The 135,021-nt window shown below is 35.6% G+C and overlaps 4 protein-coding genes across 6 annotated transcripts; 1 reads left to right on the top strand and 3 right to left on the bottom strand.

The window, feature by feature from the left end:
* Positions 1 to 47,844: 47,844 nt before the first annotated feature.
* On the bottom strand, positions 47,845 to 59,041 carry ponzr1 (plac8 onzin related protein 1). 2 transcript variants are annotated; one of them, XM_030161987.1, is made up of 4 exons: positions 58,889 to 59,041; positions 51,785 to 51,892; positions 50,225 to 50,373; positions 47,845 to 48,233 (listed from the first exon to the last, which is right to left on the bottom strand). In XM_030161987.1, exons 2-4 carry the CDS (start codon positions 51,888 to 51,890, stop codon positions 48,099 to 48,101), a joined length of 390 nt encoding a protein of 129 aa, XP_030017847.1. In that variant the 5' UTR covers positions 51,891 to 51,892; positions 58,889 to 59,041; the 3' UTR covers positions 47,845 to 48,098. The 2 variants fall into 2 exon arrangements, with proteins under 2 accessions (XP_030017847.1, XP_030017848.1); XM_030161988.1 differs by lacking the exon at positions 58,889 to 59,041 and adding an exon at positions 52,042 to 52,132.
* Positions 59,042 to 64,453: 5,412 nt separating this feature from the next.
* On the top strand, positions 64,454 to 71,704 carry LOC115438391 (olfactory receptor 2A25). 2 transcript variants are annotated; one of them, XM_030161984.1, is made up of 2 exons: positions 64,454 to 65,615; positions 70,403 to 71,704. In XM_030161984.1, exons 1-2 carry the CDS (start codon positions 64,660 to 64,662, stop codon positions 70,554 to 70,556), a joined length of 1,110 nt encoding a protein of 369 aa, XP_030017844.1. In that variant the 5' UTR covers positions 64,454 to 64,659; the 3' UTR covers positions 70,557 to 71,704. The 2 variants fall into 2 exon arrangements, with proteins under 2 accessions (XP_030017844.1, XP_030017845.1); XM_030161985.1 differs by having other exon boundaries at positions 64,458 to 65,615; positions 70,406 to 71,704.
* A 2,146-nt stretch (positions 71,705 to 73,850) lies between these two features.
* On the bottom strand, positions 73,851 to 106,375 carry acadvl (acyl-CoA dehydrogenase very long chain). Its single transcript, XM_030161989.1, is given in 24 exon segments — positions 73,851 to 75,182; positions 78,405 to 78,480; positions 78,635 to 78,672; positions 78,674 to 78,704; positions 78,789 to 78,865; positions 80,599 to 80,671; positions 83,739 to 83,836; positions 84,294 to 84,395; positions 88,842 to 88,904; positions 89,104 to 89,190; positions 90,454 to 90,558; positions 94,475 to 94,673; positions 94,769 to 94,826; positions 94,829 to 94,893; positions 97,178 to 97,307; positions 97,410 to 97,481; positions 97,484 to 97,553; positions 100,507 to 100,641; positions 100,737 to 100,801; positions 100,892 to 100,964; positions 101,382 to 101,456; positions 105,748 to 105,817; positions 105,930 to 106,017; positions 106,262 to 106,375. Coding segments are annotated over 23 exon segments (2,262 nt in total). The 5' UTR covers positions 106,004 to 106,017; positions 106,262 to 106,375; the 3' UTR covers positions 73,851 to 74,756.
* A 1,953-nt stretch (positions 106,376 to 108,328) lies between these two features.
* Positions 108,329 to 114,336, bottom strand: caap1 (caspase activity and apoptosis inhibitor 1). The gene is made up of 6 exons (XM_030161986.1): positions 114,146 to 114,336; positions 112,615 to 112,806; positions 111,877 to 111,961; positions 110,262 to 110,319; positions 110,100 to 110,167; positions 108,329 to 109,744 (listed from the first exon to the last, which is right to left on the bottom strand). The coding sequence occupies exons 1-6, from the start codon at positions 114,245 to 114,247 to the stop codon at positions 109,269 to 109,271; spliced, it is 981 nt and encodes a 326-aa protein (XP_030017846.1). The 5' UTR covers positions 114,248 to 114,336; the 3' UTR covers positions 108,329 to 109,268.
* Between the last annotated feature and the right edge of the window lie 20,685 nt (positions 114,337 to 135,021).

The following is a 135,021-nucleotide window of genomic DNA, read 5'->3' as shown; positions in this document are numbered from 1 at the left end:
CTTAAACTTTCTACTGCCTCTTTAAAAAGTGTGACTTAAGTATTATTGTTAAAATGTAAAACATATTTAGAACAGATATGCATTTGACAAGACATTTGCCTTTACTAATGGGAATATTGAAAACATGTTATTTGAAAAACAACAAATAAAAGCATATTGCCTAAGGCAATGGGCTCTGGGTTCTCATTTATACTGTGTATACTACGTACTCTAAAAGTGGTATTTCAGCTGTGCTCGAAATCACAGAACTAGTCTAAATGTCTAAGTGACAATTTCAAATGGAGTATGTGCTCCAAAAACGGTCATTTCAAACGTGCTCAAATCCACTTAAGAACTACTCTAAAAGGCTAAATAAAACTTTCCAAGGTGTATCAGAATGTTTTGAACCTTTATTTTGAAGGTCACCAGCGCCCTCCAGTGGCTGAGTAGTAAGGCTATAGTATGTGCTCCAAAAATGATCATTTAACACGTGCTCAAATCCACTTAAAAACTATTCTAAACAGCTAAATAACACTTTCCAAGGTGTATCAGAATGTTTTGAACCTTTATTTTGAAGGTCACCAGCGCCCTCCAGTGGCTGAGTAAGGCGTATGTACTCCAAAAATGATCATTTCGCACATGTGCTCAAATCCACTTAAAAACTATTCTAAACAGCTAAATAACACTTTCCAATCTATTTCAGGATGTTTTGAACCTTTATTTTGAAGGTCACCAGCGCCCTCCAGTGGCTGAGTAGTAAGGCTATAGTATGTGCTCCAAAAATGATCATTTCAGACGTGTGCTCAAATCTACTTAAAAACTATTCTAAACAGCTAAATAACACTTTCCAATCTATTTCAGGATGTTTTGAACCTTTATTTTGAAGGTCACCAGCGCCCTCCAGTGGCTGAGTAGTAAGGCTATAGTATGTGCTCCAAAAATGATCATTTCAGACGTGTGCTCAAATCTACTTAAAAACTATTCTAAACAGCTAAATAACACTTTCCAAGGTGTATCAGAATGTTTTGAACCTTTATTTTGAAGGTCACCAGCGCCCTCCAGTGCCTGAGTAGTAAGGCTATAGTATGTGCTCCAAAAATGATCATTTCAGACATGTGCTCAAATCCACTTAAAAACTATTCTAAACAGCTAAATAACACTTTCCAATCTATTTCAGGATGTTTTGAACCTTTATTTTGAAGGTCACCAGCGCCCTCCAGTGGCTGAGTAGTAAGGCTATAGTATGTGCTCCAAAAATGATCATTTCAGACGTGTGCTCAAATCTACTTAAAAACTATTCTAAACAGCTAAATAACACTTTCCAAGGTGTATCAGAATGTTTTGAACCTTTATTTTGAAGGTCACCAGCGCCCTCCAGTGCCTGAGTAGTAAGGCTATAGTATGTGCTCCAAAAATGATCATTTCAGACATGTGCTCAAATCCACTTAAAAACCATTCTAAACAGAAAAATAACACTTTCCAATCTATTTCAGGATGTTTTGAACCTTTATTTTGAAAGTCACCAGCGCCCTCCAGTGGCTGATTAGTAAGGCTATAGTATGTGCTCCAAAAATGGTTTTTTATAGACATGTGCTCAAATCCACTTAAAACTTACTCAAAACAGGTAAGTAACAGTTTTCAAAGTGTGTCCAGGATGTTTTGAACCTTTATTTTGAAAGTCACCAGCGCCCTCCAGTGGCTGAGTAGTAAGGCTATAGTATATGCTCCAAAAATGATCATTTCAGACATGTGCTCAAATCTACTTAAAAACTATTCTAAACAGCTAAATAACACTTTCCAAGGTGTATCAGAATGTTTTGAACCTTTATTTTGAAGGTCACCAGCGCCCTCCAGTGGCTGAGTAGTAAGGCTATAGTATGTGCTCCAAAAATGATCATTTCACACATGTGCTCAAATCGACTTAAAAACTATTCTAAACAGCTAAATAACACTTTCCAATCTATTTCAGGAGGTTTTGAACCTTTATTTTGAAGGTCACAAGCGCCCTCCAGTGGCTGAGTAGTAAGGCTATAGTATGTGCTCCAAAAATGGTTTTTTATAGACATGTGCTCAAATCCACTTAAAACTTACTCAAAACAGGTAAGTAACAGTTTTCAAAGTGTGTCAAGGATGTTTTGAACCTTTATTTTGAAGGTCACCAGCGCCCTCCAGTGGCTGAGTAGTAAGGCTATAGTATGTGCTCCAAAAATGATCATTTCACACATGTGCTCAAATCGACTTAAAAACTATTCTAAACAGCTAAATAACACTTTCCAATCTATTTCAGGATGTTTTGAACCTTTATTTTGAAGGTCACCAGCGCCCTCCAGTGGCTGAGTAGTAAGGCTATAGTATGTGCTCCAAAAATGATCATTTCACACGTGCTCAAATCCACTTAAAAACTATTCTAAACAGCTAAATAAAACTTTCCAATCTATTTCAGGATGTTTTGAACCTTTATTTTGAAGGTCACCAGCGCCCTCCAGTGGCTGAGTAGTAAGGCTATAGTATGTGCTCCAAAAATGATCATTTCGCACATGTGCTCAAATCCACTTAAAAACTATTCTAAACAGAAAAATAACACTTTCCAATCTATTTCAGGAGGTTTTGAACCTTTATTTTGAAAGTCGCATGCGCCCTCCAGTGGCTGAGTAGTAAGGCTATAGTATGTGCTCCAAAAATGGTTTTTTATAGACATGTGCTCAAATCCACTTAAAACTTACTCAAAAAAGGTAAGTAACAGTTTTCAAAGTGTGTCAAGGATGTTTTGAACCTTTATTTTGAAGGTCACCAGCGCCCTCCAGTGGCTGAGTAGTAAGGCTATAGTATGTGCTCCAAAAATTATCATTTCGCACATGTGCTCAAATCCACTTAAAAACTATTCTAAACAGCTAAATAACACTTTCCAATCTATTTCAGGATGTTTTGAACCTTTATTTTGAAGGTCACCAGCGCCCTCCAGTGGCTGAGTAGTAAGGCTATAGTATGTGCTCCAAAAATGATCATTTCAGACGTGTGCTCAAATCTACTTAAAAACTATTCTAAACAGCTAAATAACACTTTCCAAGGTGTATCAGAATGTTTTGAACCTTTATTTTGAAGGTCACCAGCGCCCTCCAGTGCCTGAGTAGTAAGGCTATAGTATGTGCTCCAAAAATGATCATTTCAGACATGTGCTCAAATCCACTTAAAAACCATTCTAAACAGAAAAATAACACTTTCCAATCTATTTCAGGATGTTTTGAACCTTTATTTTGAAAGTCACCAGCGCCCTCCAGTGGCTGATTAGTAAGGCTATAGTATGTGCTCCAAAAATGGTTTTTTATAGACATGTGCTCAAATCCACTTAAAACTTACTCAAAACAGGTAAGTAACAGTTTTCAAAGTGTGTCCAGGATGTTTTGAACCTTTATTTTGAAAGTCACCAGCGCCCTCCAGTGGCTGAGTAGTAAGGCTATAGTATATGCTCCAAAAATGATCATTTCAGACATGTGCTCAAATCTACTTAAAAACTATTCTAAACAGCTAAATAACACTTTCCAAGGTGTATCAGAATGTTTTGAACCTTTATTTTGAAGGTCACCAGCGCCCTCCAGTGGCTGAGTAGTAAGGCTATAGTATGTGCTCCAAAAATGATCATTTCACACATGTGCTCAAATCGACTTAAAAACTATTCTAAACAGCTAAATAACACTTTCCAATCTATTTCAGGATGTTTTGAACCTTTATTTTGAAGGTCACCAGCGCCCTCCAGTGGCTGAGTAGTAAGGCTATAGTATGTGCTCCAAAAATGATCATTTAACACGTGCTCAAATCCACTTAAAAACCATTCTAAACAGAAAAATAACACTTTCCAATCTATTTCAGGATGTTTTGAACCTTTATTTTGAAAGTCACCAGCGCCCTCCAGTGGCTGAGTAGTAAGGCTATAGTATATGCTCCAAAAATGATCATTTCAGACATGTGCTCAAATCTACTTAAAAACTATTCTAAACAGCTAAATAACACTTTCCAAGGTGTATCAGAATGTTTTGAACCTTTATTTTGAAGGTCACCAGCGCCCTCCAGTGGCTGAGTAGTAAGGCTATAGTATGTGCTCCAAAAATGATCATTTCACACATGTGCTCAAATCGACTTAAAAACTATTCTAAACAGCTAAATAACACTTTCCAATCTATTTCAGGATGTTTTGAACCTTTATTTTGAAGGTCACCAGCGCCCTCCAGTGGCTGAGTAGTAAGGCTATAGTATGTGCTCCAAAAATGATCATTTCACACGTGCTCAAATCCACTTAAAAACTATTCTAAACAGCTAAATAAAACTTTCCAATCTATTTCAGGATGTTTTGAACCTTTATTTTGAAGGTCACCAGCGCCCTCCAGTGGCTGAGTAGTAAGGCTATAGTATGTGCTCCAAAAATGGTTTTTTATAGACATGTGCTCAAATCCACTTAAAAACTATTCTAAACAGCTAAATAACACTTTCCAATCTATTTCAGGATGTTTTGAACCTTTATTTTGAAGGTCACCAGCGCCCTCCAGTGGCTGAGTAGTAAGGCTATAGTATGTGCTCCAAAAATGATCATTTCACACGTGCTCAAATCCACTTAAAAACTATTCTAAACAGCTAAATAAAACTTTCCAATCTATTTCAGGATGTTTTGAACCTTTATTTTGAAGGTCACCAGCGCCCTCCAGTGGCTGAGTAGTAAGGCTATAGTATGTGCTCCAAAAATGATCATTTCGCACATGTGCTCAAATCCACTTAAAAACTATTCTAAACAGAAAAATAACACTTTCCAATCTATTTCAGGAGGTTTTGAACCTTTATTTTGAAAGTCGCATGCGCCCTCCAGTGGCTGAGTAGTAAGGCTATAGTATGTGCTCCAAAAATGGTTTTTTATAGACATGTGCTCAAATCCACTTAAAACTTACTCAAAAAAGGTAAGTAACAGTTTTCAAAGTGTGTCAAGGATGTTTTGAACCTTTATTTTGAAGGTCACCAGCGCCCTCCAGTGGCTGAGTAGTAAGGCTATAGTATGTGCTCCAAAAATGATCATTTCAGACGTGTGCTCAAATCTACTTAAAAACTATTCTAAACAGCTAAATAACACTTTCCAAGGTGTATCAGAATGTTTTGAACCTTTATTTTGAAGGTCACCAGCGCCCTCCAGTGGCTGAGTAGTAAGGCTATAGTATATGCTCCAAAAATGATCATTTCAGACATGTGCTCAAATCTACTTAAAAACTATTCTAAACAGCTAAATAACACTTTCCAAGGTGTATCAGAATGTTTTGAACCTTTATTTTGAAGGTCACCAGCGCCCTCCAGTGGCTGAGTAGTAAGGCTATAGTATGTGCTCCAAAAATGATCATTTCACACGTGCTCAAATCCACTTAAAAACTATTCTAAACAGCTAAATAAAACTTTCCAATCTATTTCAGGATGTTTTGAACCTTTATTTTGAAGGTCACCAGCGCCCTCCAGTGGCTGAGTAGTAAGGCTATAGTATGTGCTCCAAAAATGATCATTTCGCACATGTGCTCAAATCCACTTAAAAACTATTCTAAACAGAAAAATAACACTTTCCAATCTATTTCAGGAGGTTTTGAACCTTTATTTTGAAAGTCGCATGCGCCCTCCAGTGGCTGAGTAGTAAGGCTATAGTATGTGCTCCAAAAATGGTTTTTTATAGACATGTGCTCAAATCCACTTAAAACTTACTCAAAAAAGGTAAGTAACAGTTTTCAAAGTGTGTCAAGGATGTTTTGAACCTTTATTTTGAAGGTCACCAGCGCCCTCCAGTGGCTGAGTAGTAAGGCTATAGTATGTGCTCCAAAAATGATCATTTCAGACGTGTGCTCAAATCTACTTAAAAACTATTCTTAAGAGCTAAATAACACTTTCAAAGGTGTATCAGAATGTTTTGAACCTTTATTTTGAAGGTCACCAGCGCCCTCCAGTGCCTGAGTAGTAAGGCTATAGTATGTGCTCCAAAAATGATCATTTCAGACATGTGCTCAAATCCACTTAAAAACCATTCTAAACAGAAAAATAACACTTTCCAATCTATTTCAGGATGTTTTGAACCTTTATTTTGAAAGTCACCAGCGCCCTCCAGTGGCTGATTAGTAAGGCTATAGTATGTGCTCCAAAAATGGTTTTTTATAGACATGTGCTCAAATCCACTTAAAACTTACTCAAAACAGGTAAGTAACAGTTTTCAAAGTGTGTCCAGGATGTTTTGAACCTTTATTTTGAAGGTCACCAGCGCCCTCCAGTGGCTGAGTAGTAAGGCTATAGTATGTGCTCCAAAAATGATCATTTCGCACATCTGCTTGAATCCACTTAAAAATTATTCTAAACAGCTAAATAACACTTTCCAATCTATTTCAGGATGTTTTGAACCTTTATTTTGAAGGTCACCAGCGCCCTCCAGTGGCTGAGTAGTAAGGCTATAGTATGTGCTCTAAAAATGATCATTTCAGACATGTGCTCAAATCCACTTAAAAACTATTCTAAACAGCTAAATAACACTTTCCAAGGTGTATCAGAATGTTTTGAACCTTTATTTTGAAGGTCACCAGCGCCCTCCAGTGGCTGAGTAGTAAGGCTATAGTATGTGCTCCAAAAATGATCATTTCGCACATGTGCTCAAATCCACTTAAAAACTATTCTAAACAGCTAAATAACACTTTCCAATCTATTTCAGGATGTTTTGAACCTTTATTTTGAAGGTCACCAGCGCCCTCCAGTGGCTGAGTAGTAAGGCTATAGTATGTGCTCCAAAAATGATCATTTCAGACGTGTGCTCAAATCTACTTAAAAACTATTCTAAACAGCTAAATAACACTTTCCAAGGTGTATCAGAATGTTTTGAACCTTTATTTTGAAGGTCACCAGCGCCCTCCAGTGGCTGAGTAAGGCGTATGTACTCCAAAAATGATCATTTCGCACATGTGCTCAAATCCACTTAAAAACTATTCTAAACAGCTAAATAACACTTTCCAATCTATTTCAGGATGTTTTGAACCTTTATTTTGAAGGTCACCAGCGCCCTCCAGTGGCTGAGTAGTAAGGCTATAGTATGTGCTCCAAAAATGATCATTTCAGACGTGTGCTCAAATCTACTTAAAAACTATTCTAAACAGCTAAATAACACTTTCCAATCTATTTCAGGATGTTTTGAACCTTTATTTTGAAGGTCACCAGCGCCCTCCAGTGGCTGAGTAGTAAGGCTATAGTATGTGCTCCAAAAATGATCATTTCAGACGTGTGCTCAAATCTACTTAAAAACTATTCTAAACAGCTAAATAACACTTTCCAAGGTGTATCAGAATGTTTTGAACCTTTATTTTGAAGGTCACCAGCGCCCTCCAGTGCCTGAGTAGTAAGGCTATAGTATGTGCTCCAAAAATGATCATTTCAGACATGTGCTCAAATCCACTTAAAAACTATTCTAAACAGCTAAATAACACTTTCCAATCTATTTCAGGATGTTTTGAACCTTTATTTTGAAGGTCACCAGCGCCCTCCAGTGGCTGAGTAGTAAGGCTATAGTATGTGCTCCAAAAATGATCATTTCAGACGTGTGCTCAAATCTACTTAAAAACTATTCTAAACAGCTAAATAACACTTTCCAAGGTGTATCAGAATGTTTTGAACCTTTATTTTGAAGGTCACCAGCGCCCTCCAGTGCCTGAGTAGTAAGGCTATAGTATGTGCTCCAAAAATGATCATTTCAGACATGTGCTCAAATCCACTTAAAAACCATTCTAAACAGAAAAATAACACTTTCCAATCTATTTCAGGATGTTTTGAACCTTTATTTTGAAAGTCACCAGCGCCCTCCAGTGGCTGATTAGTAAGGCTATAGTATGTGCTCCAAAAATGGTTTTTTATAGACATGTGCTCAAATCCACTTAAAACTTACTCAAAACAGGTAAGTAACAGTTTTCAAAGTGTGTCCAGGATGTTTTGAACCTTTATTTTGAAAGTCACCAGCGCCCTCCAGTGGCTGAGTAGTAAGGCTATAGTATATGCTCCAAAAATGATCATTTCAGACATGTGCTCAAATCTACTTAAAAACTATTCTAAACAGCTAAATAACACTTTCCAAGGTGTATCAGAATGTTTTGAACCTTTATTTTGAAGGTCACCAGCGCCCTCCAGTGGCTGAGTAGTAAGGCTATAGTATGTGCTCCAAAAATGATCATTTCACACATGTGCTCAAATCGACTTAAAAACTATTCTAAACAGCTAAATAACACTTTCCAATCTATTTCAGGAGGTTTTGAACCTTTATTTTGAAGGTCACAAGCGCCCTCCAGTGGCTGAGTAGTAAGGCTATAGTATGTGCTCCAAAAATGGTTTTTTATAGACATGTGCTCAAATCCACTTAAAACTTACTCAAAACAGGTAAGTAACAGTTTTCAAAGTGTGTCAAGGATGTTTTGAACCTTTATTTTGAAGGTCACCAGCGCCCTCCAGTGCCTGAGTAGTAAGGCTATAGTATGTGCTCCAAAAATGATCATTTCACACATGTGCTCAAATCGACTTAAAAACTATTCTAAACAGCTAAATAACACTTTCCAATCTATTTCAGGATGTTTTGAACCTTTATTTTGAAGGTCACCAGCGCCCTCCAGTGGCTGAGTAGTAAGGCTATAGTATGTGCTCCAAAAATGATCATTTCACACGTGCTCAAATCCACTTAAAAACTATTCTAAACAGCTAAATAAAACTTTCCAATCTATTTCAGGATGTTTTGAACCTTTATTTTGAAGGTCACCAGCGCCCTCCAGTGGCTGAGTAGTAAGGCTATAGTATGTGCTCCAAAAATGATCATTTCGCACATGTGCTCAAATCCACTTAAAAACTATTCTAAACAGAAAAATAACACTTTCCAATCTATTTCAGGAGGTTTTGAACCTTTATTTTGAAAGTCGCATGCGCCCTCCAGTGGCTGAGTAGTAAGGCTATAGTATGTGCTCCAAAAATGGTTTTTTATAGACATGTGCTCAAATCCACTTAAAACTTACTCAAAAAAGGTAAGTAACAGTTTTCAAAGTGTGTCAAGGATGTTTTGAACCTTTATTTTGAAGGTCACCAGCGCCCTCCAGTGGCTGAGTAGTAAGGCTATAGTATGTGCTCCAAAAATGATCATTTCGCACATGTGCTCAAATCCACTTAAAAACTATTCTAAACAGCTAAATAACACTTTCCAATCTATTTCAGGATGTTTTGAACCTTTATTTTGAAGGTCACCAGCGCCCTCCAGTGGCTGAGTAGTAAGGCTATAGTATGTGCTCCAAAAATGATCATTTCAGACGTGTGCTCAAATCTACTTAAAAACTATTCTAAACAGCTAAATAACACTTTCCAAGGTGTATCAGAATGTTTTGAACCTTTATTTTGAAGGTCACCAGCGCCCTCCAGTGCCTGAGTAGTAAGGCTATAGTATGTGCTCCAAAAATGATCATTTCAGACATGTGCTCAAATCCACTTAAAAACCATTCTAAACAGAAATATAACACTTTCCAATCTATTTCAGGATGTTTTGAACCTTTATTTTGAAAGTCACCAGCGCCCTCCAGTGGCTGATTAGTAAGGCTATAGTATGTGCTCCAAAAATGGTTTTTTATAGACATGTGCTCAAATCCACTTAAAACTTACTCAAAACAGGTAAGTAACAGTTTTCAAAGTGTGTCCAGGATGTTTTGAACCTTTATTTTGAAAGTCACCAGCGCCCTCCAGTGGCTGAGTAGTAAGGCTATAGTATATGCTCCAAAAATGATCATTTCAGACATGTGCTCAAATCTACTTAAAAACTATTCTAAACAGCTAAATAACACTTTCCAAGGTGTATCAGAATGTTTTGAACCTTTATTTTGAAGGTCACCAGCGCCCTCCAGTGGCTGAGTAGTAAGGCTATAGTATGTGCTCCAAAAATGATCATTTCACACATGTGCTCAAATCGACTTAAAAACTATTCTAAACAGCTAAATAACACTTTCCAATCTATTTCAGGATGTTTTGAACCTTTATTTTGAAGGTCACCAGCGCCCTCCAGTGGCTGAGTAGTAAGGCTATAGTATGTGCTCCAAAAATGATCATTTAACACGTGCTCAAATCCACTTAAAAACCATTCTAAACAGAAAAATAACACTTTCCAATCTATTTCAGGATGTTTTGAACCTTTATTTTGAAAGTCACCAGCGCCCTCCAGTGGCTGAGTAGTAAGGCTATAGTATATGCTCCAAAAATGATCATTTCAGACATGTGCTCAAATCTACTTAAAAACTATTCTAAACAGCTAAATAACACTTTCCAAGGTGTATCAGAATGTTTTGAACCTTTATTTTGAAGGTCACCAGCGCCCTCCAGTGGCTGAGTAGTAAGGCTATAGTATGTGCTCCAAAAATGATCATTTCACACATGTGCTCAAATCGACTTAAAAACTATTCTAAACAGCTAAATAACACTTTCCAATCTATTTCAGGATGTTTTGAACCTTTATTTTGAAGGTCACCAGCGCCCTCCAGTGGCTGAGTAGTAAGGCTATAGTATGTGCTCCAAAAATGATCATTTCACACGTGCTCAAATCCACTTAAAAACTATTCTAAACAGCTAAATAAAACTTTCCAATCTATTTCAGGATGTTTTGAACCTTTATTTTGAAGGTCACCAGCGCCCTCCAGTGGCTGAGTAGTAAGGCTATAGTATGTGCTCCAAAAATGATCATTTCGCACATGTGCTCAAATCCACTTAAAAACTATTCTAAACAGAAAAATAACACTTTCCAATCTATTTCAGGAGGTTTTGAACCTTTATTTTGAAAGTCGCATGCGCCCTCCAGTGGCTGAGTAGTAAGGCTATAGTATGTGCTCCAAAAATGGTTTTTTATAGACATGTGCTCAAATCCACTTAAAACTTACTCAAAAAAGGTAAGTAACAGTTTTCAAAGTGTGTCAAGGATGTTTTGAACCTTTATTTTGAAGGTCACCAGCGCCCTCCAGTGGCTGAGTAGTAAGGCTATAGTATGTGCTCCAAAAATGATCATTTCAGACGTGTGCTCAAATCTACTTAAAAACTATTCTTAACAGCTAAATAACACTTTCCAAGGTGTATCAGAATGTTTTGAACCTTTATTTTGAAGGTCACCAGCGCCCTCCAGTGCCTGAGTAGTAAGGCTATAGTATGTGCTCCAAAAATGATCATTTCAGACATGTGCTCAAATCCACTTAAAAACCATTCTAAACAGAAAAATAACACTTTCCAATCTATTTCAGGATGTTTTGAACCTTTATTTTGAAAGTCACCAGCGCCCTCCAGTGGCTGATTAGTAAGGCTATAGTATGTGCTCCAAAAATGGTTTTTTATAGACATGTGCTCAAATCCACTTAAAACTTACTCAAAACAGGTAAGTAACAGTTTTCAAAGTGTGTCCAGGATGTTTTGAACCTTTATTTTGAAGGTCACCAGCGCCCTCCAGTGGCTGAGTAGTAAGGCTATAGTATGTGCTCCAAAAATGATCATTTCGCACATGTGCTTGAATCCACTTAAAAATTATTCTAAACAGCTAAATAACACTTTCCAATCTATTTCAGGATGTTTTGAACCTTTATTTTGAAGGTCACCAGCGCCCTCCAGTGGCTGAGTAGTAAGGCTATAGTATGTGCTCTAAAAATGATCATTTCAGACATGTGCTCAAATCCACTTAAAAACTATTCTAAACAGCTAAATAACACTTTCCAAGGTGTATCAGAATGTTTTGAACCTTTATTTTGAAGGTCACCAGCGCCCTCCAGTGGCTGAGTAGTAAGGCTATAGTATGTGCTCCAAAAATGATCATTTCGCACATGTGCTCAAATCCACTTAAAAACTATTCTAAACAGCTAAATAACACTTTCCAATCTATTTCAGGAGGTTTTGAACCTTTATTTTGAAGGTCACCAGCGCCCTCCAGTGGCTGAGTAGTAAGGCTATAGTATGTGCTCCAAAAATGATCATTTAACACGTGCTCAAATCCACTTAAAAACCATTCCAAACAGAAAAATAACACTTTCCAATCTATTTCAGGATGTTTTGAACCTTTATTTTGAAAGTCACGAGCGCCCTCCAATGGCTGAGTAGTAAGGCTATAGTATGTGCTCCAAAAATGATCATTTCGCACATGTGCTTGAATCCACTTAAAAACTATTCTAAACAGCTAAATAACACTTTCCAATCTATTTCAGGATGTTTTGAACCTTTATTTTGAAGGTCACCAGCGCCCTCCAGTGGCTGAGTAGTAAGGCTATAGTATGTGCTCCAAAAATGATCATTTCAGACGTGTGCTCAAATCTACTCAAAAACTATTCTAAACAGCTAAATAACACTTTCCAAGGTGTATCAGAATGTTTTGAACCTTTATTTTGAAGGTCACCAGCGCCCTCCAGTGGCTGAGTAGTAAGGCTATAGTATGTGCTCCAAAAATGATCATTTCAGACATGTGCTCAAATCCACTTGAACACTATTCTAAAAAGCTAAATAACACTTTCCAATCTATTTCAGGAGGTTTTGAACCTTTATTTTGAAAGTCACCAGTGCCCTCCAGTGGCTGAGTAGTAAGGCTATAGTATGTGCTCCAAAAATGATCATTTCGCACATGTGGTTGAATCCACTTAAAAACTATTCTAAACAGCTAAATAACACTTTCAATCTATTTCAGGATGTTTTGAACCTTTATTTTGAAGGTCACCAGCGCCCTCCAGTGGCTGAGTAGTAAGGCTATAGTATGTGCTCCAAAAATGATCATTTCAGACGTGTGCTCAAATCTACTTAAAAACTATTCTAAACAGCTAAATAACACTTTCCAAGGTGTATCAGAATGTTTTGAACCTTTATTTTGAAGGTCACCAGCGCCCTCCAGTGGCTGAGTAGTAAGGCTATAGTATGTGCTCCAAAAATGATCATTTCAGACATGTGCTCAAATCCACTTGAAAACTATTCTAAAAAGCTAAATAACACTTTCCAATCTATTTCAGGAGGTTTTGAACCTTTATTTTGAAGGTCACCAGCGCCCTCCAGTGGCTGAGTAGTAAGGCTATAGTATGTGCTCCAAAAATGATCATTTAACACGTTCTCAAATCCACTTAAAAACCATTCCAAACAGAAAAATAACAATTTCCAATCTATTTCAGGATGTTTTGAACCTTTATTTTGAAAGTCACCAGCGCCCTCCAGTGGCTGAGTAGTAAGGCTATAGTATGTGCTCCAAAAATGATCATTTCGCACATGTGCTTGAATCCACTTAAAAACTATTCTAAACAGCTAAATAACACTTTCAATCTATTTCAGGATGTTTTGAACCTTTATTTTGAAGGTCACCAGCGCCCTCCAGTGGCTGAGTAGTAAGGCTATAGTATGTGCTCCAAAAATGATCATTTCAGACATGTGCTCAAATCTACTTAAAAACTATTCTAAACAGCTAAATAACACTTTCCAAGGTGTATCAGAATGTTTTGAACCTTTATTTTGAAGGTCACCAGCGTCCTCCAGTGGCTGAGTAGTAAGGCTATAGTATGTGCTCCAAAAATGATCATTTCAGACATGTGCTCAAATCCACTTGAAAACTATTCTAAAAAGCTAAATAACACTTTCCAATCTATTTCAGGAGGTTTTGAACCTTTATTTTGAAGGTCACCAGCGCCCTCCAGTGGCTGAGTAGCAAGGCTATAGTATGTGCTCCAAAAATGATCATTTCAGACATGTGCTCAAATCTACTTAAAAGCTATTCTAAACAGCTAAATAACACTTTCCAAGGTGTATCAGAATGTTTTGAACCTTTATTTTGATGGTCACCAGCGCCCTCCAGTGGCTGAGTAGTAAGGCGTATGTGCTCCAAAAATGATCATTTCAGACATGTGCTCAAATTGACTTAAAAACTGTTTTAAAAACCTAAATAACACTTTGCAAGGTGTATCAGAATGTTTTGAACCTTTATTTTGAAGGTCACCAGCGCCCTCCAGTGGCTGAGTAGTAAGGCTATAGTATGTGCTCCAAAAATGGTAATTTCAGACATGTGTTCAAATCCACTTAAAAACTACCCAAATTCACTAAATAACACTTTCCACGGTGTATCAAGATGTTTTGAACCTTTATTTTGAAGGTCTCCAGTGCCCTCCAGTGGCTGAGATGAAAGGCGTATGTGCTCCAAAAATGATCATTTCAGACATGTGCTCAAATCTACTTAAAAACTATTCTAAACAGCTAAATAACACTCTCCAAGGTGTATCAGAATGTTTTGAACCTTTATTTTGAAGGTCACCAGCGCCCTCCAGTGGCTGAGTAGTAAGGCTATAGTATGTGCTCCAAAAATGGTCATTTCAGACATGTGTTCAAATCCACTTAAAAACTACCCAAATTCACTAAATAACACTTTCCACGGTGTATCAGGATGTTTTGAACCTTTATTTTGAAGGTCTCCAGTGCCCTCCAGTGGCTGAGTAGAAAGGCGTATGTGCTCCAAAAATGATCATTTCAGACATGTGCTCAAATCTACTTAAAAACTATTCTAAACAGCTAAATAACACTTTCCAAGGTGTATCAGGATGTTTTGAAACTTTATTTTGAAGGTCACCAGTGCCCTCCACTGCTTTTGGTATCATTAAAAAGTATTTTTTTAAAAAATTTTTGACCAAAATCTCATTTTTTTTTTCTTTTACCTTATGAATTTTTGTACCGGTTGTCCAATATGACCCTCTTCAAAATGGTTTCAAAATGTCTGAAATACCTCACATGAGACTAATTGATACTTTGGTATCATTTACAAGTATTTTAAAGCAAAAAAAATTTTGGACCAAAATCTCATTTTTTTTCATATCGCGTCCTTATGAATTGTTTTACCGGTGGTCAAAAATGACCCTCCTCAAAATGGTTTCAAAATTTCTGAAATACCTCACAGGTGACTAATGGATGCCTTTGGTATGATTTAGAAGTACTTTTAAGAAAAAAAAAATTTGGACCAAAATCAATTTTTTTTTCGTACCGCATCCTTATGATTTTTTTTTAACGGTGGTCGAAAATGATCCCCTTCAAAATGGTTTCAAAATGTCTGAAATGCCTCACATGTCACTAACTGATGCCTTTGGTATCATTTAGAAGTAATTTTAAGCAAAAAAAATTTTGGATCAAAATCTCATTTTCTTCGTATAGTACCCTTATGACTTTTTTTTTTACCGGTAGTCAAAATGACCCTCCTCAAAATGTCTGAAATCCCTCACATGTGACTAATTTATGCCTTTGGGACCTCACATGTGACACCTGTGAGATATTTCAGGCATTTTGAAACCATTTTGAAGAGGGTCATTTTCGACAACCGGTACAAAAAATCGTAAGGCCGCGATATGAAAAAAAATGAGATTTCGGTCAAAAATTTTTTTTGCTTTAAAATACTTCTAAATGATACCAAAGGCATCAATTAGTCACATGTTAGGTATTTCAGACATTTTGAAACCATTTTGAAGAGGGTCATTTTCAACCACTGGTTTAAAAAAAAAATCGTAAGGACGCGGTATTGAAAAAAGAGATTTTGGTCAAAAATTTTTTTTGCTTACAAATACTTCTAAATCATACCAAACCCATCAATTAGTCACCTGTAAGGTATTTCAGACATTTTGAAACCGTTATGATGAGGTTCATTTTTGACCACCGGTAATAAAAATCACAAGGGCGATGAAATGAAAAAAAGGGTGGTGAATGAGGACGCGGTATGAAAAAAAAATAAGATTTTGGTCCAAAATTTTTTTTGCTTAAAAATACTTCTAAATGATACGAAAGGCATGAATTAGTCACATGTGTGGTATTTCAGATATTTTGAAACCATTTTGAAGAGGGTCATTTTCGACCACCGGTACAATAAATCAAAAGGGCGCGGTATGAAAAAAAAACATGAGACTTCGGTCCAAAATTTGTTTTGCTTTAAAATGCTACTAAAAAATCCAAAAGGCATCAATTAGTCACCTTTGACGTATTTCAGACATTTTGAAACCATTTTGAAGAGGGTAATTTTCGACTACCGATAAAAAGAAATTGTAAGGACGCGGTATGAAAAAAAATGAGATTTTTGTCCAAAATTTTTTTTGCTTATAAATACTTCCACATGATACCAACGGCATGAATTTATCATATGTGAGGTATTTCAGACATTTTGAAACCATTTTGAAGAGGGTAATTTTTGACCACCGGTTAAAAAAAATCGTAAGGACGCGGTATGAAAAAAAAGAGGTTTTGTCAAAAAAAAAAATTCTTAAAAATAATTCTAAACTATCACAAAGTAATTAATTAGTCACCTTTGAAGTATTCAAGAAATTTTGAAACCATTTTGAAGAGGGTTGTTTTCGACCAACGGTGAAAAAAAATCGTAAGGGTGGTGAAATGAAAAAAAGAACAGTGAATGTGGACGCAGTGTGAAAAAAATTAGATTTTGGTCCAAATTTTTTTTTCTTAAAGGTACTTCTAAACAACCCCAAAGGCATCAATGAGTCACCTTTGAGGTATTTCAGACATTTTGAAACCATTTTGAAGAGGGTCATTTTCGACTACCGGTAAGAAAAAATCGTAAGGACGCGGTGCGGAAAAAAATGAGATTTTTGTCCAAATTTTTTTGTTCTTAAAAATACTTCTAAACACTCCCAAATGCATCAATTAGTCACATGTGAGGTATTTCAGACATTTTGAAGAGGGTCATTTTCGACTACCGATAAAAAAAAATCGTAAGGACGCGGTATGAAAAAAAAATGAGATTTTTGTCCAAAATTTTTTTTGCTTAACAGTACCTCTAAAATATACCAAAGGGAAAAATTAGTCACATGTGAGGTATTTCAGACATTTTTAAACCATTTTGAAAAGGGTCATTTTCGACCACCAATGAAAAAAATCGTAAGGACGCGGTATGAAAAATAATGAGATTTTGATCAAAAATTTTTTTGCCTAAAAATACTTCTAAATGATACCAAAACCATTAATTAGTCACCTATGAGATATTTCAGACATTTTGAAACCATTTTGAAAAGACTCATTTTCGACCACCGGTACAAAAATCTTACAGGGAAAATAATCAGATTTTGGTCCAAAAATTTTTTTTCTTAAAAATACTTCTAAACACTCCCAAAGGCACTAATTAGTAACATGTCAGGTATTTCAGACATTTTGAAACCATTTTGAAGAGGGTCATTTTTGACCACCGTTAAGAAAAAATTTTAAGGACGCGGTATGGAAAAAAAAAGAGATTTTTGTCCAAATATTTTTTGCGTAAAAAAACTTCTAAACAATCCCAAAGGCATTAATTAGTCACATGTGAGTTATTTCAGACATTTTGACACCATTTTGAAGAGGGTCATTTTCGACCACCGGTAAAAAAAATCTTAAGGGAAAAAAAATGAGATTTTGGTCCAAAATTTTTTTTGCTTAAAAATACTTCTAATCAGTCCCAAATGCATCAATTAGTCACATGTGAGGTATTTCAGACATTTTGAAACCATTTTGAAGAGGGTCATTTTTGACCACCGGTACAAAAAATCTTAAGTACGCGGTATGAAAAAAAAATGAGATTTTTGCCCAAAATTTTTTTTGCTTAACAGTACCTCTAAAATATACCAAAGGGATCAATTAGTCACATGTGAGGTATTTCAGACATTTTGAAACATTTTTGGAAGAGGGTCATTTTCGACCTCCGGTAAGAAAAAATCGTAAGGAGGCGGTATAAAAAAAAATGAGATTTTTGTCCAAATTTTTTTTGCGTAAAAATACTTCAAAACAATCCCAAAGGCATCAATTAGTCACATGTGAGGTATTTCAGACATTTTGAAACCCTTTTGAAGAGGGTCATTTTGGACCACTGGTTAAAAAAAAAATCGTTAAGGGCGCGGTATGAAAAAAAAATCAGATTTTGGTTCAAATTTTTTTTCTTTAAAATACTTCTAAACACTCCCAAAGGCACTAATTAGTAACATGTGAGGTATTTCAGACATTTTGAAACCATTTTGAAAAGGATCATTTTCGACTACCGATAAAAAAATTTCGTAAGGATGCGGTATGAAAAAAAATGAGATTTTGGTCAAAAATTTTTTTTGCTTAACAGTACCTCTAAAACATACCAAAGGGATCAATTAGTCACATGTGAGGTAATTCAGACATTTTGAAACCATTTTGAAGAGGGTCATTTTCGACCACCGGTAAGAAAAAATTGTAAAGATGCTGTATGGAAAAAAATGAGATTTTTGTCCAATTTTTTTTTTTTTTTGCGTAAAAATACTTCTAAACAATCCCAAAGGCATCAATTAGACACATAAGAGGTATTTCAGACATTTTGAAACCATTTTAAAAAGGGTCATTATCAACCACCAATAAAAAAAAATCGTTAAGGGCGCGGTATGAAAAAATATGAGATTTTTGTCCAAAATTTTTTTTGCTTAACAGTACCTCTAAAATATACCAAAGGGATCAATTAGTCACATGTGAGGTATTTCAGACATTTTGATACCATTTTGAAAAGGGTCATTTTCGACCACCAATAAAAAAAATCGTAAGGACGCGGGATGAAAAAAAATGAGATTTTTGTCCAAAATATTTTTTGCTTAACAGTACCTCTAAAATATACCAAAGGGATCAATTAGTCACATGTGAGGTATTTCAGACATTTTGAAACCATTTTGAAGAGGGTCATTTTCGACCACCGGTAAGAAAAAATTGTAAAGATGCTGTATGGAAAAAAATGAGATTTTTGTCCAATTTTTTTTTTTGCAAAAAAATACTTCTAAACAATCCCAAAGGCATCAATTAGAAACATGAGCGGTATTTCAGACATTTTGAAACCATTTTAAAAAGGGTCATTATCAACCACCAATAAAAAAAAATCGTTAAGGGCGCGGTATGAAAAAATATGAGATTTTTGTCCAAAATTTTTTTTGCTTAACAGTACCTCTAAAATATACCAAAGGGATCAATTAGTCACATGTGAGGTATTTCAGACATTTTGAAACCATTTTGAAGAGGGTCAATTTCGACCACTGGTTAAAAAAAAAATCGTTAAGAGTGCGGTAAGAAAAAAAAATCAGATTTTGGTTCAAAATTTTTTTTTCTTGAAAATACTTCTAAACACTCCCAAAGGGACCAATTAGGAACATGTGAGGTATTTCAGACATTTTGAAACCATTTTGAAGAGGGTCATTTTCGACCACCGGTAAGAAAATATCGTAAGGACGCGGTATGGAAAAAAAATTAGATTTTTGTCTAAAATTTTTTTTGCTTAAAAACACTTCTAAATAATCCTATAGGCATCAAATAGTCACATGTGAGGTTTTTAAGAATTTCTGAAACCCTTTTGAAGAGGGTCATTTTCGACCACCGGTACAAAAAATCTTAAGGGAAAAAAAATCAGATTTTGGTCCAAACATTTTTTTTCTTAAAAATACTTCTAAGCACTCCCAAAGGCACTAATTAGTAACATGTGAGGTATTTCAGACATTTTGAAACCATTTTGAAGAGGGTCATTTTTGACCACCGGGAAGAAAAAATCGTAAGGACGCGGTATGAAAAAAATTAAATTTTGGTCCAAATTTTTTTTTGCTTAAAATATTTCTAATTGATACCAAAGGCATCAATTAGTCACATGTGAGGTATTTTGGACATTTTGAAACCATTTTGAAAAGGGTAATTTTCGACCACCAATAAAAAAAAATCGTAAGGACACGGTATGAAAAAAAATTAAATTTTAGTCCGAAATTTTTTTTGCTTAAACATACTTCTAATTGATACCAAAGGCATCAATTAGTCACAGGTGAGGTATTTGAGACATTTTGAAACCATTTTTAGGGGGGTCAATTTCGACCACTGCTTAAAAAAAAACCTTAAGGACGCCTTATGAAAAAAAATGAGATTTTGGTCAAAAAATTTTTTGCCTAAAAATACTTTTAAATGATACCAAAGCCATCAATTAGTCACCTGTGAGGTATTTCAGGCATTTTAAACCATTTTGAAGGGGGTCATTTTCGACCACCGGTACAAAAAATCTAAAGGGAAAAAAAATGGGATTTTGGTCCAAATTTTTTTTTTCGTAAAAATACTTCTAAAAATTCCCAAAGGCACCAATTAGTCACATGTGAGGTATTTCAGAAATTTTGAAACCATTTTGAAAGGTGTCATTTTCAACCACCAATAAAAAAAATCGTAAGGACGCGGTATGAAAAAAAATGAGATTTTGGTCCAAATTTTTTTTTGCTTAAAAATACTTCTAATTTATACCAAAGGCACTAATTAGTAACATGTGAGGTATTTCAGACATTTTGAAACCATTTTGAAGAGGGTCATTTTTGACTACCGATAAAAAACAAATCTTTAAGGGCGTGGTATGAAAAAAAATCAGATTTTGGTCCAAAATTTGTTTTGCTTAAAAATACTTCGAAACAATCCCAAAGGCATCAAATAGTCACTTGTGAGGTATTTCAGACATTTTGAAACCCTTTTGAAGAGGTTCATTTTCGACCACAGGTACAAAAAAATCGTAAGGACGCGGTATGAACAAAAATGAGATTTTGGTCCAAAAGTTTTTTTGCTTAAAAACACTTCTAAATAATCCCAAAGGCATCAAATAGTCACTTGTTAGGTATTTCAGAAATTTTGAAAACCCTTTTGAAGAGGGTCATTTTCGACCACCGGTACAAAAAATCGTAAGACGCGGTATGAAAAAAAATGAGATTTTGGTCCAAATTTTTTTTTTACTTAAAACAATTCTAATAATCCAAAGGCATCAAATAGTCACTTGTGAGGTATTTCAGAATTTTGAAAACCCTTTTGAAGAGGGTCATTTTCGACCACCGGTACAAAAAAATCGTAAGGACGGCGGTATGAAAAAAAAATGAGATTTTGGTCCAAAATTTTTTTTTCTTAAAAATACTTCTAAACACTCCCAAAGGCACTAATTAGTAACATGTGAGGTATTTCAGACATTTTGAAACCATTTTGAAGAGGGTCATTTTTGACCACCGGTAAGAAAAACACGTAAGGACGCGGTATGGAAAAAAAATGAGATTTTGGTCCAAAAATTTTTTTTCTTAAAAGTACTTCTAAAAACTTCCAAAGGCATCAATTAGTCACATGTGAGGTATTTCAGACATTTTGAAACCATTTTTTTTTCTTAAAAACACTTCAAAATAATCCCAAAGGCATAAAATAGTCACATATGAGGTATTTAAGACTTTTTGAAACCCTTTTGAAGAGAGTCATTTTAATCCACTGGTACAAAAAATCGTAAGGACACGGTATGAAAAAAAATGAGATTTTGGTCAATTTTTTTCTCCTCTTAAAAACACTTCTAAATAATCCCAAAGGCATCAAATAGTTACATGTGAGGTGTTTCAGACATTTTGAAACCCTTTTGAAGAGGGTCATTTTCGACCACCGGTACAAACATCGTAAGGACGCGGTATGAAAAAAAATGAGATATTAGTCCAAATTTTTTTTTTGCTTAACAACACTTCTAAACAATCCCAAAGGCATGAAATAGTCACATGTGAAGTATTTCAGACATTTTGAAACCCTTTTGAAGAAGTTCATTATCGACCACGGGTACAAAAAATCGTAAGGACGCGGTATGAAAAAAAATGAGATTTTGGTCCAAAATTTTTTTTCCTTGAAAAAACTTCTAAATAATCCCAAAGGCATCAAATAGTCACATGTGAGGTATTTCAGACATTTTGAAACTCTTTTGAAGAGGGTAATTTTCCACCACCGGTACAAAAAATCGTTAGGACGCGGTATAAAAAAAATTAAATTTTGGTCCACTTTTTTTTTTTCTTAGAAACACTTCTAAATAATCCCAAAGGCATAAAATAGTCACATGTGAGGTATTTCAGAATTTGGAACCCTTTTGAAGAGGGTAATTTTTGACAACTGGTACAAAAAATCGTAAGGACGCAATATGAAAAAAAATGGATTTTGGTCAAAAATTTTTTTTGCTTAAAACACTTCTAAATAATCCCATAGGCATCAATAGTCACATATGAGGTATTTCAGACATTTTGAAACCTTTTAAAGAGGGTCATTTTCGACCACCGGTACAAAAAAATCGTAAGGACGCGGTATGATGTTGAGATAATGATAATGAGATTTGGGTCCAATTTATTTTTCTCTTAAAAACACTTCTAAATAATCCCAAGGGCATCAAAAAGTCACATGTGAGGTATTCCAGACATTTTGAAACCCTTTAGAAGAGGGTCATTTTCAACCACCGATACAAAAAAATCGCAAGGACGCGGTATGAAAAAATGTGAGATTTTGGTCCAAATTTTTTTTTTGCTTAAAACCAATTTTAAATTATCCCAAAGGCATCAAATAGTAATATGTGACGTATTTCAGACATTTTGAAACCCTTTTGAAGAGGGTCATTTTCAACCACTGGTACAAAAAATCGTAAGGACGTGGTATGAAAAAAAATGAGATTTTGGTCCAATTTTTTTTTCTCTTAAAAACACTTCTAAATAATCCCAAAGGCATCAAATAGTCACATGTGAGGTATTTCAGACATTTTGAAACCCTTTTGAAGAGGGTCATTTTCAACCACCGGTACAAAAAATCGTATGGACGCGGTACGAAAAAAAATAAGATTTTGGTCCAATTTTTTTTTTGCTTAACAACACTTCTAAATAATCCCAGAGGAATAAAATAGTCATATGTGAGGTATTTCAGGCATTTTGAAACCCTTTTAAGAGGGTCATTTTCGACCACCGGTAAAAAAATCGTAAGGACGCGGTATAAAAAAAAATGAGATTTTGGTCCAAATTTCTTTTTGCTTAAAAACACTTCTAAATGATCCCAAAGGCTTCAAATAGTCACATTTGAGGTATTTCAAACATTTTGAAACCCTTTTGAAGAGGGTCATTTTCGACCACCTGTAAAAAAAATCGTAAGGACGCGGTATGAAAAAAAATGAGATTTTGGTCCAAAATTTTTTTTCCTTAATAAAACTTCTAAATAATCCCAAAGGCATCAAATAGTCACATGTGAGGTATTTCAGACATTTCAAAACCCTTTTGAAGAGGGTCATTTTCGATCACCGATACAAAAAATCGTAAGGACTCGGTAATAAAAAACATTAGATTTTGGTCCAAATTTTTTTTTTGCTTAAAACCAATTTTAAATAATCCCAAAGGCATTAAATAGTCATATGTGACGTATTTCAGACATTTTGAAGCCCTTTTGAAAAGGGTCATTTTCGACCACTGGTACAAAAAATCGTAAGGACGCGGTATGAAAAAAAATGAGATTTTGGTCCAATTTATTTTTCTCTTAAAAAAACTTCTAAATAATCCCAAGTGCATCAAATAGTCATATGTGACGTATTTCAGACATTTTGAAACCCTTTAGAAGAGGGTCATTTTCAACCACTGGTAAAAAAAATCGGAAGGACGTGGTATGAAAAAAAATGAGATTTTGGTCCAAATTTTTTTTTTTGCTTAAAAACACTTCTAAATAATACCAAAGGAATAAAAAAGTCATATGTGAGGTATTTTAGACATTTTGAAACCCTTTTTAAGAGGATCATTTTCGACCACTGGTACAAAAAATCGTAAGGACGCGGTATGAAAAAAATGAGATTTTGGTCCAATTTTTTTTCTCTTGAAAACACTTCTAAATAATCCCAAAGGAATCAAATAATCACATGTGAGGTATTTCAGACATTTTGAAACCCTTTTGAAGAGGGTCATTTTCGACCGCTGGTACAAAAAATCGTAAGGACGCGGTATGCAAAAAATCGAGATTTTGGTCCAATTTTTTTTGCTTAAAAGCACTTCTAAATAATCCCAGAGGTATAAAAAAGTAATATGTGAGGTATTTTAGAGATTTTGAAACCCTTTTGAAGAGTGTCATTTTCGACCACCAGTACAAAAATCGTAAGGACGCGGTATGATAAAAAATGAGATTTTGCTCCAAATTTCTTTTTGCTTAAAACCACTTCTAAATAATCCCAAAGGCATCAAATAGTCACATGTGAGGTATTTCAGACATTTTGAAACCCTTTTGAAGAGGGTCATTTTCGACCACCGGTAAAAAAAATCTTAAGGACGCGGTATGAAAAAAAATGATTTTGGTCCAATTTTTTTTTCTCTTTAAAACACTTCTAAATAATCCCAAAGGCATTAAAAAAGTCACATGTGAGGTATTTCAGACATTTTGAAACCCTTTTGAAGAGGGTCATTTTCAACCTCCGGTACAAAAATCGTAAAGACGCGGTACGAAAAATAATGAGATTTTGATCCAATTTTTTTTTTTGCTTAAAACCAATTCTAAATAATCCCAAAGGGATCAAATAGTCATATATGAGGTATTTCAGACATTTTGAAACCCTTTTGAAGAGGGTCATTTTCGACCACCGGTACAAAAAATCGTAAGGACGCGGTATGAAAAAAAATGAGATTTTTGTCCAAAATTTTTTTTTCTTAAAAACACTTCTAAATAATCCCAAAGGCATGAAAAAGTCACTTTTAAGTATTTCAGACATTTTGAAACCCTTTTGAAGATGGTCATTTTCAACCTACCGGTACAAAAAATCGTAAGGACGCGATATGAAAAAAAATGAGATTTTGTCCAAATTATTTTTGCTTAAAAACACTTCTAAATAATCCCAAAGGCATCAAATAGTCACTTGTGAGGAATGTCAGAAATTTTGAAACCCTTTTGAAGAGGGTCATTTTCGACCACCGGTAAAAAAAATCGTAAGGACGCGGTATGAAAAAAAATGAGATTTTGGTCCAAAATTTTTTTTGCTTAAAAACACTTCTAAATAATCCCAAAGGCATCAAATAGTCACTTGTGAGGTATTTCAGACATTTTGAAACCCTTTTGAAGAGGGTCATTTTCGACCACCGGTAAAAAAAATCGTAAGGACGCGGTATGAAAAAAAATGAGATTTTGGTCCAATTTTTTTTTCTCTTTAAAACACTTCTAAATAATCCCAAAGGCATTAAAAAAGTCACATGTGAGGTATTTCAGACATTTTGAAACCCTTTTGAAGAGGGTCATTTTCGACCACTCGTACAAAAAATCGTAAGGACGCGGTATGAAAAAAAATGACATTTTGGTCCAATTTTTTTTTTGCTTAAAAACACTTCTAAATAATCCCAAAGGCATAAAATAGTCACATGTGAGGTATTTCAGACATTTTGAAACCCTTTTAAAGAGGGTCATTTTCGACCACCGGTAAAAAAATATCGTAAGGACGCGATATGAAAAAAATGAGATTTTGGTCCAAAATTTTTTTTGCTTAAAAACACTTCTAAATAATCCCAAAGGCATAAAATAGTCACATGTGAGGTATTTCAGACATTTTGAAACCCTTTTGAAGAGGGTCATTTTCGACCACCGGTACAAAAAATCGTAAGGACGCGGTATGAAAAAAAATGAGATTTTTGTCCAAATTTTTTTTTTCTTAAAAACACTTCTAAATAATCTCAAAGGCATTAAAAAGTCATATGTGAGGTATTTTAGAGATTTTGAAACCCTTTTGAAGAGGGTCATTTTCAACCTCCGGTACAAAAATTGTAAGGACGCGATATGAAAAAATATGTGATTTTGGTCCAAATTTCTTTTTGCTTAAAAACACTTCTAAATAATCCCAAAGGCATCAAATAGTCACATGTGAGGTATATCAGAAATTTTGAAACCCTTTTGAAGAGGGTCATTTTCGACCACCGGTAAAAAGATATCGTAAGGACGCGATATGTAAAAAAATGAGATTTTGGTCCAAAATTTTTTTTTGCTTAAAAACACTTCTAAATAATCCCAAAGGCATCAAATAGTCACATGTGAGGTATTTCAGACATTTTGAAACCCTTTTAAAGAGGGTCATTTTCGACCACCGGTAAAAAAATATCGTAAGGACGCGATATGAAAAAAATGAGATTTTGGTCCAAAATTTTTTTTGCTTAAAAACACTTCTAAATAATCCCAAAGGCATAAAATAGTCACATGTGAGGTATTTCAGACATTTTGAAACCCTTTTGAAGAGGGTCATTTTCGACCACCGGTAAAAAAAATCTTAAGGACGCAGTATGAAAAAAAATGAGATTTTGGTCCAATTTTTTTTTCTCTTAAAAAATCTTCTAAATAATCCCAAAGTCATTAAATAATAACATGTGAGGTATTTCAGACATTTTGAAACCCTTTTGAAGAGGGTCATTTTCGACCACTGGTACAAAAAATCGTAAGGACGCGGTATGAAAAAAAATGACATTTTGGTCCAATTTTTTTTTGCTTAAAAACACTTCTAAATAATCCCAAAGGCATCAAATAGTCACTTGTGAGGTATTTCAGACATTTTTAAACCTTTTCAAAGAGGTTCATTTTCGACCATCGGTAGAAAAAGTATTAAGGACGCGATATGAAAAAAAATGAGATTTTGGTCCAAAATTTTTTTTGCTTAAAAACACTTCTAAATAATCCCAAAGGCATAAAATAGTCACATGTGAGGTATTTCAGACATTTTGAAACCCTTTTGAAGAGGGTCATTTTCGACCACCGGTACAAAAAATCGTAAGGACGCGGTATGAAAAAAAATGAGATTTTTGTCCAAATTTTTTTTTCTTAAAAACACTTCTAAATAATCTCAAAGGCATTAAAAAGTCATATGTGAGGTATTTTAGAGATTTTGAAACCCTTTTGAAGAGGGTCATTTTCAACCTCCGGTACAAAAATCGTAAGGACGCGATATGAAAAAATATGTGATTTTGGTCCAAATTTCTTTTTGCTTAAAAACGCTTCTAAATAATCCCAAAGGCATCAAATAGTCACATGTGAGGTATATCAGAAATTTTGAAACCCTTTTGAAGAGGGTCATTTACGACCACCGGTAAAAAGATATCGTAAGGACGCGATATGTAAAAAAATGAGATTTTGGTCCAAAATTTTTTTTTGCTTAAAAACACTTCTAAATAATCCCAAAGGCATCAAATAGTCACATGTGAGGTATTTCAGACATTTTGAAACCCTTTTAAAGAGGGTCATTTTCGACCACCGGTAAAAAAATATCGTAAGGACGCGATATGAAAAAAATGAGATTTTGGTCCAAAATTTTTTTTGCTTAAAAACACTTCTAAATAATCCCAAAGGCATAAAATAGTCACATGTGAGGTATTTCAGACATTTTGAAACCCTTTTGAAGAGGATCATTTTCGACCACCGGTACAAAAAATCATAAGGACGCCGTATGAAAAAAAATGAGATTTTGGTCCAAATTTTTTTTTTGCTTAAAAACGCTTCTAAATAATCCCAAAGGAATCAAATAGTCACATGTGAGGTATGTCAGACATTTTGAAACCCTTTTGAAGAGGGTCATTTTCGACGACCGGTAATAAAAATCGTAAGGACGCGGTATGAAAAAAAATGAGATTTTGGTCCAATTTTTTTTTGCTTAAAAGCACTTCTAAATAATCCCAAAGGCATCAAATAGTCACATGTGAGGTATTTCAGACATTTTGTAACCCTTTTGAAGAGGGACATTTTCAACCACCGATACAAAAAATCGTAAGGACGCGGTATGAAAAAATAACATTTTTGTCCAAATTTTTTTTTGCTTAAAAACACTTCAAAATAATCCCAAAGGCATAAAATAGTCACATGTGAGGTATTTCAGACATTTTGAAACCCTTTTTAAGAGGATCATTTTCGACCACTGGTACAAAAAATCATAAGGACGCCGTATGAAAAAAAATGAGATTTTGGTCCAAATTTTTTTTTGCTTAAAAACACTTCTAAATAATCCCAAAGGCATAAAAAAGTCATATGTGAGGTATTTTAGAGATTTTGAAACCCTTTTGAAGAGTGTCATTTTCGACCACCGTTACAAAAATCGTAAGGACGCGGTATGATAAAAAATGAGATTTTGGTCCAAATGTCTTTTTGCTTAAAACCACTTCTAAATAATCCCAAAGGCATCAAATAGTCACATGTGAGGTATTTTAGAGATTTTGAAACCCTTTTGAAGAGGGTCATTTTCGACCACCGGTAAAAAAAATCTTAAGGACGCGGTATGAAAAACAATGAGATTTTGGTCCAATTTTTTTTTCTCTTTAAAACACTTCTAAATAATCCCAAAGGCATTAAAAAAGTCACATGTGAGGTATTTCAGACATTTTGAAACCCTTTTGAAGAGGGTCATTTTCGACCACTGGTACAAAAAATCGTAAGGACGCGGTATGAAAAAAAATGACATTTTGGTCCAATTTTTTTTTCTCTTAAAAACACTTCTAAATAATCCCAAAGGCATCAAATAGTCACATGTGAGGTATTTCAGACATTTTGAAACCCTTTTGAAGAGGGTCATTTTCAACCTCCGGTACAAAAATCGTAAGGACGCGGTACGAAAAATAATGAGATTTTGATCCAATTTTTTTTTTTGCTTAAAACCAATTCTAAATAATCCCAAAGGGATCAAATAGTCATATATGAGGTATTTCAGACATTTTGAAACCCTTTTGAAGAGGGTCATTTTCGACCACCGGTACAAAAAATCGTAAGGACGCGGTATGAAAAAAAATGAGATTTTTGTCCAAATTTTTTTTTCTTAAAAACACTTCTAAATAATCTCAAAGGCATTAAAAAGTCATATGTGAGGTATTTTAGAGATTTTGAAACCCTTTTGAAGAGGGTCATTTTCAACCTCCGGTACAAAAATCGTAAGGACGCGATATGAAAAAATATGTGATTTTGGTCCAAATTTCTTTTTGCTTAAAAACACTTCTAAATAATCCCAAAGGCATCAAATAGTCACATGTGAGGTATATCAGAAATTTTGAAACCCTTTTGAAGAGGGTCATTTTCGACCACCGGTAAAAAGATATCGTAAGGACGCGATATGTAAAAAAATGAGATTTTGGTCCAAAATTTTTTTTTGCTTAAAAACACTTCTAAATAATCCCAAAGGCATCAAATAGTCACATGTGAGGTATTTCAGACATTTTGAAACCCTTTTAAAGAGGGTCATTTTCCACCACCGGTAAAAAAATATCGTAAGGACGCGATATGAAAAAAATGAGATTTTGGTCCAAAATTTTTTTTGCTTCAAAACACTTCTAAATAATCCCAAAGGCATAAAATAGTCACATGTGAGGTTTTTCAGACATTTTGAAACCCTTTTGAAGAGGGTCATTTTCGACCACCGGTAAAAAAAATCTTAAGGACGCGGTATGAAAAAAAATGAGATTTTGGTCCAATTTTTTTTTCTCTTTAAAACACTTCTAAATAATCCCAAAGGCATTAAAAAAGTCACATGTGAGGTATTTCAGACATTTTGAAACCCTTTTGAAGAGGGTCATTTTCGACCACTGGTACAAAAAATCGTAAGGACGCGGTATGAAAAAAAATGACATTTTGGTCCAATTTTTTTTTCTCTTAAAAACACTTCTAAATAATCCCAAAGGCATCAAATAGTCACATGTGAGGTATTTCAGACATTTTGAAACCCTTTTGAAGAGGGTCATTTTCAACCTCCGGTACAAAAATCGTAAGGACGCGGTACGAAAAATAATGAGATTTTGATCCAATTTTTTTTTTTGCTTAAAACCAATTCTAAATAATCCCAAAGGGATCAAATAGTCATATATGAGGTATTTCAGACATTTTGAAACCCTTTTGAAGAGGGTCATTTTAGACCACCGGTACAAAAAATCGTAAGGACGCGGTATGAAAAAAAATGAGATTTTTGTCCAAATTTTTTTTTTCTTAAAAATACTTCTAAATAATCTCAAAGGCATTAAAAAGTCATATGTGAGGTATTTTAGAGATTTTGAAACCCTTTTGAAGAGGGTCATTTTCAACCTCCGGTACAAAAATCGTAAGGACGCGATATGAAAAAATATGTGATTTTGGTCCAAATTTCTTTTTGCTTAAAAACACTTCTAAATAATCCCAAAGGCATCAAATAGTCACATGTGAGGTATATCAGAAATTTTGAAACCCTTTTGAAGAGGGTCATTTTCGACCACCGGTAAAAAGATATCGTAAGGACGCGATATGTAAAAAAATGAGATTTTGGTCCAAAATTTTTTTTTGCTTAAAAACACTTCTAAATAATCCCAAAGGCATCAAATAGTCACATGTGAGGTATTTCAGACATTTTGAAACCCTTTTAAAGAGGGTCATTTTCGACCACCGGTAAAAAAATATCGTAAGGACGCGATATGAAAAAAATGAGATTTTGGTCCAAAATTTTTTTTGCTTAACAACACTTCTAAATAATCCCAAAGGCATAAAATAGTCACATGTGAGGTATTTCAGACATTTTGAAACCCTTTTGAAGAGGGTCATTTTCGACCACCGGTAAAAAAAATCTTAAGGACGCGGTATGAAAAAAAATGAGATTTTGGTCCAATTTTTTTTTCTCTTTAAAACACTTCTACATAATCCCAAAGGCATTAAAAAAGTCACATGTGAGGTATTTCAGACATTTTGAAACCCTTTTGAAGAGGGTCATTTTCGACCACTGGTACAAAAAATCGTAAGGACGCGGTATGAAAAAAAATGACATTTTGGTCCAATTTTTTTTTTGCTTAAAAACACTTCTAAATAATCCCAAAGGCATCAAATAGTCACATGTGAGGTATTTCAGACATTTTGAAACCCTTTTAAAGAGGGTCATTTTCCACCACCGGTAAAAAAATATCGTAAGGACGCGATATGAAAAAAATGAGATTTTGGTCCAAAATTTTTTTTGCTTAAAAACACTTCTAAATAATCCCAAAGGCATAAAATAGTCACATGTGAGGTATTTCAGACATTTTGAAACCCTTTTGAAGAGGATCATTTTCGACCACCCGTACAAAAAATCATAAGGACGCCGTATGAAAAAAAATGAGATTTTGGTCCAAATTTTTTTTTGCTTAAAAACGCTTCTAAATAATCCCAAAGGAATCAAATAGTCACATGTGAGGTATGTCAGACATTTTGAAACCCTTTTGAAGATGGTCATTTTTTACCACCGGTAAAAAAAAATCGTAAGGACGCGATATGAAAAAATATGTGATTTTGGTCCAAATTTCTTTTTGCTTAAAAACACTTCTAAATAATCCCAAACGCATCAAATACTCACATGTGAGGTATTTCAGACATTTTGAAACCCTTTTGAAGAGGGTCATTTTCGACCACCGGTAAAAAAAAAATCGTAAGGACGCGGTATGAAAAAAAACTAGATTTTGGTCCAAAATTTTTTTTGCTTAAAAACACTTCTAAATAATCCCAAAGGCATCAAATAGTCACATGTGAGGTATTTATGACATTTTTAGACCCTTTTGAAGAGGGTTATTTTCAACCTCCGGTACAAAAATCGTAAGGACGCGGTACGAAAAATAATGAGATTTTGATCCAATTTTTTTTTTTGCTTAAAACCAATTCTAAATAATCCCAAAGGGATCAAATAGTCATATATGAGGTATTTCAGACATTTTGAAACCCTTTTGAAGAGGGTCATTTTCGACCACCGGTACAAAAAATCGTAAGGACGCGGTATGAAAAAAAATGAGATTTTATTCCAATTTTTTTTTTTCTTAAAAACACTTCTAAATAATCTCAAAGGCATTAAAAAGTCATATGTGAGGTATTTTAGAGATTTTGAAACCCTTTTGAAGAGGGTCATTTTCAACCTCCGGTACAAAAATCGTAAGGACGCGATATGAAAAAATATGTGATTTTGGTCCAAATTTCTTTTTGCTTAAAAACACTTCTAAATAATCCCAAAGGCATCAAATAGTCACATGTGAGGTATTTCAGACATTTTGAAACCCTTATGATGAGGGTCATTTTTGACCACCGATACAAAAAATCGTAAGGACGCGGTATGAAAAAAAATGAGATTTGGTCCAAATTTTTTTTGCTTAAAAACCACTTCTAAATAATCCCAAAGGCATCAAATAGTCACATGTGAGGTATTTTAGAGATTTTGAAACCCTTTTGAAGACAGTCATTTTCGACCACCGGTAAAAAAATAGTAAGGACGCGGTATGAAAAAAAATGAGATTTTGGTCCAAATTTCATTTTGCTTAAAAACACTTCTAAATAATCCCAAAGGCATAAAATAGTCACATGTGAGGTATTTCAGACATTTTGAATCCCTTTTGAAGAGGGTCAATTTCGAAAACCGATACAAAAAATCGTAAGGACGCAGTATGAAAAAAATGAGATTTTGGTCCAAATTTTTTTTTTGCTTAAAAACACTTCTAAATAATCTCAAAGGCATAAAAAGTCATATGTGAGGTATTTTAGAGATTTTGAAACCCTTTGAAGAGGGTCATTTTGACCACCGGTAAAAAAAAATCATAAGGACGCGATATGAAAAAATATGTGATTTTGGTCCAAATTTCTTTTTGCTTAAAAACACTTCTAAATAATCCCAAAGGCATCAAATAGTCACATGTGAGGTATTTAAGACATTTTGAAACCCTTTTGAAGAGGGTCATTTTCGACCAGTGATAAAAAAAATCGTAAAAAACGCGGTATGAAAAAAATGAGGTTTTGGTCGAAATTTTTTTTTGCTTAAAAACACTTCTAAATAATCCAAAAGGAATTAAAAATAGTTACATGTGAGGTATTTCAGACATTTTGAAACCCTTTTGAAGAGGGTCATTTTCGACCACTGGTACAAAAAATCGTAAGGACGCAGTATGAAAAAAAAATGAGATTTTGGTCCAATTTTTTTTTCTCTTAAAAACACTTCTAAATAATCCCAAAGGCATCAAATAGTCACATGTGAGGTATTTCAGACATTTTGAAACCCTTTTGAAAAGGGTCATTTTCGATCACTGGTACAATAAATCGTATAGACGCCGTATGAAAAAAAAAAACAGATTTGGTCCAATTTTTTTTTCTCTTAAAAAAACTTCTAAATAATCCCAAAGGCATCAAATACTCACATGTGAGGTATTTCAGACATTTTGAAACCCTTTTGAAGAGGGTCATTTTCAACCTCCGGTACAAAAATCGTAAGGACGCGGTATGAAAAAAAATGAGATTTTGGTCCAAATTTTTTTTTTGCTAAAAACCAATTCTAAATAATCCCAAAGGGATCAAATAGTCATATGTGAGGTATTTCAGACATTTTGAAACCCTTTTGAAGAGGGTCATTTTCGACCACCGGTACAAAAAATCGTAAGGACGCGATATGAAAAAAAATGAGATTTTGGTCCACTTTTTTTTTCTCTTAAAAACACTTCTAAATAATCCCAAAGGCATCAAATAGTCACATGTGAACTTTTTCAGACATTTTGAAACCCTTTTGAAGAGGGTCATTTTCGACCACTGGTACAAAAAATCGTAAAGACGCCGTATGAAAAAAAAAAGAGATTTGGTCCAATTTTTTGTTCTCTTAAAAACACTTCTAAATAATCCCAAAGGCATCAAATACTCACATGTGAGGTATGTCAGACATTTTGAAACCCTTTTGAAGAGGGTCGTTTTAAACCTTAGGTACAAAAATCGTAAGGACGCGGTATGAAAAAAACTGAGATTTTGGTCCAAAATTTTTTTTGCTTAAAACCACTTCTAAATAATCCCAAAGGCATCAAATAGTCACATGTGAGGTATTTTAGAGATTTTGAAACCCTTTTCAAGAGGGTCATTTTCAACCACCGGTACAAAAAATCGTAAGGACGCCGTTTGAAAAAAAACGAGATTTTGGTCTAAAATTTTTTTTCTTAAAAATACTTCTAAAAAATCCCAAAGGCATAAAAAAGTCATATGTGAGGTAATTTAGAGATTTTGAAACCCTTTTGAAGAGGGTCATTTTCGACCACCGGTACAAAAATCGTAAGAACGCGGTAAGAAAAAAAATTAGATTTTGGTTCAATTTTTTTTCTCTTAAAAACACTTCTAAATAATCCCAAAGGCATCAAATAGTCACATGTGAGGTATTTCAGACATTTTGAAACCCTTTTGAAGAGGGTCATTTTCGACCACCGGTACAAAAAATCGTAAGGACGCGGTATGAAAAAAAATGAGATTTTGGTCCAAATTTTTTTTGCTTAAAACCACTTCTAAATAATCCCAAAGGCATCAAATAGTCACTTGTGAGGTATTTCAGACATTTTGAAACCCTTTTGAAGAGGGTCATTTTCGACCACCGGTACAAAAATTCGTAAGGACGCGGTATAAAAAAATGAGATTTTGGTCCAAATTTTTTTGCTTAAAAACACTTCTAAATAATCCCAAAGGCATCAAATAGTCACTTGTGAGGTATTTCAGATATTTTGAAACCCTTTTGAAGAGGGTCATTTTCGACCACCGGTACAAAAAATCGTAAGGACGCGGTATGAAAAAAAATGAGATTTTGGTCCAAAATTTTTTTTTCTTAAAAACACTTCTAAATAATCCCAAAGGCATCAAATAGTCACTTGTGAGGTATTTCAGACATTTTGAAACCCTTTTGAAGAGGGTCATTTTCGACCACCGGTACAAAAAATCGTAAGGACGCGGTATGAAAAAAAAATGAGATTTTGGTCCAATTTTTTTTTGCTTAAAAGCACTTCTAAATAATCCCAAAGGCATAAAAAAGTCATATTTGAGGTATTTTAGAGATTTTTAAACCCTTTTGAAGAGTGTCATTTTCGACCACCGGTACAAAAATCGTAAGGACGCGGTATGATAAAAAATGAGATTTTGGTCCAAATTTCTTTTTGCTTAAAACCACTTCTAAATAATCCCAAAGGCATCAAATAGTCAGATGTGAGGTATTTCAGACATTTTGAAACCCTTTTGAAGAGGGTCATTTTCGACCACTGGTACAAAAAAATCGTAAGGACGTGGTATGATAAAAAATGAGATTTTGGGCCAATTTTTTTTTCTCTTAAAAACACTTCTAAATAATCCCAAAGGCATCAAATAGTCACATGTGAGGTATTTCAGACATTTTGAAACCCTTTTGAAGAGGGTCATTTTCAACCTCCGGTAGAAAAATCATAAGGACGCCGTATGAAAAATAAAATTAGATATTTTTCCAAATTTTTTTTTTCTTTAAAAACACTTCTAAATAATCTCAAAGGCATAAAAAAGTCATATGTGAGGTATTTTAGAGATTTTGAAACCCTTTTGAAGAGGGTCACTTTTAACCACCGGTAAAAAAAATCGTAAGGACGCGATATGAAAAAATATGTGATTTTGGTCCAAATTTCTTTTTGCTTAAAAACACTTCTAAATAATCCCAAAGGCATCAAATACTCACATGTGAGGTATTTAAGACATTTTGAAACCCTTTTGAAGAGGGTCATTTTTGACCAGTGATAAAAAAAAATCGTAAGGAACGCAGTATGAAAAAAAAAAGAGATTTGGTCCAATTTTTTTTTCTCTTAAAAACACTTCTAAATGATCCCAAAGGCATCAAATACTCACATGTGAGGTATTTCAGAATTTTGAAACCCTTTTGAAGAGGGTCATTTTCAACCTCCGGTACAAAAATCGTAAGGACGCCGTTTGAAAAAAAACGAGATTTTGGTCCAAAATATTTTTTCTTAAAAACACTTCTAAAAAATCCCAAAGGCATAAAAAAGTCATATGTGAGGTAATTTAGAGATTTTGAAACCCTTTTGAAGAGGGTCATTTTTGACCACTGGTACAAAAAATCGTATAGACGCCGTATGAAAAAAAAAAAGAGATTTGGTCCAATTTTTTTTTCTCTTAAAAAAACTTCTAAATAATCCCAAAGGCATAAAATAGTCACATGTGAGGTATTTCAGACATTTTGAAACCCTTTTGAAGAGGGTCATTTTAAACCTCCGGTACAAAAATCGTAAGGATGCGGTATGAAAAAAAATGAGATTTTGGTCCAAAATTTTTTTTTGCTTAAAACCACTTCTAAATAATCCCAAAGGCATCAAATGGTCACATGTGAGGCATTTTATAGATTTTGAAACCCTTTTGAAGAGGGTCATTTTCAACCACCGGTACAAAAAATCATAAGGACGCCGTTTGAAAAAAAACGAGATTTTTGTCCAAAATTTTTTTTCTTAAAAACACTTCTAAAAAATCCCAAAGGCATCAAATAGTCACATGTGATGTATTTCAGACATTTTGAAACCCTTTTGGAGAGGGTCATTTTCAACCACATGTACAAAAAATCGGAAGGACGTGGTATGAAAAAAAATGAGATTTTGGTCCAATTTTTTTTTTGCTTAAAAACACTTCTAAATAATCCCAAAGGCATAAAAAAGTCATATGTGAGGTATTTTAGAGATTTTGAAACCCTTTTGAAGAGGGTCATTTTCGACCACCGGTACAAAAATCGTAAGGACGCGGTATGAAAAAAAATGAGATTTTGGTCCAATTTTTTTTCTCTGAAAAACACTTCTAAATAATCCCAAAGGCATAAAAAAGTCATATGTGAGGTGTTTTAGAGATTTTGAAACCCTTTTGAAGAGGGTCATTTTCGACCACCGGTACAAAAAATCGTAAGGACGCGGTATGAAAAAAAATGAGATTTTTTTCCAAATTTTTTTTTCTTAAAAACACTTCTAAATAATCCCAAAGGCATGAAAAAGTCACTTTTAAGTATTTCAGACATTTTGAAACCCTTTTGAAGATGGTCATTTTCGACCACCGCTACAAAAAATCGTAAGGACGCGGTATGAAAAAAAATGAGATTTTGGTCCAAATTTTTTTTGCTTAAAAACACTTCTAAATAATCCCAAAGGCATAAAATAGTCATATGTGAGGTATTTAGAGATTTTGAAACCCTTTTGAAGAGGGTCATTTTCGACCACCGGTACAAAAAATCGTAAGGACGCGGTATGAAAAAAATGAGATTTTGGTCCAAATTTTTTTTGCTTAAAAACACTTCTAAATAATCCCAAAGGCATCAAATAGTCACTATGTGAGGTATTTTAGACATTTTGAAACCCTTTTGAAGAGGGTCATTTTTGACCACCGGTACAAAAATAGTAAGGACGCGGTAAGAAAAAAATGAGATTTTGGTCCATATTTCTTTTTGCTTAAAAACACTTCTAAATAATCCCAAAGGCATCAAATAGTCACATGTGAGGTTTTTCAGACATTTGGAACCCTTTTGAAGAGGGTCATTTTCGACCACCGGTAGAAAAAATCGTACGGACGCGGTATGAAAAAAAACTAGATTTTGGTCCAAAATTTTTGTTGCTTAAAAACACTTCTAAATAATCCCAAAGGCATCAAATAGTCACATGTGAGGTATTTCAGACATTTTGAGACCCTTTTTAAGAGGGTCATTTTCAACCTCGGGTACAAAAATCGTAAGGACTCGTATGAAAATCATAAGGAATCATAAGGAATCATAAGGAATCATAAGGAATCGTATGAAAAAAAATGAGATTTTGATCCAATTTTTTTTTTTTCTTAAAAACACTTCTAAATAATCCCAAAGGCATCAAATAGTCACATGTGAGGTATTTCAGACATTTTGAAACACTTTTGGAGAGGGTCATTTTCGACCACTGGTATAAAAAATCGGAAGGACGCAGGATGAAAAAAAATGAGATTTTGGGCCAATTTTTTTTTTGTCTTAAAAACACTTCTAAATAATCCCAAAGGGATCAATTAGTCACATGTGAGGTATTTCAGACATTTTGAAACCATTTTGAAGAGGGTGATTTTCGACCACTGGTTAAAAAAAAAAAGGTTAAGGACACGGTAGAAAAAAATTCGATTTTGGTCCAAAACTTTTTTTTTTTTTAAATACTTCTAAACACTCCCAAAGGCACCAATTAGTAACATGTGAGGTATTTCAGACATTTTGAAGGGGGTCATTTTCGACCACCGGTGAGAAAAAATCGTAAGGACGCTGTATGAAAAAAAAATTGATTTTGGTCCAAAATTTTTTTTTCTTAAAAATACTTCTAATTGATACCAAAGGGATCAATTAGTCACATGTGAGGTATTTGAGACATTTTGAAACCATTTTGAAGAGGGTCATTTTCGACCACCAGTGAAAAAAAATTTGTAAGGACGCGGTATGAAAAAAAATGAGATTTTGGTCCAAAATTTTTTTTGCTTAAAAATACTTCTAATTGATACCAAAGGCATCAATTAGTCACCTGTGAGGTATTTCAGACATTTTGAAAGCATTATGAAGAGGCTCATTTTCAACAACCGGTAAGAAAAAATCGTAAGGACGCGGTATGAAAAAAAATGAGATTTTTGTCCAAAATTTTTTTTTCTTAAAAGTACTTCTAAACAATCCCAAAGGCATCAATTAGTCACATGTGAGGTATTTCAGACATTTTGAAACCATTTTGAAGAGGTTCAATTTCAACCACAGGTACAATAAATCATAAGGGTGCGGTATGAAAAAAAACACATGACACTTCTTTCCAAAATTATTTTTTGCGTAAAAATACTTCTAAATAATCCCAAAGGCATCAATTAGTCACATGTGAGGTATTTCAGACATTTTGAAAGCCTTTTGAAGAGGGTCATTTTCGACCACCGGTACTAAAATCGTAAGGACGCAGTATGAAAAAAAATGAGATTTTGGTCAAAAATGTTTTTTTGCTTAAAAATACTTCTAATTGATACCGAAGGCATCAAATCGTCAAAGGTGAGGTATTTCAGACATTTTGAAACCCTTTTGAAGAGGGTCATTTTCGACCACCGGTACAAAAAATCGTAAGGACGCGGTATGATAAAAAATGAGATTTTGGGCCAATTTTTTTTTCTCTTAAAAACACTTCTAAATAATCCCAAAGGCATCAAATAGTCACATGTGAGGTATTTCAGACATTTTGAAACCCTTTTGAAGAGGGTCATTTTCAACCTCCGGTAGAAAAATCGTAAGGACGCCGTATGAAAAAAAATGAGATTTTGATCCAATTTTTTTTTTTGTTGCTTAAAACCAATTCTAAATAATCCCAAAGGGATCAAATAGTCATATGTGAGGTATTTCAGACATTTTGAAACCCTTTTGAAGAGGGTCATTTTCGACCACCGGTACAAAAAATCGTAAGGACGCGGTATGAAATAAAATTAGATTTTTGTCCAAATTTTTTTTTTTTAAAAACACTTCTAAATAATCTCAAAGGCATAAAAAAGTCATATGTGAGGTATTTTAGAGATTTTGAAACCCTTTTGAAGAGGATCACTTTTAACCACCGGTAAAAAAAATCGTAAGGACGCGATATGAAAAAATATGTGATTTTGGTCCAAATTTCTTTTTGCTTAAAAACATTTCTAAATAATCCCAAAGGCATCAAATAGTCACATGTGAGGTATTTCAGAAATTTTGAAACCCTTTTGAAGAGGGTCATTTTCAACCACCCGTAAAAAAAATCGTAAGGACGCGATATGAAAAAATATGTGATTTTGGTCCAAATTTCTTTTTGCTTAAAAACATTTCTAAATAATCCCAAAGGCATCAAATAGTCACATGTGAGGTATTTCAGAAATTTTGAAACCCTTTTGAAGAGGGTCATTTTCAACCACCCGTAAAAAAATATCGTAAGGACGCAATATGAAAAACAATGAGATTTTGGTCCAAAATTTTTTTTTGCTTCAAAACACTTCTAAATAATCCAAAATGCATCAAATAGTCACATGTGAGGTATTTCAGACATTTTGAAACCCTTTTGAAGAGGGTCATTTTCGACCACTGGTACAAAAAATCATAAGGACGCCGTCTGAAAAAAAAATGAGATTTTGGTCCAATTTTTTTTTCTCTTAAAAACACTTCTAAATAATCCCAAAGGCATCAAATAGTCACATGTGAGGTATTTCAGACATTTTGAAACCCTTTTGAAGAGGGTCATTTTCAACCACTGGTACAAAAAATCGTAAGGACGCGGTATGAAAAAAAATGAGATTTTGTTCCAATTTTTTTTTCTCTTAAAAACACTTCTAAATAATCCCAAAGGCATAAAATAGTCACATGTGAGGTATTTCAGACATTTTGAAACCCTTTTGAAGAGGGTCAATTTCGACCACCGATGCAAAAAATCGTAAGGACGCGGTATGAAAAAAATGAGATTTTGGTCCAAATTTTTTTTTGCTTAAAACCACTTCTAAATAATCCCAAAGGCATCAAATAGTCACATGTGAGGTATTTTAGACATTTTGAAACCCTTTTGAAGAGGGTCATTTTCGACCACCGGTACAAAAATAGTAAGGACGCGGTAAGAAAAAAATGAGATTTTGGTCCATATTTCTTTTTGCTTAAAAACACTTCTAAATAATCCCAAAGGCATCAAATAGTCAGATGTGAGGTTTTTCAGACATTTGGAACCCTTTTGAAGAGGGTCATTTTCGACCACCGGTAGAAAAAATCGTAAGGACGCGGTATGAAAAAAAACTAGATTTTGGTCCCAAATTTTTTTTGCTTAAAAACACTTCTAAATAATCCCAAAGGCATCAAATAGTCACATGTGAGGTATTTCAGACATTTTGAGACCCTTTTGAAGAGGGTCATTTTCAACCTCGGGTACAAAAATCGTAAGGACGCGGTATGAAAAAAAATGTGATTTTGATCCAATTTTTTTTTTTTCTGAAAAACACTTCTAAATAATCGCAAAGGCATCAAATAGTCACATGTGAGGTATTTCAGACATTTTGAAACACTTTTGGAGAGGGTCATTTTCGACCACTGGTATAAAAAATCGGAAGGACGCAAGATGAAAAAAAATGAGATTTTGGGCCAATTTTTTTTTTTGTCTTAAAAACACTTCTAAATAATCCCAAAGGGATCAATTAGTCACATGTGAGGTATTTCAGACATTTTGAAACCATTTTGAAGAGGGTGATTTTCGACCACTGGTTAAAAAAAAAAAGGTTAAGGACACGGTAGAAAAAAATTCGATTTTGGTCCAAAACTTTTTTTTTTTAAAAATACTTCTAAACACTCCCAAAGGCACCAATTAGTAACATGTGAGGTATTTCAGACATTTTGAAGGGGGTCATTTTCGACCACCGGTAAGAAAAAATCGTAAGGACGCTGTATGAAAAAAAATGAGATTTTGGTCCAAAAATTTTTTTTCTTAAAAATACTTCTAATTGATACCAAAGGCATCAATTAGTCACCTGTGAGGTATTTCAGACATTTTGAAAGCATTATGAAGAGGCTCATTTTCAACAACTGGTAAGAAAAAATCGTAAGGACGCGGTATGAAAAAAAATGAGATTTTTGTCCAAAATTTTTTTTTCTTAAAAGTACTTCTAAACAATCCCAAAGGCATCAATTAGTCACATGTGAGGTATTTCAGACATTTTGAAACCATTTTGAAGAGGTTCAATTTCGACCACAGGTACAATAAATCATAAGGGTGCGGTATGAAAAAAAACACATGATACTTATTTCCAAAATTATTTTTTGCGTAAAAATACTTCTAAATAATCCCAAAGGCATCAATTAGTCACATGTGAGGTATTTCAGACATTTTGAAAGCCTTTTGAAGAGGGTCATTTTCGACCACCGGTACTAAAATCGTAAGGACGCAGTATGAAAAAAAATGAGATTTTGGTCCAATTTTTTTTTTCTTAAAAACACTTCTAAATAATCCCAAAGGCATAAAATAGTCATATGTGAGGTATTTCAGAGATTTTGAAACCCTTTTGAAGAGGGTCATTTTCGATCACTGATAAAAAAAAAATCCTAAGGGCGCGCAATGAAAAAAAAGGAGATTTTGGTCCAAAATTTTTTTTTCTTAAAAATACTTCTAAATGATACCAAAACCATCAATTAGTCACCTGTGAGGTATTTCAGACATTTTGAAACCATTTTGAAGAGGGTCATTTTCGACCACCGGTACAAGAAATCTTAAGGGCGCGGTAATTTTAAAAAAAAAAGGGATTTTGGTCCAAATTTTTTTTAATTAAAAATACTTCTAAACAGTCCCAAATGCATCAATTCGTCACATGTGAGGTAGTTCAGAAATTTTGAAACCATTTTGAAGAGGGTTAATTTCGACCACCAATTTAAAAAAAATCGCCAGTACGCGGGACGACAAAAAATGGGATTTTGGTCCAAATTTTTTTTGCTTAAAAATACTTGTAAACAATACCAAAGGCATCAATTAGTCACATGTGAGGTATTTGAGACATTTTGAAACCATTTTGAAGAGTATTATTTTTGACCACTGGGAAAAAAAATCATAAGGGCGCGGTATGAAAAAACAACATGAGATTTTGTTCCAAAATTATTTTTTCTTTAAAATGCTTCTAAAAAATCAAAAAGGCATCCATTAGTCTCATGTGAGGTATTTCAGACATTTTGAAATCATTTTGAAGTGGGTCTTTTTCGACCACCAATAAAAAAAAAATCGTAAGGACGCAGTATTTAAAAAAAATGAGATTTTGGTCCAAAATTTTTTTTGCTTAAAATTACTTCTAAACAATCCCAAAGGCATCAATTAGTCAAATGTGAGGTATTTCAGATATTTTGTAACCATTTTGAGGAGTGTCATTTTTGACCAGCGGAACAAAAAATCGTAAGGACGCCGTATGAAAAAAAATGATATTTTGGTCCAAAATTTTTTTTTCTTATAAATACTTCTAAACAATCCCAAAGTCAATAATTAGTCACCTTTGAAGCATTCCAGAAATTTTGAAACCATTTTTAAGAGGGTTGTTTTTGACCACCGGTAAAAAAAAAAAAATCGTAAGGTAGCGGTATGAAAAAAATGAGATTTTTGTCTAAAATTTTTTTTTCTTAAAAATACTTCTAAACAATCCCAAAGGCATCAATTAGTCACATGTGAGGTATTTCAGGAATTTTGAAACCATTTTGAGGAGGGTCATTTTCGACCACCGGTAAAAAAAAATCGTAAGGACGCGGTATGAAAAAAAATGAGATTTTGGTCCAAATTTTTTTTTTGCTTTAATGTCCTATTAAAGGATAACAAAGGCATCAATTAGTCACATGTTAGGTATTTCAGAAATTTTGAAACCATTCTGAAGAGGGTCATTTTCGACCACCGGTAAAAAAAAAATCTTAAGGACGAATTATGGACGAATAAAATTTTTTCTATGAAAAAAAAGGAGATTTTGGTCCAAAATTTTTTTTGCTTAAAAATACTTCTAAAAAATACCAATAGCATCAATTAGTCACCTGTGAGGTATTTAAGACATTTTGAAACCATTTTGAAGAGCGTCATTTTCGACCACCGGTAAAAAAAAAAAAACGTAAGGATGAGATATGAAAAAAATTAGACTTTTATCAAAAATTTTTTTTGCTTAAAAGTACTTCTAAATGATACCAAAGGCATCAATTAGTCACATGTGAGGTATTTCAGAAATTTTGAAACCATTCAGAGGAGGGTCATTTTCGACCACAGGTTAAAAAAAATCGTAAGGACGTGGTATGAAAAAAAATGAGACTTTGGTTCAATTTTTTTTTTGCTTCAAAATACTTCTAAATCATACCAAAGACATCAATTAGTCACCTGTGAGGTATTTCAGACGTTTTGAAACCATTTTGACGAGGGTCATTTTCGACCACTGGTTTAAAAAAAAATCGGAAGGTATTAAAAAAAATGAGATTTTGGTCCAAAAATTTTTTTGCTTCAAAATACTTCTAAATCATACCAAAGGCATCACTTTGTCACCTGTGAGGTATTTCAGACATTTTGAAACCGTTTTGAAGAGGGTCTTTTTCGACCACTGGTAAAAAAAAAAAATCGTAAGGACACTGTATGAAAAAAAATGAGATTTTGGACCAATTTTTTTTTGCTTTAAAGTCCTTCTAAATGATACCAAAGGCATCAATTAGTCACCTGTGAGGTTTTCAGACATTTTGAAACCATTTTGAAGAGGGTCATTTTCGACCACTGGTTTAAAAAAAAATCGGAAGGTATTAAAAAAAATGAGATTTTGGTCCAAAAATTTTTTTGCTTCAAAATACTTCTAAATCATACCAAAGGCATCACTTTGTCACCTGTGAGGTATTTCAGACATTTTGAAACCATTTTGAAGAGGGTCTTTTTCGACCACTGGTAAAAAAAAAATCGTAAGGACACTGTATGAAAAAAAATGAGATTTTGGACCAAATTTTTTTTTGCTTTAAAGTCCTTCTAAATGATACCAAAGGCATCAATTAGTCACCTGTGAGGTATTTCAGACATTTTGAAACCATTTTGAAGAGGGTCATTTTCGACCACCGGTACAAAAATTCTTAAGGGTGCGATATGGAAAAAAACATGAGATTTTGGTCCAAATTTTTTTTTGCTTAAAAGTACTTCTAAATGATACCAAAGCTATCAATTAGTCACCTTTGATGTATTTCAGACATTTTGAAACCATTTTGAGGAGGGTCATTTTCGACCACTGGTTTATAAAAAAAATCGTAAGGACACGGTATGAAAAAAAAATGAGATTATGGTCCAACTATTTTTTTGCTTAAAAATACTTCTAAACAATTCCTAAGGCATAAATTAGTCACATGTGAGGTGTTTCAGACAATTTGAAACCAATTTGAAGTGGGTCATTTTCAACCACTGGCCAAAAAAAAAAATCGTAAGGGCGCGATATGAAAAAAAAATAAGATTTTGGTCCAAAAATTTTTTTGCTAAAAAATACTTCTAAATGATACCAAAGGCATCAATTAGTGACCTGTGAGGTATTTCAGACATTTTGAAACCATTTTGAAGGGGATCATTTTCGACCACTGGTAAAAAAAAAAAAAAAAAAAAAAAACATAAGGACGCGGTATGAAAAAAAAATGAGATTTTGGTCCAAAAGTTTTTTTTGTTTAAATTTACTTCTAAACAATCCCAAAGGCATCAATTAGTAACATGTGAGGTATTTCAGGTATTTTGAAACCATTTTGAGGAGGGTCATTTTCGACCACCGGTGAAAAAAATCATAAGGGTGGTGAAATGAAAAAAAGGGCGGTGAATGAAAAAAAATGAGATTTTGGTCCAAAATTTTTTTTGCTTAAAAATACTTCTAAATGATACAAAAGGAATCAATTAGTCACGTGAGGAATTTCGGACATTTTGAAACCATTTTGAAGAGGGTCATTTTCGACCACCGGTAAAAATAAATAGAAAGGACGCGGTATGAAAAAAAAAAAGAGATTTTGGTCCAAAATTTATTTTGCTTAAAAATACTTCTAAATGATCCCAAAGGCATCAGTTAGTGAGTAGTAAGGCTTTAGTATGTGCTCCAAAAATGATCATTTCAGACATGTGCTCAAATCCATTTAAAAACTATTCTAAACAGCTAAATAACATTTTCCAATCTGTATCAGAATGTTTTGAACCTTTATTTTGAAGGTCACCAGCGCCCTTCAGTGGCTGAGTAGTAAGGCTATAGTATGTGCTCCAAAAATGGTCATTTCGGACATACGCTCGAATCCATTTAAAAACTACCCAAATTCACTAAATAACACTTTTCAAAGTTTATCAGGATGTTTTGAACCTTTATTTTTAAGGTCACCAGCGCCCTCCAGTGGCTGAGTACTAAGGCTATAGTATGTGCTCCAAAAATGATCACTTCAGACATGTGCTCAAATCCACTTAAAAAGTATTTCAAACAGCAAAACAACACTTTCCAATCTATTTCAGGAGGTTTTGAACCTTTACTTTGAAGGTCACCAGCGCCCTCCAGTGGCTGAGTAGTAAGGCTATATAGTATGTGCTCCAAAAATGATCATTTCAGACATATGCTCAAATCCATTTAAAAACTACCCAAATTCACTAAATTACATTTTCCACAGTGTATCAGGAGGTTTAGAACCTTCATTTTGAAGGTCACCAGTGCCCTCCACTGGCTGAGTAGTAAGGCTCCAAAAATGGTCGTTTCGGACATACGCTCAAATCCACTTAAAAACTATTCTAAATGGCTAAATAACACTTTCCAAGGTGTATCAGGATGTTTAGAACCTTTATTTTGAAGGTCACCAGCGCCCTCCAGTGGCTGAGTAGTAAATCATTGTGTTTTTCACATTTCTTGAGCCACAACACGCGCTGGAAAGAAGCCAGGTAAACCCTTCACCTTCTGAGCAGGTGATACCATGAGCATTAGTCATCAGTCAGATCATTACTCAGGTAAAGGTGGATGCAGAGTCCATATCTAAACTGTCCTTCCACTAAAACACACCTCTGGATTTTCACTGGATCACATTATCCCACCAGAGACACACGACCACCCGACAGAAACACCTGCAGATACCACCTCATCACAGGGGGAGAGTAATAATAATAATATCAGCTCACCTGTCATCCACAGTTAAACCAACCGAGGCTGTGACCGTAGACCCCCCACCTGTAAAACATCATCTTTAATCTGTTTATGTCAACTTTCTGCCTCTTATCGCAAACATTTAACTCCAGATCTGCAACAGTTTGAACCAGTTCATCCTACCTGGAACAGCCGATGCATCAGTAGTTGAGCTGAAGCACACCTGAGCTAATCATCCCCAAACCCCCCCACCCTCCCCTCGACTGCCATTTTGTGGTGGGTGTGGTTCTCTGCAGTGACTCCGCCCACAGAGACCCCACCCCCATCTGTGAATTCCAAAGGGTTAGTACTGTAGTCATGGACCTACAGGGACAGGACCCAGGTCATCTGCTCAGTGTACACAACACACACCTGGACCTGGACCTGGACCTGGACCTGGACCTGGACCTGGACCTGGACCTGGACCCATATGTGGACCTCTTTTCACTCATTTCTGAAATCAAGACAGACAGATGCACCTCCCTGGACTCAAACACACAACCAGACCATTTATTCACAGAGTTCAACTTCATTCTGAGGTTTGTGAACTCCTTCCACTTCCTGTTTGTTTTTTCAGAGTTCTTTAAAGTCCAGGAATATCTGCTGTTCTAGTCTCCAAATGTAATTTTTTCCATTGTTAATTCAATATTGTATATAAATAATGATAACTCCAATTTTTTTATTTTAACTCAAATGAAAATGCTTACAAACTAATATTTCACAATGTGAATAAACTGAACAAATATGAACACGAAATGTCTTGAGAAGTGCAATTTTAACAGTTCTATCCCTGTTCCTAAATGTTTTCTGTATTTGTAGATCCACTGTGATCTGTAACTTGGAATGCACATGTGGAAATATTGTTAAAATTTCTCAAATTTGTCCAATGAAATTTCAGGTTGTTCATGTTAAACAATTTTTTTAAAAAGAGTATTTAGTACATGTAAACATTTCCTGAATGGAATTTTATTTTTTTCTCTCTGAAACACTGAGAAAAGTTTGGAGTTGTCATTATTTATAGGCTATTATGTTATTATTTTACTGGTCTGGTAAAGATTTTCAGCAGGTATCAAAGCACCTATTAATGGAGGAAATACATAAAGATGGACAGAACACTTAATAAAGGGTAAAAATAAAACAGATGAGACCAGAATGAGTCCTAAAAAAGCAATCACTGACTTAGTATTTTTAGAAAGAAATTCAAATTCAATTCATGCATCACTATGCTCCTTTTTATAGTTACCCTTATTACTGTTATTACTGTGTTGATGATGATGATGATTATTATTTTATTTCATTTTATCTTCTTTTTTTTTTTATATTTAGACTTCTAAGTTTTTGGTTTGTTACTTTTGAGTGTTTAGTTGGTTTGTTCCTTTGGGGGTGGGGAGTGGGAGAAGTGCACAAAGGAGAATTGCAAAAAGTAAGACCCAGTGTCACTATGTTTGTGCTGTATCTGGATGATTTTCTTTTTGTGAAATAAAAAGATATTTAAAAAAAAAAAAAAAAAAAAAGAAAAAGAAATTCAGTGCAAGTCTATGGGAGCCATGGCTTTTTGCAGCAGCACCTAGTGGTCATCAGTAATATTACAACTATATGATTCCCTATTGGCTGAATGTTGGAGCTCACGTCCTTCCTCTTTACTGAGTCAAAGCGAAAGGACAGAGAGGAGGCATGTTACTGCAATCTCAGCATTTTATTAACAAAGATACAAAGCTGACAAAATCAACCTGAGATTTAACAGAAGTACAACTCGAATCAAATCAAACATCCACCTTCAAACATCCAGTGGTGAAGAGCAGTATAATCGCTGCCAAAGTTAACATTACGGAGAAGATTACATGCTAATGTTGCGTTTTAAGCTTTGGAACATTCAGGGAACATAAGGCGTGTGTATTTTGTTGTGCGGCGTCGGCGGCAGGTCTTGGGTTCTAAGTGTGAATGACCTGTGTGGTGACGAACGTGCTGGTGGTCTCATTCTCCCGGAGCTTCACCTCCCGGTGCATCTGACACCAGACACACGTGTAACACCACATGATCTTGCAGCAGTCATCGCAGCATGAACCCTGCGCAAGACAGAAAAGGGGAAGTGACTCAAAAATCAAAACCTTAAGAAAGAAAAAAGTCGTTATTTTGGCTGTGGTTTTGGTTTCTACACACTCCTAAGGGAATTATCAGACACCTGCACTGTACTGTTGAAATGCAGCGGATCAGGGGTGACAAACATATAGCCAAGAATCTACAAACGACCCTTAAAAACAAGGGTTTGAACAACATGAACCACAACCTCAAAATTTTTAAGAAAAGTAAGTGTAATTTCAACAATATTCTGCCTCACTGTGTAATTTACACATGTACATTACAACATACAGATCACAGTGGATCTACAAATACACAAAACATTTAATAACAGGCAGAATATTGGTAGTAATACATTTAATTCTGTTCATATTTGTTCACATTATTCACATTCTGTGTGAAAGGATAGTTTGTATATGTAAATATTTTCATGTAATTCCACTTTTTTACTCGCCTGGCCAACCATCTCTCTTTCTCAATGAGAATCTGTCTGGAATCGTGGCGCTTGAATCCAACTAGGAAGGCGAGACTAACAGGCACTGAGTAAACCAATCACAGATATAGTTGCGGAAAAAATTATTAGACCACCCTTGTTTTCTTCAATTTCTTGTCATTTTAATGCCTGGTAAAACTAAAGGTACATTTGTTTGGATAAATATAATGATAACAACAAAAATAGCTCAGAAGAGATGATATCTATCCATTTTCCATGTTTTCTTGATAATAACCAAAATCACTTCAGTTCTTACATCAATATCTATGGCATTGTACTGACAAAAACAGTGCTTTTAGTCATTCCATGTTTTCTTTTCTGTCTGTTTTAGCCACATGATATACACAGGAGTTAGTACTTGATTGTATAACCATTGTTTTTGATGACTAATAATTTTTTCCATGACTGTAAGACAGAGATGATGCTTTTGTCAGAGAAATTTAAGAATACAGGGTGTAATCTATAATTCCATCCTTATTTTTGAATCAAGTAAACAATTGTAAACAGTTGTAAAGAGATTTGCAGACTTGGAACTGACTATGACTTGCAACAAAAAGAAGTTGGTGCATATGACACATTGCGAAACACCCACGCCCCAGACTTGTGATTGGTTCGAAACAGAATAGATCGTGCATATTTCACAGTGACTGACCCAATCCCAGACTGTTTTCTCAGGGTTAAATACACTGAGAAAACCGGATGGCTGGCCAGGCTACTTTTTTTACACTTAAACAAAGAGGACATTTTGGAGTTGTCATTATTTACAGGTTATTATGATAGTATTTTACTGTCTGATCCACTAGGTCTGAATGTGGAACCTGAGCTAAAGTTAACTGAACATCCTTGACTGTTAACATCTTCAGTGTAATTTTTACATTTCACACATTCATTCCACTGGCCATATGTTTGACACCATTGATCAAAGGTGTCAAACTAGTTTTTCATAGCATAGCATAATAGCATAGCATAATAACTTATAAATAGTTAGAACAAAAAATGTTCTTCTTGGTTTAATGTGAAAAAATTGCATGAAAATATTTACATTGACAAACTATCCTTTCACAATGAAATGTGAACATGAACAAATATGAACATGAAATGTCTTTAGAAAAACAAGTACAATTTTAACTAAATGTTTTGTGTATTTGTAGATCCACTGTGATAAGCTGAAGTGAATGTGTAAATGATAAACTGAGTGTCCTGAATCTAGAAATGACATTTAATCCACGTCTGTTTAAAACTGTTACAGGGTGACAGTCCCAGATCCTGTCCCAGTCCTATGCCCAGGCCAAAACCCAGACCCCATCCCAGACTCAGTACCAAGACAAGACCCAGACCCCATCCCAGACCCAATCCCAATCTCAGACCCCATCTCAGTCCCAGACCCCGTCCCAAACCCAGTCCCAGGCCCAGACCCAGTCCCAATCTCAGTCCCAGTCCAAGACCCAGACCCCATGCCAGACCCAGACCCCATCCTGGTCTTACGGGGATTCCGTAGCGCTCCCTGATGCCGGCTCGCAGGATGCAGGACACTATGCAGCAGCAGCTGTCCAGCAGTGGCATCAGAGGACACCAGCCGTACTTATTGGCAGTGTCACACTGCATACAAGGAAAACAGCACAGAGCACAGCAACCTGAAACACAAAACACAACAACTCTGACTCACAATGTGTTGGTGGAACAATTTTCACATCAAAGAAAATGACCGGTTAAACTGAAGAGAAGGAGAATCAGGCCCAAAACGTATGATTTTAAAGGATGTAAACATGTGTTTATTATGTTCATTTATGAAGGAGAAAAAAAACAATCTGAGATTTTGAGAATAATGTCATAACACTTAAAAAAGAAAAAAAATATTTCAACAAAAGGCATAAATTGAGGAGCGGGGAGAAGTGGGAGGAAAAAAATATTTACAAAACTTAAGTTAAATTTTGACTGGAATATTATCAGAAGAAGAGTTATCAAAGATACCAGTTGAACCAAAGGATAGAAGTCATGATATTAGCAGAATTAAGTTATATTTCAACTGTCACACATTTGTTGTAATATTATAAGAAAATGGAGAATTTTATGTGACACATCACATGATCAAATGTTTAGGGAACGACACAAGTTTTGATTTTGCTAAATTTGCTGCCTAAGTTTCTTTTAAAACATTTCCATGCATTTCTTCAGTAACATGAAGAATATTTAGAGAGATTATATAGGTTTCAAAGACTTTTATTGAGAAATAAATCACATTTAAGCTAAAGACTTAATTTGGGTCAGTCCCAAGACATCTGGCAACAGTTGTGAGAGTTGTTAAAATCACCATCTGAACGAAAGGATGAAAAAAATGACACTTTGAGAATAAAATCACAAAATTGGTTCTTGTTCTATTTCTTTTCTTAAGTTCAAATGTGAGACAAAAATCTGGCAAAAGACACATAAAATGTTTCAGTAATGGAAGCTGTATTAGAATGACAATTATATTATATTTACCAGGTAAATTAAGAATACCTGGATCATTAAAAAAAAACAACCTAGAAAGAGTTCAAATTCAAAGCCATAGTTTTTTGGGGGAAGAAAAAGTCCTGATATTGGTAGAATTGTCCAAATTCCCAGCTGAAACAAATGCAGCAGCTGCAGTTAAAATGACAAATTATTTTGGTATTTGGTTGTTATCTGACCCAGACCCAGACCCAGACCCCATCCCAGTCCCAGACCTTATTCAAGTCCCAGATCCAGACCTCATATAAGGAATATATTTACGTTTCCTTGGTTCATACTTATCTGTTTTGTACCAAGGATACATAGATATCTTCATAATATAATACATCCATAAAATGTACCTCACATTATCCTTGAAGGACAACAAATTTATCCACAAACATTTATGACAGAAAGTTGAATGTCACAGATAAATACAAGTCACTGCCATCACCAATAGTGGCCAATCCATAAGTGCATCCATAGGACTGTTTACTTTAATGTTTCTAATAGTACTGTGGTGCAGACTCCCCTCTGTGACTTCAGTGGACATAAATAAAACGGTGGTAAACTTACAGGTGCCCATGTCGACGCAGCAGTCACAGAGTCCAGTTTTCCAGGCTGTGGAGCTGTGGGTGGTGGTGGTGGTCACCACCTGAATGGGCTGACCTTGGACGGCCATTTCTGCAGGACACAAGACACAACTTAATAACACAATTACACATTAATGATGTCAACTCCAAATGTTCTGGATTCAGCCTGGGCAGTGATGGAAAGTCCTGCAAAAAATCTGAGCACTGCAATACGCGCTGTGACCTGTTTTGGATGCATACCTTAAGTTTATGAAGGCAGCTTTAGACTTTTTAAACACCCTACTTAAATTTTTTTAATATAAACTTCATGTTCTTATGTCTCTTGTGCTGTTCTCCATGCCACAGTATGAATCTGTGCATTTGTAAAACATGGTAGATAAGTAAATTTTACTTCTCCATTCTACTGCTGACATGGAAACTTTCACTTCCAAATATGGAACTATGTGGGTAATTTACTGTAAGAACTGAAGTCAGATGTTTAAGCACACAGAAAGTAAATACCACAACAAATATCTGCTACTCTAAATGGTTCACTTCCTGTTTCTTAAATGGTTGCAGTCATTGAGTTGTGATAATGTGATGTAGATGCATGAAAGTACTAAATCAGAACTAAATGAGTACTAAATAAAATACCAATGTATTGATGTCAAGTCTTTTGTCATAATTATCATTTGTTTTATTTTCCTGATACTTCTTACCTGTGAGTCTGAAAATTTTTATTTTAACCCACAAAGACCTAAACAACTACTGGCAATCAAAAGCATCTACTAATCTAAAATGTTTTATAACTTTATAAAATCACTAATTCTATCAATACATGTAAATAACTGAGGTAAAATGCAGTTTGCCATTATTTGATGGTCATCGGATATGACCCATTTGGACGTTCAGAGGCTCTGTCATCTTCTGAAACATTGATTCTCCAGTGAAACCCATGGAGCTGATAAATGACAGTGGATGGAGACACTTAGTTTTACATTCAATTAATGATAGGCTGTATTTTATTGCAAAAGTCACTTTTGCCATTTTTTTCTGTGTTTTTATGAACGTCTATATAGTCACCAAATAAGATATAAGAAAATGCCTGCCTTCCACTAGAAAATGCAGATGATAAAATAATAAAGGATGATAAATCAGCTAAGGAAGGTTAGATGTAGACACAAACATTTGGAAATCAAAACAAATAATAATTCCAGGTCTTAAAGGGATAATGTGCAAATGTTCAGAAAATACAATGCTTGACAAACATGGGTTGGGTTGAAATGTGGAATGAACAGGAAATGAAAGTGATGTGGCTCTCAAATAGGAAGCCACTGACCACTGAACCATGATCTGTGTTTGCTTTCACTGCATATAAAGAAGCCAGAAACATGGCGGTGACTGCAGCTGCCTGCAGTCACCGCCATGTTTCAGATAGAGGTTTCAGTTAGATACAGATGACCTGTATCTAACTGGTGGAAGGAGGAAATGTAGTTTGCCAGCAGTTTGTGCTTTGGAGCTGAAAGTGACTGTACTCTGACAAAAGGGGTGGAGCTTCAAGAATATGAGGGGCCATAAGTGAGCTAATGCTAAATGCTATCTTACTGACATGGCAAAACTGTCTTCAGGAAAAAAAACATTATTGACGTAGTATATTTAGAGAGAAGTTCAATGCAAGTCTACAGGAGCCAGGGCTTTTGGAACAGCATCTAGTGGTTGTCAGCACTATTACAACTTTAAGACATTAAAGTATCGACCATGGTATGAAGCAAATGAGTCCAAATAGTCCAGATATCCACCTGCTTCCTGCCAGACAGCTGTCTGTCAGATTCAGAACTGGAATTGGCCATTACAGCTGTCAATCAGCTAATTATACATTATCAGATAACATATCACTGATCAGAAATATGACAATTTGACCATAACTATATCTAAAAAGACTGTCAGGAGTCGCTTTTCTATTAGACATATGCGCAAAACTTTACCAATATTTACTAAATGTCGTAAAATCAGAAGTGTGTAATGTCGGTTTTTCCATTAAATCACAAATGCGATGATTTGTTCATTTATTATGGTGAGATGTCAGAAATCATTCCATAAACATGGTGATAAACATCAATCTCTTTTGTATGAATGCTCGTTGCCGCTCTATCCCATATTAAGTTAAAAAATAGGACCAATGGTCCTGTAGCTTACCAGCCAAATTAAAAGCTTTGGGAAATGTATCCAGATGCCATTTATTATCACCCAGTTATGTGTATTTATTATGTTATAGAAAGAGCCCATGTTTTGGTCATATTCCAATCAGATCTGTAAAAAATTCAAATACCAATTTGATATCATTGATACTTACAATCTATTATAATGGGAAAATTTTTCAAAGTCGCACCAAATCCAGAATCAGATCCGGATCAAAATAATTTCAATACCTTGTGTTGACATCATCATAAAGAAGCTGTATACCAAGTTTGAAGTCAATCAGAACTGTAGTTTCACAGAAGAAGACGATTGAAATTTTTGTAACGGACGACAGACGCCGCATGATGACAATAGCTTACGGCTTGTTGGCCGGTAAGGTAAAAATGATTGGGTTTCCTTGTGTGTCCATTCACACTGTGCCATGTTTGTTTTAAAACTCTTCTTCTCTTGTTGTAACATCCATCAACATCCAGGTTTTTTTGTTCCCGTGACTCTAGTTGTGCAAAAAGGTCTTTCCATTGCAGTTTTGCACGATATACAAATTTCACTACTCCCGAAAAACCACCTCTTGCAAGTGCAAAAACTTTTCATTCAAAAATTAGAGTTTTGGTGAAATTGTCATCTTCCATTAGAATTTTTATGTGTAAGTTATATTCACACAATTTGAGGGTCAATGGAAAAGCGACTAGTGTAACATCACAACTAAAACTTAAACACATTAAGTAGTAAAATAAAAGATCTTTGTAGAGATTCCAGATTCTGAACCAGAATCTAAATATCATTTACTCAGGGAGCATGTTAGCGTATGTTGTGGTTTCTTCAGACACAGGATGTGGAAAAACTACAACTCAAGCAACAGTTTTAGATGAAATGCTGAACTGACAGGAAGCCAGGCCCATGCAGGTGTTATGTTTGGGTGCAGTGTTTTTTAAGATGTGTCACGTCTACACTCCAAAGTTTATCCTTTAAATATGTTTTAGTAAAGTCGATTTTCACAGTAGATTTTAACCTGTAACACTGAAACATGACAGAAATGGATGGATGGGTATCATACAGCACATACATAGACAGAATTTCTGGCTCATTTAAATGTAATTGTTGGTAATTATTAAAGTTTTGGTTGAAACAGACTGAAAGTAACAGTACAAATACTTGGCTACTACACATTTACATAAATGCATTTGACGGAGCTATATTTAGAATTTGAATTAAATAAAATATTTAAAAAACATCCAAAATCAGGAGTGTCAAACTTGCCACCTATGGTCCAAAATCAGCACACCGAAAAGTCTAGCTGGACCCATGGGATGAATTTGTGAAATACAAAAATTACTCTCAAGACCTTAACAACCAAAGATATTTATGTGATCTCAAGTGGGTCACACCACTAAAATACTATGATAGTAACCTATAAATAATGACAACTCCAAATTTTTCTCTTTGTTTTAGCATAAAAAAGTAAAATTACATGAAAAATGTTTACGTTTACAAACTATTCTTTCACAAAAAATGGAAATAACATAAATATAAAGAACATGAAATGTCTAAAAAGAAGTGCGATTTTAACATTATTATGTCTGCCACTATGTTTAGTGCATTGTAGATCCACTGTGATCTGTAAGTTGTAATGCACATGTGTAACTGATATGTGAGGCATAGTATTATTAAGTATGATGTAGTACTATTCAAGTTGTTGGCAATCTCATGGCTCTCATTGCAATGAAAACTCACGCCAAGATGAGCATGATAACCGTAAGATACAACGTTCATATTAGTCAAATTAAGTGATTTACACTGCTTTTCCACCATCAGTATGAGCACAGTTAGACTCAGCTTGGTTTTGATAGACATACCCATCCCTCAGTGGGACTGGTTGTCGTAACAACATAAACCACTGTAATGTTGTCTTCAGTCTAACTCCATCTACAAGTGATACAACAATGGAGGAGGAAATAAAAAGTTATTTTTACTATATCTGAGGTATGTTTAGCCCAAGGCTGCATCACAGTGACATGGATAAATGTCCTGTTTCCATATAAATCATGTCTCCAATATATAACCAAAAGTGATTATTACAACTACATGATTACTCACAATTATTAGATTTTCATGTGTTCATTTTTATGCTCAGTGTTAGATCATAAATAACCATGTTCTCAGTGAGCTTCTCCTCCATCATTGTTGGCAGTGTTGATTTGGTAAGTACTGAAAAACTCACGCCAAGATGAGTCGGACTATCTGGCACAGTTCTTGATTGGTTTGCATCCTACTTAAAGGGCAGGGATTATTTTGTGTCAATAGGTAACTTTACATCTGAGCAGACCAAAATTACATGTGGAGTCCCCCAAGGCTCCATCCTGGGGCCCCTTCTGTTCAACCTCTACATGCTTCCACTGGCTCAGATCATAGAAAAAAACAAAATAGATTACCATAACTATGCAGATGACACACAGCTCTACATTTCAATGTCCCCAGGTGACCATAGCCCCATACAAGCACTGGGTAAATGCATGGAGCAAATATCTGAATGGATGGGCCATAACTTTCTTCAGTTAAACAGAGAAAAAACTGAGGTAGTCATTTTTGGACCCAAGGAGGAGCGTCTTAAAATCAGCATGCAGCTCCAGTCACTTCAGTTAAAAACTTCAGACCAGGCCAGGAATTTGGGTGTTGTCATGGATTCAGACCTGAATTTTAAAAACCACATACAAACAATTACAAAGTCAGCTGACTATCACCTCAAGAACATTTCTAGGATTAAAGGACTGATGTCGCAGCAAGACCTTGAAAAACTTGTCCATGCCTTCATCTTTAGTCGAGTTGACTACTGTAACAGTATCTTCTCTGGTCTGCCTAAAAAGTCTATTCGACGACTGCAACTGATCCAGAATGCTGCTGCTCGAGTCCTCACTAAGACCAAGAGAGTGGACCACATCAGCCCAGTTCTGAGGTCTCTACACTGGCTCCCTGTCTCTCAGAGAATAGACTTCAAAATTCTCTTACTAGCATATAAAGCACAGAATGGTTTAGGCCCAAAATACATTAGAGACCTTCTAGTCCAGTATGAACCATCCAGACCACTCAGGTCATCTGGTGCAGGTCTGCTCTGTGTTCCCAAAGTCAGAACTAAACATGGAGAATCAGCGTTCAGTTTCTATGCTCCGTATATCTGGAACAAACTACCAGAAAATATCAGGTCTGCTGAGAGTCTGAGTTCTTTTAAGTCCAGGTTAAAGACTCACCTGTTCACTGCTGCCTTTGACTAAAAGGCTTTAGACTTTTTAAATTTTATATTCTCTTTGAAACTCTGCACTGCAACTTTTACTTTAATATGTGTGTTTTTATTTTTATTTTATTTTATTTTATTTTGATTTTATATGTTGTTTTCTTACTCGCTGTTTTTAATCACCTTTTATATGTTTCTTTTATAATGTTTTAAATGTGTTTCTTTTTGTTTCTTTTATTTCAATGTCCTGTGTGAAGCACCTTGAATTGCCTTGTTGCTGAAATGTGCTATACAAATAAACTTGCCTTGTCTTGCCTTGCCTACTGCCTCCTCTCAGTTTTGATCGGTTGAATTGTTTCATGAGCTAGAAGTGGTACTGATATGCGTTAAAGTTTAACTGGTTTTATTGCTTTTACAGGGAAACGCAGTCTCTGCATTTTATGCCTAAAACACACATGGCACCTAGCATTAACTTTAGCACATAGCACACATTAGGAGCAGTGATTTACTATTGAAGGCACTTATGGACCAACTCCACATCTTCATTAGCACTGTGGTCAGGACCAACAACAGGAGGATTAACCTATATGTACCTGTTTTTTTATGGTGGGGAAAACCAAAGAAATTGTGTCCTTCTGCCCCTAGGATGCTGAACTGCATTGGATTTGAGTGGAAAATTGGCCAAAAAAAAAAACAAAAAAAAAAAAAACTTATAACATCCCATTTCTTTTTCTTACACTCCTTTTAGATTTTAATTTTAGAATATTTTAGGGCATAAATACTTCATATAGCTCCTTTAAATCAATGGTGAAAAACGACATTTTTACAGAAGTGAAAAACTACACAAAAGCTGATGTAGCAAGACAAATATGACACAATCAGTTCAACTCAAAGCACATATTTCACATTCTATTAATATAATGTGGAGTGTTAAGTTCATTTGTGCAAACACTTTTTCACTTTTATTGCAGTAAAAACAGTGTTTCTGTACTTTTACCAGTATTTTTTTTTTCACAGAAGGCTCTAGAATGCCCCTTCAGTACAAGGTACTAGCTTAACAAGCTAACATTACATATTAGCTTAACAGAAGATGGCACTTTAGCTTCTCTCAAATCAGCAATTTTTTTTTTTAAATTTTAAAGAGTTTTTCAATTTTAGATGATCATTTTTTAATTTGAGAATGACTTTAACCGAACTGTATATTAGACATGTAACGTTTTTAAGCACTTTTCATCACTGTTCAAACCCATCTAGCATGCTAAAAAAAACAAACAAACCCTAAAACATACTTATGAACAAAATTAAAGTTTTTTCCCCTGTAGATTAGTAACTACACGACTACACTTACAACTTTTATTTAATGTTAGCCTAATGTTTCCAAAGCTGCGTGTTTAAGGGAAATGTAAAAAGATAGCTTCATTGATAATTATGCTAATTTGCCACAACTGTTAAATGCTATTGCTAATTGCTAAAAAAAAAAAAAAGATCTGGCCTGAATTATTAAAATTCAGCATCAATTGATAGGAACAAAAGGGAATTAGAAAGTGGATTCATAGGTGTGTAAATCTTCTAAATCTAAATCTTCTAATTCTACTTTAAATGTGTTGCTCTCTGCGAATTAGCATGTTAATAACTGTCTTTCACAAATGCACTGTTAAATATCGGACTTTTGTTTTTCCTTACCTTTTTCTTGGATGCAAGTGAAGGTAAAAAAAGCAGAAGAAAAGCAGCGACACAACGTGCAGAGTAACAAAACCTGCAGATGGTCTGTGTAAGTCTGTGTGAGTTTCACTTTTACAGAAACCACAGGGTCTTGAACCTCCCACAGTCTGCAGTTACACAATGTCTGCATCCAGCATTCAGGTCACCCTTCATTTCACTCAAGGAGGAAATGAGAATAACATGCATTTTAATGACACTAATGTAAAAAGTTATGCAATTACTGAGTTTTACGCTGAAGCACACAAAATGTAGATGTAAAATAACATTTCATGCAGCCTGACAAAACCTGAACATACTTTGCATATATTTGTGACAGTAATTCAACATCATGTCCATGTGGAGGCTCTTATTGTAGAAATATCATGTTCATGCATAAAAATATAACCTTTTACCACATTTATAATTGTAATAATCTACACTATAAGGAGGGAAGTTCATTAACCCTATCATATATTACTATTAACCTTCCTCTTGTGTTAGGGTCAGCACAGACCCATTTTACATTTTAAATGCATAAATGAACCACATAAAATGTGTTTATTGCATCAAGGCTTTTTGACTTTGTCAGGAACCTCTATTTAAAAAAAAAAAAAATATATATATATATATATATATATATATATATATATATATATATATATATATATATATAATTTTTCATGAAATTATGAAATGCTGTGGTTGAAATTATGACCTTTGTCTTGTTAGGGTCAGTTTTGACCCAGTTATAAAAATAAGATTATAAAGCAATAATTAGAGCTCAAACTGAAATCCTAAGTGCATTGTCAGCCAACACACTGACAGCCAGCTCCTCTAACAATCATGTGAGCTTTTGGGGATTCTCATTTTTCCTTGTTATCCAGTTTACCGGCACAAAAACAAAACAAGCAAAGACAGGCATGTCCACACATGTGAAGTCAATTCAGTATGGAGGTGGTGACTTACAGAGTGCACATCATAAACCTGATCTGCACTAGCATGTTTCAGTGTAAATCGGTTGCTTGTTATTGTTATTAGACTGCAATTAACAGTTTTTTTTTTTTTTTTTTTAAACAAAAAGGTTTTTTATTTGCATATTATATCTCCATGAAGTGAGTAATAACTAGTATTAGAGTATGTTAAAATGTGAGAAAACATCAGATTAGCAGCATTAAAAATGTTTTTATTTCATAGTTTTCACATTTTATATCAGAAAATATATATTTCTTCGTTTCAAAAATTAAATGCATGGTGTCCAGCTGAGTGGAACTCGGAAAAAAAAAATAGGTTCAGAAGAAAATTTTCAATCACATTGTTTTTTTCATGCCTAAAGAGGAATAAAAACACCCATGAAAAAAATCTTGATTAAGGTTCTCATAATTCATGCATGAAAGGGTTAAAATGAACCCCTAATTAACTAATACTCTATAACACAGGTGTCAAACATGTGGCCTGGGGGCCAAAACCAGCCCGCCAAAGGTTCAAATCTGGCCCACAAGATGAATTTACAAAGTGCAAAATGCAGAAATTACCCTGAAGATATTAACAGTCAAGGGCATCAAACTCAAAAATAATAGGAAAATAACCTAGAAATAATGACTCCAAATGTTCTTCTTGGTTGAATGTAAGAAAAAAAAAAAAGACATTATGCCTATAAATAATGGCAACAGCAATTTTTTTCTCTTTGATTTATTGCAAAGAACATTAAATTCTGATATCCTTTAACAATATAATGTCAATAACATGAACAAATATGAACAACCTGGAATGTCTAAAGAAAAATAAGTGCAATTTTAACAATATTCTGCCTGTTTTGTGCCTTGGTAGATCTGATCTGTAATGCACATATAGAAATCATAAGTTGAGGCATAATATTGATAAAATTGTACTTGTTTTTCTTCCAAAATTTCAGATTTTTCAGGGTTTTCACATCTTTTTTGTTTTGGATACATATAGTTTCAACATTTAATGTTATTTTTTGCACTAAAAAATTTGGAGTTGTCATTATTTATAGGTTATTCTGTTATTATTTTACTGGTCCGGCCCACTGAAGATCAACTTGGGCTGAATATGGCCCCTGAAAGAAAATGAGTTTGACACCCCTGCTCTATAATAATACTAAAGATACCTTACTGTAGTTTGGGTAAAATGACACAGGCTTTTTCACTGTAATATTTTTAAGTAAAAAGAGTCACACAAGTCCAGTTCAGCTAAATTAGAGTATCATCATACTTAGGTTATTAGCCGACAATGAATAGAAAACTAAAGGATGAATTAATCAGATAATTTAAGTAGTAATTCTGGTGTTATAGAGCAGTGGTGCAGCTAAAAAGGGAAGTTTTAGGTCTCATCAGGGCACAAACATAAAAAAATTCTGCTATTTTTTTCCTCTACTGTCTCTGTTACAGGTTGTTTAGTCTTTTTACATCTTACACATTACATTCATCCTGTTACATGTTTTATTTTCTTAACATTTGCAGTGTATGTTTCTCCTTTATCAGTTGAGTCATAATCAATAAAATCTGTCTTTTTTGACCTTGATATACAAAAAAAAGTGGAGATAAGCCTCTACAAAGTAACAATTAATTAAAACTTATGGTGGAAAATAAATTGACAAATACTTACCCCATTCAAGTCAGTAGGTGGAGGTGAATACATTTATAAACAATGCAGCATAAACTCTTATTTTATTTAACAAAATGAATTCACATATCAAATAATTGCTGTATATTTTCTTCTATCAGTAAAAAAAAAAACAGCCTGTGATCCATTTAGGGAAACAGTTTTAGTGCAGTAACCTGGGTCATAACCTGCTTGAGTGAAGTAATTATTGCAAATACTGAAGTTTTAATTAAACTGTAATTTTTAACAAAACAGGGTTTAAAAAACAAAACAAAAAACATAGCTATTGCGCCACTGTGAGGCTGGAGGATGTCATTACACTTGAATAGAAAACATTATTATTCAAATTCTTTCTTCCCTTAAACAATTGTCAACTAAGTCCATAATCATGGATCTGTTGACATATTCTTATTTAGTCCTGAATTAATGATGAATAATTCTAGCACATTTTACGTCACTTAAGGAAACCGCATTAAATTTGGGCTAAAAAGGAGTCATATCTGGTTAATTCTCTGACATGGGGAAAGTAATTTGGCCTGATGGTGGTGCCAGAGGAAAGGAAATGATATGGGGGTGAATTAAAACAAAACGTACAGTTGGTATTTAATAGAACTGTTTGTGCTTGACATTTACAGTAATTAAGTCAAAAGTCTCTTCATATCTGCATTTTCTTTAAGTTTGTGGAAAACAGAGGCGTGTCCTCCAAGAAAGTTTATAGTTTCCAATAAATAATATGTAATTTTAGATCATTTTGGATAATTATTAAACCACACCTGCATGAAAAGCATAAAAAACATAAAACATGGTTAAAAAAAAAAAAAAAAAAAAAGTCTTGAATAAGGTGAATTATTGTCAAACATATGGTCCGGATGCTTCCAAAAGGTCCAATCCTACCTGTGGAATGAATATGTGAAATGCAAACACTACACTGAAGGTATTAATAATCAAGGATGTTAAACTCATTTTAGTTCAGGGGTCAAATACAGACCAATATGATCTCAAGTAAAATAACAGCATAATAACCTATAGATAATCAAAACTCCAAATTTTGTCCTTCTTTTAATGCAGTGGTTCTCAGTCGTTTTCTGTGGGGTCCCACTTTGGAGGACGAAATATCTCCAGCCCCCCTCAACCCCAACAACATTGTAACAGTGGTGCAATTATAACTTATTGACAAAAACATCAATATCGTTTGAATAATTTTTGCTTTTCCTTGAATAATTTGTTGTTCAGATTAAAAATAACTTAGATTTTTGCTTGAATAATACAAATAAACTCAACGAGACTGCTCCCTGAGACAATATTTTCTAAATAAAAATAAGAAATGCACAATTATCTTATAGCTTTGACAATAAAGTTATTTGTTTTTTGATCATCAAACAAATTTTGGTAACAAAGATTAACATTTTCACAATATCAGTGGCTGCAATGAGCTCGTTTACATTGCACATTTCAGAACATTAAAGTGCAAACAGTACAAACTGTGCAAAAACAGAAACATTGCGCATTTTTCTCTTCCAGTCCAATCCTTGTCCATTGTCCAAACCTAAACTCTTTGTCTAGTCTAGTGACAGATCACCATGGCAGTAGATTTGTTTGTTGTACATCCTTAAAATGAGTCCAGGGTGCTCCACCGCTAAAACATTAGTTCCACCTACTACATGTTCTAACCTGAAGAAAAACAAAAAACAAAACAAAAAAACACACACCCAGGAGAGATCCCATGACCCCCTAGGGGACCCACCCCACAGTTTGAGAAACGCTGGTTTAATATGAAAAAAGTACCATTACATTATGAAAAAGTTTACAATGACAAACTATCCTTTCATAATGAAATGTGAAAAACCCGAACAAATATGAACAAACTGAAATGTCTGAAGAAAAATAAATGTAATTTTAACAATATTATGTCTGTTACTAAATGTTTGTGGATCCACTGTGAGCTGTAATAATAAGCTGAGACATAATATGGTTGAAATTGCACTTATTCTATTTAAGACATTTCAGGTTGTTCATTTTCATAATGTCATTGTACTTTTTTGCACCAAAACAACACCCCTGCAAATCTTTCTAAGATTTATGTGCACCATTTAAACTTTTGACAGTAATATTTAAATCTGACTGGACCCTGTCGGTACTGCATGTCACTGATCTCCATCTACAGAAGTGTAAAAAAGTTTTCAGACACCCTTAAAATTTTATACAACTTTAAATATTATGAAATATTTGAATAAAAATCTTTTTGTGTTTCCAAAAGTGTGGCTGCATCAGACAGACACAAATGCATTTTTACCTCCACCAAGGAGGTTATGTCTTTGTTGGCGTTGGTTTGTCTGTCTGTCTGTGTGCAAGATAACTCAAAAAGTTATGGACGGATTTGGATGAAAATTTCAGGAAATGTTGATACTGGCACAAGGAACAAATGATTAAATTTTGGTGGTGATCGGGGTGGGGGGGCCATGGGGGCCTACTGATCTGCCTTGGCGAAGGTCTGCACTCTCTGACTGCTTTTCCAGAAAAGACAGCACAGACCTCTGCCAAGGCAGATCAGTGGGCCCTCATGCCCCCCACCCCACCCCACCCCGATCACCACCAAAATGTAATCATTTGTTCCTTGTGCCAGTATCAACATTTCCTGAAATTTTCATCCAAATCCAGGACACTGATCTGCCTTGGCAGAGGTCTGCGCTCTCCAAGTGCTTCTAGCTTGTTTATTGTTACCAAGAAAAAATAACCAAACTAAATTCTTGACAGTTTCAACATGTCATGTGATTCATTATCTTGTTGAAACATCCAGTTTTGACTCTGATGGAACAGAGCATGCGCAGAAGGAGCCATGTGCGTTTGGAGAATGGAGTTCAATGACCCAACACCGATGCTTAATTAAACATACAAATGCACTAGGTGAACTCAAACTTTTTTTCTACCAGTGTAACTGAAGCCTCTTGATCCAACTGTGGATGAGGGTTGTCTCTGAAATGTGACAGTTGTGACGTCACACACCAGTCCCCTCAGCTCAGCTCAGTTCACACTCATTCCTCCATGAGGCGGCGCAGACGCAGGATCATGAGGTGCGTAAACTGGTCTGGGCTCCTCTTCCATCCTCATCATCCTCATTTTCCGGTCGAGGAATGATGTCCAACAACAGCTCGGCCGTGGTGGGGGACGTGGTAGACGTGGGGGACTACACCTGCGTGCGTTTCTACGTGTCCACCGTGTCCTTCTCGGTGCTGCTCTTCTTCAACCTCATCATCAACTGGACCATCGTGCGCGAGGAGAGTCTACGGACCCACGCGCGCTTCGTGCTGGTCTTCCACCTGCTGGTGTCCGCCCTCGTGCACCTGGGCACGAGCAGCGTCTTCTACTACCAGATCCACCGGAAGGCGCACCCGGGTCGGTCCGTGTGTCTGCTCATGATCACGGTGCTGATCAGCAGCGCGTCCAACATCCTCCTGACGCTCACGGTGATGGCGCTGGACCGCTACTGCGCCGTGTGCCACCCCATGCGCTACACGGCGTCGTGCACTTCGGGGCTGTGGCCGTGGATGCTGGGGGTGCTCACCTGGATGGTGGCCCTGCTCATCCCCCTCAGCCTGCCGGACTCCCACCAGCCCTGGACGGGCTCCCACTCTGGGGAATGCGGCCCGGAGCAGCTGCGTAAAGGCCAGCTGCAGAAGGTTGTGTTCCTGTCCCTGTGCACCCTGGTCATCCTCTACAGCTACATCCGCATCCTCATGGAGGGACGCCGCCTAGGGGTGCTCAACAGGCGGAACCGGGCCGGGTGCAGGACCATCGCCCTCCACGGAAGCCAGCTGGCGGTCTACCTCCTGCCCAACTTCGTCAACTATTTCCTGACGGTTCTGTCCAAACGGCACCAGATCCAGCCGCAGACCAAGGAGCTGTCGGCCGTGGTCATATTTGCGTTTTTCAGCTTGGCGCAGTGCATTGCGCCAGTTGTTTACGGTTTGCGTAAAGAGGAACTCCTGGTGCAGCTGAGTCACAGGTTCCCCTGCTGCGCCACATACCTGAAGAGTGTACTGGGATGGACTGTGCACGCAAAGTGGACTCAGAACCAGCACAAATCCAGGTACAGCCCCAATGATTCTGTTCAACCAACTCTGTCACAGTCTGTTGGATCAGGGTTCAGGTTCAGGTTTAGGTTTCTTTATTTAGACTCTAGGGCAGGGGTGTCAAACTCATTTTCTTCCAGGGGCCACATTCAGCCCAATTTAATCTGAAGTGGGCCAGACCAGTAAAATAATAGCATGATAGCCAATAAATAATGACAACTCCAAATGGTTTTACTGCAAAAAATAACATTCAGTTATGCCAATATGTACATTTAAAAACTATCCTAACAAAAAGGAAGTGAATAACCTGGGGGAAAAAAATGGAATTTGTTAAGAAATACAAGTACAATTTTATCAATATTACGACTTATCATTCATACATATGCATTATAGGTCAGACCTACAAAGGCACAAAACATTTAGTAACAGGCAGAATATTGTTAAAATTGCACTTTTCTTCAGACATTTCAGGTTGTTCATATTTGTTCAAGTTATTCATATTTTAAAGGATAGTTTCTTAATGTAAACATTTTCATAATTGAATGTTTTTTGCAAAGAGAAAAAATTGGTGTTGTCATTATTATAGGTTATTATGATATTATTTATGAGTTTGATGCCCTAACTTGCACTTCACAAATTCATCCCACGGGCTGCATTGGAACCTTTGGTGGGCCGGTTTTGGCCCCCGGGCTGCACGTTGGACACCTGTGCTGTAGGGAGATTTGTTTTTCCTTTAGATGATGATGAAATCCTTTTGACACTTCTCAAAACACTATGACCTGTAACATGAAACTAAGACATGAGTCGACTACAGACATGATACAATAACAGTTCTCCAAATTCCACCAGGACAAAAAAGGTAAAAGAAAGATGGGTCAGCACCAGGATGACTGTAAAAGAGAAAGATAAAAAATAAACCTCTGGATGAAGACCAAGGTTGAAAGAAGTTTGAAGAACTTAAAAACCAAAGAGAAGTTTAAAATCAACTAAAAAGAAGTGTAAAACCAACTGAGAGGTTGAAAACCAAATACAAAGAAGTTAAAAACCCAATAAAAAGAAGTTTAGAATCATCTAAAAAGTTTAAAACCGACTGAGAAGTTGAACACCCAATTAAAATAAATTTAAAACCAACTAAAAAGAAGTTTAAACCCACTAAAAAGTTTAAAACTTACTAAAGATAAGTTTAAAAGTGACTAAAAAGAAGTATAAAACTAAAAAAAAAAACTAGTTAAAAACTCAGTCAATATCTACATAAACACAAAATGAATTTGTAAGTAAGCAAATAAATATATGTGGAATATATTAAAAGTTTTCACATCAGTCAGAATTCATCACTAATCACTGTTTCTTTCTCGTTTTAAAGCTGGTTTTTAGTCCTGAGTCAAAGTTGATAGTTACCTCCGCCAAGGAGGTTATGTTTTTGCCAGGGTTTGTTTGTTTGTTTGTCTGTCTGTCTGTTTGTCTGTCCGTTAGTGTGCAACATAACTCAAAAAGTTATGGACAGATTTGGATGAAATTTTCAGGGTTTGTTGGAAATGGGATGAGGAAGAAATGATTAAATTTTGGTGGTGATCGGGGGTGGGGGGGCCCACGGGGGTGGGGGGGCACTGATCGTTACTGTGCAACATAACTCAAAAAGTTATGGACAGATTTGGATGAAATTTTCAGGGTTTGTTGGAAATGGGATGAGGAAGAAATGATTAAATTTTGATGGTGATCGGGGGTGGGGGGGCCCACGGGGGTGGGGGGGCACTGATCAGCCTTGGCGGAGGTCTGCGCTCTCCGAGTGCTTCTAGTTATATGATATTTTAAATCTGGAACATTCAGATCAATGATAATGATCAGATATTGGTTCAATATCTAAACATGCAGCAGTGAAATTAAGCAAAACAACAAAACATTTAGTTCTAACTCTTTGTATATTATATATATTGAATATTATTGTAATGATTTTAATCCCAATATAGAAATACTAAGTGATAATAATCATAAGTAGATATACAACTATTACATTCTAAAAAATACTTAAATCCAAGTATTTTAAGGTATTGGTTCTGAGCTGAGTGTGTTAAATGTGGACTCATTTAGTGACAGTGGATGTTTCAGTCATATTAATGGTAAAATGTGAGTAAATCAGTTTGTTCTAAAACAGGCTGAACCTTCACATAGTTGATCAGATTTAGTCATGTTTGTAAATTTCTTGTCATCTTCTGACATCTCCTGGACTAGTGATGAGTTTTTACCCACTGACATCATATGATATGTTCATGGGTGGAAAGTTCTACTCACTGAGTTTTTTCGAGTTTTCACTGTGGTTAAAAACCTATTAAAGGATGAAATGTGTCGACCTATATACAGAACCACAGGAAGCCCTCATTGTTCACTTCAGCAGAGGAACTAATTAAACTACAAGTCCAAGTTCTCCATTCAATACCTTAAGTTAACGATCAGCAAAACAAATCCTATATGGTTTTAAAGAGTTTATGTAGCTTAAAATGCTTTCATTCACTTTAATCTGAAAAGTAACTCCAGCTGTTCGACCCTGGAACAATATTTACCTCTGACATGTAGTGAAAAATAAGTATAAAGTAGTAAAATGAAACTATACTAGTATATTAGCAGTATTCTTTATATTCATTTTAATGCCTGGTACCACTAAAGGTACATTTGTTTGGACAAATATAATGATAACAACAAAAATAGCTCATAAGAGTTTAATTTCAGAGCTGATATCTATCAATTTTCCATGTTTTCTTGATAATAACCAAAATCACTTCAGTTCTTACATCAATATCTATGGCATTGTACTGACAAAAACAGTGCTTTTAGGAATTCCATGTTTTCTTTTCTGTCTGTTTTAGTCATGATATACACAGGAGTTAGTACTTGATTACATAACCATTATTTTTGATGACTTTTGATGGTCTAATAATTTTTTCCATGACTGCATATTAGTACCTCAGATTTGTAATTGAATGAAAGTATTGTTCCGTTCCATCACTTCCCATTCGTTTTATTCTGAATGTTTTAACTCCAGATTTATTCACTTTTCTGTGATTAACTTGTTGTATCTTTTGCTTTTTTCTTCATCTTGTTTCGTCATTTTCCTCTTTGACACCACAGAGAGTGTCTGGTTTCCTCAACCTTCACTCAGGACCAAAAACCAGCATTCAACCCCTAAAGACCTAGAAATATTTTAGATCGATAGATATTTGAGACTTCCAAATTTCTCTCCACATTTGTCATTTCTGAAGCGATTTATTGCCATGTTATACCATGAATTTTTCAGTGAAAATCATGTATTTTCCTTTATTTAATTTACTGACAATGTAGATGTTCACAAAAGCTCAGAGGTTATTATGTCAAAACTGAGAAAACTCAAGAAAAAGGGACTTTTTCAGGAAAATATATCATTAACTGGACATAATTTGTCCAACTCCATGGGTTTTACTGGTGAATTATTGCTGTAGATGACAGTGTTTCTACGTTCACTACGGAGCCTCTGAACATCCAAATGGGTCATATCTGATGACCATGAAAAGATGACAAACTGCATTTGACACCAATTATTCACATGTAATGATAGGATTAGTGGATCAGACATTATTGAACACTTTAGATCAGTAGATGATTTTCAATGTTGGCTTAATGTAAAGGACATAACTTGGTATTTATTGTGATAATTGCCAACTACACAGTTTTATTTCATGTGCTGAGACTTTTCGCAACATTTTGCCAGTTATACGTACATTTCACTTTCTCATGGCTACGAGCTGATAAATATTCTTAGCAAAACGCGATCAGCTTAGTTTGCAACTTTAACACACATCACCTATTTACTCAAATTAAGCTAACATTTTTGTGGTTTTACAGAAAATATAAAGTTAAAAGTGGTGTTGTCAACTGTGCTAGCTATAACCGTAAGCTAACGAGCATCTTTAAGATAATACACAGCCAGAGCGGACACAGGTTTTCAGTAGTGACATAGAAATGCAGTTTTTATACATTAAAGGTTCAATATATACGTTTATGTTATTGAGCTCGGAGCAGGTTGTTTGTTGACATTAGCTAACTCAGTTTCTCAACTAATATTTACCTCCGCCAAGGAGGTTATGTTTTTGCCAGGGTTTGTTTGTTTGTTTGTTTGTTTGTCTGTCTGTTTGTTTGTCTGTCCGTTAGTGTGCAACATAACTCAAAAAGTTATGGACAGATTTGGATGAAATTTTCAGGGTTTGTTGGAAATGGGATGAGGAAAAATGATTAAATTTTGGTGGTGATCGGGGGTGGGTGGGGGGGCCACAGGGGGGGCCACTGATCAGCCTTGGCGGAGGTCTGCGCTCTCCGAGTGCTTCTAGTTATTGCTGTAACATGCTTGGGTTCATGCCTCAGAACTTTAACTTTTATTTCTAAGTTTGGCTGCAGTACTTTTACTGAAACTACCTTGACTAGTTCTACTTCTCCAAATGAAAACATTGAATAATTTTGCATTTTTTTTATAGACTACGAGAAGTAAAAGAACAAACAGAGATGACATGAATTACCGTAAATGAGAACAGAAAATGCATGTATATGGTGCAGTGTCAGGCTGCATTGTAATGAGTTTATTTGCATGCATTTCTAAATTACTAAGAGCAGTACTTACACTTTTACTAACTGACTAATTGACATGGTTGTTGCTCTAGTTTGAGAATAGAACCAGTGCTGAAACAGGACTTTCCTTCATGTGTTGTGGAACTTTCAGTGAGTCGTTACGTAATACAAGTGGCAAATGAGGTGAACTAATTTTTTTTTTCTCTCTCTTCTGCAGGGAGCGAACGCTGACGGCTCAGACCATCATCTCCTTAGAGGTCCCTCAGGTCCCAAATGAAGAGGAGGAGGAAGAAGAGGAGGAAACTGGTCGGGTCATGAGTTCCTCACATGATTCACAGTCATGTCAAGGCGATATGGACGATGTGTGATGAGGAAAAACTGGGTCAGCAGGAGCATTTGGGTCAGGTCGGACAGGAACCACCGAGACTGTTTACACCCGAATGTGAAACCCTGTCACATGAGGATGTTTCCATTTTGCTCTAATTTTGACTTGGAATATATTTCAGCAGTGAGAGACTGTTTGGCTTCAGGTCGATTCTTTCCTGGATTTTCCTGGCTGGTCCAGGATTAAGTCTCCTCTGGCTTGGATTCTACAGACATTCATACGTTATGGATTAAGAACCTGGAAATGAGGATATAATTTAACTTATATGTGGATGCACACTGCTGACTGACAACCAAACAGCTTAAAACCAAAAATAACATTCATTAAGTGAGCTTAACCCTCAAGGGGTCTCCTGACTTTACTGTATTTATATTTTTTTGTACTTCATATTCTAGCAGTTCACAACAAAACTCAAGCCATTAAAGCACCAGTTTTACTTTTTTTATAAGAATGGATGAATTTACTCTGGAATTTTGGGTGTTTTTAAAGTAAACTCAGAACTGACACAAGTTTGTAGAAACGTGTGCCAAGATATTTTAGGTAATCCAAATGAATTCAGCTCAACTCAGGTCTTTATTGTCCCTCATGGGTAAAACATATTTTGCAGAAACATGGACACAACAAGAAGGACATTAAACACTAGAATAAAACATATGACTGTTAAATGATCCATTAGAAAAGATTTGAGTGCAGCAAAGCTTTGAAAATAAGGATCAAATACAAATCTGACTTTACCTGAGCAGTTAACAGATATTTATTGCCTCAACCATCCCAGTGTTTTAAGAAACAAAACGCTGGGAATTAAAGCTACAGAACGTCATAGGTGTTTCCATATGCTCTGAATATCCAAACAACTCAGTAGTGAAATCACTGAAATGCTGAGAATCTCTACTGAGTGCTTCTGAAATATGAAATATTTCAGAACTTTATCTCAGGTTTAACTAGGTTTGGCTGGGTTATTATAGATAAATAATCATCTATAAAGCAGCATCACCAATCCCCGACCCCATAATATTCAACATTAAATGACAAAAAGAAAAATGTCACTGCAACACTTGTCTATGGTTCTGTTTAAAAGGGTCTTTCTGCATGTTTTGGAAGCAATTTTATTAAACTTTATGTATGAAATGACATCCTATATTTTCATGTCACTACACAAACATTGGTTTTATTTCATATTTCATGTGGCTGATTTTAGCCATAGCTCGATAGTTTTGGTGTCATGGCTACACAAACATATGATTTTAGTGTCAATATGTTCAATGAGCTGTAATTCCAAATAACATGACCACTTTCTGCAGACTGCGTATTTTATTTGGTGTTTTGTAGACAGTGTAGTGTTTGTGTATAATATGCAGCTAGCTAGCCAAGTGCTAACCAGCCTCAGAGATCAGCTAAAATTATTATAACTGAAAAGGTTACAAGCAAAACTCATCATTTCACCTTAAAGCTATATTTAAAAAAAAGTCTTAAGTTTTATTCCATGTGCTGAGGCTTATTTTCACAACATTTAGCCAGTTATACGTACGCTTCACTTTCTCATGGCTACAAGCTGATAAATATTCTTAACAAAATGTGATCAAATTAGTTTGCAATTATTACACACATCGACTATTTATTCAGATGAAGCTAACATTTTTGTGGTTTTGCAGAAAATACAGGTTAAAAGCAGTGTTATCACCTGTGCTAGCTAAAACTATAAGCTAACTAGCATTTTTAAGATAATACACAGCCAGAGCGGGCACAAGTTTTCAGTATTGACATAACAATGCAGTTTTTTTACATTAAAGGTTCAATATATAAGTTTGTGTTATGGAACTCGGAGCAGGTTGTTTGTTGATGTTAGCTAACTGAGTTTCTCAGTTAACAACGGTCTCTTTCTTTCATGAAGGCTCCAATAATTGTTCTCAGCTTCAGTGTCTGTGTTCTGCTCCTCTACAGCAGCTACATTAGCTGTTAGCTAACGACATGAAAACAATAAGCTCCCTGCACAAAATTGTCCAAGTGTACTGATTCTCAAAGATTATTTTGCGTTTCAATGGACAGACAGAAGATTTAAAATCAATTGCCTTTTGTTTCTTGGACGGTTGTTCTAAAATTCAAAATATAACTTTGGTCCAGTCTGGAGTGAATTTGTGCAATGCAAAAATTACACACATAGTAACAGTCAAGGATGTTAAAATCATTTTAATTCAGGAGCCTCACACAGAATAATATGATCTCAAGTGCCAGTAAAAGACTATTATAATAATCTATAAATATTGACAACTCCAAATTTTTTCTCTGGTTTTGTGTAAAAAAAAAACTAAAACAACATGTGAAGGTTGACATTTACAACCTATCCTTTTGGAAAAAATGTGAATAACCTGAACAGATATGAACAATCTGTAACGTCTTAAGAGTACAATTTTAATAATATTCTGCCTTTTACTAAATGTTGTGTCTTTGTAGATCCACTGTGATCTGTAAGTTGTAATGCACCTGTATTAATGATGAACTGAGACGTAATATACTAAATAAAACTGCCCTTTTTTTTCAGTGTTCATGGTTGTTATTCACATTTTCATCATTTGACTTTTTTGCAGTATAACAAAGAGAAAACCTGAACAACCTGAAGTTTCTTTAGAAAAATGAGTGCAACTTTTACAATATTATGTCTCAGTTTATCATTTTCAGATGCGCATTACAACTTACAGATCAAAGTGGGTCTACAAGTACACAAAACATTTAATAACAGGCAGAATATTGTTAAAATTTTAGAGCTTGAAACGTGGAATTGACATTATTTATAGGTTATTATGTTTTTATTTTACTGGTCCAACCCACTTGAGATAAAGTTGAGCTGTATGTGGCCCCTGAACTAAAATCAGTGTACATATGTATTTATATCTTGTGGATATTAAAATAAGTTTGGGTTAAAACATCCTCATTTTGCTTGAATGTATCCTTATCTGATCAAGGAGTATCAATAACCAAACGGCTCATAGTCGAAGTCGTCCGTTAATTTGAGGGGAATTTTCAGTGTTTTAACCACAGCCACTTTCAGCATCACCCCCACAGTGGCATTGCTCATCTAAAGCAGTGTGGACGGGCAGGAAGGGGCTCCTGTTTTTATATTTACACCAGCAACTGTGGCGCCGAGGAGTCGAGGTGATTACTGGCATCTCTGGCGGCAGTGCCATGCCATGGAAGAGGCGCTGCAGAAGTGAAACTAAATGTTTATCACAGAGACAAGAAACAGGAAGTGAGTTTGACAGAAATAATGCTGCGATGGGGCTTATTTTTTTTGCTGACGTTTATTTGTTTTTCTATAGGTTACAAAAGCAAAAAGACAGAGAAAAGTGATGTAATTGAGCCTATAACAGCTACATTCACAGGTTATTGAGAATGTGGACTTAAAGGCAACAGATGCACTGCAACTCAGGCAAGAAACACAAACAAGTGATGGAAATAAATTAAAAACGCGATATGTTTTCGCTGGCACTCGCTAGTCAGAGACGTGGACAGTGTTTTGTTACTGAGGTAATAAAATCTGAACAAATACTGGACTCAAAACAACTGAGACATGTTTTGGGGATTAAAAAAAAAAAAGGACACAATTATATCATCTGTTATTATCTGCACATTATAGGTCGGGAATATAATTCACAGAAGAACCACCAACACCTTTAAATGATCCACTACAGATTAAAAACACTCGTAATATCATGACTTTAAGATAAACTCTATGTACAATAAGTCTGTCTGAACGGCATCTAAGGCAAAGGTTTCCTCCTGACGTTAATGTTTGTGTGATGAGCACCGAGTGAATTTAACATGCACAAAGGCAGTGAGTACATCCAAAGCACTGAATATATACATTACCGTAATCATCTCCAAAAAAAAAAAAACCCCAATCAAGCAGGGTTAAGTGTACAAGCTAAAAGATAAACTGCTTTTTCAGTCTAAAAATCATCTTGAACTTACATTACCAAACCTCTTGTTTCAAAGTTGCATTGATATTGTTGACTTTATGCTCGGTGGAGAAATTAAAGGAAGAAACAAGGAGAAAAATCTGCATTTCTTATAAATGTTGTACCAGATAGGAAGTCAGTTCATCAGATGCAGCCGCGATAGATGTAAAGATGCATTTCAAGTGCGAAGGTTTCAACCAAATATTTTACATCGTCTTCACCACTGGGCATCATTTGTGGTTTTCACAATTTTTCTTTGTGATGATTCGAGCCATGTGGTAATGAAGGTTAAATAAAGAACGAATGAATAAATACGAGGGGGAAGTAAAAGCACAAACTGATACAATCGAGATAACGCGGTGAGATGAACATGGCGATTTCATAGTAAAACGCTTCATCACCAAGTTGAATGCAACTCGTTTCCTGATCTGATCAAGATGTTCCTTGGCATAAATGAACTTGGCCACAGAAGAAGAAGAAGTGGAAATAAAGAAGAAAAATTGGTGAGGGGGGGGGTTTAGAAGCCGAGGGGGGTGAGGAGCGACCACGCCTCCGTTCTCCACCACGGCTGAGGAGATGGTCTTCAGGTTCTTGAAGACCTGTCTGGTTTGGCCTGAATGCAGACTCTTGACGTCTCTCATGACACGATCGTAGGCCTGGGGGGGTGGAAGGACATGGAGGTCAGAGCTGGGGGGGTGGGGGGTGCTTCTTAATTTTTTTTTTTTTTTTGATCAATGTATTTTTATTAAGCCTTTCAAACACACAAAAAGTAAGACAAACACTGAAACATATAGCAGAGGTATAAGACATCACATAAAAAATAAATAAATAAAAATTAAAGAGTTCCTCTATGTACCCAGTCACTTTGACCCATTGATCCATTCAATGTGTATCTAATCTTTTTAATTTTAAGGAAAAAGATGACATCACATATCCATCTGCCAAAGGGAGAAAGAATGAGTCGCTGCACTAAAAGGGAGGAGTCGGCTATCCTACTATATAATACACGTTCTGTGTCCCATCGATGTTGCAGCACAGGAGGGCGTTTGTATGGATTTTCCTCAGCCTTCACAGGCCCGATCACTGCTGAACTCGCCAAATGAATAGAAACATTACTTGACCATCTACTAGGCACAATTTTATGTCCGTATTCAAATGTTGTGAGGTATGCTGGGTGATTTTAGCTTCTCTCTACTTTGAATTCTTCATCCCTGCCACCATACTCCATTTTCGGAAGTGGTTATGCTGCCGTTCATGAAATTTCTACTGCTAGCAAACGATGCTACAATGTGAAAGCTGCACTTACAATAATGTAGAGGCACTTCTCACACACAATGGCACCACGGGTACAATGCCACTAGTGCTATATAATTGTGGTCTTTGTAGAGTGAGATCTTCTAATGGTACGCCAAAAAGTCTGATAGAAGGGCAGGAGTCAATGGTCAGACCTCAAATTGCTGAATATGCTTCAAATATTGAAGACCAGAATGCAGTTAGATTTGAACATGACCAAGAAGTATGAAAGAGAGTAGCAGGCACTTCTTAATTTTTTGCTGTAACATCCAAGTCTGGACTGATCTAATGAGTTTAAGGGATGACTGCTACCGATAAACCCTGAGATACAGTAGATGTGTTTCCATTAAGCTGGCTTTAATTGCATTTTCAATTTGTGTAATAAAAAAAAAAAAAAAAAAGACACTTAATGGAAACAGTGATAGCTCAAAATATCATGAAAGAGGTTTCAATGCTCAAAAGATGTGGAAGAAATTGGTATGAATAAAAGTCACATCAGAATATTTCATATAGTAACATACAAGACAGTGACATTTACTGGATCAAAAAGTTAGGGACATTGTGTAAAACTGAGAAAATATACCATCGAACTCAAAAACCGTGGTCAGGAGAATTAACCTATATGTGCCTGTTTTTATTGAAGGGGAAACCACAATGTAAATTGAAACAGGATGCATGATTTGCATAAACCCACATTTGCAGTAGAACATAGATGTGTTTACTGGAAATATGGGTTTAAAACATATAACATCTGATATATTATCTATGCTCTACTGCAAATAAATGGGTTTATGAGATTTAATGAGTTTACACATCGCTTATTTAGTTTTTTTTTTTATTGTTTTGATGCGACTAATCAACCTAAATTATCTTGAGTAATTAAAATGGCCATCCTTCATTTATACATAAGCTTAATTCAATTGATGTAAAAATGCAAATTACAAGACAACAGAATAGGACCTTTTAACCTTTTATACAGTGTCTCAATCTTTTTTGAGTTATTTACTGTAATCAGTGCCTTTTACCATTTCACTTACCAACAGCTGGAAACAGTTTTTGTCGACTAATACTGAACTGAATTAAAAGGTGTAAAATATTGCAGGTTAAATGTCAGAGCTTTTCCATTTTCTTTGCGAGCCTCTTACCTGATGCATAAAAAATAAGTTTCTTATTTTCCAGTGAAGAGCTGCTGCAGCGACGCAGGGATAAAAATCAAGAGGTATTGTGATCGCTGCTCACAAATAGACGATGCAGGAGGAGGTCAAATAAAACCTCTGGACTGCTCACATGTCAGTTTACATCATGTCCAGAGTCTTTATACAAGGAGTGAAGACTTAAATAAAAGTTCACTTCATAACATCATAGAAACATTAATGCATCTAAGAAAAGAAAAACATCTGAAGAACAAAGACATCTCAGATAACCTCAAATATTTATTGACTCTGAGACAAACTGTCGACATTGCATTGTTTCGTAATGAGACGCAATGAGTAAAGTGTCTACTGCTGCCGGTGTTTCATGAATAAAGACTATTAAACTGTTAATGAGTCATTTGTCGGTTTATTATCCCCTAAACTGTGCTGATCATGACGCCCTCCAGACTGGCGCTGAGGACAAGTGAGATTTAGGCAGATCAGCACTGTTCAGTTGCACAATTCTTGCAAAAGAACAAGTTCCAAAGAAAGGTTTCTCTATTCTTTGTCATGATGCAGCAGAAATGCACAGACGGATGTTACCATTTCCTCGTATTGAAGAGCTTTATCTGTTTGAACCGATGTGAGAAGCAGATTTTACCAAAAACCTTTCAGTCCATCATTACAGACGGGTCAATGTAAGACTGTCCATTTTTAATCCAAGGTAAATGTCTTGAATAAACTCAGTGATTCAGTCTCCCTTCAGCATCTCTTCCCATCTTATTACTACTGTTAATTTACTGTCTCATGAGTTTTTTTGTGTAGCTTTTTTTCCCCATCTTTGTTGCATTGTGATGTCTTTGTCTGGTTACATCACTGACATCGCTTTCGCTTCGTTAGATCTTTTGCCGTTTTTCTCTCGATTGATTTTTTTCTCATTTTTGTCTCGTTTCATCTTTTACATCATTTTCGTTTTGTTGCATCATCCGTGTCTTGGTTTCTTTATGCAATTTTCATCTTGTTACAGCTTTTAGGTCATTTTTATCTTGTTGCATCTTTTAATAATAATAATGGATTTGATTTCTATCGCTCTTTTCCCGGCACTTAAAGCACTTTACATTATTGATCCATTATTCTTTCATTTTACTACATCTTCATCTTATCATTTACATCTGTTCATTTTGTGTCTTTTCCATGACCTCCATCTTGTCTTTCACACTGTTTTTGTCTTATGTCTTAAATGTCATTTTTTTTGTTGTAGATATATTGATCTTATATAAAAAAAAATCTCTAATTCTCCTCCAGTACATGAAATCTAAACCAAAAATGTAATGTTCAAAAAGTACAAAAGGTATTTATGTTGAACCATACGTATTAAACATAAAAAGTAAAGTCCAGATAGCTGTGAATCTGGAGTATTTGTGCAGTGCTTTGTATCTCAGTGCATCTTACCTCAGTGCACCAGGTTTCACACATCATCTTCTCATGCTGAGCTGATGGAAGGCCCTGACTCAGAGAGCGAGAAGCCCTGCAAAAAAAAAAAAAAAAAAAAAATCAAGAGGAAAATGTCACTTGAAGCAGCGTAGGACGACACGTGGAATAGAGGTCGACTATAAAGGCCAGGTCGAGTGTGTAGGAGAGTACGAGTGTTTATTTTTTTACTGTTTAGTTTGTGTTCGTACCTGGAAAGGACGACCACCATGGCGTACAGGTCGATGGCCACAGTCGGCCACTCTCTTCAGGACAAAACTGCTCATCTGCAACAACAAACGGGTGATTTAGTCCATGTCAAAGCCCCGATGGACACCGGAGACGACAGAGGGAGCAGACACATGCTTACCGATGATCTTCTTGCCGTGTTTGATCAGCAGCTCCTCGACGACTGTGCCGAACTGTTCAATGGCTTTAACCGTCTAAAGAGAAAACGTAACAGTTAAAAGAAGTCAACGCATACAACCACACACCTACTCACTCCATTCTAGATGCTATAAGTGAACAGAAGAGACAGGAAACATCTAAAACAGGCATGTAAAACTCATTTTAGTTTGAGCATTATATTGTTTAAATTGCACTTATTTTTCGTAAGAAATTTGACACTTTTCATGGTTGTTCAGGATTAATCTTTGTTTTAGTCCAAAACTGTAAAAGTAAGTTATGAAAATATTTACATTTACAAACTATCCTCACACAAAACAATGTGAATAACCTGAACCACCATGAAAAACCTGAAATTTATTAAGACAAAAAGTGCAGTTTTAACAAAATTTTTCTCAGTTTATGATTTACACATGTGCATTACTACTTACAAATAAACTAAATATGTAGCAATGGGCAGAATATTGTTTAAAATTTCAAATTTGGAATTTAGGGTTGTCAGTATTTTTTTTATTATGTTATTATTTTACTGGTCTGACCCACTTCAGATTATATTGTCTGTATGTGGAACCTGAACTAAACTGATTTTGACATCCTAGACCAGGGGTCTGCAACCTTTATTATCAAAAGAGCCAATCTGCCCCCTCTTCCACCAAAAAATATAGTCTGGAGCCGCAAAAAAAAAAAACCAGAGCTTATAAACCTTTAAAAGTTTTAATCTTTTTTTTTTACATTTTATCTGTTACAACCACTGAATACAGCAAACAGAAGTGCAGTGTAGAATGGATTCTGGAGTATGATTACTACAAAAAGTACACAGTAAAAGTAGTTGATAGTATTTGTGGTAATATTATATGAAGTACTAATACCAAAAATACCAAATTCACGAGGTACTTATTGGAAAAAATAATTTTATTCATCATTGAATTTAGTCTTAAAGCCTATTTCAAATTAAAAAAAAAAAAAACACTTTTGTAGCTTGGAATGGATTCTGGAGTATAATTACTCTAAAGTACACAGTAAAAGTAGTTCATAGTATTTGTGCTAATAGTATATGAAGTACTAATACCAAATATACCAAATTCATGAGGTACTAATTGGAAAAAATAATTTTATTCATCATTGAATTTAGTCAAAGCCTATTTCAGATGAAAAAACGCTCTACTGCAGCTTGGAAGGGAATCTGTTGTAGGATTACCCCAAAAGTACACAGTACTCATATTCATACAGTTGCTCTATGAAATTATCCCTCTTTATGGAAATGATTCTCTTCAAAACTCAACACTGCCTCCACAGTTCCCGTTGCACTGCTCCACATTCTCTGTCTGGGCTCACATCTATAAGCCCCCGGAAAACGGACAGGAATTATGTGAGCAATATACAAAAGGATGGACAGAACCCTCCGTCTGTATCTGTCTGCGTCTTAACATAGAGCAGAAATGAGCCCTTACTTTGGTTGGCACATTCGCTCCATGCAGCTCATTTACCATAATTGTCAAATGAGTAGCGCACAAGAAAAACGCTAGCGGCTGGCTTGACCATGCGGAGGAGAATGGCGGCTGGCTTGACCGCAGTAAAGGGAGCCACTACATGGAGGCTGAAGAGCCGCAGGTTGCCGACCCCTGTCCTAGACCCTTAATATGTCAGTGTAATTTTTGCATTTCCCAAATGCATCCTATGGGCTAGACTGGACCCTTTGGCGGGCTGGTTTTGGCCCACAAACCATAGTTTGACACCCCTGGTCTAAATTGACAATCAACACAGATCTCACCAGTTCCCCGCTGTGAGCCAGTTCAGGATGGACCGATCCCTGCAGAGTCAGACCTGTGCTCATCCCTGCCTTCCTGCAAAGACATAACCAAGGGACAGAAGCTTAAAAAACCATGACAGCACTTCAATATTTCTAACACCGTCCTCCGTATTTCACCACCAACTTATGTAAACGTGTTTCAAGTTGCATCAGCCCTGAGCACATTCATCAAACAGTTATCTCGGTATCATTTATTAGGTTTGTTCCATGTGAAACGGTGCTTTTGTGAAACACCCCCACGGAGTCTTAGCTCCTCAACTGCTCCACTTATCAAGCAGAGGAGTAGAACTACTGTTGAATGTAGAACAGCAGCAAATATTAGATCAGAATCAATTTAAATCGTTTGAGGAATGGCTTAAAGGAGAGATATTTTGCTTTTTTAAATGGAATTATGCATTTTAAAAAATTTCCCTGTGATCTACATGAACTGTAAATGCTATGCTTGGGTCTGAATTCTTCATTAATTCAACTCCACAGGTCCATCTTCAACACTATTTCTAAGTAATGACACCAGAAAGGTAATTTTGAACGCTGGCCCTTTGAATGAAAGTGAGCCACTTCAGGTTGTTGGCTGTGCTGCTCTGTCCTGTTCAACCACTTGTGTTCGTTAATACAACCAATAACTGAACATTTTAGGTAATGGGCTCGAAGTTTGGACATATTTTCAGTATGGACTACAACTGCTGCTGCTGATAAATAGTTGTGGCGTATTCAGAGAAATGTTCATTGGAAGTCTTTACCTTATATGTGCTAATGTTGTGATATAACTAGTTATAGATGTAACCAATTAAGAAGGAATTAAAACAGGTTGTAGAAATCCACTCGAATTTGCCAAAATGAATATAAAGATAGCTTTGCAGCACCTGGAGGGTTCAAATTCAAACTTTATGAACTATTAGGGTCCAAATACACAAATAAATGTACCAAAGACTTATAAAAGTGGGTTTAGCAAAATATGACCCCTTTAAAAAGGGACAATATGTAGTATTTCAACTTTCAAATGTTAAAAAATTACCTAAAATTAGCATTAGTGTTGACAATAAACAGTTGTGAAGTTCTGACAAAGATACCAATGCAATGGATTTTAATATATGAACTGAATTTATTTACAAAGGAAAATACTGTATGTACAGATAAAGGCAGCGTCACTGGGATAATAACTTAATTTTAATGTGTTAAAGAGGATATACTGTTCTGCAATGGAAAATGTTATTGGAACGATGGAATGATATAAAAACATATTTTCCAGGGTGGGAACACATGAGGAAATGTAGTGTTAGAATCTATTTATGTCCAAAACAGATGCAGATAAAAAAAAAGGGAAGTTGAAACAGAAAACTGTCCCAGGATCATTTATTTTTATTTTTATCATTGACAGAGTTTTTCCTATCATTATGAGGCATATCAAACAAAAATTAATGCATTAAATGTAAAATGTAAAAAATGACTGTTTCTAAGTCTAATTTTACAGTTTCTTTTTTGTATTTTCTGTGTTTTTTGTTTTACCTTCAATGAATTTTTTTAACCACATGCGGTAGGAAGTTTGGTTCAAAATTATGTAAATTTAGATATTTTTTTTAGCATGCAGCTAAGTTGTCCTGTGTTAACCCTTAAGACCAGTCCTCATATTAGTCACTCATACTGCTAAGCACAAAAAATGTCTAAACTCTTAAAAATTATTATATGTTAATATTATAATCTACTCTCATTGAGCTAATTCTTCCACCTACATGGAACCTAATTAAATAAAATAGTGATTAATCTTTAAAGATTTCAACCATCTAAATGCCAGGTTTTTGCCATGTCACCATGTTTTCATATGTAAAAACTATTTCAATATTCTATTGTTTTCAATATACAACATACAAAGTAATTTTTTTGTGTTGAATCATTACAGCCTGTTATATTTCAATATTTTCCAGCGACACTGATTTTTATGTGTAACTATTTTTTGTGCTGTGTCAAATACACGACTAAGGACAAAAAAAAATCTGTTCTTCATAAAGGTAGCTATAAAAAAATCTTACATTTTGAATGAGTTTCAATGGCACATTTTTGCACTACTGTATCAGTTTTTTTAGACTTACTGTAGGAGCTGATCTGGAAATAAGATGAATAATACGAGTACACAGTTTGCCAAAATTCAAGTCATATGCATGAACACTGAAAAAATTCTGAAAATTTTAGAATGAAAAGTGCATAAAAGGCACACAACAGACCAAAAGAGTTACTTCTTTTTCCAAAGCTTTTCTTGAAAACATTATTTTGTCTGTTTTAGATGTTTTAGTCAAAGGAATATTATTTCTGGTCCACCTTCAAACATGGTAGATGATACTTAATACATTACAAACAGAAAAAAGGAAGAGGGAGTCTGTTCAGAGCAGCTTTAGAAATATGGTGACTGATTCTAAGGCAACAAAAATGCTTCAGTTCTCTTTTTTTCTTAATTGTACACTGAAGAATACATGCTTTTTAATAGTGTTCCATTTGGTGCAGTTGTCTTATAAATCCACTTAACCCACAAAACCCAGTGTGACTTTTATGTCACTTCCCAAATTAATTTTCCTCTCTATTCAACCTTTCTTAAGTGATTTATCACCATTTATTATTATCCTCTGTATTTTGCATTTTTTCCCATGAAAATCAGATATTTTCCTATATTTCATTTGCTGATAATGCATATGTTCATTAAAGCTCAGATTAAAGTTGAGGGTTATTATATCAGAAACAGAGAACACTGAAGAAAAAGTGACTTTTTCAGCAAAGATATCAACAATGGAACGCAAAAAAAACAAGTAGAGGTGTTTCCACGTTCACTATGGAGCCTCTGAACGTCCAAATGGGTCATATTTGATGACCACGAAAAGACGACAAACTGTATTTTACACCAATTATTTACATGTATTAATAGGTTTAGTGGTTCAGAAGTTATTATACATTTTAAATCAGTAGATGGTTTTGGTTGCCAGTGGCTGTTTGGGTCTTTATGGGTTAAACCTGACATCATGGACTTTAAAGGGAGGTCCCCATCTCCCATCTCCTCCTCAACCCCCACCTACATGACGACAAATAAAAAAGGTGTTTTGCATGTTATGTGTAACCTTTTGGCTCTCTTGGTGATTTCTCCTGCGAGGAGGCTGGCGTTGCCCAGTGGGTTCTTCAGGGCTTTCTGCAGGCTCTTCAGCTGGATACCTGCATTCTACAGGGGAACACAGACGTGACTTATTAGAGACGCGTTCTCCACTTCAGTCAAATTGAGGGAATCCCCAGGTGTTTAACAGTGAAAGCAGTCACCGTGTTCCCCTGCTGACATGACTTTACTGTTACAAGATGAAGCCTGAGAAGTACGACTTCATCAGCGTGTGGTTTGAGGGCAGAGCAGTCTCTAGTTTTTGAAGATACACAACGGTGTTTTCCAGAATTCAACCAAATAAACAGTACAAATAAGAGGTTTAGTGCTGAATACAGTGAAATCATTCACAGGAGGAAGTTGCTTCTTATTTTTACAACTTCAAGCTGTTGCAATACTTTGTGAAGCACATAAGAGGTACAGTTGTGTTTCCTGAAAGCCAGCAGTAATCACTTCCTCTCTTCACTTCTGTACTTTTCCTCTCAGACAGTATCACTTAGGCAGAATTCTGAGAATGACTATTTACCTGGAAGCCGTTGAGGGCCACGAAGAGCCTGAGGATGTCGTTGGCACCCTCAAAGATCCGGAAAATTCTCAGGTCCCTCATCACTCTCTCTACTCCGGTATCCTGACAAAACATTAAAACAAGAAGAACATTAGTAAAAGGCAACAAACAAGGTCTGAACCTGAGTCAAGCAGAAGAATGATGACGCTCTTTCACATCTAGATAGAAGAAATGAGGCAAATTTAAGAACATGCTGGCATAGAATGATTGCAAATCAATAAAGCAATCGCTGTCAAGGATAAGAGGATGCGGATCCAAATTTTATTAGTTGTTATTATTTCACTGCCAAAATTGCAGTATGAACACAAAATTAGACTATGTGAAAATGTCCTTAAAATCTATCCATAAAATCTGTTTCCAAATAATCAGAGCTTCTACTGACCTAATTTATTTGGACTCTTATGATTTCATTCATGTGCTCCAGAGTTTAATACATGGGGCAATTCGTTCATCAAATTCAAAGAAACAGAAAGTTGCCACAAAAAGTAGTTCTAGGAGCAACAATCATTACATAAAAACTGACAGTGAAGAGAAAAAAAAACCAAAACTATTAAAATACATATAAAACTCACCAAATAAAAGCAATATCAGTAAATAAATGTAATTCATAGTGCAAAAAAATTGTTATTAAGACTGTCTATTGCACTCATGAGGATTTAGGTAATATTGCACATGATCAATATTTTATTACAAAGCCTGATCAAAAACAATGTAGAGTGTGTGTTCTATAAACAATTGTCAGGATTTTAGTAGAATAGCAGCAGAAAAGGAGACAATGGTAATTTTCTTGCATGACAGTCCTCAAACATCATTTCTAATGGCACAGTATCTCATCTCTCAACTAAAACAAGTGCAAACAGGAACCAATACCTCGAGTCTCAAGGCACCAAAACAAAAAAAAGTGACAGACTAGCTCTTATCTTTACAGGATTAGTCAATGTCAAGAGTTGCAACGAAGGAAACCCTGAGTCAAACTGCACACAATGAGCAGAGATAATCGAAGCTCGCTGCATTGACACTTTCATCATTTTAAGGTTTTTGTTTTTCCATCACTGGCTACACTTTCCACTGTATTAAGTAACATGTCTCCTGCTGAAGTGGCCTACACCATCTGGTTTATTTTAAGCAGAGCAACTTTCTTGTTTACATGAGTTCACTTCGCCCCCACATCTTCATCTATCTCACCACTGTAGTGTTAAGAAGTGCTGGTTTTTCTTCAGCGCGCCCGGATACCGCACTGTGGTTACATGCTGATAGCGTCTCAAGTGTAGCAGTCGTGAGACCTAAACCCATAAAGGCAGAGATAAAAACAAGTCACGTATAAGATGCTGAATATGAGGCACCAACTGATGGCTGACTATGTGACACACATACAAGCTGCTGGACTGACATGGATGAAGGCAACTGTAAATAAATGAGCAGTCACATGTTTGGAGTATTGATATAAAATAACAAAGTCCACAGAGAAAGGCGGTAGGTACAGTCCTAATAGTCAAATAAAAAAAAAATACCAGGAAGCAAATGAGGAACTGTAAATCAACAAAACACACTGCTCTAACTGTCATTACACATGAATCAGATGCCGGGAAAGTTTGTTTGTCTTTTGCTTGTTACTTGCTGCTTCCCAGAGTAATTATATTCAACTAAAACTAAGCCTACGACACAAAAAACTTAAGAAAAACAAAACTGACAGCTGAAAAATAACTTCATTTGACTGTATACTGACTGATCTTCACTACATGGAAAACATAACATGCTGAACACTTTTAAAACACCTCAGCCAAACATGCTGTAAGATTCTGTTGAAAGTTTCTATAATTTAGTTTAGAATGTCTTTGTGGAAAGCTTATTACATACATATTTATATTTGAAAGTACTCAGATATAACTGCACAAGGCTCAAACAAGAAGGTCAAGATGACCTACAGTTGCCGAAAAAAATACTAGACCACCCTTGTTTTCTTCAATTTCTTGTTCATTAATGCCTGGTACAACTAAAGGTGCATTTGTTTGGACAATATAATGATAACAACAAATTATGGACATCTAGCCATTTTCCATGTTTTCTTGATATTAACCAAAATCACTTCAGTTCTTACATCAATAGCTATGGCATTGTACTGCCAAAAACAGTTTCCAGACATTCCATGACATTCCATGTCTTCTTTTCTGTCTGTTTTCGTCACATGATACACACAGGAGTTAGTACTTGATTGCATAACCATTGTTTTGATGACTTTTGATGGTCTAATAATTTTTCCGCGACTGTATTTTCAATAGGCTTCTGCTCCAAGATGCATCAACAATATAAATTTGGTGCAGATATCTCAATGCATTCTTCAGACAATGTGATTACATTGTTGAATGGACAGACAGACAAACAGATGGACAGACAAAACGACAAACCGATTACAATACCCCTTTGGCTCGAAGTTAGCTGAGGGGTAAAAACTATTTGGCTACACGTCGTATTCTCTGAACTTGTGTTTCATTTGGGTGAATAAAATCCAGTACTTTAATGCCGTCAGCCTTTACAAACATTTGTGAGACATATGGATGGGCACTGAACCCCGTACTAAAGGACTGGAGTAATCAATAAGATCAGAAAGTCTCAGTACTGGAGAACGGAAATAGAAACCCAAGTCTCCTATGTCTTACAGCAGCAAACTTTCCTTGCGCTTTGAGGTACCATTACCTTGTTTGCATTGTCTATTTTATTGCTACTGTCATGTATATGATGTTGTGTCTGCAATGTCGCCATTACATGTACGTTTATGTATGGAGACTACAGATGGACATTAGCAACTGTGCTAACCTCCGGTGTATTTACAACAATTTTGTATTGTTCGTTCATTAATATGGACTGGTGCCTTTCAATAAATGAATAAATGAAACTATCAAAGTTTAGATCCAGTCATTTTGGATCCAGATAAGAGACCTGATAAGAATAACACTAAAGTACCAGAATCATATGCAATATTAATAAGAGTAGTATTGATAAAATCTGAAACCAAAAACTAGGAACAGGTTGTTTCTAAAGGACTCACTGAATTTCAACTACTTTTGCAGTGAGTCAGATCATGGCTGACAGATCCTTTTCTTGCCTTGTAGATATTCTCTGATCAACACTAACTGCAAAGTGGAAGGGTTTAGGACCACAGCAGGTCAGTCATGAAGTTTCAGACAAGTCTCCAATGCTCTGCCGACCTAAAACTGTCTCCTATGGAATGGAAATCGGCACAGAAACACTGCATCGGGAGCTTCATGATGTTGCTGTGAGCTGTTTTTCTGGGGTTGAATCTTAGTGCTTTAGCTCATCAAGACATTTCTGGACAATTCTATGCTTCCATTACATTCACCTTTCTGTTCCAACACAACGGTAAGAGAGTTTTTGGTGCTGAAGAAGCCGACAGACCTGCACAAAACCCAGACCTCAACCTCATCCAGCGCTTGTGGGATGAACTGAAACAGAGACTGAGACCCAGGCCTCTCATCCAACATCAAGGTCTGAATTAACAAATGTTCTTCTGGACGAATGGGCAAAAAGTTTAACGCAAAAACACTCCAAAATCATATAGGAAAGGGGACACTCTATATCACCGCCTGTGGATTTAGAATAGGATGACACATGGTGCATATTCCTACATTTGTGTACATGTTAGAAAGCATTATTGTTAAGTAAATTTTGATAAAGAGATTTTGACCGAAAAATAACAGGATGTCACAAACCTGCCTGATACGTTTGTCCAAATGTTGTACTACAAAGCCTCCAAAAGTGATATTTTTCATTTGTGGAAGCAAGTTATTATATTGTACTAGATGATACTGAGACCCTGCAATATCCAGACCTTGGTTCTATTCCATGAACAACATCAACCCAGTTTAAAGCAAAGAATCAAGAGGAAATAAACTGAAAACTTGCTGCATTAGTCTGAAAGGTGCCAGGTTGGATCGATACAATGTGAGAAGACTTATTTCTCTCTGCTTTTCTGTTCTGTACACATTTTTATCGCTGGATATAATTCAAGTCCTAAAATATGAATGCGTAGTTTTCATGCGATTTCCCTTTGTGGTATTCCCATTGTATTCAATTACTTGTGCTTTAATTCTTAGGGTCCTATGTCAGAGAATGTTTTATGGAAAAATGAAATGTCTAAATAAAAAGTTTAAAAAACAAAAAATGCGGACATTGACAGTAAGTTATTTACTGCATCTGTACTTGTGGTGACGAATTTGTGACAACCTTTGTTTGTCAGAGTTGGTGTCACCGAAAAAGACGGGATTTCCCAGGTAATGCTGCTGAACTCCAGCTATAAATACTGAAACTAACATTTAGTCTGTGGACATTTGACAAACTCAGTCTTTGGTGACACCATCAACAGAATGAATCGGCTATGAGGATCAGTTTCATCTCACGTGTGCATCATCTATTCTAGAGTATTTAACATCACACTGCTGAAATCAGATCAGCCCCAGCAGATAAAACACCAGATGTGGACCAATCACTCACCTTCATGAATCCCATACCGCCCAGAACCTGGATACACTCGTCAGTCACTGTCCACGCCGCCTCCTGTGAGAGAATTACAAACAAGGCAAACAAGGATGAGGAGTTCAGTCCATCAGTTTTTTTCTTTCTATTTTTTTTTTTTTTTAAATATATGTATAATTTTAGCCTTCGAGAGAAAAAGGAAGACTGTTCATTTCTAATCCATATTCCTATAGATTAGCTCTAAACATGTCGTGAGCTTTCTGCTTTTGGAGGTTCTTACGGAGGCAAAGATCTTGCTGATGGCAGCTTCGTTCTGGAATTCCGTTGCTCCGCTGTCCATGTTGCCGCTGATCATATAGGCCATAGACTGCAAAAACAAAACAAAAAAGGAATGACACATGCCTTACCCAGAATATGTCTACTCTGCCATGTTGTTTAACCTGTTACATCCTACTTACATGTATTAATTTTCAGATGTTTACCAAACCAAGTTCCGAAGCTTATAACAGAGGAACCACAAGCCCAAAATTACTCAATGGCACATCGTTCGAAAGGTAACAGCCTCTAGTTTCAGACAATTTCTTTTAGTATGTGGCTAAAATACAAGCTCAATTACATCTGGGTAATTGAGCAGAAAATGTATTTTTTTCTTGACACAATTTTTAACAAAAATGTAATGAATCGTAAAATGGACCAGAAATATGATCTCATGACACCAAACAGGTTGGAAGTCCCATTAGCTTCGATCGCTATCCAGGTGATTCTTTCACAAATTATGTTTTGGTGCCCAGGAATATTGTTAAATAAACTTAGCCATAATTTGATTGACTTCAGCTGGAGCCTCTAACACATTTGAAAAGACATGGACTCGTTGTCTGATCTATATTTAGAGTACAATCTGTCATTTTTCTCTTGATTGAGTATTGTATTATACAGTATTGGTGTTCCTTAGCAGTTCTGACTTACTATTATTATTATTATTATTATTTGTAACATTTAAAGTGGGAATCTTATACTTTTATTTTGTATTTATTTACTTTTTTTTTAATCTATTAATTTATTTTTGTCTTTCCTGTAATCTGGAAGGGATGTGTACCGGGGAGGGGGGTTTGTTCCACATGTTTGTCTATTTGTTTGACTTTTAGATCAAACAATGGAACTATGTTCTTTGTTTTTATATGTGAAAAAACCCCAATAAACAGAATGTTTAAAAAAAACACACAGACACAAAAAAAACTTAGCCACTGCACTGCATAGAATCTAAGCTTTCTAAAAGGTATAGTATGACTATATTGACAAAAGTTTAAAGTATTCAATACAAAATGGTGAATAGATTGCCGGGGATCTGCAGCAGCTAAAAAACCCACAACGTGTACACACGGTTTTCAGCTGAATTAACCTCTGACAGGGAGAAGTGGACTTTGTTGAACTTTGTCCTACATCAGAGATGGCGAGACAGCACAACAAATGTGTTTACAGGACTGGGTGTGATGTTGCATCAATATGTCTGAGGCTAAAAGGGGAAATAGCACCTTATGTCTTTTATCTGTTTGTGAGTCAAATGCAAAGTGAAGGTGAGAGATGACTGGATTTAGCTGCAGGTAAATAGTTCACTGTCGTTTGTTCTGACCTCCGTGACGTACTGCAGCATGACCATTCGGGCCAGCTTCTCCTGGATCACTCCATATGTGTGGATCTTGTTGCCGAACTGGGTTCTGTTTGCTGCGTGGTCGACCTGAGTGAACAGACAGAACACAGGCACATTAACAACTTTGTTCACGGTAAATTGTATGATACTAAGATGAGACTCGATGCACACAGCTCCTCTGGTTCGTATTAAACCACTGTGGCTTCAGTTAGAATTAATTGGTGTGGTAAATCACCCGCATATGTGGAAAAGAAAACACTGAAAGGTCTGAAAATAAGCACAAGTGAAAGTAACTGATGAGCTGAAAACTGTGGTTTTTGCAAAAGTGCTGTGTATGAACAAAAAAAAAAACCCAAAAAGACAGAACAAGACAAAACCTTAACTCTGAAATACATCCTAAGCTTCTTTAGGGACTAGAGAAAATGTATCCTACATGCTGACAGCCATGTTCACTAACTCCAAGAGGCTCAAAAATGACATTAAATGATGTAAATTAGCGAAACAGGCTGCGTTACAATTAAGAATTAAGAAAAGATGAGATGTTTTGTCCCATTTTGGTCTTTATAACATGTCAGATCTACCCAAACATCCATTTAGTGTAAATACAACAGTTTCACAATCATTAAAGGTGAAATTATTATGAGTTTATTATCATTGTCATATACTGCCAGTCTTCTTAATGGTTTTGTTGTTTTATAGTGAATTTCCTTCTATTTTTATCCAAGTGTAGTGCCCTTTCCACAGTAGCATGGATATTGTTATGTTATATGTTCTGTTACACACACTGATTTATACATCTGGATTTGATGTTTCAGGTGCAGCTTCATTACACTCAAAGGTATGACCAAAATAGGTTTTACAATCTAAGTTTCCATGAACACATCGATACACACAATCACAGTTCAGTAAATCTACACAATGGAAAGAGGCATAAAACACTGTTAAAAAAAAAAAAAGTATCTGTTCAACGAAATATATGCATTCTTGGGGAAAAAAAGGGGAAAACCATTCGTGCCCTGTTGACACCAAGATGAATTTGATGCTGTGTTACTCTTAGCTTCATTAATGTACCTGTCTTTTCTTTCATAAGTTGGTAATAATATAAAGTGTTTATTTTAAAAAAAGTAGTTGCATTTCTCTTTAACTTTTGTAAATAATGAGGTGATAGGTTTGCTCTTTTATATCAGTTGCCTTCTATGTGTAGCTAATGTATTTATTTTTCCTATAAATCTGCAAAAATGCTTGATAAATAAAAGTTCAAATGTTACCTACTGTATTCCACAATTACAAATATCTCCCGAAATATCGGTCCTATCAACTTGCTGTTTTCACTAGTCTCTTCCTTGACCAAAAATACGTAAGTATGCCAAACTGCAGAGGTCAGCTCTTTCCAGATTATGTGTGATGCCCGAAACACAAGGCCTGATCACAATCAAGGTGCACACGTATAGCTGCATCAGTTATTAATCAGTATTGCAAAAAGATACCCCCAAAACCATTCCCAAAATGTTTCTTTGGCCATCTTATTACTAGATCTTGCAATCCTCCAAATTTGAAGAAAATCGGATAAAAACTGATAAAATGGCGACCCAATGAGCGTGAAAACATGTGCACAATTTTATTGTTATAAGGGAGTAATTATTATTTATTATTTTATTTTTTATAAAATAATTATATTATTTTATTTTTTTAATTTATTTGTTTAGTGATTATAATTATTAATTATTATTATAGTGTAATTATTGTACATAATGTTTTGTAACACAGTAAACAATTACTACTCAACTCCTGTGTCTTTTTTATTACAAAATACACACATTGCTTTTCATTTAGTGATCATTTTTGTTGAACAACTGTTTGATTATCAATTCTTATTTTCAGTATTAAGACAATCAACCATTTTGTTCTGAAAACCCTTCTTTTACAGCCCTTTAATTGTAATAATAGAATGGGAACCTGTTATTTATTTATTATGACTAAATATGCACAACTAGACAGATTTTGGTATGCTCCCTGGCTGCAGAAAATTTGGAAACATGTGACAAACAGATGTTTACGTCGAACCGCATGTTTCAATGGCGCGTTGTTCACCAAATTCATGTAGTGTCCGTACACCAATATACTTCCATCAATAATATCGCGTATATGCCTTATAGATATATTGTTATAACTTGTTCATAAATATTTATTTACTCCTGTACAGGAAGACTTAGTTAAAGATCTAACAGAGATGCAACCATGTAGTAAGCCAGATTTCCATTCCAATCTTGTAGAGTCCCTAGACCAAGTAGTGTCCGTACACCATATTCAAAATATGTGGGTCTAATTTTATCGTTTCTGTCAATATATGGAATTTTTCAGCACACATGCTTTGGACACGACATCTATGCAATAAACAATCCATGATTATCCTGAGTGCTGAAACATTTGTATATCTTTGTAGGCATTAACTCTTTAAGTGCCAGACAGTTAAGGGGCTAATACGCCTTAAAGTGCCACAGAATTTGGCCGTTTTTCAGTATTCGCGTCGTTTTTATAATATTTGAAGAATCCTGCAGGAAACCGCTCGGTAACATCCGACCGATTGCTGATTAGATCCAAACGCACCGGACGCAGCCGATTCATTATTGATCGTAATTTGCATAATTTATAATAATAATAATAATAATAATCTTTATTTATATAGCACTTTTCATACATTAAAAACTGTAGCACAAAGTGCTTTACATATCAGTTTAAAAATCAGTACCGCCCCCCACCCACACTCACCCACTCACCCGCACACACACACATACACATGCAAACCCACATATACATGCAAACCCATAGCTCACACATACTTAAGAAGACTGACTGAGCACGGGTAGACCAGAACAAAAATGTACAAGTAAAAGTAAAACATCAGTTTAGGAGGCGCTGTCTCAGGGAGCCATCCGCACCAGGAGGCAGCCGCCGACCCAGGCGACCAGGCACCAGCAACACAGCCCCGCATCCCAACTAGTGGGAGAGGGCCAACTGGGACCCCCACCAACCAGAAAGGAGCGGACCCCAGTGAGAGAAGGCGCCACAGCCCCCGGAGTCCACAGCCGCCCCCCGGCATGGAGGGCTCCCTCTGATGAAACACCGGGAGATAAGAAACATTAAAACGATATAAAAATATTATTCGGTCGCGTGACCTCAAATTCCCGTCTGCTTGGTCTCAAAAGGGGGACACGGAAAGAACGTCATCGAAATGTGAGAAAGAAATGGGGGTGGATGGTTTGTTTGTACACAAATGTGGCGTGTTCTCCAAAGCCGATCTGATCGGCCCGTGGCACTTTACAGGTTGTTTTCGTAAAGCCGATTTAATCGGCCCATGGCACTGAAAGTGTTAAATATGGAGGCTATTAGGCTGGAGTGTCTGTACACCCAATCATTTCTGATTTAACAGGGGTACGAGCCTGCAAAATTTTAGTAGACACCATAATACAAAAATATTTTGGACTTTAAAAGAGAAACATCAGACAAATAAAATGGCGTGTCTAATTTTTTGATAGAGCATTATTATTTTTTATCTATATGTGCACCATTTCTGGTACCCTTGATTGTGATCAGGCCAACACACTTCCCTTTTATAACATAGGATGCACATATTCATACATAATTCGATGTTGACTAAATATTTTCTGATTGAATGTTGTATCACAGATCTACAAAACTGGTGATAAACCATTTAAAATCAAAAACAACCATTTTTAACGTTCACTCAGAATGTAAATCAGCCTTCAATGGTACGAGTGAAGTGTAAAAAATTCGACTGTATGAGATCAAACGAGTGGAAACTAAGTGACAGTGCAGCAGTCTAGCTCGTCTGCAGAAAGCTGCAGAGACACTGAGCTACACGGTGGGGAATTTCCCCACAAACCACAGCACATGAACACAAAAGCAGGTACAAGGCAGGCGATACGTGCCAATATGTGTACAATCACACTTCATGCCACCTCCCCTTTGCCGTCTTACTCACCGCTTTGGCAATGACTCCCTTCATGGTGCCGGAGAGGGCAGCGGCCATTCCGAAGCGACCGTTATTCAGGATGTTCATGGCCACTTTGAAGCCGCCGCCCACCTCGCCAAGCACGCAGTCGGCTGGCACGCGAACATTATCAAAGTACACCTCAGCTGTGTTGGAAGCCTTGATGCCCATCTTCTTCTCTGGAGGACCGCTGGGAGGAAGAGGAGAAATAAGAAATAAGACGAAATGAGTGATAAGAAATGAGACGCCTCAACACTCGTGACCGATTCATGATTAAAGGCTCACTTGGTCACTCCACCAAAGCTCCTCTCCACGATGAATGCTGTGATCTTATCTTTCATCTCCCGGTTTTAGGGTCCTTCATCGGCGTCTTAGCAAACACAGTGAAGATTTCAGCCAGGCCGCCATTACTGACAGAGGAAAGAGGACATCAGATTAGAAAAACACACAGGACGTTCAGCATTCACGCTAGTGGGTTTTTATCTGGTGAAGCTTTGAACGCAATCAGATAAAGCTCCAGTAACACTTCACTGACCCTGTACTTTACAGAAAAACTGACCACAAAGCAAAACCACTCATTGATTTAAATAAAACTCAACAACATATTTCACAACGATTTTGAACAGTCATTTCATATTTATCAGAGAACTGGTCTGGAGACAAAGCTAAAGCCAAACCATCTCCACTCTGCATCAGCGCTGTAGATACATCAAGTAGCATCTACTGTCAAAAATTCTCTGGCTTGTCTGGCTAATATGCATTTCTTTCGAGTAATTTTTGGCAGATTTGGGAAAAATACAGAAAATTCCCACTAATGGGATTTACAAGATATCTACAGGCACATTTATGTCTTTAAAGGCAAGTTCAGACCTCCTATTCACATAAACACCAGTTCAATAAGGCCTCATAGTTATTATTATACACCAGCATGCACAAAAAAATACATAAAAGAATACAATAAAATACACAATAAATTGAAATTCATAATAAACTACATTACAATATATATTAAAATATACAATAAATACACTAAACACACAAACAGTGTATCTGTAGGTTTGTTGAAGTCAAATTTATGACTTTTTAAGGCATTTTTCAAGGCATCTTTGGTAAAATTTCAGACCTTCCATTCCCAAAAATAACAGTCCAACAGGCCTCATAGTTGATGTGTTCAACCACTCTTAACCATGTTTCAATCTGGCTAATGTTACATTTCAATTTGTCCATGACTAATGTTTCTGCTACTGATGTTCAAGCTGCTAAAGCTCATACATGAAACCCTTCACCCATGAATGAGGGTTGGAGGATCCACTCATTCCCATCTCTGCTAGGATCAAAGGATCAATGCTAATTACACATTTGACTAATTCTGTACAAAGATTGAGCAGTTTACCAAGGAGTCGAGGGGTTAGATGAACAGAGCACATGTTGAGGTTTTGGAGTCACAGTAAGAGGAGATATGACAATTTTGAATAAAACTGAAATTGCAATATGGCAAATTTGACAAATAGGTGAAAATTTAGATTTGACATGGACATTACAGTAGCATTGGAACTGCGACATACACTACGGAGAAGTGGTGGAGGCACTATATTTAGGGCTTGCAACAAAACACTTTTTTTATAACACCTGTCCATGAGATGAAAAAAGTAGATGAGGAAACATGTAGAGAAAGAAAAACAAAAAAAAACCTTCTTGCCCTCTGTTCTGTGGTGTTTGTCCTTTCACAACTTATACAAATCGTATAACGTCTCCAGTTCCTTATCTAGAACACAAGTACACTGTCACTGATTACACCGACACATCTTTCCAACCCATAAAAACACAATTATATATGTTTTAGCCTTTTGCAACCCTTCCCCTGAGTCCAACACCTTTGAATGAATGAACTGAATTTACAAGTTTTAAGTTAGTTTCTGAATGAGAAAAGTTCACATAAACTACTGGTAAACACTTATGTCCTTCAAAATAAGAATTCACACTCTGACAACTATTGACTATCTTCCATTATTATCATCCTGACAGATGTATTCATTATCAGACAAGTGACTGACAAGACCTCGAAAATACATCCAAGGAAGTTTACATATTTCAACACCTCATTACAAAATTACTGAAACTTCTCTACCAGTCTTGGCCAATAAAACTTTCTACAAAAATGTTCCTTTTCTGAAGCACAACTCCAGTTACTTAATCATCATCCCACCAAGAGAAGACGTTTAGCTGATGAGTAAATCCCCATTTAGAAGACAGGAAAACAAAACAGAACTTTACTTTCAGTTTTGCTGTACTTACACAACAAACACAGTCTGTTTTCTAAGGGAGTGACATTAAACCTTCTTAAAAACCACTCTGAAATAAGGGAAGTTTCTGTTTAAGTTAATCTTTTTATAGGGTTTGATGCTGTAGTAAATTCTTTGACTTTATGATTTCATTGTTTTTGTTCATAGACATAGATGGGAAGCATTTTGCTTCTGAATATCACAGTATTACCTGTACTGGAAACTGAATGACCATGACAAATGACCCAGTTAAATAACTGTAACATTGTAGATAAAGAACCAAATCTTTACCCTAACCCCTTGGCTACACACCGCCCTGGTTAAGACTCATTGACATGTTGCACAATGCTACCACCTGGTGGTAAAACAGACCAATAGTTCATTCAGTCAGAGTGTGGCACCATGTCCTCACCTGATCCACAGTTTGCCGCCGTTGAGGGTGAAGTACTGACCACATGGAGATGGCACAGCCGTGGTTCTGATCGAGGCAGCGTCTGAACCGCTGGTTGGTTCAGTCAGGCAGTAAGCGGCGATATGCTCACCTGGACACATAAACAAACACACAACGCACCACATGTATCCCTTTAATTCACTGATTTCCTTCAAGATACCAACTATCAAACATGAAAAGCTGCTCTTCGTACCTGAGGCGAGCTTTGGCAGGTACTTCTCCTTCTGGGCCGGGGTTCCAAACAGGGTGATTCCTTTGAAGCCGAGGACTGGTGGGCACCCAGGGTGATGCCGACGCCCAGGTCATGGCTGCCAACAATCTCCACCAGCCTGGCATACTGCAAGGAGGAACAGTCTGTTAACCCTCAAGACTCTGTAATATAAATGTGTGTTTGTGCCATACCTCCTTATAATCACCTTTCAGGCACTTCATATAACCTGATACCCCCTGTGCTGCATATTAAAATGTGTAGAACATTCTCATCTATCAGTAGAATAAAGACTCATCTGTAATGCTACACTGGGATGAAAATGTTGGGCCTGAAGCTGAAAAATTAGAATTCTGATTTTGAAAAACAGTGAAATAACTTGTGGAAACACACCTTTAAAATGTGTAAATGGAAATTTGGAGATTACAGATTTATTTCTTAATTTCTTTTGGTCACAAAAGTATTGAAACATATGAAAAACAGCTAAATAAATAGATAAACAATGACTAAAATAAAAATGTTTTTGATTGAAACGTTATTTACTTCACTTTCAAGAAATGTAAAACTGGCATGAAATGACAATGAATAATGATCCTTCAATCAATCAATAAATCAACACACAATCAGAAATTATTATTAAAAAAAAGTGCATGGAAACAGTTGTGTTTTTCTCCAAACTGAACATTCATTGACTGAATAATATGAACTGGTATGAATAAATACACAGTGACCAGTGTATCTCCTCTTTTAAGTTGTCGTTTTCTCTGTTTATTTCACTTTCATTGCAGGCAGTTGTTTTTTGACAGAGCTCTGAAGCCTCCTCCAAAATTTCATCTTGATAGAAAGTGGGTAAATATCATGGATGATCATTGGTTCATGTTTGATAGACAGCTGAATCCACCAGTGGGGAAGTCAAATAGAGAGCTCTACCCAATATAGACTCAGAAGACATGCTGCCTTCAGGGACTGACCAGAGGCTCTGTAAATCTAAAAACTTCCCACAGATAAAACAGATGTCTTCTGCACAAAACAACAATGTGAACTGATACACAACTTATTTCTATGCATTTTTTTTTTTTGTCAAAGATATTAAGAGAAATGTGTAGGTGCCAGCTTCTAGGTTATTACATACATGATGCCTGACAAGGAAAATCCATATAAAAGTATGTCTCCACTGCAGCTGATAGATACACTCTGTGACTGGATTCAACTTATTGTCATTGCACATGTCACAAGTACAAGGTAATGAATGAAAGAATGTTTGTACTTGATGATGAAGTGTACTGATTGCATTATACTTTAGAGATTAGATGACTGATGGTGTTTGACAGTACAAGAGCATATGCATACATGTGGACTTTAGAATGAACACGCCCCATTTCATCAGATCTCAGAATCCAATGCGGGATAGGTCCTGAGTCATACTTGGATCAAAGTGTATGCTCTTTATGTTATGTACACTGAACAAAAATATAAACGCACCACTTTTGTTTTTGCTCCCATTTTTCATGAGCTGAACTCTAAGATCTAAACTTTTTCTGTGTACACACAAGGTTTATTTCTCTCAATATTGTTCACAAATCTGTCTAAATTTGTGTTAGTGAACACTTCTTCTTTGCTGAGATAATCCATCCACCTCACAGGTGGGCATATCAAGATGCTGATAGACAGCATGATTTTTGCACAGGTGTGCCTTAGGCTGGCCACAATAAAAGGCCACTCCAAAATGTGCAGTTTTATCACACAGCACAATACACAGAGTCACAAGTTTGAGGGAATATGCAATTGGCATGCTGACTTCAGGAATCTCCACCAGAGCTTTTGCCTGTGAATTGAATGTTCATTTCTCTACCATAAGCCATCTCCAAAGCTGGTTCAGAGAATTCATGAAGAAGACTGTGCGAGGAAAATGGTGGTCACACCAAATACTGACTGGTTTTCTGACCCCCCTGGACCACCCAATACAGTAAAACTGCACATTTTAGAGTGGCCTTTTTATTGTTGGCCAGCCTAAGTCACACCTGTGCAATAATCCTGCTGTCTAATCAGCATCTTGATATGCACACCTGTGAGGTGGATGGATTATCTCAGCAAAGGACAAAGGAGAAGTGCTCACTAACACAGATTTAGACAAATTTATGAACAATATTTGAGAGAAATGGGCCTTTTGTGTACATAGAAAAACTTTTAGATCTTTGAGTTCAGCTCATGAAAAATGGGAGCAAAAACAAAAGTGGTGCGTTTATATTTTTGTTCAGTGTACTATAATCTGTATGAGTATGTCACAATGAACTATGTACCTTGGAGATGGAAATTAGCTAGCTACAATCTAGTACAGACATATTTACTCTAAAGTCTAATCTTGTCTGTACATGGTCCTTGACAAAATGAACAAGAAAAGCACTCGGAGAGCACAGACCTCTGCCAAGACAGACACACACACACCCCCCCCCCGATCACCACCAAAATTTTATCATTTCTTCCTTGTGCCAGTATCAACATTTCCTGAAATTTTCATTGAAAATCCATCCATAACTTTTTGAGTTATCTTGCTAACAAACAAACAAACAAACAAACCAACACGCATGCAAACACACAAAGCACAGCGATCACAATAGCTCCTGGCGGAGGTAATAAATTAAGTAAACTGTTCTGGACAAAATTCCTTTTAACATGTCAGTTTCTCAACAAGGCTCCAGTGGCATGTTTTTCATTCTACACATTTGAATGATTCTATGTCTGAGGTGGAGACTGGTCGAAAATCATCCAATATTAGCCTATAATAACATGTAAATAAAGCTATGTTGTTTGTCTGCAGAATTATTTCAATGTATTGATGGATTAGTGGGTCATGAATTATTAAATCTTTTAGATCAGTGGATGATTTTGGTGCTGTTTTGACCTTTGATGATTTAATACAAGATCTGGACTCAAATGAATGCAGCTCTGAACAACACAAATGCATAACCTTATTGAAATGATTCCACAGTGAATGCAGGCTGTAATCAAATCTAACTGTTAAATATTTCAGTGTGGGACACCTTCACTGAACAGTTTGCATCATGTTTGTTTGTGGACGCACCTGTGTGTTGGTGAGGCCGACCCCGCCCAGCTCAGCTGGCACCTGCAGACCGAAGGCCCCCATCTCCTTCAGGCCTTCCATGGTGTGGTCCTCCACCTTCTCCAGGGCATCGTTCTTGGCCGGATCGTTCACCTCCTGCAGAGTGAAACACAGCGTTTGAGTAAAAGCCACATCAATAGGCTGCGAGGGCAGATTGATTCAGGGGACGAAGGGTTAGGGTTTAACGTTACCTCGAAGAATTTGGAGCAGGGCCCTACGAGCTCCCGAAGAAACTCCTCCTGCTCGTCGTTCAGGACTAAAGCAGAGGGAAAAGTGAGTAAAGTATACGATAGTGTTTATGAGTTCAATGCGCCAGTGTTGAAACCACTAACATCATGTGAGTTACCTGAGGGGTAGGGAAACACCTGGGCTGTGGCGACCTGCCCTCGGAAAATACTCAGAGCAAAGGATTTGGATTCCTGGAGAGAGAAATAATATGAAATAATTTTGTACACAGACATCATTGAGCATCAAAAAACCTCTTACATGCTTTAAACATATTATCTGGATTAATAAATTTGAACTCAGCTGATCACTTAATACCCTGTTACCCTTATAGATGGAATAATTTTGTTTTCAGACACATTCCCCTTTTTATTCCAATTTCTACACATCAGTAATCACCTTTGAACAGGTACAATGACTGCATACCGAGTCCCAGGTCTAATTTATCAAGGAATAAATCATCATAATTATTTCATGAAAAGAGGTAAAATTATTCTATTACAACTGTATGGGTGACAGTGTAATTTAATCCATGTTTTAAAGACCACTGAGAACTGATTTTTAATATAATGCTTCAATAAATCACTTATAACAGTGTTAAAATGACATACGGCAACAGGGACAGCCTTCTTCTCCACCTTGGTGGCAGAAACAGCTCCAACATCTGCAGGTTTCTCCAAAACCGCCTGAAGGAAAACACAGAATGAGCCTCTTCACGCTTTAACAACTCCCATATTTATTTATGCTCCAGTAGCTGATACTTATTTGGCATTAGTAATAAAGCAACCACAATGACCTTTCAGAATACTGTAATGTAAGTAATCTGTGGAGAAACTAGACACCTGCAATTCACGTTTCTGTTTTGAAGGTTTACAACACAGATCCACAATAGAAGATTCAATCAATTGCATATCTTTAATCAAATATAACCTAAAGTCAAAACTTCTCATCCGTTCAAAGCCTGTATATCATCTCCTCAAACTCCACAGAAAAGTATTTACATTTACAGATTGTGACTTTCCTTAGTGAGTTATTACCTTTTAATATTCTATCCTCTACATTTTCAGTGAAAATCAAGTATTTTCCTATATTTTATTCACTGATCATGTAGATGGTCATAGAAGCTCAGACTAATTTCAAAGGTTACTATATTAAACTGAAGAAAAAGTTCCTTTTTCAGCAAAATATATCAATGACTGAACATAAAACAAGCGTCTCCATCCACTGTCATTTATCAAACTCCATGGGTTTTATATGTGAATCAGTGTTGTAGAAGATGATGGTGTTTCCACATTCACTATAGAGCCAAATGGGTTATATCTGATGACCATGAAAAGATGATAAACTGCAGTTTATACCAATTATGTACATGTATTGATAGGATTCCTGGATCAACTGGTATTAAATATTTTAGATCAGTAGATGGTTTTGGTTGCGGGAGGCTGTTTAGTTGTTTGACATTAACCTCACTCGACAACATTTTATACTGGAAAAACACTTAGAGAGCACAGACCTCCGCCAACGCAGATCAGTGCCCCCCCGATCACCACCAAAATTTTATCATTTGTTCCTTGTGCCAGTATCAACATTTCCTGAACTTTTCATCCAAATCCGTCCATAACTTTTTGAGTTATCTTGCACACAGACAGACAGACAAACCAACGCCAGCAAAAACATAACCTCCTTGGCAGAGGTACTGAAGAGTTTCGATCAAACTTGATTTACAGATTTCCATCATTGAAGACACTGACACACTCTTTTTCATCAGTGTTGAAATAAATAATGATGCTTAATCCCTGATCAAATAAACATGGAAGGAGCTTAAGTATCTTCTTCTGTGGTTGTAATGTTAAGTAAAATGTATCCGTCTGCGTTTCCTGTTTGGATGGTTTTTTTTGTTATGTTGCTTTACTTGTTGTGACACTTAAGTACTATCATGATCACAACCTGAGGAGGAAAAAAGAATGACAGAGCAGCTCCACCTTCACTGCAACTCATTTCATATACAGGGTTCCTACAGGTGTCTACAAATTAAATTTAAGACTTCTCAAGACCTTTTTAAGACTACTTAAAACAGAATTTAATGCCCATTTCACAGCCTATTTAGCACCCATACTGTCAAACATTCCTGACTCTTAGAATTTAGGAAAATATATTTTTTTACTCCAACGTCTTGATTCCCACTGTTCTGAGTTCTTTCTCACTGGGGGCAAAGTTAGCAATAATTGGTTCCTAATTTCAGTATAAACTGTCGGGTTGGAACTGAGTTGACTAACGTTACTTTCTTTGCCGTTTGGACATTTTCCAGACACATTCAAACACAATACACTGAACAAGTTTATGGCAACAAAACTGAAGACCTACCATATCAAATTAAATACCTTTTAAAGACTTTTTTAAGGTATTAATGAAAATTAGTACATTCAAAACTTTAAAACTTTTAAGACCCTGCGGAAATCCTGATATAACAGATCTTCTTCAGTGCAGAGGATTGTGGGTAGATGAGCAGGATGTATTTATGGCTTATCATTTTTTCTGATTTCTATTAGGTTGTATTTTTCACACCAAACCTCATTTAAAGCTACACTGATACAGTATATGGACTGTTTTTAAACTATTCAGAGGTCTAAACCCAGCGTTATGAGCCAAGGAAAACACGAGTCAAAGTTTTTCCATTGCGATACTGACTCGGTGAGCAGCTCAGAACAGATCTAACGCCACAAATAGATGAGAGGTGAAGCCAAGGACATGTTCAACCAGAGACATGACTGAGCTGCTGAAGAACTGTCCATGATTCTTTGACTAGAATATAGAGTTTAGCCCTATAATAAATATAAATAACAAAATTTATTACTAAACTGTAATATGTTGCATTAGAGAGACAATAAATTGCGATATATCTGGATTATACATCATAATACTAAATGGGTTCAGATGATTAAACTGTTTTTCAATATAGAAGACTAATTTCATTATATTTTTTAATGAAAATATTAACATAGACAGAGTTTCCCCTTAGTTTCTATGAGTTCTAGGGGCTGTAACTGAGGAGAGTACATTTTTTGGAATGTTAATTAACTTATCCTTCCTTTCCCAAACTCAGGGTCAAGAGCTGAGCAGCCTTTACTGTATAGTCTGACGTCACAGTAAAGCAGATTATAATATAAATAACTCGTGAGGTAACTTCCCAAATTTAAGTGGAACCTCTAAATGTTAACCTCAGCAAAATAATGTGACATATGGAGAAGAAGGCTGATAAAAATAGAGTCACAACAAAACAAAATGATATAAAAGATGTAACAAGAAAACGACCAAAAAAAAGAAAAAGGTTGGAAAAAGACTTTCAGACACCGTTTTGAGAGTGGAAGATAAAAGATTTAAATGTTTAAAATGCAATTCAGCTAAAATTTACTTAGGGAGTCAAATGAGTGGCCATTTTTGTCAAAAAAAAAAAAAGTTGTAAGAAATGCATAGAACTGTGTTGAAATAATGCTAATATATTTGTGCACAGACTACTGATGTTATTTGACAGTGGAAGCTATATTTCAGAAATACTGGATTTTGAATAGCACGAGTATGTGAAAACTTTTGCTGGTGGAGGGAAATGACAGTGGACAGATGTGACATTACCCGTGATGATCTGGTCAGTACCAGTACTTTATTAGTAATAAATTTATATACTTATTATTGCTAATTATCCTCTTATTCATAAATGTTAGTATTGAGGATCTAAAACAATAACAGCTGACACAAAAACACAAAATGTGGCAGTGGACGGATGTGACATGGTTGTTACGGATCCCATCATACTGATGCTCGGCAGCCATGTCACCGTTTACACTGATGATCCCTGTGCAAAAACTAGTTTCATAATTATTTATTGTGTAGTTTATCATCATACTAAAGAGTAAATAACAATATAGAATTATTTCTTTATAAAAATGCTTATTATTAGAAAACTGTTGATTTAAAAAGTGATGTGTGACATTCTTAATGTATGTATTCACGTAACATAAGCAGGATGGATCAGCACCATACTCCATATTGCAAACTGAAAAAATAAAACACGTGATATGTAGTATATGATCTTGTAAGAAAAATTGGGGAATCTAAAAGAATAGAATATTTGTTATTCAGGTAAATTCAGTTCAAATATAACTTGGCCATTTGTGACATGAAAATATAGCATTAATTGTGATGAAACTGGACATTTTTGAACTGAAAACATAATTCATATGACCATCAACATGTTGCAACAGAATTGAAATGCTGTAAATTTGCATAACTTGCATTTACCAACACAAAGTTCCTTTAGGGATTCACTTATATTGATTTCTTATGCACTAAGACCTCTAAGCAAATTTTAGCCGAATTATCATTGTAATTCATGAGGTATTTTAATAAATTTGGTTGCTGAAATCAAGAAGTCCTGAAGTAAGAAAATCAGTTCAATATCTACAATTATTAAGTCAACAAAAAGTGATTTTAGTTAATGATGACGTTCTCCCCAAGTATTTTACGTAAATTTGTCTTAGAACCTTTGCCCGAAACAAAAGAAAACCCCAAAATACTCAACAACAACAACAGTGTAATAATTCCTCAGTGATTAAGATTTGATGCAGTGTAAGTGGATGCTACTCTCTTTTTGCATCTGATTTTACTATCCAGCGTCCTCATTTACATCATAATTGCTGTTGTCAAAAACCACAACAGATTTTCTACCACAGCCAGAGACTTCATATCCACATTGTTTGCCTTCCTAACCTCTGGTCTGGACAAGTGCCACTTCCATGCATGGTGTCACCTTAACAACTATGTCATGTGACCAATGAACTTTTCCCTACTTCCGAGGGGAGGGGGTGTTATATCACCGTCTGACAGCTCTGTTATAAGCCTGGCTAAATAATAAACACAAACCTAAATGCTAAAATAAAATGACAGTGAATTATGTGGGATTTATGTTATTTGTGTTCTTACCTCTGCGGTTTGACTTGCGTACTGACGGGCGTTTTGTGCAGCTATGACAGCACCGGCCTGAAACTGACCTCTGTGAACCCAAAAAGTGAATCATAATCATTTCAGATTTTAGACTACAAGACAAAAAAAAATCCCTTTTTTTTGTTAGGGAGAAAATGGATAATATGATAAACATTACGTACCCGGGCAGAGATGAAGGGTTTCTGAGGAGGGAGCAGCACAACGCAGAGGATTTGCTCACTTTACGCAGCAGCATGATGATTTTAATTCCTGTAAAAACGACAATATAGAGGCTTTAATTCAATAACACCCTAAGAAATGACCGGGAATACGCAGAAACAGGCTAGCAGCCGATGCTATACTGTCAGGTTAGCTAACGGCATCGACGCGTTGTTTGGTAACGTTACTTAATCACTTTCATCCCATATTTGGTTCCAGACAAAAATAATGCATAACGGTCTAAATATTAAGACTAATTTTACCAAAATACACAGGAAGTTTTGACATTACGAACCTGAACTTGTTAGATAAACCACGTCGCCGGCGTCTGGAAAACTGTCGTCCGTAAATGACCCACTAACCCTGAATTCTATAGGTTTCCGGATGTAGACCCTCCGCGGTGCTTTCTGGGATATGGAGTTTTACATGGTTAGGGGGCTATGCGAAAATAAATGTACAATTACAAACACACACACAAAAAATACTGACTTATTAACCCTTTCTTGCATGAATTGTGAGAACTAGAATAAAGATTTTTTTTTCCTGAGTGTTTTTATTCCTGTTTAGGCATGAAAAAAACAATGTGATTTTTTTTTTTTTTTTAATGAACCTATTTTCCATGGAGTTACAAAAATGTCCACTCAGCTGGACACCAGTGTTTAATTTTTGAAGCAAAGAAACATGTAGGCTATTCTTTTTTTTTTTTTAATTCAAGTTTTTATTGAACTTTTCATAGGCTTGGTACATGGCAAACTTAATATGTTTCTCCATACAAGAACAGGTAGTATATAATTAACAATTAACTCTGGTGACAGACTCAACATACTCTTTATCTCATAATCATAACAGATCAAAAATAAAATAAATAAAAGACAGGCAGCAGATACAAAAGAAGGTGGGTACATAATAATATCAACTAGTAAATATCTATATAGACACACACACCTGTACATGCACTCATATATTCATACATACAGACCTATCTACTTTTATGTAATCCCAAAATGTGTCCCAAAGGGTCACCCCCTTCCCTCTGTCATCACTTAATCTACTAAGCATAGATTCATAGGATGCAGTTTCAGTCATTGCACAGATCCATTCTTTCATCTGTGGAGTTTCTGATGATTTCCAGTGTCTTAAAATGACTCGACAAGCTGTTGTTCCCAATGAAATTACCAAAAAGTTACAATTGGTTATACTGGGTAACTGGGATTTAACCCCCAGTAAGCAGAGCTCTGGGTTTGAGGAAACTTCTGCTCCAAGCCAATTACTTAAAATATTTAGAATTTGAGTCCATGAGACATGTAGGCTATTTAAAACGCAATATCAGAAGGTGATATACTGTGTGAAAACTATGAAATAAAAACATTTTTAATGCAGCTAATCTAATGTTTTCTCACATTTTATCATACTCTAATATTAGTTATTACTCACTTCATGGAGGTAATATACAAAAAAAACTTTTTGTTTAAGAAAACTGTTAATTACAGTCTAATAACAATTAGCAATTGATTTACACTCAAACATATTACTACAGATCAGGTTTATCAAGAACAGCAAAGCTACAGTAATGGTATGAATTGTAGTGTATGGGATGGTGCATAAGTGTCCACTGTGTTGAATGATATGGAACTAAAACAACAAAACCCATGAATATACAAGAGAACAGCTGTAGAATAGATGTCCACTGTAGTGACCAGTATCCATGAAAGGGTTAAATCAATTACTATTTATATAGGGTTTTTTTTTAAATTTATTTGCTCATTTAAGTGCTTGCTTGGTTATGTTCTGTTGTCTTTTGTTGAATTTCAAAAGCTACGTATTCCTTATTAAAATGACTTGTGGCTTTTGTGCTGTTAATCACACAGATCACTATGTTCAAGAAACTTTTTGCATAACCTTGTTTTTGACTTTCATAACAGCATCACACTGTATAATTCTCACAAGGATCATCAGGTTATCACTTCAATGTCTATGTAGCCCTTTTTCCCCCCCAGAGTGGACAGTTTCCTCTTGAAATGATTAATGTGCACAAAGATACCTGCAGAAAAATGCAGAGAATAACACATTTAAACCCACCCACCCTCATTCCTCCCCATGAAATAACCCTTTTATATGCAAATACCCAGGAGGAAAGTGGCTTCTTATCATACATTTTATTCTCTCTCTTGGGGTTTGTGAGGTAGAGAGCTGTTTGGTTCTAAATTTGCATGTAATAGCACGATTCAACCTTAGTTTATGTAGGAACAATGCAGGTTTGGAATAAATTACAGGATAAGTGCTACAATGACAGATCAGAGGATGTTATTTAAGATAGCAACATTGTTTAAGGTGGGAGGGGTACTGAACATTTTATGCTCTCTTTATCCAGGCCTTTATCAATTTTTTTTTTTTTTTTACAAGAAAACAGAAGATATTTGTAAAGCATCCAAGTCAACTAGGTCCTGATAAGAAAGAAAAGGGGTAAAACTACAATACTCCTGCCAAACACATTGACTTATAAAGCTCTGTATGTACAGAGCTTCATCTTCTATTATCATTGACATGTCACCCATATTTAATGTAACTGCATTACCAAATGATATGGTTACTAAAAAGAAAAAAATATTTGTTTTCTGGGTCTGTTTGGACTGCAATCAAACAACAGATAACTAATCTCTCTCTTCTACAAAGATGAGAAAATTCTCCAAGTGCAGCACAGTAGGGTAACACTGCCATCTAGTGACAATAGATGAAAATGCATTTGGGAACACGAGGTTAGGTTGGCAGGTTTAATATAACAGTAAACATGTACGCACTCTGCAACATCATTCCAACATGGAGTTATGACACAAAGTCTGAACCATCTGGTATCTGAATTCTGAGTTATGCTTGAGTGTAAAAATGTTTTTGATAAATCATCCGCAGGGCATATTAGGCTACAGTCGACATAATAATGAAACACAGCAGCTGTAAGTACTGGAAAATAGTGTTTCAGTGTTTCATCTACACAAAATACTGGAATAATGTTGGTCTGGAGTGATGTTCAAATGAAGAGTCCTCTATCATCAGCATCACACAAAGACCAAAGAAAACTTTCATTTTATTTTTGGTTTGTAACTCATCTGCCTTTATAAGAGCTGAGAAAATTGTGACTCAGATCATGATTGTGCTTCATATGATCTTTGGACCAGACCGCCCAGCCCATGCACAAGATAATGAGACAACCTTTAATATCACACAACAGATAAACATCATCATCTTTGCTGAAAAAAGGCAGACCTTGCCTCTGATGTCCTTCCAGCGCATCCTTTCAAAATATGCTACAAATTTTTTGGTGCACAGGCCTTTTTCCCGTCACTGGCTTTCATTAATGCCTTGATGGCCCTTGCTCTCATCTCCAGCTCCAGAAGTTCTAGTTGTTGAATCGATGGTTGAGACACCGCCGCGGGGCGACCTGAAACGACAGCGCCTGCAGCAGGTGAAGTGCTGGCCGAAGGCTGCTGGGTTCCACTCGGTTCTTTGACGCCTGAAGCAGAGGACAACGCTAGGATCTCACTGACACTTCTGTCTATGTCACTTTGAATGTCTTTCTTGGCCTCGGGGCCTGCCTTCGGCTCTGGCTTTGTCGGGTCAGGTTTAGAGACAGGGTCAGCGCGCTCCTCACTACTGTTGCTGCCTTTTCCCGCCCCGTCCTGGAGTTTTACAGTCTGGTCATCTTTGGGTCCTTCTATGTCGCTGTCATAAGTATCTGCGTTGATGCTCAGGACGTCGCTCTCCTCACTCGAGACGCCAGCCTCTGTGAAAAAAACAGACTGAAATGTAAAAGGTTCCTTTTATAGACTTCATTTCACCTGCAGGATGTTCTTTCTACTCATATTCAGATTCAAATTACTGTCATTACACAGGCACAAGCACATTGAAACCAAATGCACTTAAGCATCTAGAAAGAAGTGCAACAGCAGAAAATGCACAAAGAACAGAATATACAGTATAACAACATCTACACTATGTGCAATGGTATAATATATGCAGATGTAAGTACTAATAACAAACATACAGGTTGACAATTCAGCATGAGCTGGTCCTAAACATTCAGTTCATGGATGAGTGGATGAAAGAACACTCAGTCCCGTTAGAAATGCATGATTTACCTTGCTTAGGTTCCTCGGTTTTTGTAGTTTCTTTGAGGCAAGATGTAGAATCCACATTATTATCTTGTCTTGATGAGAAAAGTGGAATAAACACATACAGTTAAAAAGAGGATTAAAAAAAAGGCAATGCAGGGAAGAAGCTGGTGAATTTAACAGACTTACTGGCTTTCCAATGTCTCCTCTTTGATTCCAGTAGCGTTTGTAGATGTTAGTTCTTCACCTGAAGATGATAAATAACAGAAACACAGTGTTTATGATGCTGGACATGTTAGGTAGGATATGAAGTTCCTAAAAATGTGATGACATTTGCAAATAACTTGAAGAACATATACATAAAATTCAAAAATATAATGATTTAACCAATAATGCAATGTGAAAGAGTCACAGTGAAATTTTTGTACATTTGTGTCATATTTGTTTTCTTTTTCGGTTGATTTATTTCCATATATTGGAGTGTCTTTTTGGATCTGGACTTTCTTTTGCCTACTTATTTTTGAAGTGAAGTCTATCTATACGTGTAATACGGCTATGAAATGGATGGGGTATATTTTGATAGGTATAATATTTTTTGTGTTTTGTGCAGAATTGTTTAGAATTTATTTTGACATGTGTAAGATTTGTTAAGGTACTTTGAGGATCTCACATGGGACTTTGTGATCAGTAGAAAAAGAGGGTAATGGGGCGGGAGTATATAAATTGTACTTCATCCCGCTCTTTTTCAAATGTTGTTTTATTTTTTATTTTTTTTTTACTTATTTTTAAAATGTTTTTACTTGTTGCTTTTGGTTTTTTGATCTTCGGGAAAAAAAAAGACACAGTAATGTAATACCTGTCAGGTGAGTGAGGAAAGACATAATGATGTAAAACTGTTTTTTAAAACCTGTTTTTTTTTCTCAGAAATATAGAGTGTGCCTGTATTTAAAAGAGTAACAGTCCAGGATTTCCCCAGGGTTCATAAATGGCTTATGAGGTGTGATTTTTTTTTTTTTTTTTATTGTTAGCTGATTGTTAATTATGCTGTTCTTTTTTTTTTTTTTATTATTATTATAGTCACACATTCACAGATAAACGTAATAAATCCCTAGGAGAGAGTTTATTCATCCACCAGCTCAAGGAGAGATGAGAACGCATAAAAAAAATTTAACTGACATGTATTATTGCAATATTTGGAAAGCCCATCAGTTCATCAATGAAACCAGTATAATTCTACTTTTGTAAATAACAGACTGTCAATACAGAGAGTTTTAAAAGCTTTTTTGCAGTGTTTCACTGATTTGTCGGACTGATAAGTCTAAGAAATCTTTTCTCTCCAGAGGGATAAAGAAATATCAGCAGAGTTTTTCAGTCTTTTCAGTTTAGGTGACGTGCAAAAGCTGCTGAATCCACACCATATGTTCATTTTCATCTGTGTCTCTTTCTACACCTGATCAAATGGAGAAAAAAAAAAACATCTAAGACAAAACCATTTCAAGTCTAGTCTGAGCAACATTCTTAGAACAAAATGGCACTACATAACTCTTCAAAAGTCTTTATCAGTTTAGAAGAAAAAGACCCACCTGAAAATGCTGAAAATATTCCGGATTATATAATAAATTCTCACATGTTTTTACAACATCAGCCCAGACATTTAATTACATATTTGGTGACGTTACTACATACATGGATTTCATTACATCTTGAGTGAAGAGCACATTTTATTACATTTTCGAGAAATTTTGTTATCTGGAAATGATCAGATGCAACAGGTATTAGCAATGATAACTTGTCAACTGCTTACCTGCTAAGATCTGAATAAGAGTTTTCTCTGTGACCGGCTCCAGTTGATCCCAACACAGCTTTTTGATTTCCTCTAAAGTACAATCCTGTAAACAATGACATGTGTAACTTGTGTCTTTGGTGTTGAACTGCTTTAGTACTGATGCTACAAAATATTAACATATTGACTTCATTAATATACATGAGAACAAACCTAGCGATGAGTTTTATTTCAATATCAAGGTGCAAAAACCACGTTTATATTTAGAGATGAAAACCTAAACATCTACCTGTTGATAACTATAATAAAATCTCTTGGCATCTTTTGAAATCTATCAATTGTAAAACAAATAGATAAACAGATACATCAAACCTTCTCCTTTTCTCAAGTTGCAGCTGTTTTTACAGTCAGTGCTGGAACTGTTGGAATGTAGCCAACAGCACAAAATATTGCCATAATGTCTTCCAACGTGTTATTTCAGACAACAGTACTTGCCAACGCACAAAATAGGGTCAATTAAAGCACAAAGTAATATCCTTAAAAGGACAGAGTGAAGGGAAAGACAATATCTCAGGGTGTTTTTGTTGGACAGGCATTTAAAAGAGTGTACAGGGCGAAATATTAGATTTGTTTAAGCAGGTTATTGTAAGCTTCAGTCACTTAGTCGACAGTGCCTCTTAAGCTTCTATTTTTTATTTAGTCTCCAAAATCCAAGCACACCAAGATGCTGAATTCTCTTTCTACATATATATGAAATACCTTGAGCTCATCAGGCAGCATCTTCCGTAGCTTCTTCTCTCCGAGAACCCGGAAACACTGATCCAGCATCTCCCGCTTGTCACTGACATAAGCAGTGATCGGCTGGAACAGAAGGCTGAGGTCCAGACCCCCCTCCTCAATGTCACTGCCGATTCTGTCCAGCTCTGGGTCTGCGAGTTCATCCTTCGAGTCCTGTTTTAGGAAACAGGTACGTTAGTATGATACAGTGTTTGCTGAGGCTGAAAAAGCTATGCTTTTTTTTTTTTTTTTTTTTTTTAATCCCTTACCTTTCCAGTACATGAGTAAAGAGTCAGTAATAGGGCTGGGAACCAACTTTAGTACATCTATGGCACTGACCACATTACTTAGATACTCTCAAGTACAAAAATAAAACTGCCTTTATGTTTGGATTTTTATGCTAAATAACTGAATCTCATTAGCATCAAGGCATGTACAGCTTTTATATACTTTTTGATATTTTGACAGATAATTTCAAGGTTTGGTAAATAAGTTGTAAAACTGCTTTGAAAGACAAGAAAATAGATTATATATATATATATATATATATATATATATATATATACACACACATGTATATATATTCTACATTCTTAAGTCCCCTTAAGTGTATGAAAATCCAGACGAGCTTGTGTTTTCTTAAAATGCTAAAATGACATTTACAAAGTATTGTTTAGAAATGAGTATAAAAGCCAAGTTATCTTATTGGTACCAGTATTAAACCTATTTTATTAACAAAACTTAGCCTTTGACTGGAAATAATCCAGTGTTTGCACTTTTATTAATTGATGTTAATTTATTCAAATATTACTGCGACTTAAATCAGCCATACCTGAACTTTTTTTTTCTGATTTACTGACTTTTCAACTCATCTTAACTTATGACACACAAGATGAGCAGAAGTATTTTAATCAGCATTCGGGAGTAGGATTACCCCAACGGAAGACTCTCCTTCGAGTTTCATAATTGTGAACTGATTGATTGTGACTATGTACAGAGGAATGTTAATCCTTAATGAATATGCTTAATTCACTTTTTTTTTTACAGAAGTGAAATGATCCTTGTGATGTGGTTAATGATTTTGTGTTAATTACTGTTATTTATCTTATGCCTACGTGTGCAGATAGACAGACAGACAGACAGACAGACAGACACACGGTGGTCTTGTAACCAAAGTAAATTAGGTAGAAAGCAGCCTTTTTAAACATGCAAATGACATCTTTAAATGCACTTAGTTTTTGGAGGGTCTACAGACCTCCAGTAAATATCCACATCCCTTTTCAGGAAAGAACACAATGTCACTAGAGCTCAGAGTCCATTACGTTACAGAAACTTCGTGAATTATTTAACCTTAAAAAAAACCTAAATCATCTTTTTCTACAATCTCTCGTAACTTGTATAATTTCTTAAATAAGACGGAATTTATTCGAGTCTTTGTCATTTCATCAGCTGTTTATGAGCACAGACTATTACCCGGGTGACATTTTAATACTAAATGAGATGAAATACTCGCCTCCATGTTGGACTCGCTTCTTCGTTTGCTGTTTTCATGTCGTTCTTCGGGCTGGGAGTGTTTTCTTTTCTTTTCAGAGCTGCTGGATTTCTTTTTGAGCATTTTTTGAGCTAAATAAGCTGTTTATTTACCTGAAGGTAGGATTCAATATGTCGCGGGAGTAATGCGTCACAGGTGACTTCTTCTTCTTCTGTGGTTTAATGAAACCAGTAGTACTCTGTGGCCACCTGCTGGGCTGGAGCTGAACTGTGGACTGTAGTCAAACACCATAGGAATACTTCTCGGCTAAAATTTGCTTAGAGGTCTTATTTATGTCTTTGTGCATAAGAAATCAATATAAGTGAATCCCCAAAGGAACTCTGTGTTGGTAAATGCAAGTTATGCAAATTTACAGGATTTCAGTTCTGTTGCAACATGTTGATGGTCATATGAACTATGTTTTCAACTCAAAAATGTCCACTTTCATCACAATTAATGCTATATTTTCATGTCACAAATGGCCAAGTTATATTTTAACTGAATTTACCTGAAAAACAAATATTCTATTCTTTTAGATTCCTCAATTTTTCTTACAAGATTATATACTACATATCACATTTTATTTTTACAGGTTGCAATATGGAGTATGGTGCTGATCCATCCTGCTTATGTTACGCCAAAACATACATTAAGAATGTCACACATCACTTTTTAAATCAACAGTTTTCTAATAATAAGCATTTTTATAAAGAAATAACAATTCTATATTGTTATTTACTCTTTAGTATGATGATAAACTATACAATAAATAATTCTGATCCTAGTTTTTGCACAGGGATCATTAGTGGAAATGGTGACATGGCTGCCGAGCATCAGTATGATGGGATCTGTAACAACCATGTCACATCCGTCCACTGCCACATTTTGTGTTTTTGTGTCAGCTGTTATTGTTTTAGATCCACAATACTAACATTTATGAATAAGAGGAGAATTAGCAATAGTAAGTATATAAGTTTATTCCTGATAAAGTACTGGTACTGACCAGATCATCATGGGTAATGTCACATCCGTCCACCAGCAAAAGTTTTCACACACACGTGCTATTCAAAATCCAATATTTCTGAAAATATAGCTTCCACTGTCAAATAATATCAGTAGTCTGTGCACAAATGGATTAGCATTATTTCAACACAGTTCTATGCATTTCTTACAACTTTTTTTTTTTGACAAAAATGGCCACTCATTTGACCCCCTAAGTAAATTTTAGCCTTTCTATTCTCACAGTTTATGTAATCAAGAAATCCTGAATATTTAACAGGATTTAACTGAATATAAACATGAGCCTCATTTAAGAGAATATTTTAAGGACAGAAAAGTCACTGTATAAAAGGAATAATTCAGTCTACCTGTATGACTTGGTCCTAAACTGAATATGGAAATAAATAAATAAATAACTGTTCAAATATGAGTAAAAATAAGCATGTGTAGAAAGAGCATTTATTTACATATAAAGATGAAAAGAATCTGAATCATCTTTATTCATCAAATAAACACATACAAGGAACTCTTTACCTGAAGATGTTGTCTCTTTAGTAAATTATAAATACAACATAGAATTTAAACAAAAATGTAAGAAATGTAAAATAAGAAAAAAAAAAACTATACATAGATAAGAGCTCAGTATCAGCTTCTATATTAAGAGAAATCTAGATACCAGACATGCAGGAATGACATAAAACATATTAAATCCTATGTTTCTGTCTGTAACAGGGTTGTTAGTGCTCATGAGTTCTCAGACTTTAACGCGTCTTCTCCCTGTTATGACAACAAAGCCCGTCGGTGTCTCACACTCTGTGATTCCTGTAGTTGGACTGAACTCCCGTGACCTCTCAAGCTGTTGATGGAGGTGCATATGCATTCAGTCCGCATCCCATCATCACTTTACACTTCAAAGCGTGCTTGGATTACCGGTGACAGTCAATCACAACTCCTCTTATGGTATTTCACACGGTCACGCCATCGCCTGGTTTCCATCTGCTTCATCATTTCATCAAATGCTGTGTATCGGATTCATTACAGTACAAAATCTACAAACCCACTGCAGCAGGAATCCACATCTCTACAGTTTTTTTTTTTTTTCTCTTTCTTACCTCAGTCTTTCTTACCTCAAGCTGTATAATCATGACACATGGGTTACGCATGTTTACAGAGCGAAAGCTCTAATCAAAAGGTCGACTTTGGCTCCAATCTATTGTATAGAACCCTTGGAAATGTATGAAAATGTATAGAAAAACTAGCAGACGTATAGGGTGCATTAAAAACTCACATATAAACCAAAACACATGCATGCAGTCAACAGGCAACACTCTCCCTTAAATGAATGAATGAATGAACAGAAACAAAACAATAACATAAGACAAATAAAAAAAGAACTTTATATTATTATACAAAAGGAATATTTAATATAATTTTAGTCTTATTTTCACATCACCTACCCAGTGAATAATAATAAATAATAATAAATTGCATTTATAAAGCACTTTTCATTCAGCAGAATCTCAAAGTGCTACAGAGAAAAGACAGTCCAATAAAAAATAAAAGAATAAAAATAAAAATACTGTATCAGGAATAAAAGACTAGGCGAATAAAACAGAGCATCAAGGTGGTCCATAAAAAGCCTGTCTAAACAGGAATGTTTTTAGCCCCTTTTTGAAGGAGTCCAGTGACTGAGGAGCTCTGAGGTGGTCAGGGAGGGAGTTCCAGTTATGGGGGGTGGCAGAAGAGAAGGCCCGGTCACCCATGGTCCGAAGTTTAGTTCTGGGGGGGGGGAGGAGGTTGGTGCTGTGGGGCCAGAGACTACGGGTGGAGGTGTGAGAGGTGAGGAGGTCCTTGAGGTAGTCGGGGGTGTTATTATGGAGGCACTTGAAGGTGATGAGGGCGGTCTTATAAGTAATTCTGAAGGGGATTGGTAGCCAATGGAGGTTATGAAGAATGGGAGTGATATGCTCTTGTTTATGGGTCCGTTTGAGAATTCTGGCAGCACTGTTTTGAATGGACTGAAGTTTTTGCAGCTGTTTTTTAGGGATCCCATAGAGAAGGGCATTACAGTAGTGGAGTGCTACTTTTGTGGCTGTGATTTATCACCATTTATTGTAACATTATCTTCTGTGTTTTGCATTTTTTTTCAGTAAAAATTTGGTATTTTCCTTTATGTATTTTACTGTTCATGTAGATATGCATAAAAACTCAGATTAAAGTTGAGGGTTATTATATCAAAAACTGAGAAATAATGACCTTTTCAGCAAAATATAAATAATAATAATAATACATCAGTTTTATATAGCGCTTTTCTAAGTACTCAAAGACGCTTTACAATAAACGGCCAAGGGACAAACACACAGCAAACAGGTAAAACAGATACGGAGTTAGTACTAAAGGGCAAACAAAGAAGAAATACTCAAGGAAAAAGGTAGAGACAGATACGGAAAAGAAAACACATGAAAGAAGGTGGATGAGGGTGGATGAGGTGGAACAGGCAGTCAGTTTTCGAATGATGATCTGAAATACATCAGTAACTGAACATATTAACAAGTGTCTCCATCCACTGTCATTTACCAAACATGGGTTTTACTGGTGAATCAATGTTGTAGAAGATGACAGTGTTTCCATGTTCACTACAGAGCCTCTGAACGTCCAAATGGGTCATATCTGATGACCATGAAGAGATTTTACACCAATTAGTTACATGTATTTATAGGATTAGTGGAAGAACAACAAGGATTAAACATTTTAGATCAGAAGATGCTTTTGGTCACCGGTGGATATTCAGGTCTTTATGGGTTAAGTCAAGCTTTATGACAAAATGACTTTTTTTTTGCCTAAATCATAAAAGATTTTTTGTGTTTTCTGAAAAATCTGAAAAAATTACCAAGGATATTATTTTAAGAAGGTGACGACATCTAAAAGGGAGTGATAAGAAAACTGCATTATAACTGTAGATAAACTGATACTGTACTTATGTGTTTATATGTATGTAGAGTTTGTTTTTTTTTAATTTTACTGTTCTTGCATTATTTATTCTGTCGTGTATTTATTATTTACTACAGAACAACATCTACACGCAAAGAATTCCTTGTATGTGTTTACCTACTTGGTGAATAAAGATGATTCTGATTATATTGGAACAGAATAACCAGGTTTTACAGATGAAAGTCTCCTTGAGGAGGTGAAATCCACACACTGCTCCTCGCTTTCTGAATACACTTTGGTGTAAGTGAAGGATTCGTCGTGTTTCCTCTAATTTGTCACATTTGACAGTTGTTTGTATTTTCTGTACTTTCCTCCTTGGAACTTTACGAGGGGTCTTTTGTTTTGTCTCGGTTGTGACGTTCGCCCTCTGGCATAAACAAATTACCCAATTTGTCATCTCTTTTCTTAGGTGTTCACACTTGACGAAGGTTTGCTCTTGTGTTCGTTATGTTTTTATTTCTTGTAACTTCATGAGACGTTTGCGATTGTGTGATTTGGTTCAACTGACGGCTGAACACAGAGTCTGTAAAGGTTTGTCTCTGGTCTTTGTCCACTTTGACTGTGATGAACATCGACCAGTTTCATGCTTTTGTCTGTTTGATGAGTTAAAAGCTGTGAATTAATCTGTCGCTGTTTGTTGTCTAGAAGAACCTGATTCACGGAGGATGCACAAAAAATCCAAATACAATTAACTCAAAGAACCTAAAAGCAAAAAATATATGCAATGTAGAACATATATATTAGTGGTTAAAATTACAGAAACAAAGTTAGAAAACAATAAAAGTGAACTTAAAAACATTAAACATTTCTAAACTTTTCTACTCTTATTAAAGTTGTAAGTGAAATTTAGTCAGATTTATTTAAATAATGTTAGATCATTAAATCAGTTTTTCAAGAAATGAATGATTTAGTAATCAAAGTATCATTAAACTAAAACAATCAAGTGTGGGACAAGGGAATCATGTAAATTAAAAATGCAAATCAAGTGGTACTTCAGAATAATTGAAACCGATTACCTTAAAATGAGTTTTTCCTGCTTAACATAATTATATCATTAGCTCTTTCAATTAAAATAAGTTAAAATCAAACTATTAAAGGATACCTACATGTTAATCTCAACTTTATATTTGTTATGACAGCATTTGAACTCCTTGAACTTTTTTTTTTTTAATCTCCAGACTTTAGTTATATATCCTGTAAAGTCATTCAGATGAGCTCAGCCTTCAACATCTACTGCAGAAAATGAAACACACACATGAATGCAGCAGTGAAATGAATCTACTGACAGAAACCACGCACATGTACAGGGGTTGGACAAAATAATGGAAACACCTTCACCTCAAGATGATAATGCCCCAATCCATACAGCTAGAATTGTTAAAGAATGGCATGAGGAACATTCTAATGAAGTTGAGCATCTCATATGGCCGGCACAGTCCCCAGACCTCAACATTATTGAGCATTTATGGTCAGTTTTAGAGATTCAAGTAAGACGTCGATTTCCACCGCCATCGTCTCTAAAAGAGTTGGAGGGTATTCTAACTGAAGAATGGCTTAAAATTCCTTTGGAAACAATTCACAAGTTGTATGAATCAATACCTCGGAGAATTGAGGCTGTAATTGCCGCAAAAGGCGGACCTACATCATATTGAATTATATTTTGTTGATTTTTTAAGGTGTTTCCATTATTTTGTCCAACCCCTGTACATCATTTTACTTAAAATTTATGTTTTGTAGTTACACTACCAGTCAAAAGTTTGGACTCGTCCAGCTTTTCTTTATTTTCATGACTATTTACATTGTAGATTCTCAGTGAAGGCATCAAAACTATGACTGAACACATGGAATTATGTCGTTAAAAAAGTGTGACATAACTTAAAGCATATTTTATATTTTAGATCAGGGGTGTCAAAGTCATTTTAGTTCAGGGGCCACATTCAGCTAAATTTGATCTGAAGTAGGCTGGACCAGTAAAATAATAACAACATAATAATATATAAATAATGTCAACTCCAAAATTTTCTCTATGTTTTAGAGTAAAAAAAAAGCAAAATTAAACAATGAAAATGTTTTCATCTACAAACTATCCTTTCAAACAATGTGAATAACATGAACAAACTGAAACAATAAGGGTAATTTTAACACTGTTACGCTTCAGTTTATCGTTTACACATGTACATTATGATTTACAGATCACACCGGGTCTACAAATACACAAAACATTTAATATCAGGCAGAATATTGTTAAAATTGTACTTACTTCTCTTAAAACATTTCAGGTTGTTCATATTTGTTCAGGTTATTCACATTTTCTGTTAAATTATACTTTGTTTTAGTGTAAAAACATGAAAATATTTACATTTACCAAGAGAAAAAAATTGGAGTTGTGAGTATTTATAGATTATTATGAAAGTATTTTACTAGTTTGACCCACTGGTCTGAATGTGGAACCTGAACTAAAAGGATTGTTCATATCTTAGTGTAATTTTTGTATTTCACACAGTCATCCAAAGGGCCGGACTGGACCCTTTGGCGAGCCGGATTTGGCTCCTGGGCCGCATGTTTGACACCTGTGTTTTAGATTCTTCAAAATAGCCACATTTTGCTTTGATTATTGCTTTTGCACATTCTTGGCATTCTCTCGATGAGCTTCATGAGGTAGTCACCAGAAATGTTTTCCAACAGTCTTGAAGGAGTTCCCAGTGATGCTGAGCACTTGTTGGCCATCTGTGGTCCATTAATGTCATTTGAATTAGAAGGTGTGTCCAAACTTTTGAACAGTAGTGCAAGTCTATTCACGCTTTTACTGAAGTAATTATCTGATAACTTCTAATACCTCTGCTCTGCATGTGGTACCCTGTTTATAGGTTTTTATGTTATTATTTTACTGGTCTAAATGAGTTTAAATGAGAAGGTGTGTCCAGACTTTTGAACAGTAGTGTAAGTCTATTCACGCTTTTACTGAAGTAATTATCTGATAACTTCAAACACCTCTGCTCTGCATGTGGTACCCTGTTTATAGGTTTTTGTGTTATTATTTTACTGGTCTAAATGACTTTAAATGAGAAGGTGTGTCCAGACTTTTGAACGGTAGTGTAAGTCTATTCACGCTTTTACTGAAGTAATTATCTGATAACTTCTAATACCTCTGCTCTGCATGTGGTACCCTGTTTATAGGTTTTTATGTTCTTATTTTACTGGTCTGACCCATTTGAGATCATATCAGGCTGAATGTGGAACCTGAATTACAATGAGTTGGAAACCCTGCAAAAGTTCAGTTAGTTGAATTAACAAACTAACTTTAAAGCATCTCTACTCTGAAGCAGCACGACACTGAGTCTTACCCATAAACAACCCTCCCAGCATGCCCTGCTCATAGCTCCAGGTAGCCATGCATTTATTTCAGCTGGACCGAGACACTATTCTCAAGGTGGTGACGACACAAGCAAGTAGTAAATCACTCTAATTGGCTTCCCCGCCTTCTGCCTGAAATAAGGCGGGAGCCAGTATGATGGCTTCCCGGGCGCCATGGCGACAGCTGTCTCCACATAATGCAGGTTGTTATCCTGATGCCATCCGCCAAATTATGCAGTGGATATGGTGGGAGGCGCGCATCGATCACAATCACGTCACAGTGTGTTTTCTTTGCAACATCTGCTCCCATGTGTGTGGATTTCACCTCGTTAAAAAGGCAACGATAGAGCTGGCACTGCTGAAGGGGACGTTGCATTCAGGAGTCATGAAAGAGTCTGGAAAACAAGCCCGCTGTGTGCACGTATACCACCGTGCACACTCAAAGACTTACAGCTAAAAAAAAAAATCAGCTCTAAATTGCATTACTTTAGGTTAGCTTTTTGATGAAAGACGAAAATTGTGCCGACAGCGGAACATTCCAGTGCCCTCAATTTGTAGAAACAGTGTTTCACTTACACAGTGTTTCAACGGTGCAGCAATTTCTGCAGAACACACATCAAGGCTCTTTTGTCTAATGAGGAAATGTAGCTAATGAGGAGATGTACAGGACTTATTTCCCTCTTTTAATTCTGTTTAGTTGGATAATGCATATAAAATGTCCAGACTTACAAACATATCTGAGTATAAGGAGGAAACAGCAGCACTTTACAGTTAGACAACTATTATAGATGATGTGGAAATGTCTGGAATTACAGTATTGACTGCAATGACTTCATAAATCATTGATTAACCCTTTCATGCTTGACATCCACATTTGCAGACATACAGTTGAAGCTCACTTTCCAAAGGGTTATAAAGGCAATATTGTCCAAACCACATGGGGTAGTCTCTATTAGGGATGTAACGATTAGCGGTATAATGATGAACTGCAGCAAAATTGTAGACGGTTAGTATTACTGTTTAAATTCTAATTATCATGATAACCCTGTTTGATTACTGCACTTTTAGGGAAAAAAAAACCCTATGTAAAGATCAGCTTTTATGTCAAATATTTGAGTATAGTTTTAATTTATTACAATTTTGATTTTATATACCTAACATTTGGAACCAATATTCACTTTTAAAGTCTTTGAAAAGGTTCGTTAAGCATCTGTGTGTTATTTATGCAATAAATTATACACATTTTTCAAATAGGATTTTATTTATTTTTTTTTTTGTTTTTGTTTTTTGTCCTTTTGTGTTGATATAGTAGGTTAAAGTGAAAAAAATAAAGGGGAGATGAGATAGAAAAAAGATACCAAACATGGGTATAGTAAACATTTGTTTATATAGTATATAAAGGCAAAATCAAAAGGACTGAAAAACGAACAAAATAGGCTCAGACCACTAAGGGTTAATATTTGAATGTTTCTGCAACAGAAGGTACATTGTGCCAATTTTTTTTTTTTTTTTTTTTTTTTAAATACAACTTGGTTAAATTATTTCAGTGTGTGTATAAGTGCTTTTTGAACATTTTGAGCACAATTTCAATAATACCGCAATAATAATGATAACCGGGATAATTTTGGTCACAATGACCATGATATGAAATTTTCATATTGTTACATCCCTAGTCTCTATTAACCCTAAGCAATACTATGAAAAAAAGGATCATCTTAGTTTTAGAATTTGGACTGCTCTGTGATCTCATAAAGTTAACCTCCTAAGACCCATCTACGAGTTTTCTGTCCACATTTGTGGACAAGAGTTTCACAATTTTATACAAAACAACAAAAAAACAAAACAACTGTCCATGGCAAAGGACATTCCATTAAAAAAAGCATTTGAAAAAACTGTTGCATCATGATGTTTCTAATATAGGCAATTGTTTAATTAAATTAAAGCCAAAAACTTGTACTTTCCTGGGTCTTATAGGTTAAATTTCTTCTTAATAAAAAATTCAAAATGCATTTCAACTTAAGCCTAATTTTGACTACCAAAATCAGTCAAAAAAAAAAAAAAAAAGAATCTAGATAGTTTTCATAATTCATGCATGAAAGGGTTAAAGCTGCGTATGACTTTCATCACAATTTTTTTTCCAAATTTGAAAAATCCAAGTGATAGCCTTATTATCACTAATCCATTCTTTCATGAGAAATTGCAGATAATGTGTTTGCTTTTTACATATGGGTAAACTTTGTTGTTGTGTTTTCACAGTGTCAGTCACATACAAATACAGTGTGTTGTAAGTTACCTGGAAGTACAACGGAAACATCTGTGGCCGCTGTTGTGACAGAAGATGGCGAAAGAAGCTGTGATGATGACAGCGACTGCAAACCCTGTTCTGTAAAAAACAGCCATTTATAAAACAAAACACTCACAAAATACAACATATACAAGTAAGAAAAACCTTAGTGATATTGCACACACAAGTACAAACAGCAGTAAAACTGCAGACTTCAACCAACTGAATAGAGCAACAATTCTGATTCACTTTTCCAGGAGACAAAACAGCAACCAACCATTAGAGCGAGTAAAGAATAAAACATAAAATAACTAACAAAATTTATATTTACTAAAAAATAAACTGTCAAAAGGGTAGACACGTGAAAAAAGTCAATAAAAACAAATAGAACCAAACATAATTCATGAAAAATCATGAAAATAAATAAATAAATAAATAAATAAATATATATATATATATATATATATATATATATATATATATATATATATATATATATATATATATATATAATAATAGATATAAACACAAGTACATGGTAGTCAATAATGTTGCAGGTAATGATCACAAAGTTATGTTTAATAACTGGCTAATGATAACTCTACATTGATTAAAAGATGTGTTTTGCTTAGTTTATCTTAGATTAGATTGGATAGAACTTTAATGATCCCTTGGGCAGAGCCCTCAGGAAATTAAGGTTCCAGTAGAAGCACAACACTGATAGTCATAATAATAGCTCTAAAAATAGTAGTGAAAAACAGGCAATTGCACCTTATCAGTACTAGGGGAAATAAATAATAAAGTAGTAGTAATAATAAAAAATAATGATGAATATAAAAATAAAAACAAGAAAAGCACTCGGAGAGCGCAGACCTCTGCCAAGGCAGATCAGTGGGCCCCCGTGCCCCCCCCGATCACCACCAAAATTTAATCATTTCTTCCTTGTGCCAGTATCAGCATTTCTTGAAAATTTCATGAGAATCCATCCATAACTTTTTGAGTTATCTTGCTAACAAACAAACAAACACGCACGCACACAAGCAAACACACAAAGCAAAGCGATCACAGTACCTCCTGGTGGAGGTAATGATAGATAGATAGATAGATAGATAGATAGATAGATAGATAGATAGATAGATAGATAGATAGATAGATAGATAGATAGATAGATAGATAGATAGATAGATAGATAGATAGATAGATAGATAGATAGATAGATAGATAGATCCTGACCTTGAAAATTAATGTCAAGGTCGATGCCCTGAAAACTCGTCCAAAAAGCTTCACAATTTGCTCCTAAATACCAAACATGAAGGAAATCGGACAATTTGGTGAAGCATTAACATTGCTGCCAAAGACTAAAGAACATGTTCTGGTATTCTCTGTTTTGCCCACTTTAGATTTATTTTAAAAATAGGTGTGTCTGGTTCAGTAAAATGCATAATTATGTCTAGAAAATCATTTTGGACCATGTTCAGTGATGCATGACTCAGTTGCTAAAGCAAAACAGCAGTATCAAGCATCTCCAAAACGGATCCCTTTTAGCGTGACAATGTCTGAAATACTAAGAAATAAGACCATGTATGGGAACAAAAAGTAGATGTTGCATTTATTAAGCAACAAAACTAAATTCTTTTCATATTTCTAAGACACGTTTAGACGATCAGCTGGGATGTTACATTCACTTCTGCATATAATGTTTTGTTTTGTTTTTTTTTTAAACCTGCACAGTTTGCCTTAAAATTGAACATCTTGCCTTCCTCGTAGATTCTAAAGCTTGATATATTTGATGTATAAATATAGTGTGTGAATCTACAAGGTGGCTAAGAATGATATTTTAGATTTGAAAAGTCAAGCCGAGCCATGTTGGAGACTTTGTAATCACATGGATTCAGATCACACACATATGCTTTGGAAATGCTCAAATATCCAACCCTCTGGGGGAAGGTTCCCTCAGCTGTCTATGATGTGTTGGAATATGCGAACCCAAATTCTTGTCTTGTTTTTTACCTTGGACATTTGGAAGAAACGGTGCATAAAGAAGACAGATATCTTGTCAAGAGCCTCCTAGTGGTCGGGAAGAACTGGCTTGAGACTGATGCTCCGTCTTATAAACAATGGCTTTCAATCATAGATGATATACTTGTCATGGAACATCTCACATATAAACTGAAGTTCAAAGAAAATCTCTTTTTGAAAAACTGGGGAAAATGGCTGACATTCAGAGACAATGTAAATATTCTGACACCAACACAGGCTGTTCTTTTTACTTATTTGTTTTTGTTTTTTATTCATTTGTCCTTTTCCTGCTCCTCAATTTAAGGAGATTGTATTGCACTAATAAAAATGAGAAATAAAAATGGTAAAAAAAAAAAAAAAAAAAAGTCAAGCCTAATGATTTTGCCGTATTTTCCAACAGGATATTCAAATGAGTTCAGGTCAAAGGTCATGTTTGGTCATTATATGGAGCTGGATACGTATTAAAGACACTGTTTAAGTATTATATGCATGAATGATATACAAGTTGATAAAATTACATAAGAGCTTTGATGTGATTTTTAGGAAATATTGCGGGTGCAAGGTGATGGCAAATGGGGGGGGGCAGCTTCTGGAGGTTTAGATAGTTGGACCTTGGGATAAAAAAATCAACTATTTCTAAGTCTATGAAAGTGGGCCAGGTAGGGACAGAAAGGAGACAACCTCTTTGACAATAGCAGAGGTGTAATCAGCCCTTTTTGAAGAATCTTTTACTGCAGTGAAGTTTCATTTCCCATGTTATTTAATGCACGGTACATTATGTAGCGCTGATAGCCATCTGAAGCACAACAGTAAATTTAACATGCACATAATTACACTGACGGAACTGGTAGAATTTAGAGGTATCAAGCCTCTTAAACACTGCAGCGTTTTACAATGATCTTTCAACCAATTTTTTTTTTTTTTACACATAAAACTGTGTCAAAGTGACACTGTTCTTACATGTGCTTATTTAATTCAACACCCTCTTTGAAGATTTTAGCACCTCACCTGCCGTCATATAAGTTAAATGTGCCAACAAAGTCTGCAATCAACACCTAGTTCAGAAATCTAAGTTGTGTTAAAATAAATGTTAAAAAAACTCAATGGAAAGTTTTTCTCTGATTCCTTTTCTACATATTAAAGCTATTTTTGCTAAAACCAGTGAGAATATGACCATTTAATGCACTGATGTATATAAAAAAAACTGAACAAAGTCTAAATTAGTTAGACTGCTGGCAAGATATTAAACATGAGTGCAATCTTTTAGACTTCTATAAGTGTAAAATATGCCAAACACCAGGTACTGTTCAGTATTTTCCATATTACATCAGTCAGATACACTGATTTAATGACACCACCACATCATTTCACACATGACCACTGTTGCGCAGCAGAAAAACTGCACTTCAACAGACCAATCAAAGCTCATATTCGCACCTCATCTCTCTCTTTACCCACTGAAGTGGCAAGAAAAAAATAAATCAAATGTGAAGAATGTCTGAGCCTGAGGGGCACTAGTGTGATGAGTGAAGAGTGGGTGTGTTTTTTCGGTTCCTCTCAACACACGCACAAAACAACTTTTTACACCTCAGACTCTCCACTTGTATCTGCCTATTCTTTCTTATTTAAGTTTCCCCCCGAAATTTGCACTGTGAAGACGTCAAAACCTCTGTGGGAGACAAAGAAAACTGCTGTCATAACCCGATGCTATAGCTATAAAGGTTAGCAACATCATGGACGCCGCTTCATCGGGTGAGGAAGAGGACGAGCTTTCACTCATTTGGCAGAAAATATCAGATAAACTTATAGGTCCAATCCTAATTCACCTCTTAGCCCTACCTCTTGGCCCTTGCACTTGGCGCTACCCCTTTAAACGGAGCTGCAAGGGTTAGGGGTTGAAACACTCCTCTATGAAATGGGACAACCCTTCGTGACCTGTTACGTCATCAGCAGTCATCAATGCCACTATTAACAGATACAACAATTTTGTTTCTGAAAGTATTCATCATGCCGTCAGCAGCTGTAACCATCTCTGTTTCATAGGCTTTGGTCATCTTTTTGCGGCTGTAAAAACTATGAAGGGTGATATTACAGGGCTGATCGCAATGGAATAATTAAAACTTCTGCATTGGCATACGATTAGATATGAAACTGGTAAGGGATTCCGTTTATGCTTTTATTTTCTCTTCAGGCAGAATTTTACAGGTGGAATGGTGCAGATGATGACATGGATAGGATGACATGGATGAAATGATTTGAGTCTTAAACAAAGGGAAACAATAACTATTACCAAAACAATTTGAAACATATTCAAGGATATTCAAGTAACAGTAACATAAAATAAAACTCACTCACATATGCATCTATCCAGTCTATGCATTTAAGTCTTTGTTTCTTCATCAGGCCGCACGCTCCCCGTTAAACAAAGGGAAAAGAGGATGGGCTGGGCCTGATCCTTCCTCTTAAAGGGTTGGGTGTGGCCTGATAGGTGAGGCTTAGGTCCTGACCCTCCCCAACCAGGAAGTGGAGTTTTTAACAGCGGATATCAACTATAAACGGCAGAAATGCCATCTATAACACATTGAAACGGCATTAAACAATTGATCAAATGATTAAGTTGTTTACAAAGAAAATATGTACATTTGTGTGTTTTTTTCATCACACTGCTGCAGTTTTTGGCTGTTTACCTCTGTCTTGCCAATGATTCGAACAGAGTTATGGTAAATTTCTCCTACTCCTCCGTTCATAGTGTGGTCCTGAAAAATCTCCGTTTTGAGGGCTACGCAGCCCTCTGCCTTAGCCCTTCCCCTCCGTCTAATCGAGAATCGGGACAACACTACCCCTTAATGTGTACGCGCAAAACAGAGGGGTAGGGGTAAAGGGGAGGGAAAAGGAGTGAATTGGGATTCAGCCATACAGTCCTGCAACAAGACATTCAGTAGGTTTGAAAAAAAAAGTTGAATCCCTCCTATCTGCTCAGAATGAACTCTCTGAGGCTGACCAACACAGAGGTTCAAACTGCGGCACATGAGCAGCGACAAGGCACCATGGAGGAGACGTCACCGAACTTCAACGACTGAACAAAAAGCTACGTGTCAAGTTCTGGGATCTAGAGGGATGATCCCGATGCAACATCAAGGTTGTTGGAATTCCCAAGGGCGAGTAGAAAGGGAGGCTGACCAACTTAATTCCTAAACTTCTGGAGGAGGAAAACTTTCCGAAGCCGGTGGTCACTGATAGAGCACATGGTACTGTGGTGTCAAAAAAATCAGTATTTTAATCAAAAGTATTCAATTTGTATTCAAAAGTATTTAACCTGTATTCATTTGCATGCCAGAAGTTATTCTTAGTGTAATGTGTGGACTGTACCAGAGTAGCTGACTTTTTTCCTTGGAGACCCACCAAAGAACAAACATTTGTAGCCATCGAAAGAACACGAGAATTTATGGAAAGTTACAAAACGGGGCAGGCAGAAAGAACATGTGAGCTCATGGAAAGTTTCGGAAAACGTGGTGTACAAAAGAATTACACGAGTGGAAATTTTGGACATTCTGGGAAATAATTTACATTTTCTGGGAAAAAGTTTAATATTAATATATGGTAATCAAATACTGGGAATTAGTTGTATGTGTGTATGTTTTGACCAATCCTGACTGACACCAAAAAAACCATATCCTATCGGAGACAAGCTAAAAAGGGGGTTTCCAACGTGACTAGATTAATATTCAAAGTGTGATCAAAAATGGGTATGGTTTGTAGCTAAACCCAACATACTTTTGACAATATAAAAATGGTCTCCCAGAGTTAAAAGTCGGTTGTTTCTGCATATATCAGCTCAGTGTTTATTTTATGCATGAATAAACACTTTATGCGGCTGCAATTCTGCTCGATCTCTGATTTTGACTTGACTCTGTGTGCATTTACTTGACGAAGCTCCGCTTCATAGATTAGGGAGGACAGAGACATAAATTCAACACGCCAGAGTACAGTGAGGAAGAGCGTCAAAGGGACAACAATGTCTCTCACCTGTGGCAGTAAATTTTTCACGACAGTACACTACAGCCCAAACCTATGGATGGAGAGAGGCCTCATCATTATTGCCAGGGTGCACCTTCCACAGGAAAAGGAAAAACCATCATGTGTAAACAACACACAATGGAGCACGGAGGAAAGCAGATCCTTATATTTCCAGATTAGACCGTGGAGGTGATGGAGCAGAGGAGAGGCTTCAGAAAGGTCATGCAGTAGTGGGAGAGGGAGATCCGTCACTCTGTCTGGTTCCCAGCAGTACAGCACATTCATCAACAAGATCGGGTGAAAAAGTTCAGAAACCAGTCCGAAGCAACGACTTTTGTGGAACAAAACTTTTGAAATCATTGTAAGTGTGAGTCAAAATATATTGTTCACAGTTCATTTAGTTTCTTTCCTAACTTGTGTCAGTGAGGGTGTGTGTGGAGGAGTTAGGTGAGCCAGGTTTTTTTCATTATGCTGCTGTTGTGGTCCCAGAAGTGGATGTGAGACTCCCTGCTTTGTTTGGGGAAGCTTAGGGACGGGGATTTGTTCCTACATTGTTTGTATATGTTTCAGTTTGTTTTTTAGGTTCGTTGGCTGCCGTTTTACCAGAATCTTCTACTCCCTCCAGAGCTGAGACAGCTGATATGAAAATTTGTAAATTGTTTCACCAAACCTATCTCTTCAGATCATATTAGGGAGGAATGGGCCAAGGATCTGAACTCAATGTTGTCGTTAGAACTGTGGGAGGAGATCATGTCCCCAACACACTGTTTGTTTAACCCTACGGTATCCGGGTGCGCCTTTTAGGCACACTTTGCACTTCCTGTTAAAAAACTTCATATTATTTTTTCACAATTTAAATAAGGTTAGAATTCAAAAGTTGTTCATTTGTGCATGATCTTTAAAATACTGACCCCCAACTAAAATCTGCACATTGTAAACAAAAGAAAATTATCAGACTAGCATCTGTCTCCTAAGTGTGCCTAAAACGCACTATTTCTTTCATTTGATATGTATGATTAGGGCTGACTTTGATTTACAAAAATAAAATCAAATTAGAGCAGAAAAACAAATCAATATATAATATTTAATAGTTTGATTTATAGGTGTGCATTTTACGCACACTTGGTGACAGATGCTAGTATTTTTGAACATTTGACGTAGAGCAAAAAATAATAATGCAAATTAACCAGTGTTTGAGTTAATCATTGACATATGCCAGGATGAAAAAAATCAAATAATATGTGATCCACTTTTTATATAGTATATTGAAAAAATTTTTTTTTTTGTTTTGCATCCAAAAAAATGGTTTGTTTACATTACAAACATGGCATTTAAAGGGTTAAAAAATGTGACAATTTTTGAGTATTTGGCATTTTTATTTACGGCTCAAGTTGATGAAATAGAAAAAAAAAGTGTTAAAGAATTAAAACAAACTATGAAAAAATTTTGACATTATTCCACAAGTGTGCCAAAAAGGCAAACTTGGTGCTTAGTAAGGGCCTTGGTGGACGGGATACCGGAGGGTTAATTCACACTGTAGACTACTTCAACACAAGGTCAAACATCGACTACACTTCTCCAAAGTAAAGTTGAATCAGATCTTTCCATCTCTAACTCCTCAATGCGACAGATGCTGCTCTGCAAATGGATCATTGGCACATGTCTTGTAGTTCTGTCCAGTGTTACAGAACTACTGGACCACTGTTTTTGACTGGTTTTCTAAAGCGTATTCCTGTGACATCCAGCCTAAACATAACCTGGCCATCTTTGAATGTTCCACAACCTCTTTGGAGCTGTCACGAAGCCTACAGGATGCCCTACATTTGGGAATGGTGATTGCTAAAAGGCTAATTCTTCTCAACTGGAAATCCTCTTCACCACCCTGTTTTAAAATGCTACACATCCTTCAAATGGAGAAACTGCATTTTCTCACTGATGACAGGGAAAACAAATATGAGAGACTTTGGGGACCCTTTTTGGCTCACTGTCCAATTTGTTTTCCAGCCATAAATCCTTTGTTTTATATATCATTTAATTGAGCCCCGGGATGTTTGTACTGAGGGAATTTGAGTGTGTCTATGTATTAAGATAATTGTTGGCAGTCGTTTTATTTACTTGCTATTTCGTTTATTTTATAATACAAATGTGTTATGTGTGTAAATGTGTTTTTTTCTTTTTGTGTTATTTTATTATTCTGTATATATGTAAAGGTGTTAGTGTTGGTGTTTGTTCAATGTTGTTACATTGAAAAACCTTAAATAAAATATTAAAAGTGTCTGAGCCTCCTTAAAGTCATCTCTATATAGACTCTAGAGACTGTTGAATTGAAACATCATAATATCCCAGCATTGGTCTGAAAATGTAAGATCTCCGACGACTGATAATTCACAACATTTTCATAACAAAAGGGAAAGAATAACTGAAAGAATGAGTGTTAATTCTGACACACTTTCACTGAGCATCCCCAGCTGTCATCCCCAATAACAGTTTTTGTAATAAATAAGTAATAAATAAATAAATAAACAGATAAGGCCTCTATTATCTTTACAGCTCTGTGCTCAGCAGCCTGACAGTTGTTGCCAATTAAATTCCAGTTATGAAATTATAACCTGTGGAAAACATTTTCTCTTAATTACTGCTCTTCATTGTTTTCCAGTGTTTATTTCAAGACAGAACAATGAGTCTTCTGCTGTTGTTCCAGTGCAGAGCCCGGCAATTCTTACATTTAATTCTTCTGTTTCACTTACAGGGATAACTACGGAGCTTGTACTGCATTTCACACATTAATTGGCTGAAAAAACAAACAAACAAAAAAAAACAACCTACTTTGTCATCATGAATAATAACAATGAGAGATAACATATAGCAAGCTGAAGATGTTGGTTAAATGCTCACATCCAACCATTTAAGCTGTCTCCTTGGAAAACCACTAATAGCGGCACATAAAACCAGCGAATAATGGTTTTAAAGAACTAATCAGTCTCTTTTTGGCTCCAGATCACAACAACTCTCCTGCTTCCCTCATTCAGCATGTTGTTAACTTAAATATCAATTGTTCTCTCTTAAGCGGCTGCTTTTCTCTATGGTGCTGCTTGTTAGAGGACTGCAAAACAAGCCGCTGCATAAACAGTTGTTGTCTTGGGTAATGAAAACCAGAGGCATCTATTAAAAATCTATTTAATGCCTCACACTGACTTCAAGAAGGACATCCACCTTAAAACTGAGTGAAGTACACAGTGTAAAAACAATCATACAATGCAAAGACATGAGATGTTATGTCTGAAATAAGTTGTATTAAACTCTGATGAACCCACTGAGTTTTGACAGGTTAAAGGAAGGCTGTGTTTTACATCAAAAATGCTATGATTTAAACATAACTTAGCAAACATTAACATTACATTGGCATACAATGCACACTGACAATATAGAGCATGGTCCACCAGATACTTTTAGGTTTAACGTCTTATATTAACCCTTTCATGCATGAATTATGAGAACCTTAGCCAAGATATTTTCCCTGAGTGTTTTTATTCCTCTATAGGCATGAAAAAAACAATGCAATTGAGTTTTTTTGTTTTGTTTTGTGTTTTTTTTTTAAGGAGTTACAAAAATGTCCACTCAGCTGGACACCATGCATTAATTTTTTGAAGCAAAGACACATGTATTTAAAAACTAATATGGAAAACTATGCAATACAAACATTTTTAATGCAGCTAATCAGATGTTTTCTCACATTTTAACATACTCTAATACAAGTTGTCATTCATTTCATGGACATAACATGCAAAAAAAACCCAAACTTTTTTGGGTTTTTTTGTTTAAAAAAACCCTCTTAAATTACAGTATAATAACAATTAGCAACTGATTTACACTAAAACATATTACTGCAGATCAGGTTTATCAAGAACTGCATAGTTACAGTAATGGTATGAATGTCAGTGTATGGGATGATGCGTAAGCGTCCACTGTGTTGGCTGATATGGAACTAAAACAACAAAATCCATGAATATACAAGAGGACAGCTGTAGAATAACTGTCCACTGTAGTAATTATACTTTTCTTTTTTCTTTTGTTCAGACAAGGTATAGTTTTTAGACGTTACCTGCTTTACAGTTTCGACTGTGACTCCAGTCTTCCTTGGAAGGGTCATCCGTGTCATTTATCAGCTGGTCAGAGTCAAAACTGTCAAACAGGTAACATCTAAAAACTATACCTTGTCTGAACAAAAGAAAAAAGAAAAGTATAATTACATTAACAGAAGACAAAATGAACATCATTAGCTTCGTCCTGTGTAGTGACGACTATGCATGAAAGGGTTAAAGGAATTTTAATGTTACTCCATTTATTAAGTAGCAGTAAGTAAGAGCTGAAGTTACTTGGTAGCATAACATAACATTCGGTATATTAATAGTTTTGTGGCACTGAGGTGTTTCACACAAAATCAGACGTTTTTTATCTTTACAACAGACTGTGCTTTTCTTGACATGTAAAATAATATATGAAATTAACAAATACACAATTTAAATGCAACCAAATAAATATTTGTCTCTTGCCATTGATCTACATGTTCACTCAAGTCTTTTAAAAATGCACCACTCAATTTGCAACTTAAAACAAGATAAGATTTTTTTTGTGACCAATTTTTCAATACTCTCACAGTGAGTAAAGACAGTGTGCAGATTTTCAACAACAGCAGTTCCATCACACTTCACTGGTTTTTGGGTGTGGTCTTGACTCTAATAACAATAACTGTGGACAAACAGTCAGATTATTGTAATCCAAGTGAGTTCAAATGACCACTGCTGTACCAAACATGAAAAAGGCATGAAATGATGGTTTAAAATGATTTCCAAAAAAATGCCATGACAGGTACAAAAAGACCAAGATCGTCTGATGGTCTTCTGGAGGCAGGACAAATCACCAGACATGTCGCCATGACTCTGAATGTTCATCATAACACAGTGGTCTGAACACTCATCACCCACAACCAAGACCAGACCACCTGCAGCATCTCTGGGAGAGGTTTTGGACAGGGACGGCCACAGCAGCAGAGACCACTGGCACCTACAGTATGTCTGTGCATCCCAAAAGGATTAGAAATTATCTGTGCCAAGAGGGACTCGGAGGCTCTACACTGGTGCCATCTTGACCAGACGCCATCACCAGCCATATATGGACTTGACTTCTCTAAGTT

The sequence above is a fragment of the Sphaeramia orbicularis genome, chromosome 18 (genome assembly GCF_902148855.1).
Source record: "Sphaeramia orbicularis chromosome 18, fSphaOr1.1, whole genome shotgun sequence".
NCBI classification, from domain to species: domain Eukaryota; kingdom Metazoa; phylum Chordata; class Actinopteri; order Kurtiformes; family Apogonidae; genus Sphaeramia; species Sphaeramia orbicularis.
The sequence above is the reverse complement of the archived record's forward strand: the minus strand, read 5'-3'. Positions and strand labels throughout refer to the sequence as shown.

Coding starts and splice junctions, on each gene's coding strand:
- caap1 (XM_030161986.1), bottom strand. CDS start 114,247: ATGCTCAAAAAGAAATCCAGCAGCTCTGAAAAGAAAAGAAAACACTCC. Junction 111,962..112,614: donor TGCTGCCTGATGAGCTCAAG/GTATTTCATATA, acceptor CATTGTTTACAG/GATTGTACTTTAGAGGAAAT. Junction 110,168..110,261: donor GAGGAGACATTGGAAAGCCA/GTAAGTCTGTTA, acceptor TTTCTCATCAAG/ACAAGATAATAATGTGGATT.
- LOC115438391 (XM_030161984.1), top strand. CDS start 64,660: ATGATGTCCAACAACAGCTCGGCCGTGGTGGGGGACGTGGTAGACGTG. Junction 65,616..70,402: donor CAGAACCAGCACAAATCCAG/GTACAGCCCCAA, acceptor CTCTCTCTTCTG/CAGGGAGCGAACGCTGACGG.
- ponzr1 (XM_030161987.1), bottom strand. CDS start 51,890: ATGGCCGTCCAAGGTCAGCCCATTCAGGTGGTGACCACCACCACCACC. Junction 50,374..51,784: donor CTGCGTCGACATGGGCACCT/GTAAGTTTACCA, acceptor TTTGTGTTTCAG/GTTGCTGTGCTCTGTGCTGT. Junction 48,234..50,224: donor GGGAGCGCTACGGAATCCCC/GTAAGACCAGGA, acceptor TGTCTTGCGCAG/GGTTCATGCTGCGATGACTG.